We start from the raw sequence: 133,696 nt of genomic DNA on the forward strand, positions 1-133,696 counted from the left end.
TTTGTAAGTACAAATTCTTTAATGAGCCATAACTTCCAAAAGACAGCTAACCTATCAGTCAACTTAAATATCAATATATACACATATATGCATATACAACACGCATACATGCATCTGAAAATTAAAATAAAAACCATTATAACTTTTAACCAAGTGCCCATGATTTTTTTTTGAGTCCTTGGCTTTTAATGAAATATACTACACCTACTGAATTCAACTACTGAAGTTACATGTGCAAAAAGAACTGGTTGGTGCTTTCTGAAAATACTCTGTGAAGAGCTATGGCACCAGATTTGAGCATCTTTATTTGAGGATAAAGGTATCCTCAGGCAGTTATATGGAGTCTATAATTCTATGATCACATAAGATGAAAAAACATTTACATAAAAAGTGATGCCATTCTTTAAAATTGGTCAACGTCTTCCCATTGTTCAATACAACATTTAATTAATCTTAAAGAAGTTTCGCTACTTTCATGTTTCAAAAATTATACATAGTATTTACATTTAGGATCTTAAATTTCCTGTCACTTTACAAATACCTTTTCTCTATACCTGTTAAAGGACAATAATAAAACATTTAAGAATCTTCTGTTATCCTCTTTTTAAGTAAGATGTATCAGCATAAGAAATCAGCATTTAGGTATGAGCAAAAGGAAATAAGCATATACATTATACATATTTTATAGTAATTTTAATAATTCCACATTTTTGTCCCCAAAAGAAAAAACATGAAGCTGGAAGTATCAGATATAGCAAATACTCAAACAAGTTTTTCTAAATTCATCTCAATTGTTATAACTCTGGAAGAAACTACAATTTACTTTCTGTTTAGAGGTGTTGCCCTCACTGCCATGTATGAATAACCAAGAGAATGATTACTGTACTCTTAAAACATTAACGATAACTATGATTGATTCAAACTGCAGAAATGTTAACTAATATTATCAAGAGAAATGCAGGAACTTCTACTCAAACAAACTATGAATGTAAAATAAATAAATTTATCAAAAAAAGACGTGGTATATATATATATGTGTATATATATACATATATACACACACACACCACACACACATATATATATACACACACAATGGAATATTACTCAGCCATTTAAAAAAAGTATGAAATATTGCCATTTGCAGCAACACGGATGGACCTAGAGAATATCATACTAAGTGAAGTAAGTCAGACAGAGAAAGACAAATATTATATGATACCCCTTATATGTGGAATCCTAAAAGTAATACGAATGAATCTATATACAAAACAGAAACAAACTCACAGACATAGAAAACAAACTTATAGTTGCCAAAGGGAAAGGGAGGGGGAGGGATAAATTAGGAGTATGGGATTAACAGATACACACTACTATACATAAAATAGATAAGGAATAAGGATTTACTATATAACACAGGGACCAATATTTAATATCTTATAATAACCTATAGTGGAAAATAATCTGAAAAAAGTATATATATATATATATATATAAAACAATCACTTTGCTGTATACCTGAAACTAACACAATTACTGTAAATCAGCTATACTTCAATTTTTTAAAAATGAATAGGATAGTCCCTGTCTTAAAAGAGCTCACAGTCAAGTACAGAAATCAGCAAAATAATCAACACAAGGTATCTCTCTTTTAAATACGTTAAAATTTCTGTATCTCCTGCTAATTAATATGAAAACACTCAGGGAACTCAATAAAAAACCATACCTCGCTGAAATTTTGTGATACATGCCTAAATATTATATATGTGTATTAAGAACATGTATACATACATGTAAAAATAATAGGTGCCATTTTTGAATGCTGTTTCTTCTAGGCAGAAGATCCTCCTTATAGGCTCATTTAATCCTAACAATCTTATGAATCAGGTACTACTATTACTATTAATCCAAGTTTACAGAGGATAAACTGAGCTCAATGGTTACATGATTTTTCCAGTCACACTCCAGTAGATGATTAAGCAGAAATTCAAACTCAGGTTGTCTGACCCAAGAATTTCTGTTCAGGACTTCCCTGGGGGTCCAGGGGCTAAGACTCCATGTTCCCAGTGTAGGGGGCCCAGGTTCGATCCCTGGTCAGGGAACTAGATCCCACATGCCACAACTAAGAGTTCGCATGCCACAACTAAAGATCTCACATGCTGCAACTAAAAAAAGATCGAGCCTCCCACAATGAAAATCCCACACGTGGCAACGAATATCCCGCACGCCACAACTAAGACTCGGTGCGAATGAATGAATGAATGAAATTTATGCTCAATTGTGACCAACCAATGAGCTATACTGTCTCATGCAGAGCCTCACTGCAAAGGTACAGAGCAGGAAAGGACACTATTTGGACAATCAGAGACCTTTCAGCCAAGGACAGAGCACTGAGGCTGTAAACGACTAGGAAACGCCACTCACCATGGTAGAGAAGAAACATCCCTGTCATGTAAGACATCGTGACTGCATTGTACAGGTAACGCAGATTTCCTCTGCCACTGCCACTGCTTAGATACCTTGAGGCATCCTGGGTATAAATTTGAAGCCAGTGGCAAACTACTGAAAGGTTAAACACAGAGTGACATAAACATTTCTTTGAAAAAAATTACTCTAGTAGCAGTATGGAACTAGCTGGAGAAGAATTTAACTGAAAGGAGGGCCTGAACGATGGCATTAACTGTGGGAACAGACCAAAAAATGAGAAATGTAAGAAAAATTTAAGAAGAAAAATAAAACACTGTGAAGTGAAAGTGAGGCAGAAAGGGAAAAGTGTGACAAGTTTCTGACTTGGGCAAATGACCAAGAGGAAAAGGTCTGGAAGAGGAACATGTTTACTTGAACATGTTGAATTTCCAGTTCCTATGAGACATCTAGGTGGATTATTTTTTTTCCTGTAAGCAGTTCCACCTTCTAGTCCATACCTACATACCCCTACTAGTATCTTCTTGATGCCATATACCTGTCCAAAACTACCTGGTCATTACATTTCATACTGGTGTAGATGTGAGCCTTTTAAAAGAAGAATTTTCCATTTCTCTGCTAATGAGATTGATCAAGCCTAGCAAATTAAATAAATTCCTTGAGAACAAAGCCAATATCCCTCACCCGCTCTCCAGTCACTCAATAGACACTTGGCTGAATGGCTAAAAGGAAGCCATTTGGTACTCCACTTATAAAAGGCTACTAACTTTTCTTTAAAAGAGAAGAGTCAAGTCCATCTTTTCCCTAAATGCTCTAACTTGTAATTTCAAAAACCTTCAGTTATTTACTATCCCAAATGAATCTTTATTGTTGTCCCCTCTTATTTCTTTCCTCCTTAAAAAAAAAAAAAAAAAAAAAAAAAAGAGTTTTATTAATCTAATCTTGTGTGGATTTTGGTTTACTCAGGCTAAAATTATTTGGTAAAATATCTGTCTCAAAAGAAAAACAAGTAACATTCTTTTCAAATTCCATACAACCGCATGGGATAATTATATAAAGCATTTGTAAAATTCACTCCAGTCCCAACTACTACTTTCCACTGCAAGTTTGTTCTGACACTTGATGTCTCTCTCTAAATGTAACTAGACTCAGATTAAGCTGGAAAAAAAAAAGACATATTTTTACCTACAAGCAGATGTCATTAACTATAAACAGATTTTTTTTTTTTACTTAAAAACTTATCCCAAAACTAGTTATTTTCTTTAAATAAGAATCTTCAATTTCAAGTTTTCAAATCTTATATTTAAATAAACTATAACAATTGAATATTTGCTTGATGGAAAAAAATAACTTGAGATGTCAAATTTCCGAACAAGTTAACTTTTCTTCAAATCATGGCACTAATTGATCTTTTAAATTAATAAAGTACACACAAAGAGCTACAACCACTCAAGGGAAAAGAAGTCATCTACAGAATGGTCTCATCCGTGGAAATGGGCCTTTCCAAGGAAGATACAAATTCTTTCTCCTAACTCAATTAGGGAAATCACTGAAAAAGAAAGCCCTACAAATCTGTCCACCCGATAAATAAATAGTAAATAAGTGTTCAGCTCCCATTAGATAAAGTAGTCTACTAAAATAATAAAAGTATGTCTGCTGAAAAGGCTTTTTTCCAGTTTCAAAGACTTTTCTACTCATAGAATACTGGGATTTATTTGCACCAAGCCCTCAAGGAACTCTTTCGGTCTGAATAAATCAGGCAAATACAAAAGAGAAGACCTTGGAATTTCCAAAACTCAGATTCCTGGTTTTAAATATTTTTAGGTTATAACAGAGGCCAAAAACAAGTAATACTTTGTAATGTTTCAGAGAAAGAATTTGAATTAGGTGTAAGGTCTGATCTCCCTGATCCTGTCCCTTAGCATTCTCGCCATCATGAAACTATGCAGTTTCCTCTGTTGTTGCTTAAGCAATAACTTTTGTTAAGTGAATTTTTTTTTTTTTCTAATTAAAATTCCCCTGAAGGAAGGGAATTCTCTGGCAGTCCAGTGGTTAGGACTCCGCACTTTCACTGCTGAGGGCCCAGGTTCAATCCCTGGTCGGGGGAACTAAGATGCCACAAGCCAATAACAAATAAATTAATTAATTAAAAAAAAAAATTCCCCTGAAGGAAATGGTAGTGTAAACTGATGTAATCTTTCTGGAAGACAATTGAGCAATATACCTCAAAACTACTTTTAAAAATGTTCTTTTGGCTTTCAGGAATGGCTGGAACCAGAAGTTTAAATGATGTTGCCAAAGTTTTGTCTCCTCAGTTTTTGGCTATCTTTGCCTCTCTTCAATATTCAGACATACTCTCTATACACTGTAGAGAAAATAGACATTGACAGCCCCAACTTAGTTACATTATCCTACCTTAGTCATCCCAGTAGAAAAAAAGAGACTTTTCTTTTCCTTCCAAAAGAAAAGACCCATGAATGACTCTAAATGGCCCAGCTTAAGGTACAGGGTGGGAGTAACAAGGACACTTTCCCTGGAACCACAGGGAATAGAACATGATTCCCAAAGGAAGGTATGCTAGGCAGAAAATTAACATATGTCCATATAAATGTACATATCCTTTGACCAGTAATTCCACTTCAAGGAATTAAAATGTATACAATTGTTCTATACCAAACATAAATAAATGACAAGAATAAACTCATTTAATCTTCACAACAACTCTGTGAGGTAGATACTACTATTTATTATCATCCCAATTTATAGATACAGAAACTCAGACACAGAAAAATTAAATAATTTGTCTAAAGTCAGAACTAGTAAGAGGCAAAACCAGGAATCAAACCCAGATCATCTGACTCCATCCCATGCTTTTAACTACTTAACTTTACTGCCTCTCTCTTTAACTACTTATCACAATAAATTAAAGGTGAATGCAAAGATTCAGCTAGACGAATTCATCACATTTATAATTACATGTACATTAAATTATATGTTAAAATGATAAAACACTTTAGTTAATAAAAATTAATGCTACTATATATATATATATATATACACACACATACACACATATTTTAGAATATGGAAAGCTGCCACTAATATACAGTTAAATTTTAAAAACACATACTGCATAAATGAACAGATGTTATGAACTTGTTTTATAAGAATTAAAATAAAACTAATGATACATATAGATGCATATGGATGCACACAAAAATCTCTGGAAATATATCTTAAATTAAAATATCAGCAATATACCACTTCACACCCACTAGGATGGCTATAATTGAAAAGACAAAGACAGGTAACAATAAAGGACTAGCAACTGCAAAGTCAAGAACAATCTTGATTCCTTAGGAGAATGGCAAGTAGTTCACTATAGCTGAGGCTTATCTATTTGCCAATTATCAGCTACTCACATTATTTCCTTAAGTCTTTCAACAATTTCTTCAATAGTTTCAAACCTCATGACCCACAAGTACAAATAACTCTTGGCAAACATGGTGATTTCACCATACTATTTCTTTTAAATTATCCATTAAAAATAAACAATCCCTTTTGTAAGTCTCTATTGTAATATGTACACAGAAGAAAAGACGAGTTATACTGTTTTGTTTGGTTTTTCTTAATTAGATGCTTTGGTAACTAATTATTCTGTTTAATCATTAGTAGAAGAAAACAGTTCCATTATACTAGAGAAGAAAAAGAAAACAATGGGGACAGCTTTCAGAAATCATTAAATTAACTGTACAAATTAAATCAGTCCAGAATCTAGATGTTTTTGGACTTAAGGTATTGTCTTTTAAAAACTGCTTCAACTAACATTCATGCTTACTGAGTAATAAAAATGGTATCATTATTTGTTCAGATTAAAATCAAACAGGAAAGATTACAAAGCATCAATTAAAAATAAATATGAACACATAGTTCTACATAGTTCTACAAAACTTATTTTTCTTTTAAAAGTAACAGAAAATATGATGCTTGTTTAGCTGTGCTTTGATTTGAATCATGAATGTTATGACCATATTTCTAGGTAACATCAAAGTTTTTTCAATGCTGGGACCATGGGTGGAAAACAGGTACAAACACAAAGATGTCCTATTCCCACACTTCTGTTTGTGTATATCTCCTTTTCCTGTGCTGAATTCTAATACAGCAGACCAGTTGGTGCTATAGGCCAATGGGTAAGGAATGGAATATCTCTTGAATCCCAGTCCTGAGATAGATCCTTGGGATAGAAAACTAGAATCAGGAAAGTGGACCCTATATAAACCTGGCAGGAATGGACTGTCCGCTTGGCCCCCACCTAGGGCCTAGACTTAAGGAGACATGTTAATAGGAAAGATGACCTCCATCACATGAAAGGAGGCCAGAAAGTAGGCAGGACAGTTTTCCCTTTAGGAGACCACGGACAGAAAAGGAGTAAACTACACTTTGCAAACCAGGTAACTGACTTAAAAGTTACTCTCTGGCTTTGTTACCCTTTTGTTTTGTTTTTAGCCTTTAGAAAAGTCTTTTTTCAATAATCCAGCCTTGTTTAAGCTGTGTCTTAGCAAACAAAGGGGAAATGACTGGGTGGAGAGGGAGTTATTGGAGGCAGAATGTGAAGAAAATAGTGGTGTTCCATGAGAACACTAGAGAAATGGAAGAATTGGGGCTCTATTGGGGCTCTGAGGTCAAACCAACCCTTCCCATGTGATGGCTTTCCTTCCATTGCCAACCTTGGAAGACTGGAGTTTTCACTTTATTAAGAGAACTAGAAAGTTTCTGTAAGAACTAGAAAGTTTCTGTATAAGTACACAGAACCAAATTAACTGCCAAATTAACTGCGACAAGGTCTGAAGAGATAGGTACTATGGTCAAGAGTCAGCAACTTTCTGTACTGTTTGAAATATCTGTAAAAAGTAGGTTATTGCAATAAGTAAAATATAAAACAGATTAGCAATAGACAGGTCAAAGCAGGAATATACTGATGCACCAAACCATGACAGTATGAGTCAAAACTGGGTAGAAAAATAGATGAGCAGAGTTTCTAATCACCTGGACAGAAGAGTAATTCAAGAGCCAAGCAGAAAAGATCAGTCAGAAAGTAGGTCTAACAAGTAGGTAAAGTCAAGGTGTGAGTAAAACAGGATGCACAGACTGTAGAGAAAGGAAACCAAACCACCAGTCTGAAATCAAAGGCAATTAACCTGCTTCCTATAAAAGCAAGCAATTGTGTTACCCCATTTGTGCTTATAGTTGTGAAAGCACAACATTGCTTTAAAAGAATTTAGTGTCATTACCCTGATTCCAAGACCAGAAAAAAATATTTTACTCCTCAGGAACCTAATTCTCTGGGACAACTTGGTAAGTATGACACCCATCTCTCTGTGATATCCTACTTACATGATGTAAAACTAAAATATTTTAAGTTATTTGTTGGATGTTTTAAACATTGTTTTAATTTCGTGCTCTTAATTTCTAAGTCCAAATATACACCTTACAGACCAAAATTACTTTCACTTATGTGACTTTTCCTTAACTTTTATTCTATGGCTGAACAGTCTTTCATAAAAAAACAGGTTTCCCAATCCTCCTCAGTTCCAAGGCTGCAAAAGAATCTTAAAACAAAACACCAATATGCTTGAAGGGGTAAAACAAAAATTGCTTCTTGGGGAACGTATAACACTTTAACAATTCACTATTCCAAAATAATATTTTAACATAAAATAAAATTCTGTAGGCTCTATTTTTACTTATATGTACCTGTGAAGGTCCACTAAGTGGCTTCTTACAGCAAGCGCACACTCTTCTTCTTAGAAGAGCATGTAAAACAATATGATATTTCACTGTTGTCTCTGAACTTATGTGGTATTCATAATACTATAGATTACAACATGTTTAGGTTTCAAAACTTAAAACTCCTCTTCAACTTTTGGTCATAGTTATAATCAAATAAAGCATTAAATTTAAGAAGCTTGAAAAGAAGCAATTTTTTTCTGAGATTATAGCTAATGATCTTTTACAGTGATCACTTTGCATAGTTTAACACTTAACCTTCCACGAAGGACACTGCTGATAAGTTAAGGGGAAAATGTTTCTCATCCTAATTAGGAGTCCAGACTTACCTGTTATACCAAAAAATAGCAACCATACTTTGCAACACAAAAATATTTTCAAAAGCAAGTTTATCTTCCTGACTGCCAAAGTTCTATGGAAACATTTTTAAACTTTCTTGTGCAACAGGTTTTTAAATTTTGTTTTCCAAAGTATCAAGAATTTCAACTCCAGAGATTAAGTGCAGAAGGACAAGAAAACAATGCAATGAAAAGTGACAAGCCTCAAAAATAGCTGGGGAAAAAAACAAAAAAAAACTGTCTTAGCTACTCTAATATAATCTTCATTTATTACCTATCAGCACTCCTTTTCAGGTTCTGATACTATTACTTACCAGTTCTCCTCTTCTGGTCCCCATATTTCAGCCAAATCAAAGACCTATTCATGGTTTATCACTTCAGTGCCTTTGCACTACTGTCTCCTCACCTAAAAATCCCTTCCCTATTCCTCTCCCTCACTCTTCTTCACCCCCAGTCCCTACAATGTATTTATAAATAAAAGTATTGATTTAGACTCTTTATTTAAAAAAAAAAAAATTGATGTAAAGTCAGAAAATCAAGTTCAAGTCCTATTTAATCCTATTTAATTCCATTTATGATCTGTGTGAAAGTGGGCTAATTATTTAACTTTGATGGACTCCACAGGGTAACTCACTGTGTTACCAAGAAGAGTTATTGAGATAATGTATGTGGAAACACTCTAATTTTTTTAAATGGATAAAATGAAGATAAGTCTCTGCATGTGAAGCAAATGCCTAAAGAAATAAATGTAAGCTATGTGACACAGCTAAAGAAAGTATCTGTAGACTTTACTAACATAATAATACGGAGAGAATAGATGGCACTAGTAAAAGTTAGAACAAAGAACATATATAAATCTAAACCATTCTAAAAGCTATGTGCCAAGCTATATAAATATGTATATAATATATATTCCAAGAAATTCTGAATTTTCTGTAGCATATTATTCACCCAAGTATTTAGAGCAAATGCTGTTTTTTGTGGTTTTTTTTTTTTTCAAGTGGGAGACTCAAGTACTTCTGTTTAATTCCATTAGATAGAGCATATTGCCAAGGAGACCACAAGTGTAGTTCAGGTCCCAGATGCATCAAGCCTCTCTTCCCCTGCCCCTGCCATACATTCAGAAGGTCCCAGGCACCCAGCTGGATGTTGGTCATCAAAAGCCCTCAGTCATTAAAATGTTTTAACTTGTAATGTTGTGGGAATGATTTTCTTAAAATACATTTGGCCTTTGAATGTATACTCTATCACAAAATTATTTTCCAAAAATTAAGTCTTAGATTTAGCATTATTCTGTCCAGATAAATTTCCTAATATTTACGAACACCTAGCATTACAAAACTTGCATGAGCCACTGTGTTTGTAGTTGGCTGAATAGTATCCCACAAAATTCACATCCACCAGAACCCCAGAATGTGACTTTATTTGGATATAGGGTCTTTGCAGTATTAATTAGTTAAGGATCTCAAGATGAAATCATCCTGGTTTTAAGGTGGGCCCTAAACCCAATGATTAGTGTCTTTATAAGAGAAAGGAGATTTGGACACAGAGACACAGGAAAGAAGGCCATGTGAAGATGAGGCAGAGATCAGAGTTATGCTGCCCCAAATAAAGCAAGCCTAGGACCACCAGAAGCTGGAAGAAGCAAGGAAGGATTCTTCTCTAGTCTTCATGGGACACTGCCCTTCCAGCACCTAGATTTCAGACTTCTAGCCTCCAGAACTGTGAGAGAATAAATGTCTGCTTTTTTAAGACACCAAGCTTGTGATAATTTGTTATGGCAGCCCTAGGAAACTAACACGGTGTTGGAGTGCTAACCTGTAGTTTTTACACAATAAATCGTACTGTCGTTAAGACATTTTAGAGAGTGAGAACTATTTCTCTGGTACTTCCCTATAATAGTGTTAATGCTCCCTTAAAACACAAGCTTTTTTCCTTTCTTAATCTTTTTGTTCTATACTCCAGAAAAATCAGTATCTGTAGAACTGTACATACAGTTTTAAAAATCTAGCCTGTTTGAAAACCACTTACACTTAAGCAGCAATTGTATGAAATATTTCCACAGGCAAAATATTTTTTCATTCATTTTGTTCAGTAAACAATGGAAAACTTACAGATATAACTAAAAATTTTTTTCTGAAAACTTCTACAATGAAGACATTGATATGTATAAGGGAAAGTAAAATTATGAAATTATAAAAGTTATATTTTCTTTCAATGTAGCTTACAGAAATGAGAACTTTAAATGAATAGCATTTACTTTATAAGCAACTGTATAACCCAAATCATTACTCAAAGTCAGCAATAATTAAAAACAGGACATTAAATCTTGTGATATTTAATGATCTCAGCTTTGACAATAGCAAATCTTTAAAATTAAGAATACTAGTGGAATGGGACTTCCCTGGTGGCACAGTTAAGAATCTGCCTGGATGACATGATACTATACATAGAGAATCCTAAAACTGCCACCAGAAAACTACTAGAGCTAATCAATGAATTTGGTAAAGTAGCAGGATACAAAATTAATGCACAGAAATCTCTTGCATTCCTATATACTAATGATGAAAAATTTGAAAGTGAAATTAAGAAAACACTCCCGTTTACCATTGCAACAAAAAGAATAAAATATCTAGGAATAAACCTACCTAAGGAGACAAAAGACCTGTATGCAGAAAATTATAGGACACTGATGAAAGAAATTAAAGATGATACAAATAGATGGAGAGATATACCATGTTCTTGGATTGGAAGAATCAACATTGTGAAAAGGACTCTACTACCCAAAGCAATCTACAGATTCAACGCAATCCCTATCAAACTACCACTGGCATTTTTCACAGAACTAGAACAAAAAATTTCACCATTTGTATGGAGACACAAAAGACCCCAAATAGCCAAAGCAATCTTGAGAACGAAAAATGGAGCTGGAGGAATCAGGCTCCCTGACTTCAGACTATATTACAAACCTACAGTAATCAAGACAGTTTGGTACTGGCACAAAAACAGAAATATAGATCAATGGAACAGGATAGAAAGCCCAGAGATAAACCCATGCACATATGGTCACCTTATCTTTGATAAAGGAGGCAAGCATATACAGTGGAGAAAAGACAGCCTCTTCAATAAGCGTTGCTGGGAAAATTGGACAGCTACATGTAAAAGTATGAAATTAGAACACTCCCTAACACCATACACAAAAATAAACTCAAAATGGATTAAAGACCTAAGTGTAAGGCCACACACTATCAAACTCTTAGAGGTAAACATAGGCAGAACACTCTATGACATAAATCACAGCAAGATCCTTTTTGACCCAGCTCCTAGAGAAATGGAAATAAAAACACAAATAAACAAATGGGACCTAATGAAACTTAAAAGTTTTTGCACAGCAAAGGAAACCATAAACAAGACCAAAAGACAACCCGCAGAATGGGAGAAAATATTTGCAAATGAAGCAACTGACAAAGGATTAATCTCCAAGATTTACAAGCAGCTCATGCAGCTCAATAACAAAAAAAAAACAACCCAATCCAAAAATGGGCAGAAGACCTAAATAGACATTTCTCCAAAGAAGATATACAGATGGCCAACAGACACATGAAAGAATGCTCAACATCATTAATCATTAGAGAAATGCAAATCAAAACTACAATGAGGTATCATCTCACACCGGTCAGAATGGCCATCATCAAAAAATCTACAAACAATAAATGCTGGAGAGGGTGTGGAGAAAAGGGAACACTCTTGCACTGTTGGTGGGAATGTAAATTGATACAGCCACTATGGAGAACAGTATGGAGGTTCCTTAAAAAACTAAAAATAGAACTACCATACGACCCAGCAATCCCACTACTGGGCATATACCCTGAGAAAACCATAATTCAAAGAGTCATGTACCAAAATGTTCATTGCAGCTCTATTTACAATAGCCAGGACATGGAAGCAACCTAAGTGTCCATCATCGGATGAATGGATAAAGAAGATGTGGCACATATATACAATGGAATATTACTCAGCCATAAAAAGAAATGAAATGGAGGTATTTGTAATGAGGTGGATGGAGTTAGAGTCTGTCATACAGAGTGAAGTAAGTCAGAAAGAGAAAAACAAATACAGTATGCTAACACATATATATGGAATCTAAGGAAAAAAAAAAAAAAAGGTCATGAAGAACCTAGTGGCAAGATGGGAATAAAGACACAGACCTACTAAAGAATGGACTTGAGGATATGGGGAGGGGGAGGGGTGAGATGTGACAGGATGAGAGAGTGTCATGGACATATATACACTACCAAATGTAAAATAGATAGCTAGTGGGAAGCAGCCGCATAGCACAGGGAGATCAGCACGGTGCTTTGTGAACGCCTAGGGGGGTGGGATGGGGAGGGTGGGAGGGAGGGAGATGCGGGAGGGAGGAGATATGGGAATGTGTGTATATGTGTAGCTGATTCACTTTGTTATAAAGCAGAAACTAACACACCATTGTGAAGCAATTATACTTCAATAAAGATGTTTAAAAAAAAAAAAAAAGAAAGAAAGAATCTGCCTGCCAATGCAGGGGACATGGGTTCGAGACCTGGTCCGGGAAGATCACACATGCCACGGAGCATCTAAGCCCATGCACAACAACTACTGAGCCTGCGCTCTAGAGCCCGCGAGCCACAACTACTGAGCCCGTGTGCCACAACTACTGAAGCCCGTGCACCTAGAGCCCATGCTCCACAACAAGAGAAGCCACCGCAATGAGAAGACCGCACACCTCAACGAAGAGTAGACCCTGCTCGCCGCAACTAGAGAAAGCCCACGGGCAGCAATGAAGACCCAACGCAGCCATAAATAAATAAATAAATAAATAAATTTATTTATTTATTTTTCCCAATAATGAAACATGGGTGGCATATTTATTACACTTTAAGCACAGCCATCAACAACACTTTCTGTTCAATGTCAAACAAACCTTGACGTGTAAATAACAGAGTTATTCCATCTATCAAGTACTGATGTTCTTTTAGTCTTGTAATTATTAGCTTGGAAAGCATAAAAACTTTGGTAATTTTATTATGCATTTTTTATAGTTTAAGATTCATTTTCTATCCATCATATCAAAAAGAGCAAATAATAAATCTTGCTCCTCTTCGATAACTGGAATTTTCTTGCTCATTACAGTTTTAAACCTGACAAATCAAAGATACCTTCAACAAGAAAAAGATAAGTTTCAATATTTTAAAATTTTCGGGGTAAAAATTTCATTTAATTTGAGCATCTTAGAAGGAGTCATACATATTATACCTGTAGGTTTTACTATTAAACTTTTAGAATTCAGAGTAAAAATAAACAAAAATGAAATGACCTAGGTATCTGATGTAGTAAATCCATGGTATTCTGAAGTGCAGAAACCAGGACATGTTAAACACAGTTACTTCTGTTGCTGTGTTAAGATGACGTAGAGTAATGGGTGGTGATGGCTTGTTCTAATAACAGAGAAGTTTAGATAGTGACATGATAAAAAAAAAAGAGAAATACTAGTCTACCAATACAATGATCTAGTCAATGGCTTCACTGTTATAATAGTTTTTAATGAAGATTATCACCATATTGGGCACAACCTACAATATATAAATTAACCTACAACTGAGAAATAAAATTGCTCCTCAAAAAGTTATTTTGAGGGACTTCCCTGGTGGTGCAGGGGTTGCGAATCCGCCTGCCAATGCAGGGGACATGGATTTGATCCCTGGTCTGGGAAGATCCCACATGCCACGGAGCAACTAAGCTTGTGTGCCACAACTACTGAGCCTGCGCCCTGAGAAGCCCGCGCACCACAACGAAGAGTAGCTGCCACTCTCCACAATTAGAGAAAGCCCACACGCAGCAATGAAGACCCAATGCAGCCAATAAATAAGTAAATAAATAATTTAAAAAAAAATAAAAACACTTGGAGTTTTTTTGTTTGTTTTGGTTTGTTTGTTTATTTATTTATTTATTTATTTATTTATTTATGGCTGTGTTGGGTCTTCGTTTCTGTGCGAAGGCTTTCTCTAGTTGTGGCAAGCGGGGGCCACTCTTCATCGTGGTGCGCGGCCCTCTCACTATCACGGCCTCTCTTGTTGTGGAGCACAGGCTCCAGATGCACAAGCTCAGTAATTGTGGCTCACGGGCCCAGCTGCTCCGCGGCATGTGGGATCTTCCCAGACCAGGGCTCGAACCCGTGTCCCCTGCATTGGCAGGCAGATTCTCAACCACTGCGCCACCAGGAAAGCCCTGGAGGTTTTTTTTTTTTTTTAAAGTTATTTTGAGAGGTTAGGTTTCTTACGAATTCGTTTTTTAGATACTTGTATCTAAAATTTAAAGCTTACCCTGAAACCTCTCTCTTAGCACACTTTACCATTATCTTTTCCCAACAGTACCCTGTCCATTCATGCTAATTTTACCTGTAGATCTCTAGTTCTATAATATGCCTATGTGACTTGTCACCTCCCACAAAGTCCCCACAGCTGATCAGTGAAATGTTCTGAGGGACACCATTATAGAATATCTCCAAGACTAATGAAATGGCAATATTATTTTCCAAAGAGCATACTCTTTTTAGAGGGGAGTATTCAGAGCTCATTGATATATATATGTATTTGTATCCTGTATCATGTGCTTGAGACTTCAAGTCCTAGGGAACTTTCTTCCCATACCTATCCCCACCTTCTCCAGCATAAATTGCTCTCATTCTGTTGATTTCCACTCTTATTTCTGCCTTCGTGTATGCTCAAATCTGTCCTATACATTTTTTTAAACTCTCAATGGAGCACGCTATTTCTTGCAATTCAATTTAAACACGTCTTATTAAGCACTAATCAGCCAGACAACTCTGGGATACAAAAAAATGAAGTCTTTTTATCCTGAAGAGAAGGCATTCCAAGTTTTCCAACAGATATTCTTACCTCTCAAAATTCAGGTGACTCAAACAAATGGTCTTAATCTGCTGCCTCCACTTCCTATCCTTTCTCCTGTTTAAAGTTTACTATTTGTTTTACAACACAACATTCCAGCTGAAACAATTCTGGGGTAAGACTATCCTTGATATAAATTCTCAAAGGACAGCATGGTGTACTGGAGTACAGGCATCAGGAAACTTATAGTCCAGGATTTACCACTCATCAGCTGTGTAACCATTCATAGGTAAAAACATGCAGGGAAGGGGTGCGGGGGCATGGGCACATTGGTTCCTCATCCATAAATTGGATTGAATCAGATGATCTGTACAGTTAACTTTCAACTCTAAAATTTTATGAAACACAAAGATCTTCACTAATTTCACATCTCACTGACCTCTATCTGCCACCCCTGATGCTGAGAAATATTCCCTCACTTTCTTTGACTCTGGATACCGATCTCCTCCACCTCTGTGTACCTAGATTAAGATTAACTATATGCAACAGAAAACTCTAATTTATAGTGGTTTAAACATACAAGGTTATAGTCTTTCATGTAAAAAAAAAAAAAATCCAGAGGCATCTATGACAATTCCACTATAAGTCATTAGGGACCCAGGTTCTTTCCAGCTTTTTGCTCTGACATCCCTAGGATGTGCGTTCTTACCTACATGGTCCAAGATGGTTGCTAGAGCTCCCCAGTCTTTATATCAGCATGCCAGTCTCAGGAAAGAAAAAAGCTAGAAAAACGTACCCTCATCCTTTAAGAATACTTTTTGGGATGCTGCACGCATCGTTTCCACTTACATCCAACTGGCCAGAACTTATTCACATGTCTCTATCTGTTAGTAACTTGAAAACAATCTCTCCTGCATGGCTACATGACTAGCCAAAAAATCAGGGGTTCTATCAACATCGAGAAGAAGAACAAATATTGGGGAAAATTAAATGTCTCTCTCAAACTCTCTAACTCTTTCTTCTATGCTTCCTTTTATTTTCCATCCTCTTAGCAAGAGCATTCCCCAAAGATCAGTCCTTGGTCCTCTATTCTTCTGTCTCTACACCGACTTTCTGAGGGCACTCACACAGTGTCACAGCTCTATCTACACTAATGACTCTCAAGTCTTTGTGTTCAGCCCTTGCCTGTCCATCTTCTGTAGGCTTCATTTGGATAACTATAAAGTAAAACCCATTATCTTCCAAGCCAACAAAGACAAATAAGTAATTTTAAAAGAAAAACATTTTCAATCTTCTTATTTAAGTCATGGATTCACAAGTATCCCAGACCTTCAAGGTTGGAATTTTGAAGTCACCTCTGACTCCTTCCACAAGCCATGGGTTGCAGGTCATAGTGAACTTCTAAAAATAAATGGAATAAATTGGATTATATAAGGTTTATATAGCACATGACTTGGGATGTGCGTTTATCAAACTAGCTTCGGCCCCTACAACTATAATGTTCTAAAGTCACCATCCTAATTATCAAGTCTATGAGTCTATCTGCCATAGGTATAGAATGTCTGTGCACCCGCCCCTACAAAATACATATGTTGAAACCTAATCCCCAATATGATAGCATTTGGAGGTAGGACCAAAGTGATGGTATTTGGAGGTGACTAGGTCATGAGGACAGAGTTCTCATTAATGGGATTAGTGCCCCTATCAAAGAGACCCCAGAGAGCTTCCTTGCCCCTTCTACCAAGTGAGGACATGGTGAAAAGATGGCCATCTATGAGCCAGGAAGCGAGCTCTCACGAGACCCTGAATCCAAATCTGCCTGTGCCTTGACCTTGGATTTCCCAGCCTCCAGAACTGTAAGAAATAAATGTTTGTTGTTTAAGCCCCTTACTCTATGATAATTTGTTACAGCAGCCCAAACAGACTAAGATATTATTTTTAGTCCTCATTATACATGACATCTTCAGAGTATTTCACGTTTATTCATCATTTCCTCATCCTCAAAATTCTCTACACTCAGCGTTTCCACGATACCACTCTATCTTGGTTCTCTTGCAATACCTCTAACCACTCCTATCCAGTTTCCTGGCTGCTACTTCTCTATCTACCTCTTAAGTATCGAATTTTCCCTGGGTTCAATTCTTAGGCCACTCCTCTTTTCACTCTATACACATTCCCTAAACAATCTCATTTTTTTCTTTATTTCTGACAATCAGCTGGCTACTGGTAATTGCCAAACTATATCTCTAATCTTCACTTCTCTCCTAACCTCCTGATCCATATATCTGAACACTTAAATGACATCTCTACCTTGATTATAGGCAGGCACATTTAATTCAACATGTCAAAACTAACCTCAGCATTACTTTCCCTCATCCAAATTCATTTCTTCCCCTAAATTCTCCATTTGCATTCACAGCATCATCATCCACCCACTTACCCAAACTAGAAACTGTTACCCTCAACTACTCTTTCTCCTTTACCCTTCACATCCACTCACTACTAAATTTTGCTAATATGAGCTTTCAAGTTTCTCTAGAATCCATATGTTCCTTTCTATTCTCACTGTAAAAGCTCCTGAGTTTTTTCACACTGTTCTTTCTCCCTCCAGTCCATTGCTATTTGAGTCACATTTCTAAGATGTTTATTGATTTTCAAGAATCCCCACTTTTCAACAGACCCCACAGTCTACAGAGTGAAAGCTATAAATTCCATAGCCTAATACACAGAGCTTTTCACAATCTGACTCCAACCTACTCCAGCATCAAAGCTTACCTCAATTCCCATTTACACTATACTTCTCTCCATTCCTGGAACAATCCATTTCACACATTTACATGTTTTTCTCTCTGCCTACAGCCTCCTCTACCCTTTTTTTCTACCTGGCAAATGCATATTCATCCTGCATACCGTGGTTTAAACATCACCTTTCATAAGAAGCCTTCTCTCTCCCTCAGTAAAGTGGACCCACCTTCTTCATTTATCACTACTTATTTCAAGACTGTCTCCATTAATGACTAAGTTAGGGATAGAATCTTACTCCTTACTCGTTTATTTTTGTTCTAGCAATTAGCACAATGCCTGGAAAGCAATAAATACTTGTCAAATCAATGAATCCCAAATGGTTCTTGACAACTGGCAACAAACAGCAACCAAGAAATCCCAACTACTTCAATATAGAATGCGGGAAGAGAGGGGATCCAGGCTGACTATGAATTACAATGGTTCCATAATAAACAATTATCAATTTTTTAAATGTCTCAGACTATGACACCTCAGGTATAGTGCATAAATTTACCTTTTAGCTTATCTCACTTATACTGCTTAAGTAAAATATTTCAAATGCTTTCTCTAATATACTTAAGCAGGTTGATATGAAAGAATGCAAGAACCTCAAATGATTACGATACGTCATTCCAGGTTAAATACCATCTAAATAAATGGATTAAATTCTAAATGTATTAACGGACAGCAAAAGAAAACAAAAAGAAAAAAGTAAAGGCATATAAGGGAATTAACCCATGTGGTCATTAACAATTTTTCTTGCACAAATCTCAAAGTACGAGAAAGTAAAAACTATAAGAAAAATAAAGACAGTTGGCTAAGTAACTTCACCTACTAGAAACAAATGAAATTTGCTAATTATTGTGCCACAGTACATATGCAAAGTCAGGAAAATAAACTCTTAATTTCAAATTATCAAAATCAGACTGTCATAAAAATCAGTGATTTTCAAGCTATGTTCTCCTCAGCATGACAGTACAGTAAGTCCCCTACATACGAACCTTCAAATTGCAAACTTTCAAAGATATGAACAGGCGTGCGCATGTCCAATCAGGCAAGTTAGTTCACCTGTCTGGCGTACATTGTCAAGTGCGTGCATCTTCTACGAGTGGTTGTGCGTTTGTGTACTTTACTGTACAGTACTGTATAGAATACAGTAGTACAGTATCTTTATTTCAAGCCCAGGATGCCCGGAAGAAAGGGTAAAAGCAGCAGTGATGTAACTGGTACTGCTAAGAAATGCCAAGCAGTAACGATGTGAAAATAATTGAGACAGTGGAGCGACAAGGGGAAGAAGAAGTAGGTGAAGAACCGAAGAGATTCACAACACAGGAAATGGCAAGGGGATTTTATTTGAGGAGGCACTGTTAGTTTTTGAGGCACAGGACCCAAACGTAAAACGGAACATGAAGGTTGCAGCAGCTGTTCAGAATGCAATCCAGTGCTGCCGTGTCATCTATGATGAGAAAAAAAAAGCTACTACCCAGACACCACTGGATCATTTTTTCAAGAGGGTAGATAGAATTGAATCCAGCAAGGAACCAGAACCTGTGCCATCAACGTCAGGCATGAGTGAAACTGCAGCTTGCCCTCCATCTCCTATTGCTGATGATCCTTCAGGTCTACCATCTCCCACCTCCTCTCACTCCTCCAGTCAGTAACTCCTCTTGCCTGTTCACTCGATGCCAGCCCCTGTATGCCAGTTGTTGTACTGTACTACTCTACTTTTCAAGGTACTGTACTGTAAGATTAAAAATGTTTTTTTTGTGTGTTTGTTTTTTATGTATTATTTGTGTGAAAAGTATTATAAACCTATTACAGTACAGTACTATATAGCCGATTGTGTTAGTTGGGTACCTAGGCTAACTTTGTTTGACTTACGAACAAATTGGACTTAGGAACATGCTCTCAGAACAGAACTTGTTCGTATGTAGGGGACTTACTGTAGTATTCAGAACAGCACAAAATTGGAAACAAGTTAAATATCCAATAATAAAGTAAATGATGAAGTCATTATTATACCCCTTATAATACCCATTATTAATATACCCACAAGATGTAATAATTTAGCCACTGAAGATTATGTTTTTCTGGAATTTAATAGCATAACCTTTCCCTATGTCATCGATGTTAAGGAAAAAAATAAGGCCACTCTGGGTGTCTTTTTATCTTCCTCATAGCTTTTTTTAAATTAAACTTTTATTTTAAGACAACTATAAGAAATAATACAGGACTTCCCTGGTGGCGCAGTGGGTAAGAATCCGCCTGCCAATGCAGGGGACACAGGTTCAAGCCCTGGTCCGGGAAGATCCCACATGCCAAGGAGCAACTAAGCCCGTGCGCCACAACTACTGAGCCTGCGCTCTAGAGCCCACGAGCCACAACTACTGAAGCCCGCGCGCCGCCTAGAGCCGGAGCTCCGCAACAAGAGAAGCCGCCACAATGAGAAGCCCGCACACCATCAATGAAGAGAAGCCCCTGCTCGCCACAACTAGAGAAAGACCGCGTGCAGCAACGAATACCCGCAGCCAAAAATAAAATTAATTAATTAATTAATTATTTAAAGAATACAGAAATCCCATTTCTCTGTACCCAGTTTCCCTCGATAACATATTACAGAATTATAGAACAATATCAACACTAGGATACTGACATTAATACAATATACTTTCTTGTTCAGATTCCCCCAGTTTTACTGTACTCATTTGTGTTTGTGTGTATTTAGTTCTATGCAATTCATATGTAGGCTTATGTATCCACCACCCAGTCAAGATACAAAACAGTTCTACTACCACAAAATCCCTCCTGTTACCCTTTCATAACTACACCCATCCCTCACCTTCCTTATAGTTTTTTGTATTTTCCATATGTTCAGCAGCTGGGTATTCATTCAATACATCTTTATTAAACATCTACTATGTGTCAAGCACTCTTCTTTGCATATAATTCAAATAGCATGTATTAACTATTTTTTCCAGTTTGTAAAAGTAATTTTTCAAAAGACAAGGTTTTTTCTTTCAACTCAACTTTAAAATAGAAATATGAAAAAAATCAACTAAAAAGTATTATTAATTGAAAAGATACTTTAGGAACAAAAATAGTTTAGTATGTTGAACAAATAATTCCAGGAACATTCTGGAATTAAACACAGAACATTTCAGTATCATATTATCATAGTATGATTAGCTTTTAGAGAGATGTAGGTAACAAAATCATACTAACTCCTGAAGAAAGCTTTATAACAAAGGTTTGCAGACTCAATTAGGTTTAGTCTTTACTTACAATTCAAACAAGTACATAGATTTGGTGGATTTTCTTCCAGTAAGTTTTGTGGTTTTTTTTAATTAAAGTGGGTTTTTTTTAATCTTTTTTTTATATATTTATTTTTGGCTGTGTGGGGTCTTCATTGCTGCGCCCGGGCTTTCTCTAGCTGCGGCGAGCAAGGGCTACTCTTTGTTGCAGTGCGTGGGCTTCTCATTGTGGTGGCTTCTCTTGTTGCGGAGCACAGGCTCTAGGCGCGCGGGCTTCAGTAGTTGTGGCTCGCGGGCTCTAGAGCACAGGCTCAGTAGTTGTGGCGCGTGGGCTTAGTTGCTCTGCGGCATGTGGGATATTCCCGGACCAGGGCTCGAACCCCTGCATTGGCAGGCGGACTCTTAACCACAGCGCCACCAGGGAAGCCCTCTTCCAGTAAATTTTTACAGAGAGTTTTACATAAAAAAGACTACTCAAAGGATACAACTCAAGATATACAAAACTATTCTAATGCCTAAAAAGTGATTCAAATTAAAACACCTACTCTTCAAAAGCTATTGTTAAGAAAATGAAAGGGCAAGCCACAGATTGGAAGAAAATATTTGCAAAACACCTGATAAAGACTTGTATCTAGAACTTAAAAATTCAATAATAAGAAGCCAACAAATGCAAACTATTACATATAGAATGGATAAACAACCAGGTCCTACTGTATAGCACAGGGAGATAAACCATAATGAAAAAGAATATAAAAAAAGAAAGTATATATGTATAACTGAATCACTTTGCTGTATAGCAGAAACTAACACAACATTGTAAATCAACTGTACATAAATTTAAGAAAAGAAGCCAAACAAACAATCCAATAAAAAAGGGCAAAAATTTGCTCAACCTCTTTACAAAAATATTCCAATGCAATAGGCACATGAAAAGGTGCTCAACATCATTAGCCACCAGGAAAATTCAAACTGAAACCACAATAAGATACCACTACATGTCCACTAGAATGGTTCATTTTTTTAAAATAATATAAATAAAATTTAAAAGACTAACTGGAACTCTCATACATTGCTGGTAAGTATGCAAAATGGCACGGCCAGTTTGGAAAACAGTTTGGTGGTTTCACATAAAGTTAAACAGACACTGATCATATGACCCAGCAATTCTTCTCCTAAGTATCTACCCAAGAGAAATGAAACCATATGAACAGTCAAAGATCTGTCTGCAAATGTTCAGAATAACTTTGTTCTTAATAGCCCAAAACCAGAAACTCAAAAGTCCACCAACTGGTGAACGGATAAACAAACTGTATTATATTCAGCGATAAAAAGGAACTGACAGTACATACAAGATGGATAAGTCTCAAACATATTTTTCTAAGTGAAAAAAGCCAGACATAAAAAACTATACAATTCCATTTATAAGACATTCTAGAAAAGACAAAAACGCAAGGACAGAAAATAGATCAGTGATTGCCAGAGGCTAGGGAGGGAATTGACTGCAAAGGGGCACAGAAGAGCTTTTTGGAGGGAAGTGTTCTCTATCTATATCTTGATTTCGGTAGCGGCTACACTTATGTATACATCCGTCAAAACTCATTGAACTGTTTAGTTAAAAAGGTGAATTTTATTGCATGTAAATTATACTTCAATAAACATGACTAAAGAAAAATTATCCCAAGTTAAAAAAAAAAAAAGAATACATCTCGCTATCAAGATTCTACAATTTATAAAAGCTTCTGGATTTTGTTACTTAAAAAAATAATCTTCCTTTTCCCTACTGTGGGATAGAGAGTAGTCATTAGAGCCCCGGGGTGGGGTGAGGGTTGTCAGAGCCCAGGTGAACCAAGGAGGTACTCTATGTGGGGAGGAACGGCCAAACCAAGGAGGTACTCTATGTGGGGAGGAACGGCCAAACCAAGGAGGTACTCTATGTGGGGACGAACGGCCAAATGATGTCAGTCAGAGTCCAAGCGCTGCGAGGAGGGTGTCAAAGCAGAGGGGCAACCTGGCATGGGGCACTGGGTGAGCACGGAATGAGGACGACATCGTGCTCCACATGGAAGCAGAACCTAAGTGGAGTGAGAAGTATATCCACAAACACTGGGGAAGTTGACATGGGGAGCCGAAGCCAGGGCAGGTTGAAAAGGGTGTCCCTGTATTGGGGCATCCTGGTATGGGCTGTTAGGTCCTGACAGGGACAGGGGGCTGGGAGAGACAGAATGAAGAATCTGAGCCCAGCAGAGAGAAGAAGGCATCCAGGAGAGGAGAGGGTGGTAACAAAGATGAAAGATTGGTTAAATACAGGGAGACTGAACAAATAAGTAAATATATTAAGGATAACGGAAGCCAGATTTCTCACTGTCAGAGAAGAATATTACAAATATAAAAAAGGAAAAAACTAGACTGGACCCTGGAGTGTTGGAGAGAAATCAGTGGTACTGGTGGGAACTCACAGTTTTCAATACATATGGATAAACAAATAAATATAGACATAAATATGTGTGTGTGTACACATACATATATTCCCCGGCTCGGTCCTTTAAGAAAGCCTGAGAGCAGTAACAATACAACAGCAATAAACACACAAGCACTGAGATCTTAGCTTCTAAATACCATTCTCCATTAAAACGATCCAGGTCTCCCTAGAGAAATGGCTGATTCCAGGACTAAAGGAGGGACAGTACAAGATAAGCCCAGAACATCTTCTTATACCAAAAAGTAAAGACATGCTCAAAGAATGGTGGGGACATGTCATAAAGACACGGAAGCCAGCTTAAATGGGCTCTCGTTGGCCAAAAGAGGAATAATCTGAACTAAATAAACAGTAACAATATAACTCAGCAAAAAAACAGAAAACCATGTATCCATAGATATAAATGCATAAAGGAATACAAGTTTGATGAGGAACAAGACACATAGTTTCAAAGAAGTCCTCACAAAAACCATTTATTAATTAACTATTAAATATTAACTTTAGAGTGAAGAACCCTGGCAGACATTGCTTATAATCAAAGTAATCAAGTAATCAAAGTGAAAATCACCAATAATAGACAAACTGAAATTGTACAACAGATAGGATGCAATGAGCACCACTTCTGTGATATTCCTGCCCAAATACATAACCTGTATGTATCTAATCATAAGAGAACAGATAATCCCCAATGAGAGGTATTCTACAAAATAACGACCCTATAATCTCCGTTAGGGTCAAGGTTATGAAAATCAAAAGATGAAGGAATTGTTTCAGATTGAATAAGTCATGCAGCACATGGCCAAAAATGTATTGAAAGTAAATGAAAACGAAATTCATCGCGATGGAGAGTAAGTACGCAAGCAGCAAACTCCTGAATATCGGTAAGATTCCTCAGCTGAGCTCAAAAGCCATCCAAGAGCTTGCCTCACCTCTGATGAGATGGTCCTGTGGCAAATAAATGCAATACATAATTCTGAACTGGATCCTTTTGCCAGTAAAGAGATTAATGGCATAATCAACAAAACTTGAACCAGTCTGAGAACTAGATGGAATACTATGCCAGTGTTAATTTCCTGATTTTGATGATTGTACTGTGATTATGTAGGGGAATAACCTTGTTTGTAGAAAATACACACTAAAGCATTCTTGGGTGATAAGGGAGGGCATCAGGTCAGCAGCTTCCTCTCAAATGGTTCAGGGAGTAAAGAGTTCTTTGTACCATACTTGCAAGTTTTGTGATTGCTTCAAATTCTTTTAGAAGTGGGGGGGGGGAGGGAAACCCCAATGTCGCTAAAAATGAAATAATGTTAAAAACAAACTGTGATTCTCCATATTGTTAATCTTGGTAATAAGAAAGAGACAGCAGACTATGCAAAATTACTAGGAAATAACAAAATAAAATTTTGGAGCCAGAAAATACTTTAAATATAGCCCAAGCCCTTCTTTTGTTAACCTCAATCAGGTCAAGAGTGATGAAGGACTAAAGAATATAAAAGGTCCCCGCTACAGGAAGTTATTAGGAGAGGAATAGTGAAAGGGGCAGTACACCAATAGTGGGTAGAACAATGGTATTCTGATGCTACAAATGGCTGTAACCATCAGCAAAACACAATCTCAGCATCTCCTCTGAAAAATGAAGGGACTGTCTAGCTGAGATCTAAAATTCCTTGCAAACGTGCGACCAGAATTACCCTGAAATGGACGTGCTTCCCCAGCTCAAGTTATTATTACATTATGTGTAGCTATACAGTAATACAAAAGAATACAAATACAAAAATAAACGTGCATAAACCCTGAATTCTCTTCAGTTGTGGAAATCCCTCAATTAAATTAAAATGCAATGCATTTGCCAGATTGTTCCTTATGAGGAAAATTTTGTGACAAATGAAAAGAATTAAAACACACATTAATGTGAAACAAGATCACCTTCAGCGGTCTGCTAACGGTCCTTACCTAAAAGACAGTGTTCAGGACTTGGGGGGGAGGAGGGGCGTAGCTGGGACGAAGTGAGAGAGTAGCATTAACAAACATACACTACCAAATGTAAAACAGCTAGCTAGTGGGAAGCTGCTGCGTAGCACAGGGAGATCAGCTCGGGGCTTTGTGACCACCTAGAGGGGGTGGGATAGGGAGGGTGGGAGGGAGGCCCAAGAGGGAGGGGATATGGGGATATATGTATACGTATAGCTGATTCACTCTGTTGTATAGCAGAAACTAACACAACACTGTAAAGCAATTATACTCCAATAAAGATGTTAAAAAAAGAAGTGTTCAGACTCATTCTGAAATAACCGTCACATTTGTTCTGAAAGAACGAGGAGCATTTCCTAGAAATGTTTAGAAGTTTAAGGATCCTTTCCCCTTCCTCGGTACCACGCGTCCACTGGCGCGGTGACTAGACAGGCCCCCACCAGCTCAGGGGTGAGGGAGCACAGGACTCTCAGCACTTCCTTTCGGAGAGGACAGCCCCCTGCGTCACTCGCTACTCACTCAGGATGCTGGGCAGAAGTTTATCCCAGAGAAACTTAGCACAGTTGGCTCCCGCCCTACCAGCCCTGCGGTCCTGGCCCAATCCTGCCGGCACCGGGGCGCTGCCCCTGGTACCCAGCCCCCTCCAGAGCGAGGGTCGCGGCACCAAGACTCGCCCCAGCTGACCCAGCTGGGCCGCCCCGGGCCCGGAGGACGCGATCTCCTCCTCCCCCTCCCCTCGTGCCGGCCCCTCACGCCCACCGCGAGGCTCAGCGGGGCCAAGAAGGCCGGACGCCGAGCGCCCGCTCAGCCGGGGCCCAGCCCGGCCCTCCCCGCCTCCAGGCCGCGACGCCCGGCCCCGAGGAGCCCACTGGACGGCAGCCGGGGGGCGGGGGCGGGGAGGCCCGGGGGCGGTGCCCGTCCCACACCCTTACCTGGCTTCTCGTGGTCGTAGCCTACTACGATGAAGTAGTCGGCCAGCCGGGCCATGGCCGCCGCCGCCGCGCCGGGGAAGCGGGTGCCCGTTGCCGCCTTCGCCGCCGCCGCCCACCCGGTCCGGGAGGGCTCAGCATTTTCCCTGCAGCAGCAGTAGCGGCAGCGGCGGCACTTCAGCCATGTTTGACAACCGAGGCGCGCTCTGCGCCTGCGCCGCGCTTAGCGTCCGCTCCTCCCCCACCCCCACCCGCGCTGGCTCGTTGACCTGACCCCCCGGCGGAGAGCCCACCCCCACCCTCTTGGCGCCGCTAGGACAGCTGGTTTGGGGAGTGGGCTGCCGGGCGTATTGCCACCACACGCCGCCACCGCAGCCGCTTGGGGTGGTTCACTTTGAGGCCTGGCTGCCCCTCCGCGGCCCACCTCCCACTCCCCTATTTTTCCTAAAGCAGGGTGTCCTTCCTTCCGCCTTCTCCACTCTTTCTTTCTGGGTCTGGGAAGAAGAGACAGGGATGGTTGAGGGGTCCCCTGGAAAGTTTGCTGCTTCTCCTCCCCCCTCCCCCTCCCCTTCCCAAGACGAGATTCTCCCGCCCTCGACTGGAAGCATGGAATTTGCACCGCCAGGGCTTTTGCTGCACGTTTCCTGTTTATGTTGTGCAGATGGGAATTTTAGGAACATGCCACCGAGTAGGCGGAGGAGGAAGAGGGTTTTGCTCAATCCTCAGAGGCGCCCCGTGCTTTAGTGCTGGGTGGGCTGGGGGCGGTTGGCCTGGGCTTCCCCCAGAGCGCCTGGGGAGGCTGGATTCCTCCGAAGAACGCGGCATCCCCGGGATCCTCCTGAACTGCCCGGAACAACAGAATCCGAGGGAGGAGGCTTGTCTCTCCCAAGGGAGCCCTTCTCGCCTAGGGTTTCGCCCCTTGCAGCGGTCCCAGGGCTCTTGCAGCAGGAGCAGGAACTTCCAACTTCCCTGTTCAAACAATGCAATTAAAATGAATTAGTGGATCTCATCATCCAATCTAGGAATTATCTAGGTCGCTTTCTTTTTACTGCACCTCTTATTGATCGTTCCGAATTTGGCAAGTGAGGCATCCAGATGAGCTTGCTTTGTCCTCTGTTAGTATCTCCTGAAGTTTTAGTAGCAGGATATGTTACAAGTGGTAGACTGAAGTTGTGGGAATCTCCATGATTTGCAAATATGATTATCTTCCTGGTTGCTTGTCACTACTCATTATTAATTGAGGATTTAACCCTTCATTTACATATAAGAGCTCTTAGCAAAGTGTCTTAAGTGCTTAACAAGTATGATTAATGAGTGAATGCATACAATTTCCCCCAACTACCAGCAGGAAGCTGCTCAAACTCTGAACTGTGAGTTCAGAGATTTGGTGTCTCAGCTACTGAAAGTTTACTCTCATTGATCATTTCCTCTTTCTGTGTGGTGCTTTTTTCACCCACAGATTGAGAGGGTTGGGCTGCGCTAGAACTGAAACTCCCAGGAAGGAATACTTTAACTCAAGGAGTTCATTTGCAAATTGCACAAGGTCAAACTGAATCAGCCTAGTTGCAGAGATGGAGGGAAGATAACAGATTGATCTTGAAAACAATTAAACCTAAAATGCCTCAGTCACACCTCAGGTAAGAATCCTCTCTATAAATTCCCTGAGAGCTCATCATCCAACTTGATCACTTTTAGTAAAGCCTAATTTAACTTCCTTGGGAGCTAGCCCATTCCACTGTTTAACAACCCTATTGTTAGAAAGTTCTTCCTTGTTACGTCAGAGTTTTCCTGTAACTTCCCCCAGTTTTGCTCTATGGAAATACCCAGAAAAAATAAAATCTATCTTTGTATGATAGCCTTTCTGACTTTTAAGGCAGCTATCATGTTCCTTCCCCATTTCACTTTTTTTTAAGGTGAAATTTACACATCATAAAATGAACCATTTTAAAGTGTACAATTCAGTGGTATTTAGTACATTCATAATGTAGTGCAACTACCCCGTCTATCTTGTTCCGAAATATTTTCATCACCCAAAAGAAAAGCCCACACCCGTAAAGCAGTCACTCCCATTTTCCCCTCCCCCAGCCTCTGATAACTACAAATTTGCTTTCTCTGTGGATTTACCTAGTATGGATATTTGATATAAATACAATCATACAATATGTGACCTTTTGTGTCTGGGTTCTTTCATTTAGTATAATGTTTTCGAGGTTCATCCATGTTGTAGCATGTATCAGTACTTAATTCTTTTTCATCGCTGAATAATATTCCATTGTATGTATTATACCATATGAAGTCAAATTTATCTATTTTTTCTTTTGTTTCCTGTGCTTTGGTGTCATATTGCCTGGCTTCCATTGCAATCCATTGCCAAATCCAAGATCACTCCTTGGAAGGGAAGATTTACTCCTATGTTTTCCTCTAAGAGTTTCATAGTTTACTCTTGTTTTAGGCCATTGACCCATTTTGAGTTGATTTTTATATATGACATGAGGTAGGATGTCCCATTTTACTTTTAAAATGTGTTTTTATTTCATTCACAAGTGTTGGTTTAAATTTTTTGTATTTTTTTTTAATCAAAGCTTAGCTGTTTTCAAGCCTCGAATCAAGTGCTGTTTGCATTTAGACATGTTTCACCTGTTAGGTCATAGGTAGGCTGCCAGACCATTTGCAAATGGGTGTTTTGTAGCATAGGGATTTTGACATACCCCAGGTATAGGTATATAAAGGCATCATGTATTTGAATACACATGTGAACATATTTAGCATACACTGGAACTGTGCTTTGCTTCTCAGCCAACAGCTGCCAGTCTGCTGAAACTGATAAGCCCTGACAAGGCAGCCTGATTACTGAGGTTGGCTGAAGGCCAGACCATCCCCTGAGATAACCACCATCACCTCTCACCAAAGAGTGAGGGGTAAAGCAAACTCAGATTTGTTTTACTGAAGGGTGGCAGGGAGAGAGGAAGACTATGCAACACAATGATGGTGTGTACATAGCAGATGCCTTTCCTTTATGCCTTAGAAGTCAAAAAGGAGCTGATTACTAGTAAGCAAGAATTATCAACCTGCTGCTCCTACATTTGGCTGTCGTGGAGTAAGTGGTTGATCTGTACAGTCATTTCAAGTGCTTCCTGTGGTTAGCCACTACAGTTCAAAGAGGCAATATGAGAGTTCGACTTGACCAAACATCTGCAGGCAGGGCTGGGGCCTCTTCAAACAGTCTCTACCAACAAGTAACAAAGGAGACTAAGCAGTTGTGGTAGAAAATTCCCTGATCCATTGCCACATCTCCATCCACTCAGTTGCCCAAGTAAGAAACTGAATGATTGCTACCCTTGACACCTGCCTCTCTCTCAGCCCCACATTCCTCACTCAGTCCTATTGATCCTACTTCCCAAATATGTAAGCTTCTCTCCCCGCTTCACTGCCACCCCACTAGTCTGAGCCACTATCACCTTCCACCTTGACTATTGCAAGAGCTTCCTAACTGGTTTCCCTGCTTCATTGGTGATCCCAGACCTTCCCTGTAGGTAAAACTTCAGGACAGTAAGTGGATTATGAACTCTGTCTTCAAATTAAATCTGTATAGGAAACACACTGTTTCTACCTTGGGTGTCTGTTTAGGGTGCGGGAAGGAGGCTTCAGAGATGGCTAATAGAAATTGTCCTACAGATGCTTTCACATGTGTGATTATATGAATAATTGAATCCTGACACTCACGTAAAGTATCCCTGACATTAGCAGTATAAATAGGTGCTGTGAGAGGTTGCAGACTGTTTTTACTTAGATTGCATGTCTACCTGGTGAGTGGGACTGGCTATGTAATGTGCAGAGGCCAAAGCAAAATGAAAATAAAGGATCCTCTCTGTTCAAAAATTACTAAGAATTTCAAAAGAGCAACAAGCAGAGCATTAAACAAAGTATGGGGTCCTGTGTGACTGAACAGGGTGCACGTCCATGAAGCCAGCTCTGTTGGTGAAGTTTAGAGTGGAGTGTGTGTGTGTGTGTGTGGTGGATTAATTGAGATTATGATGGGACTAGGCCCTCTCCAATCTCTCCAGGGCAGCGGTCCCCAACCTTTTTGGCACCAGGGACCGGCTTTGTGGAAGAGAATTTTTCCACGGACGAGGGTGGGGGGATGGTTTTGGGATGATTCAAGCGCATTATATTTATTGTGCACTTTATTTCTAGTATTATTATTACACTGTAATATATAAGGAAATAATTATACAACTCACGATAATGCTGACAGGAGGTGGAGCTCAGGCAGTAAAGCAAGAGATGGAGAGTGGCTGTAAATACAGATGAAGGTTCGCTCGCTTGCCTGCTGCTCACCTCCTACTGTGTGGCCCGGTTCCTAACAGGCCATGGACAGGTACTGGTCCGTGGCCCGGGGGTTGGGGACCCCTGCTCCAGGGCACCACCACTGCACTGCTCCCCTTCTTGCTCCTCCCTAATCCAGTCATCACATTCAATGGCCACAATGATCTTTTAAATAAATGTGTATCAGATCATGTCTCTCCCATCTTCAAACCTGTCAAGCTTCCCAAATCGCTATGAATAAAGTGCAAAATCTTCATCATATCTCAAAGGGTCCTATTTACTCTAACCTTGATGACCTCCTTAATCTCATCTCATGCCTTTCTTCTCCCTCACTCAATACATTTCAACCACACTGGCCTCCTTTTTTCTTCCCTAGTGTACCAAGCTCTTTCTCATCTCTAAGCATTTGCCTATGCTCTTCCTTATATTTGGAACATTAGGTCCCCCTAATCTTGCTTTTCCTTCAGAACACTTACCACAGTTTGTAATCATGTATTTATTCCTATGAGGATTTGTTTATGTTTGGTTACCCTACCATGCTGTAAGCTCATTGAAGGCAAGAATGATGCTTGCATTGTTGATTATTGTATGCCCAGCATTTAGCACAGAGTTAGGCATATAACACATGCTCGGTAAATGTTTGTTGAAGGAATGAATGAACATTCAACTCATGTAGGCCCACACATTAGAATTGCCTCATTCCGACAGTTCTAATCTGATAGTACAGTATCCCCACCTGGAGGCAGGTAGCATGATGGTTGCTCTCGTTAACACCATTCTCATTGGCTAGGGATGACCCCAAATGATCAAATCATCTCTTTTATACTCCATTTATTAATGCCATTCATTGTGCCATCAGTAGTAAATTTCTCTTGAAGTCATTTCACCACATTCTGTTATAGCTGTTAGTATAAGAAGCTTCTATACGTTAACCATCTTCTCTGTGTTCTCTTTCATCTGTCCTATAGCAACTTATATTCTTTAAGCTTCAGGGAGATTTGTCTTCTTTATCACATACAAGGACTGATTATTTCTGTCCATATGTTTTGTGCAAGAGCACAGAAATGAGGAGCAAAAGCATTACTTTTCTTTGTGCTGATGCTCTGGAAAATTCTATGTCCTAGAAAGAGAGAGGTTAACTGCCCTCCCTGCCTCTACCACTCCAAGACAGAAATTAATGCTATAGAAAGTGTTTTTTATTCTGTGTCAGCATTCTTTACTTGGTCAATCTCCTGAAATCATATGCTTATTTTATACTTAAATTGGTTTATGTACATGTGCATTTTTCTGGAAAGGATCTATGTCTTATTAGCTTCTTAGAGAAGTCAGAGATTCCAAAAAAAAAAAAAAAAAGAAGTGCCCTGAGCTTTGTATCCTGCTTTACTTTTTCCTGTGACTAAATCTAAGTAGCTGATTGGCTCCTTTCTCTAAACCACTTGGTGTTATGACTCCCGGATGCTTCTTGAAACTTGTTTTCAAATGGACTTGGTAAACAAGCCCTCAGCTTAGCCGAGGCATTTTGAACCATATGAACAATAAATGCACTGTAAAATTTCCTGTTTGAAAAAAGAGGCATCAGAGATAATTATGCAATGCACTTAGCTACTCAAGTTTAGTTATTCTTATTAATATTATTTATTGTTTCTCACTTCTTTTCTTCATGACCTGAGTGTGGTCACACTGGCTTTAGGGATTGTGTCCACAGTGTTAGCTGAGAAACCACCATCAAAAAATTTTTAAAACTCCGAACATTACTAAGAATAAGGCTTGGATTTAGGGCCTAAAAATAATTCAGTTGGAATGTGAAGAAGTTGAGACACCATTATACAACAAGGCTTCAGCATATTTGTATGTCTGTATATATGATGTCAGAATATGCACAATTATTACAGTGCTTTGGGGGTTTATTTTTTGAAAATTCTTGGGCACAAAAGAAGTGGATCTTCATTAACCAAAATTTCTTTTCTTCTGCTTCTTTCACTTGTCTTGCCAGTGAGATTTTAAAGATGTTTCTTCCTTCACTTCCTTCCTTCCTTCCTTGTACTCTGTGTGAATCTACAATCACTGCAACTTGAATGGATAACACGCCACGTTTACAAATCGCCAGAAGCAGAAGTCCTTAAGTTGTTTCCTTCTATATCCGACGTTTAACCGTGAATGCATTCTAGTGATTTTTTTCCCCCTTTGTTAAAGTAAACGAACCCCAGGTTCCAAGGGAAAAAATAGATGCCAACATTTGGAAAACTTTATATCTTTTTTTCGACTTATACTCCACGACATTTTGGGGAACCTTCCGGCCCTTGTCGCCGACCCAAGCAAACACACACACACACACTTTCGAAGATACGGGTGTTCTAGCAAAACCCCGAGCTGCCAACACAGGACTTAAAGAATTGACGGAGTTCTCAAGCGTCAGACCTCTAAGTGCCAGAGCTATAAGGCACACCTGGGCTGATATCATTGTGCCAAGGATCTCAGGTGGGAATTCCTGGCACCGCCGCTATGCTGCTGGCGTAGGCACTGGAGCCCGGCGGAGTCTCCAATTCTGGGTTGGGTTTGCTTTTTGAAGCCTCCAGCAGCTCAAAGCGAAGTCTGCACCAAGAGCTCCGTCCCCGGTCCCTTCCCCCATCCCCTCCACTCTCGCTCTCTCCTGGAACCAGGGATCTCCTAAAGGACACAGCGAGGAGGCCACGAGGTACAGCTGAAGAGTCCTCTGTAGACCAAACCCCCCAGGGCTGGTGGGAACTGGAAGGAACGAGTCCAGACCACGGGACCTTCCCTGGCTGTGGGCCGGCGCCCAGCTGTCCTTGACCTCCCCGGCAGCCAGAGGCGCGCGCCGGGGAAATGAAAGTAAAAACCTGTCTTGGCGCGGACCCAGCTGGAAGCTGGCGACGAGTAGGTCTCATCCTCAGACAAGACTGACAGACAGCCGGTCCTGGACAGGGTCGCTGCGAAGAGCGTGACTCGTAGGGGACGAACTGAAAGGAAGCATTGAGAAATGGGAGACGAGCGAGCAAAACAGCATAGTTCGGTTGGGGAGGCTCCTGGAAACAGAGCAGGCGCTCAGTAATACCTGCTGTCTGCGGTGCGGGCTGACTAGCCGCCAGACCCGGTCTACTGCGGCAACTGCCCTGAAGCCAGACAGGCGGCCCGAACCCAGCCAGTGCGCTGCGCTGCACTCCTCCGACCCTCGGCGTCCCCAGCCCAACCCCGAGCCCGAGCCAGGAATCTGTCCCCCACCCTCAGCTGGATCTCAGGTCCGCTCAGGCGACTCCCTCGGAGAAGAGTCCTCAGAATAAATAACTTCGGAGCGGCCATTCCTTCCCAGGTGCAATGTCCACCGGTCAGTCCTGGGAGTGAAAAGGCGGCTGAGCCAGCAGTGCGCGGCCCAGGGCAGGCAAGGTCCTGTGCACTGGGTCTCAGAACCAGTGTGGCAGAGCAGGTAGGAAGCTTAGAGATCCGCTGGGGGCAAGTTATAGATGGGGAAACCAGAGAGTGGGGTGCGTAACTTGCCCAGGTTCACAAAGAATTGCCGTAGGGTGAGAGTAGAAGCTGCTCCACAGAGTTCCAGGGGTCCCGCGCCCTCCGCCTCTCAGTCTAGGCCCTCGGCTTCAGGACCTGCATCCAGGGAAGTGGGTGATAGGACACCAGAGGCCCTCCTGCAAGAAGTAGGGAGCCCTGCGGGGCTAAGTTCCCTCCCTAGTTTGGCCTCCAGAAGTTAAGTGAGAAAGTGAAGTCAAGAAGCAGTGATGGAAGAGCATAAACGGGTGACAAACGTGCTTGGGGGTGATTCATCATGAAAAGGCATAAATCCTTGGGCGGGGGCTAGGACTCTCCTCTCTCCCTCGACAAGATGATGGCCCTAGCCTAGAAAAATCCACGCGGCGCCCCAGTCCAGTCGGCCGTGCATGCTTGCGGGGCCGAGCTAGGACACTACTGTTTACCACCTTTGGTGTGACTTTGGGCAAATGCTTATCCCTCTGAACTTTAGTTTTCTCATTTCACCAGGTAGAAAGTTGATGTTACCCTCCTTGTCTAACTCAAGGGGAGGTGTGAGGATCAAAGGAGATCAGGATGTGGCCATGCTTTGTAAACTGTAAGGGATTAACATACGTGAAGCATTAGTGTGCTCCTTGGCAGTATCCTCACGTTTACAAGGGGTGAATGAAGGCTCCGAGGGCAGCCAGGCAAACTCTCAGGTTGTAACCTTACAAGGCATGATTGGATTAAAAGGGGAAAAAATGAAACTGTATTCTTCGTCCTAATTTTGGTTATTCCTTTATTTCCAAATAGGCATGCAAATTCTGAAACGTCAGGTAAGTCCCCGCCTCTAAATCCCAATTCTCAAATCAGCCTTTCCGAGCCTTGCCCCTATTGTGAAATCTTACTAGCCCATCCTCAGAACCCCGGAGTCTCGGCTAGCCCCCCTTCTCTCAGCTGTGCTCTGTGCCCTGCCCCTGAGGCTCCGCTGAAGTCTGGGGTCGCGGCCAGGTCAGGCGCCGAGCCGGCACGGGGCGCGGTCCACTCGAGGCCACAGCTCCCGAGGTCCGGAGTTCGGGTCATCCGCGTGATACCCCGCGCTGGCTCTTGCAGTTCTGTGCCAGAAGACGTTACACTCTGGGCTGCATAAGTCCTAGGTAAGGACCCCCAAGAGGTTGTACCGGCTCTGCTTCGTCCCGGCTTAAGGTCTGAACTCTGTGCCCAGTGAGTCAGGGCTGAGGCAGTTCCTGCACCAATCTCCTGGAGCTCATCTTTGAGCCCTCTAGGCATGAGGGACCCCCCACCTCACCTCCAAACCCCACACCCGCAGGCAAGCAATGCGCGCGCCCGATTGCAGAGCGCGCGCCCAAGGGAGGAAAGGGAGGGCGCGAGGGCAGCCTAGGCCCCGCCCCCTGCGCTCTTATAAAGCGGAGGAACGAGAGCCGGCCACTCAGTGGTTTCTTGGTGACACTAGGCGGAACGGGTCGAACCTTGCCACCTCTGGTTTCTCACCGCAGCTTGGACGTCGGGGATTTGCCACTGCCAGAGCGACGTCTCAGATTTAATCCTCCAAAGATCTCGGCAGATCACCCCCTCAAGCAGGTAAGCACCGCGGGCCGGGCGGGTTAAAGGTGGGGAGGCTTGCCCAGGCCGGAGACTAGGAGCGCTGGGTGAGGGGTACCATCCACTTTGGAGGGTCCTCTGCTGGGTGCGTCGCACATCCCGGGCCCAGCTCGTGGACACAGCTGGAACTACAGAGACCCAGTCCACTCTGCTCCATCAGCCAATCCGAGAAGTTGAGCGGGGAACCTCTGGGAGCCTGGCGCGGGGCAGCGGCCTCCCCTGCGGGGCCTGTCACCCCCCTGGCGGGTGCAAATGCCGCTGGCGCCTCTCTGCGCCCCGGGGAGATAAGCGTCTGAGTCAGGCAGAGCGCGGGTTGAGCCTGCCCACTCCGGGGCCCCCCGCCCGCCTCCGTGCCCCGCCCGGCGGTGCGGCAGACCCGGGAGCTCACGCTCGGCTCCTCTTTCTCCTTCCCCAGGGTCTACGCATCGACGCCGGGATGAAGCTGGTTCCCGTCGCCCTAATGTATCTGGGCTCGCTCGCCTTCCTAGGCGCGGACACCGCACGGCTCGACGTGGCGGCAGAGTTCCGAAAGAAGTGAGTCGCAGGCAGCGCCTGCCCCAGTTCTGGTACCTGCAAGACAAGGGAAACTAACCATTGGTCCCCGAGGGGTTAGAAGTGAACAGGAGCAGGGATGGGCCAAGACCTCGCCTGGACGATTGCGAATCGAGTCTATTTGTGTTGTTTAGATGGAATAAGTGGGCTCTAAGTCGTGGAAAAAGAGAACTTCGCGAGTCCAGCAGCTACCCCACCGGGCTCGCCGACGTGAAGGCAGGGCCTGCCCAGACTCTCGTTCGGCCGCAGGATGTGAAGGGCGCCTCTCGCAGCCCCCAGGCAAGGTAACTATGCGGGGCGCCGTCGCGGGGTGGGCAAGGGGAGCCCTCCTCCATTGCCCTGGCCCTGGGGATCATCGGGGCTGTATGGCAGTTCAGATGGAGGTAGCAGTTAGCAGCTCCCTCTGGTCTTAGAATGGCTCCCTTCCCGGTGGCTGGGGCCAAAGACCTGCTTGATGGGGGTCTCATGTAGCCTTCCTTCCCTTCTCCAGCAGTCCGGACGCCGCCCGCATCCGAGTCAAGCGCTACCGCCAGAGTATGAACAACTTCCAGAGCCTGCGGAGCTTTGGCTGTCGCTTCGGGACGTGCACGGTGCAGAAGCTGGCGCACCAGATCTACCAGTTCACGGACAAGGACAAGGACGGCGTCGCCCCCAGGAGCAAGATCAGCCCCCAGGGCTACGGCCGCCGGCGCCGACGCTCCCTGCCCGAGGCCGGCCTGGGACGGACTCCGTCTTCCCAGGAGCCACAGGCGCGCGGGGCCCCGGCCTCCCGGGCTCATCAAGTGTTCGCCACCCTCCTTAGGATTTAGGCGCCTGTGGCAGCAGCGAACACTCGCACATGCATCCCGCCGGCGCCTCCCGGGGCGGAGGACTTCCCCTAGCCGAGCCTCTCAGCCTATGGGACCGGAGCTGAGACAGCCCTGAGAGACCGAGAGTCCGGGAGGCACCGTCCGGCGGCGAGCCCTGGCTTTGCAGGACCCTGTCCACCTCGGAGGCAGTGTTCTCTTCACCCTAATTCGGCCCGGGTGCCCCGGGTGGGGAGGGGGGTGCAGAGGAATCCAAAGGAGTGTCCTCTGCCAGGCTCACGGAGAGGAGAAACTGCGAAATAAATGCTGAGACCCCCCAGGGGCAAGGGTCTGAGCCACTGCCGTGCCCGCCCACAAACTGATTTCTGACGGGGTGTCACCCCACCGGGGCGCAAGCCTCACTATTACTTGAACTTTCCAAAACCTAGAGAGGAAAAGTGCAATGTGTGTTGTATATACAGAGGTAATTATCAATATTTAAGTTTGTTGTGTCAAGATTGTTTTTGTAACTTCAAATATAGAGATATTTTTGTACGTTATATATTGTATTAAGGGCATTTTAAAGCAATTGTATTGTTCCCCTCCCCTCTATTTTAATACGTGAATGTCTCAGAGAGGTGTAACGTTGTGTGCTGCGTGGAATGTGAGCGTGTGTGCGTGAAAGACTGGTTGCCTCTTGTGGAAGAAGAAAACACCATGTCTGTATAATCTATTTACATAAAATGGGTGATATGCGAAGTAGCAAACCAATAAACTGTCTCAATGCTGATTCATTTTCGGGTCACGAGTCTTGGGAGGGAGGGTGTCCCCAGTCTTGGTCGGCCCGGGAGCCTTGGGGTCCAGCCGCCTGGCGTGGGAAGGTAGCACGGCTGCGCTGGCGCGTGCTGGCTGCTCTCCGCGCTGGCTGAGCTGTCGGAGTAACGCTCTCCGGTGGGACGTGCGGAGAGCGTATCTTGCGTGCGGGTCCGGGCTTCGAGGAGATGCTCCAGGTCGCAGCCTCGTGTGGCGGCCGGGCCGGTTGGGGTAGGGTGAACCCTTAGTGGGGAGGCGAGCCTGGAATCTCCCGATTACGCAACAGAGTCCCAGATTTTATGGAGTTGCTCACGGAACCCTGCGCAAAAGCGCACCTCGGAGAGTTGGGGTGGTCTCCGAGGTCTTCCAGCTGAGGAGTGTCCCCCTGCTGCAGCGGGGCTAAAGTTAGAAGCGACTCCAGCAAAAAGTGCGAGCTCCTCCGGGAAATCCGCAGCCGGGCCAGTGACCCCAGTCCTCTCCCGGCCCGGTGCCCCAGAGAGTGTGCTGGCTCATAAGCGATACTGCGGCGCCCCCAGCCGGCCGCCTCCGACGCGCCAGAGAGCTGTCAGGCAGTACGTGCGGTTTAATAAGTCCTCCTACGTGGGAGTCAGCACACAGCCTTAATGAAAGAGGAAAGAAAAAAACAGTTTGCAGATGCCAACCAGGGCCGGCCCCCCCTAGACCTGCACGGCAGCTCCCTGTTCTGGGACCGTGACTCAGCGCCCACACGGGGCGCAGCGTGCAGCTGCTGACGGGAGGCGGGCTGGACGGACGTGCCGCCGGAACCGTGCGCCTGCGATGGCCTGAGACCTTCATTGTTCCGCCTCCCCTTGCCGCTCTCCTCTTCCTTCCCCCTTCCCAAGCCTTTTTCATTTTTTTCTCCACTTCTCTCCAGTCTTCCTTTCTCTCCCTTCTTTCTTCCTTCCTCCCCTTTGCTTAAATTTATACCTTATCATCTTAGACCGTTGACCCCGGTTCTGGTGATAGAAGCCAGACACTAAGCCTCAGTGAGTGACTAGAAGGGCAGGGGACGTGGAAACAGGACAGAAGAAGAGGATAAGGGAAGGCACCCTGTTATTGATGTCTCTACCCTATTTGTCTCAACCAATATCCTGAAGACCCAGGATGGAGTTCTACTGCTTGTCCTTTCCAGAAAGACTCCCTGGCCTTTACACTTCAAACCATGACTGAACTGTTGGTGCTTCTAGGTGATCTTAGAAACCTTCCTGGTGAAGAAAATCTGAGGGTGAGTTTGGATAATGGAAATGTTTCCAGGGCAGCCTACCTTCTCCTGGGACTTTTGGATCAATTGCATTCCACAAGGTCCCTTCTGAGGGCCTAGAATATTTCCTTTCAGAAAAAGCCTCCATGACACTGAAAGGGGTCATAGGTCTGGGGTCCAGAGACAACCTGCTCCTGAAGCAGTTTCAGTTTCAAAGAAAGTAGATCCTAGTACATGGAATTTCCTTAAGACCGTCTGAGGCCTCAGTTTTGAGCACCTGGCTGTTGACAGTGTCAATCTTCATACAGTTCATTGTCCTATTTGATCTTAACAATTTAGTGAGGTTCATCAGAATTCAAGGGGTTACAAAAGTAGCAAAAGACCATGCTTTCCTTAAGGTCCTTCTAGTAAATATTCACTTAGAGGGAGCTCTGTGCCAGGCACTGCACAAGGTACAGGGGATGTAAGAATGAAAGAGTGACTAAAAAATCCAGTTTTGGAATTCCCATGCCCGTGAGTGGTTCTGGGTGGTCTGAAGGGGCTACAAAAACCGGAGAGCTGCGAACACTTCAGCCTTGCAGACAGTGGCTTGGGATTAAATACTCACCCTTTTCCTTGAGCCAAGGTTTGTCCAATAGCCACAGAGCCCTTCAGCCAAACCTCACCCTGGCAGAGTTTCAGCCAGCAGACAAAGCTGCCAAAGGCAGGTTGGGCACTAGCTTAGGGCTGTTCTGAGCAGGGAACAGGCATGTGCCTTCTGCCCAGGGAGTCTTATGACTCCCTTCAGGGAATCTAAGGCAAGTGAAGGAGATGGTTCAGCTCTGAGATGAAGAGGCAGCTGCTCAGCTGGAGTCCTTCCCAACTAAAGAATCTGTGATTGGAGACATGTCTGAAGACAGAGGAGACCCTCCTAACACCAGTTTGGTACAAGTTCAGAATTGACTGAAGGTCACCATCAAACCCTGAGGACCTTCTCTGTGAGCCGTTCAACCTTCCTTCTGGTTTCTTTTTCATAAGGTGTCAAAGCCTGTCAGGATAAGGTCTCTTGATGCCAAGAACACATCATTTATCAACAGTGGTGAGTCATTTGTGGCTGATCCGACCTGTCGACGGCTGAGGAGTAGTCGCAGCTTTTATCTTTAGCTACTGTTGCTGGCTGTGGGAATGGTACCATCCATTTGTAATCAAACACAATGTACCAAGCAATTTCTTGAAAAGCCCACACCTTGGCTGAACAGCTAAGGGTGGAAGGGAGTGATGGGGAGGAATGGAAACGGCTTCTTTTTTTTAGCACCTTCTTTGTATTAGACATTCTCCTAGCCACTTTATATACCTTATCTCATTTAATTCTTACAGCAGCCTTGTGGAGTAGGTGTTATTATCTCTATTCTGTCTGTGGATAAAGAAATTGAACCTCAGAGACATAAAGTAACTTAGCCAAGGTCACACAGTGAGTAATCAGGGCTGGAGTCTGGATTTGCACTCAAGTGCCACAGGCTATTTTGATGCTATGAAGACACAGAGAGTAAGGTGGAATAATTTTAACATTTGGATTCTCAAGCCAGATGTCCCCAGATGTCCTCTAACATGAGGATGGCTTGGGTAGGTGATTTACACCTGTGGTTCTGAAGGATTTACATGAGATTGGTAGGACTGGAAACCAGAACTGCTTCAGCAGTATGCTTAGTGAGTGCAAAATAAATAAATGAATTGAGTTTTTAAATTCTTGGACCTGGTGTGAAGTGGGGATTATAATCAGAAATAGTCTTTTTTTCGCCCTGAGCTAAGCCACTGACCTCTTTGGTTTTTGTTGCCAAATATAGTTAGAACATACACCTGAAGGCCTCAAAAGCTGGCTTCTGAGGGGAAGGCCTTCTGAGCTATTCCTGGCCAAACCCAGTCCCACACTGCAGGTCTTGAGTCGCCTGGAAGGACACCTGTGTCTACAAAGCTGCAAATAGAGTTTCCACCCTTAGGTGGAACCTTTGTCTTTGGCAATTGCTGCCCAAGCCGTCTTTTCAGAGGCTGAGTGAGCTGACACAGTTATGAATGCTGCCCCGCCTTTCCCCAGTGGGGACGCCGGGGGCCTTGTTATCCAGGGTTCCACAGAGGTTTCTGCCAAAGCCCGATTGGAGGCTTGGTCTTCATTTGCATGGGAAGAAGGGTGAGGCTAGATAGCTATCTGGTGGTCCCACAGGTCTTGTTCCAGAGTTATTTTGGAACATTCTGGAAAAATAATAAAATGACTGTGACCACACAGGCAGCTGAATTTAGTAGGTTATTGTACTTTATCCAAAAGCAGGAAAGTAGTTCTGAGTGTTAAGATGAGTTTTTGAGACTTAAGAAATGCATTTTACTTATTATACAATATTTATCCAGTGTAGAAAAAAAGAAGAGATTTGCCTTTTATACCACTCCCAGAGAGATAACTACCATTATTTTAGAGTTTACCTTTTTAGACATTTTTACATATTATACATGCACACACACTTTAAAAAATTGAACTCAACTGCAGAGAGCTGAATGAAGCATACTTCTCAGTTTAAGTTGTTATTATTGGTCTGTGCAAGCCTTCTCTCTTGTTTTAATTACTTTATTTTTTCTCCTTTAATTCCCATTCCCCTTCCCATCTTCTCCATAGGAACTGTCTTTAACCTGTTTGATATCTGTACTTATTATATGTATATAATCCTGTAAAATCTGTTTTGTTGTTTTGTGACTATGTGTTTTTAACGTACAAATATATTGTGTTAAAAATTTTCCTACTTTTCTCACTGAACACTTAAAAAAATAATTATCCAAGTAGATTGTTTCTTCTCAAAGCTGCACATTATGGAGTAATAATGCATCTACCACGTTTAACTTCTCTTGTCTCTTAATGAGGGACACTTGGTTTGCCTCCAGCACCTGTTTGCCACAAATAATGTATAGATGAACATCCTGTTTCATGTTCTCTTGTGGATCTGAATGAGGATTTCTTGAGGTTATATATCCAGAAATGGCATCCAAAAGCTTCTACAGACAATGCTAAGTTCTGTGAGATTAGTCTCCAGAATGCCTGTACCAGTGTGTGTTCGCACCAGCAGTGCATGAGAGTTCCCCACCTCCCTGTGTCCTTGCCGACCTCTGTATGGATTCATGTTTGCCATCCTAAAGGGTATAAAGTAATATGGCACTATTGTTTTAACTTCCATTACTGATTACTACTGAATTTTAGCACATCTTCATTTATTTACTGGTCATTTGGACTTTGCCTAATGGGCCACACAAATTTTAAAAAGTGGGATCAGGTTGGTCTGTAACCTGATATTTTTTTTTTTTTTTTACTCATCAGTATATTCGTGGCATCTTTCCATGTCAGTAAATAAATCTGTACAGTATCATTTTTATTACCTGCATGATATTTCATCATATGAAAATATCATAATTTGTTTAACCATTCCTCTGTTATTGGACATTAAACTTCTCCCCACCCCCTACATTTCTGCCATGAAAAATTCCTGAATAAACATCCTTGTGTATTCATCTTAGGGTAATTTTATGAATTGTTTTAAAGATAAATTCTTAGACGTAAAATTATTGAGACCATTTTCTCACTCCACATGCAAAAATAAACTCAAAATGTATTAAAGACTTAAATGTAAGCTCTGAAACCATAAAACTTCTAGAAGAAAACATAGGCAGGGTGTTCTTTGATGCTGGTCTTAGCAAAATTTTTTTGGATCTGTCTCCTCAGGCAAGGGCAGCAAAAGCAAAAATAAACAAATGGGGCCACATCAAACTAAAAAGCTTTTGGACAGCAAAGGAAACTATCAACATAACAAAAAGGCAGCCTACTGAATGGGAGAAGATACTTGCAAATTATACATCTGATAAAGGGTTAATATCCAAAATATATGAAGAACTCATACAATTCAATATCAAAAAAAAAACAGTCTAATTAAAAAAATAACAGAGGACCTGAATAGGTATTTTTCCAAAGAAGATATCATTTCCAAAGATGGCCAATAAGCGCATTGAAAAGATACCCAACAACACTCATCATCAGGGAAATGAAAATCAAAACCACAATGAGATATCACCTCACATAGGTCAGAATGGCTATCATCAAAAAGACAAGAAATAAGTGTTGGAGAGGATGTAGAGAAAAGGGAATCCTTTTCACTGTTGGTGGGAATGTAAATTGGTACAGCCACTATGGAAAACAGTATGGAGGTTCCTCAAAAAAATTAAAATGCAGCTACCAGACAATTCAACAATTCCACTCCTGGGTATTTATTCGAAAAAAACAAAAACACTAATTTGAAAAGACATATGCACCCCTATGTTCATTGCAGCATTATTTACAATAGCCAAGATATGGAAGAAATCTAAGTGTCCATACAGTTGAATGGGTAAGGAAGATGTGAGATTATATATATATATATATATATATATATATATATATATATATATATACACCCCCCACCATAATATTCCATTGTATATACAATGGAATATATATACAATGGAATATTATTCAGCCATAAATAAGAATGAAATCTTGGGCTTCCCTGGTGGTGCAGTGGTTGAGAATCTGCCTGCCAATGCAGGGGACACGGGTTCGAGCCCTGGTCTGGGAAGATCCCACATGCCGCGGAGCAACTAAGCCCGTGAGCCACAATTACTGAGCCTGCGCATCTGGAGCCTGTGCTCCGCAACAAGAGAGGCCGCGACAGTGAAAGGCCCGCGCACGGCGATGAAGAGTGGCCCCTGCTTGCCGCAACTGGAGAAAGCCCTCGCACAGAAACGAAGACTCAACACAGCCAAAAATAAATAAATAAATAAATAAAAATTAAAAAAAAAAAAAAAAAAAGAATGAAATCTTGCCTTTTGCAACAACATGGATGGACCTAGAGGGTATTATGCTAAGTAAAATAAATCAGACAGAGAAAGGCAAATACTGTATGTTTTTACTTACAGGTAGAATCTAAAAAACAAAACAAACAAATAAATATAACAAAACCAAAACAGACAGATACAGAGAACAAACTAGTGGTTGCCAGAGGGGAGGGAGATGGGGAGATGGGTAAAATAGGTGAAGGGGATTAAGAGGTACAAACTACCAGTTATAAAATAAATCACAGGGATATAATGCACAACACAGGGAATATAGTCAATAATATTGTGATAACTTTGCATGGTGCATGATCTATAAAAATCACTATGTTGTACACCTGAAACTAATATAGTATTGTAAGTCAACTATATTTCAATGAAAAAAAACAAGTAAATTTATTGAGCCAATAAGTATGTATCTTTTTGTTAAATATTTGATACATATTGCCAAATTGACCTCTGGAATGATCAGTTTTTACTTCTACTAACAGTCTATAAATGTCAATTTCCTATATTCTTAGAAACACTGAGCATTATACTTCTTTTTTAATACTGTATCATCTGATAGGTAAAAATGATATTTCTTATTAGAAAGTTTTATTCTTTTCCTATGTTTCTAGACTGCATTTTATATATTAATAATTCTAAACATATTTAGTTTATAGTTTCATTCTAATAACTCTATAATCTTTATTAGCTGACTCTTAGTCATCATGATTTGTTTCCTCCTATTTCTGTAGTTTTGGGTTCTGAGCTCATCTTATTAAAGCTTAATCTATGGTGATTCTGGGTTGAGGTGAATTGCTCCAGAGAGGTTTGTGTTTGCTTTTTCTTATTGCCCCAGAGTTATTACCAACCTGGGACCATTTTTAATACTAATTTCTTGATATTGTGTTTCTAAACCATGCACGTGTGCATTTGTGCTGGAGAAGTGGGGTGTAGCCTTTGGAGGATCCTGGATTTACCTGAGTGTCTCAATTCCTTTTCTTCTGTCCCTAAGCAAGTCTCTTTATTACCAGGGAGAGGAAAACCCTCCCCAAAGTCCAGGCAACTACTTTTCAGTTAAAGCTCTCCATTCTGGTTTTTAGTTACTTTGGTTTGGTCTCCTGTGGATTTTCTGTATTTTCATGGGGGTTCAGTTATCCATTTAAAAGGATGTTAAGTATACTTTGCTTAGCATTCTAGATATTTTATAGTAGCTGAATTTTCAGCTTGTCTAGTCTGCCATTATCACCAGAAATAGGAGTCAGTATCAACTATTCTCATTGTTACTTCAACTTACAATATTTCTTTGATCAATAGTAGATGAAATATTTCTCATATCTTTATGATAATTTATATGTCCTCATATATATTGTTTTATTGTTGTTGATCCTTTTATTCTATTGGAGTGTTTGTCTTTTTTTATTGATTTGAAATTCTACTTAATGATTAAGAATATTAACGTTTTGTCACATACACACATTCCTTTTTTTCCTTTTTGTGAAGTGTGATTTATTTTTTGCCCTATAAAACTTTAGATATTTATATAATCAAAGATACTAATTTTTCTGCCTTTGTTGGCTTGCTTAGGAAGTCCTTCTCTGTCTTAATATTTTAGAATATTCATAAATTTTTCTATTACTCTTCTGATTTCATTTTGTACTTTAAACATTTTATTGCAACTGGAATTTATTTTGGTATATGATGTGAAGTAGAGATTTAACTTTATTTTTTTCTCCCAAATAGTTAGCAGTTGTCTAACACATATACTATGTAACACACATTTTCTGCAGGACTTGGGAGGTTTCCTTCATCATATACTACAGAGGTTTTCAAACTGTGTCCTATAGAGCCACAGGGTTTCCCTGAATTACTTCTGCAGATTCCTGGGGAGACAAGGAGGAAGCAAAAGTAGACTCTCTAGCGTCAAGTGGAGCAGTTCTACTATTTTTTGTTTTATATGTTGGGGTCCCATGTCAGAGTTTATTTGAAGAAAGAATTCATTCCCTGGTGGTCCAGTGGTTAAGACTCTGTGCTCCCAATGCAGGGGGCCCGGGTTCCATCCCTGGTCAGGGAACTAGATTCTGCATGCCACAACTTAAGATCCTGTGTGTTGCAACTAAGACCTGGTGCAGCCAAATAAACAAAACAAAACAAAACAACAACAATAAAAACTTTAGAAAAAAAAAAAAGAATTCATCTGCCTGCAAATCAGTAATACAATAAATCTTTTTAAAAATTTCTTTTATTTTTTTATTTTTTAAATTAATTTTTATTGGAGTATAGTGGATTTACAATGTTGTGTTAGTTTCTGCTGTACAGAAAAGTGAGTCAATTATACATATACATATATCCACTCTTTTTTAGATTCTATTCCCATAGAGGTCATTACAGAGTATTGAGTAGAGTTCCCTGTGCTGTACAGTAGGTTCTTATTAGTTATCTATTTTATATATAGTAGTGTGTATATGTCAATTCCAATCTCCCAGTTTATCCCTCCCCCCTGCAATAAATCTTAAACACTAAATATTTGAATTTCTTTCTGGCCCTTTTATTCTCTTCCATTCTCAGTGTGTCTTTTCCTGTACTAGGTTAACAATTCTACAAATTATTATAAAACTTTTCAAATTTACACAAAAATTAGAGATAATAACATAATGAACTCCCATATACCTATTGTTAAAATCAAGTTATCAAGATTTTCTCACACTTAATTCATCTATCCGTTTTTCTTTTCTGTTTGTTTTCTTTCCAGAGTGTTTGGTTTTCCCTGCCTTTATTCCTCTCCCTCCTTCCTTCCCTCCCTCCCTTCCTTCCTCCTTCCTTCCTTTTTCTCTTCTCTTTTCCCCAGACATCATATCATTTCACTCACACACAATTCAGTATGCATCTGTTAAGAAAAAAGGAATGAAAAAAGAATGTTTTCTTACATAACCAAATACTATTGTTACACTTAACATTAACAATAATTCTGTGGTATCCTCTCATACCCAGTCCATAACCAAATTTGCCTTATTGTCTTGGAAATGTCTTTCAACAGTGGTTAGTTCAAAACAGACTCCAAACAAGATTGTTGTATATCTAAGTTTTCTTTTAATCTAGAACAATCCGCCCCCCTTTTATTTTCATGCCATTGACTTGTTGAAGAAAACAAGGTTTTAATAATTGTCACTTAGAACTTTTATTATCAAGATAAATCTTGATTCTCCACTTCACTCTCCCTGTGTAGACTCAGCCAGAACATCCTGACCTGCTCACTTGTCAGGGTGGGGTCAGGGTGGGGGACTGGAGTGACCAATGTCGCAGTATTTCTTACACAGAGAGAGTATCTTGAAAGGTTAATCTTTGTGCTTTTCTTTGCTACACTTTTTCCACTTGACCTTTCCCCTAGTAAATCAGAGGCATTGCTCAAGGAGAATTAGGATTGGTAAAACCGGAATGTGAAGAGAAAGAAAGAGTCAGAATAAAACAGTCAATGTTCAGTTTCTGACTTTTAAAATAGCCTCTTGAAGCCCACGTCAAAAACAATAGTTTTGAAAGCCAAAGCCTTTTATTTGCAGAGTACCAGGTTTTGTACAGAGAAGAAAAGGCCCTTGAGAGTCAAAAGGGAAGGCCCGGAAGCATGAGGGATTGACTTTGCCCTAAACATACTGGAAAGAGTCTAGAGGGAGAACCTGACTAAGCCCCTTCACCCCAGCATCCTCTGGGCTGGGGGAGAGCAAGGACTTAGGGGGTTGGTGGGAGGGCTGGGGAAAGAGTCCCACCAAGAGGAGGACAGCATCATGGAGAGACTGCAGATTGGCCTCAGGAAGCCTTTGGAGGCTGATCAATGCCTGGAGTCCATCTGCTATTTGAGTGAGTCCCACCGTTGCTGAGCCAAAGGGCCATGTTAGCTGTTCTTCTCACCACTGCCAAGGGTCTTTCATCACCAACAGCCAGAGGGCCCAGCAGAAGTGACACTTGTCTGTGTCCAGAGTAAATTTTGAGCCCCATCCAGATTGCTCTGAGTGGCAGAGGACACTAATAAGCCACATCCAACTTCTTAGATCAAAGGGCAGGGCACTTGACACCAAAGGAGTGGTGAGCTGGAGGGAGGGCCACCCATCTCTGTATTTGCGTGGGACTGGACCCTGCAGGACATTCACAAGTCACAAATGGGTCAGGATTTCCCAGCCTAGTTGTACTCTTGTGTTCTAGCCTAGTTTTTGGTCTCAATTTGATGGGTTTGTTCTGCTAGTTAGAGCAGTCATCCTTAACCTTTTCCTTTTTCTGTTAAAGCCACTTGGGGGAGCTTTTAAAAAAGTACTGACACCGGGCCACATCCCAAACCAATTGAACTAGATTCTCTTGTGGGTGGGCCATAATGTCATTGTGTGTTTGTGAGTAAAATTTTATCTTTGTGAGGCCACTTAACTTTGTTCAGCCCAGACGTTATCACTCTTCAGCTATTTCAAAAATGCACCCCAGTGATCATAACAGACTGAGACCAAGAGTTAGTTTATGTTTGTATGTAGTGCTAAAGAAAAAGCTACAGGCCACAAATGGCGTCACCTGTGCTAAAGCCCATGATAACCAAACCTAGACTTATTACCTGACCTAATTGCAGTTTCGACCTTCCCCAGAAATGTAATCTTAATCAACCAGGCTGGAATTTTTGGGTCAGCACCTATGAGGTAATCTGTCACTAGACCCTCTCCATCCCCCAGAGGGGATGTGTGTGATAAAACCCTTGCCATTCCCTCCCCCCGACCCAAAAGATGTCCTGGCCTAAAAGTAATCCTTTCTTTTCTTTTGCTAATAGCTCCCTCAGCCTATCCTTCTTCCTATAGAAACCTTCCACTTTACACAACCCCTCGGAGCGCCCTGCTAGTTGATAGGTGGGATGCTGCCCCGTTCGTGAGTCGATGAATGGAACCAACTGGTTCTTCAAATTTACTCAGTTGAATTTTGTTTTTTAACAGTACTTTCATTTATTTATTAATTAACATCTTTACTGGAGTATAACTACTTTACAATGGTGCTAGTTTCTGCTGTATAACAAAGTGAATCAGCTATACGTATACATATATCCCCATATCTTCTCCCTCTTGTGTCTCCCTCCCACCCTCCCTATCCCACCCCTCTAACAGTAGTTTTAGATTTAGGGTTGTACCCATGAACACAGCCAGAAATAGAAGGGTTAATTGCAGCCAGGCGGGGCAAGTGTTTGGAGAGAAGACCAGCTGCAGGTGATGGGAGGAAGGCCAGCCCAGGGTGCGGTAACAGACAACAGGTGGTTGTGCTGTAAGGCATTGGCGGCAAAGAGGAACAGCAGGAAGCACCAGGGCATCAAGAATGGCAGAGAGGGGACTTCCCTGGTGGTCCAGTGGTAAAGAATCCGCCTTCCAATGCAGGGGACGCAGGTTGGACCCCTGGTTGGGGAACTAAGATCCCACGTGCTGTGAGGCAACTAAGCCTGTGCCACAACTACTGAGCCCACACGCCACAACTAGAGAGCCCACGTGCCGCAACTAAGACCAAATGCAGCAAAAAAAATAATAAATTAAAAAAAAAAAAAGGTCAGAGAGCACAGCAATGGGCATCCTAGGAGCAAACTACAGGCAGGCCCCAGGGAAGTCCAGCTGTGGGAGGCAGAGAGAGGACTCTGCTTGTGACAGCTTGTTATAGGCTGGATAGTGTCTCTCCTCCCCAAATCCATAGTTGGTGTCCTAACCCTCAGAACCTCAGAATGTGACTGTGTTTGGAGATAAGTCCTTTAAAGAGGACTTATTAAGGTAAAATGAGGTCTAATGTGTGGGTTCTAATCCAATCTGACTTGTGTCCTCATAAGAAGAGGAGATTAGGACAGAGATAACACGCAGACTGAGGGATGACCGTGTGGGGACAGAAAGAGAAAGTGGCCATCTCCAAGGCAAGAGAAAGGCCTCAGAAGAAACCAAACCTGTGGCACTTTGATCTTGGACTTCTAGCTTCCAGAACTGTAGAAAAAAAAAATTCTGCTGTTTAAGCCACTCAATATATGGCATTTCGTTATGGCAGCCTGAGTAAACTAACACACTGCTGTCAAAGGGACTGGAGAGAACAGGGCAGGGATATAGTCCTAGAGGTAGGGTATCATGGCTGGGTCTCAGTACCAGGCACACATCAAGGGTCAGGGAACCAGGACTGGGACACTAATTCAGGGCAAGCAGGATCTCATTCATTCAATCAATCAACAATATTTTATTAAGCTCCTAACTCTATGCTGGTCCCTGTTCTAGGCACTGGATACACCGTGACTGCGCTGGTCTGGATGAGAGGTGATGTTGGCTTGGATTAGGAGGGTAGCAGTGGATCAGGTGATTTGACACTGAAATAACCCAACATGGAAATGCTGCTCCTTAAATCTCCCTGACCAGGCACATACCTACCTACCTACTTACAGCGGGGTTTGAGTTACCTCCTCTTCAGAGAGAAGGAGCAAGGACCGGGCAGGTTATTTATAACTTATCCAGGTATGTGACTTTTCTCTTTGGGAGACAGTAAAGTTTCAGTTTACGAAGAGTTTTCACCGGCACCTCAGTTAACAAACTTGGATGTTTCCCCTGAATGTCTCCATCTCATGGTTTTTAACATGTAACATTCCAATTCCATCTTAACTTTATTAGTTTTTCTAAAACGTCAAAGTTTCTTTCCCAAACTATGTTTCAATGGAAAATGCAAGCATTTCCAGGCAGTAACTCCATCATCTGTGCCACTGTGGACAACCATCAGATAAACTTCCCTAATTTATACCACATCTGCTCTCCTAGCCCTTCTTGACCTTGAGCATTAAAAAAAAAATCCAAATTATTTTTTCCCAAAATAAGCATCCCTCCCAAATTTCCCTCACCAATTTTCTATTAAATGAAAGACAAATTGTCAACATCGAATCAGCCAACTTTTATGAAAAGCTGGGAAGTCTTTCAAAAGCTTTCAGAGTAAACTGCCTTGTTAAACATGATGAGTAGATAATGGGAAATAGTTTCATCTATATGGTCCCTGTTGATCTCTTTGCAAATTCTGGTAACCGGGGACTGCTTGACACAGGCATCCTTCTCTACTTTATCACTGTGGAGGACTCTTTCCTCACCCATTATTTGAAAAATTAAAGTGGTGTGAGCCCAAGATCTCCCAACTTGATTTGCACTCTGGCCTTGTTTCATTTGGCAGGCAGCATGCGGGAAGAGTAAAGGACACAGGCTTTGAAGTCAGGCAGTCTTGATTTTGCCCATGGATTCTTCCTTCTTCTAGCCCTGTAATTGTGGGCAATTCCCTTAACCTGATTCTCAGTTTCATTAGCTATAAGATGGGGATAATAATATTTACCTTATAGGCTTGTTGTGAGGATTAATGATGCAACGTATATGAAAGCATCAGCCGCTGCCTGGCAGTGTAGTAAATGCTCATTAAATGGCAACTCTTTTTAATAGTAACAACTAAGGATGCCCTGATTTAAAAAAAAAAAAAAAAGCGCCTGCTCTTTCCCCATGCCAGAACCCAAAGCTGAAACAGTAGGTGTACCATGTCACCTTAGATTAGTCATCTTAATAACTGGGAGATGGAATCAATGATCTCTGATTCTTCCCCTCTAGCTCCAACATTCTAAGATCTTATATTCAGGGAGAAATGAACACTGAAGAGCAGAAAAAAATTAGATCATCTTTTCTGACTAGTTCCTCTCGAGGCTCAAGCTGTGCTTCACTAGTACTTCCAGTTCCAAAGCTTATAGGATGATGTTTTTTCAAGAAAGCAGGGGGAGGAGGCCTGGGGGGAGAGTACCTGTTAACTTCATGGCTGCAGAACAATTCTTCAGGGTAACAGAAGAAGAGAAAAGGAACATTTGACCTTTTCAAGATTTTTTTTAAATGCAAAATACAAGGTATGCTCATAATCTTGTTTTTTGACTGATCCTTTAAAAAATCTGGCATATTAATGATTCCACTTAAAAGCACTGAAGATGGGGGCCAGAAGGAAACTTTTTCTTTCTGAACAATGACTGAGAAGGGAATTCTAATGAATATTTTGGCACACAAATCTCATTTTCTGGCTGCTTCAGGACCCAAGAGCCAGTAGGTCATAATTAAAGCCAATAATGGCAACTCCAGACAGTTATCCAAATATTTTCCTGGTGCTGTCAATTCTCCGTGTTAAATGATTTAACATCATATTTGGGGAGTGTAGAACATACAGAGAGGGAATTAAATGTTGATATAAATTTTGGAACATTCACTGCAAGTTGCCTCAAAAGATATTGTTTATTACATTCAAAGGAATCATAAAATGTTTTCTTTAGTAGATAATTTTGAAGTACCCTTTCTGTGCAGAGAGCTGTGAAGTTTGTCCTTAAGCCCTCAGAACAAGATCACATTTTCTGCAGGAAAGAAAAATATTGTGTGTTTGGGACTGAAACCTCATGTTATGTAAATAAATGGATTTCTCCTACCTCCTCTGCACCTTCAGGAATGTACTCTTTGATCACCAGAAGCTGCTAATGCCGCAGATATAGTTATATAACTTACAAAAGACCAAAGTTACTCACTTCTCTGTCAATTCCACTTCCAAAAAGAAAACCCGCAAATACATCTGTTTGTAAAATCTGTTTAGGATCTTGAAAACAGGGTCTTCAATTTTGTCTTTTTTTTTTTTTTATAACAAGTTTTGTATCTTTAAAAATAATAACTATGCAAAATCCTCCAGCCCCATCCCCTCTTCATCCCTACTTTAAACAGGAAGAGAATTTCCTCCTGGATGGAAATTAAGCAGCTCAATCTAAACTGGGTCTGAGAGAGTCCTGATGTACCATTTTGGGATGAAATAAACTGGCCAGTCAATTCATAAAGGCAAAACTGGATTTTTCTGCAAAACAATTCAGCCAAAACTTGGGTTCCAAACTCCAGTGCTGTGCTGGGGCAATGGAAACTTTCCAGCCACAACTTGAAGTTGGGAGCCAAGCACAATACTAAGGCAAGGAAGACATTTGAGACCAAACCAGACAGTGATCTTGGCATTGCCTGCTCCTGAGCCCAGAGCTTCAGCAGCCGTGGGGTGGTGATATAGCCTTCAGAGGTCTCTAAATCTCTAGTTGCACCAGAGACCAGATTCTAAAATCCCCCTTGTCTCCCCTATCTTTCTCTCTCCACACATTTCACCTTGTGGGTTGCATCATAATAGATGGTGAAAATGCTATGCAGTGTACACAAAATTTTTAGGCATACTTCCACTTAATCATACTCGGGTTTCTATGACGGCCTTCCCATTGTGAATGAGCAACTCCTTGACATTGGGCAAGAGAACACGAGACTCACAGCCACAGCCTCTTGCTCTGTGATCCGGCCATTCTGTGCTGGTCACTTTCCTGCCTCGCTTGCAAAGAACCAGGCAGGTCTCTGGTTTGGGGTGACATTTTTTCGTTTCTCTTGTCACAATGCACGGAGCCCACTCAAGAAGACTCTATATTCTCCACATTACAAGATGGCAGTGTGCCAGTTTCAGAGCCAGCTGGCTGACTCAGAGATGAAGAGATAATTCCATGATGCTTTGTTTTCATTCTCACCCAAAGGGTAAAAAAATGTAAAACTTTGCTGCCACCTGCTGTTTTCTTAGTAATAAATTCTTGAAATGATTCTAGAATGGTTATGTGTTGATTTATTTTAGCAAAGTGCCTTGGAAGAATTTGGGGGATTTCAGAATACATGTTTGTAGAGTTGGGTACCTGCTGGCCTGTCATTTCCTAGGACGGATTGCTGGGCCACACGGGTGGCTTCCTTCTTACAGGCCATTAAGTCCTGTCTGTCCCATCCCTTGGTACAAACTTGCTAGGGCGCAGGAGGGAAGGGCAGACTCCCTGACCCCTGGCAACCTTCCAAGGAAGTCCACGCAGGGGTCTGGCCCATGAGGTTTAGGTTTGGATGTCCTTTCATCATGGGCCAATGATGTCATGAAAGCCATAACTGAAGGCAAATTCCCCAGGCACAGACTGTTCTCCCCCGGGTGTGTCAGTGGATACTGTTCCTCAGAAGTGCCCTTCTGAAGTGTTCTTCTCAGCAGGGGTGGCTGTAAACCTTGGGATGAGGTTCATTTGTGATGTCTCCAAATGCTTTATCTTTGTCATCCTTGAGGAAACTGAGGCAGATTAAGGAAGAGGGGTCCCCAGGAAAATGAAGGTTAACCCAATCTGAATCACTCCCAGGTGAGAATTCTTGAGCCCAGGTTAGATGATGAGACGGAGGAGAGAAATGGTATCTCCTCGAAGCATAGGTAAAGAGCAGGGGAAGAGTTAGTAGTTACAAGCTTAGATGGGCCTAATAAGGGCCCTTAGTCACCTTACTGGAGGCACCCAGAGGACAGAGACCTCTTAGTCTTGACTGTATTAGTAGCTTTTTGTTGCTCCAAATCAGAAAGTGGGATTTTTTTCTTTGCAGTCTCCCGGAAGATCCATTTATATGTAAATGAGTTCCTTTCCATTGTCTTTTGAGAATTCTTTCAACCAAATCCTTTTATTGGCAGAAATTAATGAATCTATTAATTATGCTTTCATATAATTCTAAGTGCCTATTCTTCCTCTTTTTTAAAAAATGTAAGATCTGGGACTTCATAGATGGGCAGGGAATGAAGTTTTAAGGAAATGACACTTGATCTTTCTCCTGTCAAAGAGAAAAGGCATCTGAGTGGTACTGATAAGCTTTGAAGGAGAGCCATGGCCCATTATTTAGTGTCTGGCATGATAGTTGGCACGTAGTGACATGTTTGTGGAATGATCAGACTCATCACCCATTGTTTCCCCAGTATGTCTGTGAGATCTGTTAGAGAGGGTTGGGATTAGAAAGGAACAGAAGGAAGAGTCTCAGATTTAATAAGGGGTAAAGTCTGTGGGTAGAGTGAATCATAGGATCTAGAATGCTATGGTAGGGGATTAGGAGGTACAAATGACTATGTATAGATAAATAAGCTATAAGGAAATATTGTACAGCACAGGTAACACAGTGAATATATTATAATAACTATAAATAGAGTATAACCTTTAAAAATCATGAATCACTATACTGTACACCTGAAACTTATATTGTACATCAACTACACCTCAGTAAAAAAAATTTACAAAAACAAACAAAAAACCCAACTAATACTGTATGTATCAAAATGTATGTGTACTACTTATAAATCAAATATAATTCTTGGAAAAAATCAAACAAGAAGAGTATAATGTATAAAATTCCTTCTTGCATGTCTCATTCCCTAAACATTACCATTGTTAATGTCTTGTGCAAGCTTGGCTGTGCTTCTGCTTCATGTATTTTCTTGTTTATACCCTCGTTCTTTCTCAGAATTTTGTAAAGGCTTTGGAAAAGTTCCAGCCTGTCTCAGCTATGTAAAGAAGAGTTCAGGGAAGGGGTTTGTATCCTACTAAAGAAATATCAGCATCTCTCTGAGGGGCCTAATGTGATGATGGCAATGGGAGGTAAAAGTGGGAGACCCTAAGCGAGAAGGAAAACTCAGGTGGACTGAATTGGGTTGTGGAGATTCCCATCGGAGGTTCTCCCCTCCTGGAGATTCTCTATTATTTAGGTTTTCTTTTTTTTTTCCTCCCCCCAGCTTTACTGAGGTATAATTGACAAATAAAATTGTATATATTTAGAGTGTTCACTGTGATGATTTGATATATGTATACATTGTGAAATGATCGCCACAATTAAGTTAATTAACACATCCATCACCTCACATAGTTACTCTGTGTGTGTGTGTGTGTGTGTGTACCTGTGTGTGTGTGTGTGTGTGTGGTGAGAATGCTTAAGATCTAACCTCTCAGTAGTATACAATGTAGTATTGTTATCTGTAGTCATCATGCTGTGCATTAAGTCCCCAGAACTTATTCATCTTATAACTGAGGGTTTGTACCCTTTGGCCAACAACTACTACTTTCCCCTCCTCCTAGTCCCTGGCCACCACCACTCTACACTCTGTTTCTATGAGTTCAATTTTTTTAAAATTAAATTTTATTGGAGTATAGTTGCTTTACAATGTTGTGTTATTAGTTTCTGCTGTACAGCAAAGTGAAGCAGCTATATGTATACATATATCCCCTCTTTTTTTGATTTCCTTCCCATTTAGGTCACCAGAGAGCATTGAGTAGAGTTCCCCGTGCTATACAGTAGGTTCTATTTCATACATAGTAGTGTATATATGTCAATCCCGATCTCCCAATTCATCCCACCCACCCTTCCCCACCTTGGTATCCATACATTTGTTCTGTGAGTTCAATTTTTTTTAAGTGTCCACATATGAGTGAGATCATACAGTAGTACATTGTATTTATCTTGACATCCTCAGGCTTTGAAGGTTCTGGACTTTTTATTTTTGGGAAGGGAAGCAACTTCTGAGGAAAACAATTAGGTTGGTGTTTACCTGCGTGTTTGATTTGAGTAGCATGGGACCCCACCGTCCCATGCATCTGTTGATCCCTTGCTCCTTGTAGAAACCTTGTCTTGGCCCAAATGTCAGAGCCAGAGTCCTCAATCTGGTTCTGCACTCTGGGGTGGGGAAGAGAGTGTAGTGATTGCCAAGTGAACCAAAGATGACCATAAGGTAAGCAGGTGACTGGTAAACTCTGCCCATCATAAGGCTATCCTGACAAATGTTATTTTGCAAGGGTACATATGAGGCTCCCCAGTGACTAGATGAACAAGATCACTATTTCTGCAAACCTGTCCTCTGATAAGCACACACTCCCGCCGGATGGTGCCAGAACACGGTAGTTTGAGTGTTTTAGTTACTGGTTCTTGCCCCTCCTGTTGTGCCTGGTAACTAAGATGCTGTCAAGAAAATACAGCAGGGCTTGTATGAGCTTAAAAAGAGCATTTCAAAATATTGCATTAGCATTAGCCTTTTGTCCCTTCAGTCTGTTTTTCCTAGAACAAATGTAATCTTAGTTGCTACAAATTCTGTTTAAAATAGCTCTTCTGATGAGTCACCTAAAGTTAAGCTGCAGATATGGTATTGTTTTAGCCATGTCAAGCTTGAAATATTAGCCAAGTCCTGGTAACGACTCACTGGGGGGAGCTGGTGACATGCTCTCACATGTGTTTTGGGGAAGATCCTAAAATGTCCAGAGAGACAGACATGCCTCGGATGAGTCGGTCAGTGTTATGCATCTCAGAACAGGCTGTAACAGCGTCAAAATGTAAGGAATGGTCTCTGCAGGCTCAGAAGCTCCTCACGGCCTAAGACACGTGAAAATTCTGCCTATCATACACCAGCCCTGCCCCAGCAAGTGGACAGAAACTTGGGGAAGTCTCCAAGGGGCCATGCAGAGGGGTCAGAGGACCTTGCAGATGCTCTGAGGAAGAAATAAAAGCTTTAAACAGAACATCATGCCACGACTTTAAAGGTCATTATCTAGTTTGCACTTACATCAGACTCTAAATATTGTCAGAAAGTGGATAATTTGCCAGGACCATGAACAGTAAAATCGCTCAAAATAGACCACAGAAATCTTCAAGGCCAGTATGGCTGTGGCAGGCTGTGATGCTCAAACCTGATGCTGCCTCGTGAGAGACCTCAACTGGGAGGAGAGACAGCAGCTGCTTAAAGGAACATTTACACTCACTGACACTCAAAAATTGCAAAAACTTTTCGGGCCATGTGAGTGCATGAGACATTGTCTCTCCCTTTCCAAATGGAAGTGGTGTGGGACTGGAGACTCGTACTCCTTAAGTGAAGTCCTTTGTCAGAAACCAGCTGTACTATGGCCTCTAAGTGTTCTGCCCTTCTCCCTTCCTATGGTATAGCTTGGTGCCTAGTTAGCACTGAGCAGTAGCTAGCAGCTTTACCGTCCTGCTGTCCCCACCCTCTGTTGGCCAAAGCCAGGTCACCTCCTGCCAGGCAGCTGCTGGGTGAAAGTCCAGAACAGTTCTCCTGAATAAACAAGTCAAAGAAAGGCAATTCCCAGCAGTGGATGGGGCTGTGCTCCAGAAGCCTATTTGTAAATCTGTCCTTTGGAACTTGGAAGACATCCCCCAGGAGGAGCAATGTTATGCATTGTGGCTAGGTTTGCAGGCTAGCCCGCAGCGTGGATTTCACTCAGATCAGACTTGGGAAGCAGTGCTCTAGAACTCACCTTCATGGGTAATAGATCTGTGGTCTCTTCGCTTTAGTTTACAGACATTTGCTGGGCTACGTATGGTATCAGCTCATGTGGGATTCCAAGCTGCCTCAGATTTGGGGGGGTGGGTTGATTCAGTGGTTCGCAGGTGCCAAAACGGTGGCTGAGATTCTCCCAGCTTCATGAACCCCCAGCTGCCCTTTCCCACCCACACACTTCAGGCTGAAGGTGAAGAGAAGACTATTCTGGCTTTTCTTTTTTTATTTATTTTTGGCTGTGTTGGGTCTTCGTTGCTGTGCGCAGGCTTTCTCTAGTTGTGGCAAGCAGGGGCTACTCTTCATTGCGGTGCACGGGCTTCTCACTGCGGTGGCTTCTCTTGTTGCGGTGCATGGGCTCTAGGCATGTGGGCTTCAGTAGTTGTGGCACACGGGCTCAGTAGTTGTGGCTCGTGGGCTCTAGAGTGCAGGCTCAGTAGTTGTGGCTCACGGGCTTAGTTGCTCTGCGGCCTGTGGAATTTTCCCGGACCGGGGCTCGACCCTGTGTCCCCTGCATTGGCAGGCGGATTCTTAACCACTGCACCACCAGGGAAGCCCTTATTCCGGCTTTTCTTAATTTGGTTCTCAGGGTATCCTGGTGTTGGTCCAGACAGCCTGTGTGAGAATCCTGCCTTCTCCACTTACACAAGTTGCATAGCCTCTCTGAGCTACAGTTTCTCATCAGCAAAATTGCAGTAATGTATTCCTAAGAGAGCCATGGGGTTGCCTCCCTGACATCTGTTCTCCTTCTCTTGGCAACTACCATGACTTTTGTTAGGATATTCACATCTCTCCCCAGGAGCAGACCCCTCTGCTCCCGAAGCCTCAGCCTAGTGCAATTCCATTTCCAGGTCATTATTATAGACCCAGTGCTGGCCTCATTCAGGCCAATGAGCTTGCTGAAGTTTACCGGTTACTCCCAGAAAAAAAAATGTTCCCTCTCTCCTGCTAGATAAGGATGGGGGTTATATGTGGTCCCACTCTGAGACTGCAACATGGGTCAGCTCTAGTTGGTAGCTCTCACTGTGCGTGGCAGAGTGGAGAGATGGAAAGCAGAGGACGCCTTGATGAAGTTGCTGGACTCCTAAATCGACCCATCCTGAAGCCTGTTCTACTTCTGTTGTTTCAAGTGTGTGAACCAATACTCCCCTTTACTTTGTGCCATTTTGAGTTGAGCTTTCTGTTCTTGTAATGGAAGACATTTTTTTAAAAAAATTAATTAATTTATTTATTTATTTTTGGCTGTGTTGGGTCTTCGTTTCTGTGCAAGGGCTTTCTCCAGTTGCGGCGAGCGGGGGCCACTCTTCATCGCGGTGCGCGGGCCTGTCACTGTCGCGGCCTCTCCTGTTGCGGAGCACAGGCTCCAGACGCACAGGCTCAGTAGTTGTGGCTCACGGGCCTAGTTGCTCCGCGGCATGTGGGATCTTCCCGGACCGGGGAACGAACCCGTGTCCCCTGCATTGGCAGGCGGATTCCTAACCACTGTGCCACCAGGGAAGCCCTGGAAGACATCTTTAACTGATACATCACAGCACAGGATTTATCATGAGTATTAAATTGGATAACGCATTCACAGTATTTAGCACAGAGCCTAACTTATAAAAATGACTTCCACCCTTCCAGACCAAGGGCATTAATGGGACAGACCACCATTTCTCAAGTCTTTGTTGGGGCTAGGGAAGAAGAGGGTCTGACTCAGCAGATCCCAACTAGACCTTAGCCTGTTTAGAGGTTTGGGCATCTTGCCTGGGCTGAGAGGTGGCCTTGCTGGACTGGTTCTAGTTTTAGGATCAACCTCTTTGGAGGGAGTGGGCTTTATAAGCCTGGGGTTCCCCTAGACCCTGGGCAGGTATATGTGTTGAAGAGGGTTGGGGGAAAAAGAAGGAAGAAAGGAGAGAACCATGATTTGCTAGAGAAATAACAGAAGGACCTATCTTTGGGATCAGGGTTAATCTCTTCCCTTCTTTCTTTCCTCATTTCCCTCCTCACTTTTCCTTACTCTCAGTTCTCACCAGGCCTGAGGAATAAGGGGACCTCAGAGTTGGGAGGGATTCCTGATGAGGGAGGGGACGTCTTTACTGGAGGGGGACAGGAGAACTTCTCCTATCTCACTCTAGTGACTTATTTAAGTGTAGCAGGGATCTCAGTTTGCAGACTAAAAGGTGGATTTAGACTCCTATAGGAGGTTGGCAAGGCTGGTGTCTTGGAGTCCTGGCACGAAAGATAAGGATGTAGGCAAGACAGCCCGGTTCACGGACAAAGGGTTGTGTTGTGACTGTGGTAGGAGGGCTGTAAGTCAGATTTCTGGTCATTTCATCACCCCTAGATTTAGGCCTGCGTCCCTAGTGAGAGGAGACTGCAATAAAAGAATAAGTTGACACAAAGCTGGCAGGACTGAAAGCTCTGTAAGGGACCTTGTTCACGTGACATCACTGCTTTGCAATCTTTCTGCATACGAAGGGTAGAGCTCGTTTGTCCCAATTTAGCACACTGCTTTTGGAATATGCTAGAACACAGGATGGAGAAGGAGTGTAAGAAAACATTTCTTCATAAAAATGGGTTAAGGGTGCCATATTCCAACAGTGAAATGGATGCCTAGAAGTGAAAATAGAACTCCTACGAAATCCGACTAGAACAGGACTGACCTGCCAGCCTCTTATCTGGACATGAGATTTATGATTGTGGTCAAGAATTGCCCTCGCCTTTGTTTTTATCAGCCACATTCCATTAATGCCTCATAATGAAGCTGTGGTCAATAAAAAACCCAGTTGCTTTTTACATGAACTGCTGCCAAGCCAGGAATCCCCATGAATTTGTACGGTCAATTTTTTTTTTTAAACAAAATACACAGCTGAATAATGATCCTTGCTGAATTTCGTGCTGTGCAGATTATTTTGCATCTTGCTTCTTTCATCTCTTAGCTATGACTCTAAACTTTGTGCTTATCTTCTTCATTCAATTCATATATAAAAATGCTGACTAAGGCAGGGTAAAAGAAGGATGACTCTGATGGAAAAGTTCCTGCTGATGAACACCAGTTATTTATCAATCCTCTGTGGATATGGCTATTTAGTAAGCTGCAAAACCATGTCACAATGCTTTTATACCACTCACCTTCCCAACCTTATCTATCAGTGAATCGTGAGATGTTTTGTCTAAGGCTTCACTGAAATCAAGTTACATTGCCTCTGGCATTTTGACCCCTAGCAGTCTGGCACTTACCCAATATCTTGCATGTCGTGGTAGGCTCTCATAAATGTTTGTTGAATTAAATTGGATTCCCTGAATCATCTGCTTAATAACCATATATTTAAAAAAAAAAAGGAAATGAGACATGATTAATTGATGAGATACTTGGTTTCCTAGTGCTCTTTACATTCCTTTTCATTGTTTTAAATCAAAATGTAAGTGTCACACATTACAGAAAAATAAAATGTAGACTATGACTGACAATAACCATTGTGCCATTTATTACCATTATCCATATCCATTATTATAATTTTTTACTTTTAAAAAACAATCATAAAAACATCATTTTTCATTTAATCTATTATAGCTACTTTTCTGTTACTGAGTAGAACTCGTTTGTATGGATCGCATTCTTTTCGAAGTGTTTAATAAATTGTCTGTTTAAATGCTTCAGGTTCTGACATCACAATCATTTGTCTTTAAACTATGGGGCTAATTAATTCTTCCTAAAGTATATTCAGCATCTACCATATGCCAGATCTTGGCTCAGAATGACAAGGAACTAAAGAGAAAAAAATGGGCAAGGTCCTGGCTGGTCAGATGCTTGGAATCTGATAGGGGTCATAAAATAAGCGCATAATGATGGAACAAGGGCCCATGTGTTAAGGGCTGCAGAGGAGTGTGCCACATGCTCAGCTTGAGTTTTTCTGCTGCTCTTAGGACAGCTAAAGCTGATGGGCTCTCTGCCTTCAGAGAGCTCCTGCACAGGCAGCTGTGCTAAAAGAGGTACTTGATCTGGGTGAGGGTCCCATGCTGCTTCCCTCTATCTGTTGGTTATCAGATTGACACAGGGTCCTGATCACAGAGACTACAGCAGAGAGAGGAAGAGGAAGAAGCCAGGAAAGCAGAAGCCGGTTGTGGTAAGTAGACGCTCAAGGTGACCTCCCTGAACTTCAACTCTGGCATTCACACCTTTGTATATTCCCCTCTTCTTTTTTTTAAAAATTTATTTTATTTTTGGCTGCGTTGGGTCTTTGGCTTTCTCTAGTTGCGGTGAGCGGGGGCTACTCTTTGTTGCGGTGCGCAGGCTTCTCATCGCGTGGCTTCTCCTGTTGCGGAGCACGGGCTCTAGGCACGCGGGCTCAGTAGTTGTGGCTCACGGGTTTAGTTGCTCCGCGGCATGTGGGATCTTCCCAGACCAGGGCTCGAACCCGTGTCCCCTGCATTGGCAGGCGGATTCTTAACCACTGCGCCGCCAGGGATGTCCCTATTCCCCTCTTCTTGAGTGCGGATGTGGCCTGTGACTTCTTTCTAACCAATAGAGTACATTAAAGGTGATGGAATGTGCATGATTATTGATTTGGTTACATATATAATCTTAGTGCCATTTTGCTGAATGGCTCTTTTAGCTTTGTGGAAGTAAATAGCCATGTGGGGAAACCCCAAGTGCCAACGACCTGTGAGCAGACTCTAAGAGCTGAGGGTGGCCACTGGCTGACAGTCACCATGAAAATGAAGACCTGAATGCTACACCCCCAGGGAACTGAATTCTGCCACCTGAGTTCTGAGTGAACTTGGAGCAGACTTTTCTCTAGGCTGGCCTTAGAAGAGAACATAGCCCTGGCTGATACCTGATGGCAGCCTTCTGAGACCCTAAGCAGAGGGTTCAGTTAAGTAATGGCTGGACTCTTGAACCATAGAAACTACGAGATAATAAATGTGTCATAGTAAGCAGTTGAATTTGTGGAAGTGTCATTAAGCAGCAATAGGTGACTAATATACCACTGGTTGGTTCTCTTTTGCCTTCCATAAGAACTGCAGGTTGAAGAAGAGCCAGAGGGAAGAGGTTGGAAGGGAAACTCAGCAACTTTATGAAGAGAAGGTAGTGACTAGAGAATGGGCTTTTGCTGTGAAGCTCTGCCATGTTTATTCACTCATTCATTCACTTATCCATTCATGTGTTAAAGGATGTTAAATTGGAAGTATGGACAGACACATCAAGATATATGTATCAGTCAGGTTTCAGGGAAGAATATTGCTATAGACTGAATTGTGTCCCCCTAAAATTCATAACTGAAGCTCTAAACTCCAGTACCTCAGGGTGTGATTGTATTTGGAGAGAGGGACTTTAAAGAGATAATTGAGTTAAATAATGAGGCCATTAGGATGAGCCCCAATCAAATCTAACTGGTGTCCTAATAAGAAGAGGAGATTAGGATACACAGAGAGACATCAGAGACGTGTATCCACAGAGTGGTAACGATGTGAAGAGACAGCAAGAGAGCGGCCTTATGTAAGCCAAGGAGAGAGGCCGCAGGAAAATCAGCCCTGCCGACACTTTGATCTTGGACTTCTAGCCTCCAGAACTGTGAGAAAACAAATTTCTGTTGTTTTATCCACTCAGTCTGTGGTATTTTGTTATGGCCGCCCAAGCAGACTAATACTGATATAGAAACCACTCTAGATATTTTAAGCACAGAAGGATTTAATACAGATTTCAAAATCACTGGAAGAGCTGGAGTAGCTGGGGTTGGGGCTGCCACCAGAACTAATGTGTTCAAGAATGTACTGTTGGGGGCTTCCCTGGTGGCACAGTGGTTAAGAACCCACCTTCCAAGGCAGGGGACACGGGTTCGAGCCCTGGTCCAGGAAGATCCCACACGCAGCGGAGCAACTAAGCCCGTGTGCCACAACTACTGAGCCTGCACTCTAGAGCCTGCAAGCCACAGCTACTGAAGCCCACGCGCCTAGAGCCCATGCTCCATAACAAGAGAAGCCACCACAATGAGAAGCCCGCGCACAGCAGCGAAGAGTAGCCCCCGCTCACCGCAACTAGAGAAAGCCTGCGTGCAGCAACGAAGACCCAACACAGACAAAAAAAAAAAAAAAAAGACCAGTAGGATACTAGAAATGAAAAAAAGAATTATATTAAAAAAACCAAAACCCAAAGGGGTATAGCTCCAATATGAATTATTTGAGTGAAATTGTTTTACACATATAAATGGCATGCAATATTACCTTTTATGTAAATACTGAGGTAGGTACTGTTCCATCTATATTACCATATCTTATTGTTACCCTTGAACATTTTTATTCATCTTTAATGTAAATTTATGTTCAGCCTGATGAGTCCCTGATTATGACATCCAGTGAGCACAGGGTAATCTTTAATCTCAATAATTCCATTAATTCTAAGTCTTACCTTAGTTTCTTGGCCTGATTGACTTTCAGTGAATATATCACCATATTCATTCCACAGTGACTCCCAGTGATCCCCACTGTTGGTATACACGTCCTATCGTAATTACTAAATGGTTAGTAACTGGCTTCTTTTTTTTTAAATTAATTAATTAATTAATTTTTATTTATGGCTGTGTTGGGTCTTCGTTTCTGTGCAAGGGCTTTCTCTAGTTGCGGCGAGCGGGGGCCACTCTTCATCGCGGTGCACGGGCCTCTCACTGTCGCGGCCTCTCCTGTTGCGGAGCACAGGCTCCAGATGCGCAGGCTCAGCAGTTGTGGCTCACAGGCCTAGTTGCTCCGCAGCATGTGGGATCTTCCCAGACCAGGGCTCGAACCCTTGTCCCCTGCATTGGCAGGCAGATTCTCAACCACTGTGCCGCCAGGGAAGCCCCCAGTAACTGGCTTCTGACCAACAGATTACAATCAAAGTAAAATGGGATGTCACTTCTCAGTTTTATTTATTTTTATTTTATTTTTAAAAATTTGTTTTATTAAGGTATAGTTGATTTACAATGTTGTGTTAATTTCTGCTGTACAGCAAAGTGATTCAGTTATATATGTATATACGTATATATATATGTATATATATATATATATATATGTATATTCTTTTCCATATTCCTTTCCATTATGGTTTATTACAGGGTATTGAATATAGGTCCCTGTGCTATACAGTAAGACATTGCTGTTCACCTCAGTTTTAAATACAAAAGACCATTGTTTCCCCGTGACATTCTCTCTTGTGTTCCTGCCCTTTCTCTTTCCCCTTGTTTCTGTTCTCTTCCTCTGTGCTCTCTCTCTTTTATCCCTGAAACTGGGAAACAAGCACCAATGTTAAGAGCTACTCTATAGACAGGCTCACGTGAGGCTTCTTAACTGCATCTAGTATCCTGGCTGCAAGGGAGCTGTAGTTTTTAACTTTCCAGCCTCTGTAGCACAGGAAGGCACAAAGAAGGGTATGGGAAGGGATGCTGAAGCTTATAGACATATCCAGCGCCATATGCTAAACAGCAGAGCAAAGCAAGTGCCAAGACATTTGAAGTATAGGGTTGGCCAAAAAGTTTGTTTGGGTTTTTCCATACCATCTTACGGAAAAACCCGAATGAACTTTTTGGCCAACCCAATAGATCCCTGAAACTGATAACAGAATTAATTAAACTGCTCACTTACCTCAAAGATAGAAAAAGCATGGAAAAGAGAGGACTTGCAAAGAGGATTTCTTAGGAAAAGTTGTGCGGTTTTATCTCCGCCTATCCTAAGCAATAGGGCTGAGTGCTTCTCCTATTACTTCAGGTGAGTAAGAAGGTATTCATTAGGACCACTTCGGGAGTTTGATGTGGATCCCCTGAAATTTGGTCATGGGAGGGTTCCTACTGGACTTTTGTCGGACTTTTGCCTTGGAAAATGTAAAAGATAGGGATGGTTAGGTGAGCTGCTCAGACCTTGGGAGTGAAGGAGAGGTAGTTGATCTGGGCAGCTTGCTCTTCTAGAGTTTGCTGTGGCAGAAAATGTGTGAGTGTTTCAAGAGCTATGGAATGTCACAGGAGAAGTGAATTGGGAGAGTTGAGGGAAGCATTAGAGTTGAATCAGTGTAGAATTAGCTAAACTGAGGAGGGCAGAGTATAGCATTCCAGGGAGAGGGAACAGCATGTGCAAAGCCTTAGAGGCATTTTCAAAGGACCTGGAATGTCCGAGGAAAAGTTAAATGCTCAGTGCAGCTGTGGTATAATTTGGGGGTGCAGGGAGTACAAAAAATTAGCTTGGGAAAATGCCCTAAGTACATGTTGTACTTCCAAGCTTAGCCTTTGTCCTTAAGGAACTAGGCAATTACTGCAGAGGTTTTTTTCCTTTTAAATTGACACACTAATTTTTAGAACATTGCAGATGTGCAGAAAAACAGAGCAGATAGTACAGAGAGTTCCCACATAGCCCCACAGTTTCTTCTATTACTAACATCTTATAATATCATAGTGACATTTGTTACAATTGATGAATCTTATATTGACACATTATTATTAATAAAGTTCATAGTTTATTCAGGTTTCCTTACTTTTTACTTAATGTCCTTTTTCTGTTCCAGGATCCCATCCAGAACACCACATTACATTTAATTGTCATGCTTCCTTAGGCTCCTCTTGTCTGTGACAGTTTCTCAGGCTTTCTTCTTTTCGGTAACATTGACAATTTGAGGAGTATTGGTCAGGAATATTGTAGGATGCTTTTCAATTGGAATCTGACTGTTGTTTCTCTCATGATTACACTGGAATTCTGGGTACTATGGATTTTTCAGTATAATTTGACCTATGTTTTACAAGAGTGATTTGGGGCCAGTGTGAAGGGTGAGTTAGATGGAGTATATTAAGTTGGCGCCATTCCATTGGCAAGCCTTGCAATGGCTTACCATCACAATTATTATTATTTCAATTTTAATTTTTTAAATTAATGTACAGTTGATTTACAGTGTTGTGTTATTTTCAGGTGTACAGCAAAGTGATTCAGTTATATATTCTTTTACAGATTCTTTTCCATTATAGGTTATTATAAGATATTGAATATAGTTCCCTATGTTATACAGTAGGTCCTTGTTGCTTATTTTATATATAGTAGTATGTATCTGTTAGTCTCAAACTCCTAATTTATCCTCCCCCCCTTTCCCCTTAGGTAACCGTAAGTTTGTTTTCAATGTCTGTGAGTCTATTTCTGTTTTGTAAACGAGTTCATTTGTAACATTTTTTAAAGATTACACATGTAAGTGATATCATGCGATATTTGTCTTTGTCTGACTTACTTCACTTAGTATGATATTCTCTAGGTCCATCCATGTTGCTACAAATGGCATTATTTCATTCTTTTTTATGGCTGAGTAATATACCATCACAATTATTGAATTAGAAAATCTAGAGAAAGACAAATACTGTATGATTTCAATTATATGTGGAATCTGAAAAACGAAACAAATGAACAAACATAACAAAACAGAAGCAGAGTCACAGATTCAGAGAACAAACAGGTGGTTGCCAGATGGGAGGGGAGTGGAGGAAGGAAAGAAATAGACGGGGAAATTAAGAGATACAAACTTCTAGTTATAAAATAAATGAGTCATGGGGATAAAATGTGCAGTGTGGGGAATATAGTCAATAATAATACGATATCTTTGTATGGTGACAGACGGTAACTAGACTTATCACGGTGAACAGTTTGTAATGTACAGAAATATGGAGTCACTATGTCATGCACCAGTAACTAACATAGTGTTATAGGTCAATTATACTACAAAAACAAACAAACAAAACTCATAGAAAAAGAGATCAGATTCATGGTTACCAGAGGTGGGGGGGATGGGGGAGGGGGAATTGAATGAAGGTGGTCAAAAGTTACAAACCTCCAGTTATAAGATAAATAAATACTAAGGATGTATTGTACAACATGATAAATATGATTAACACAGCTGTATGTTACATCTGAAAGTTAAGAAAGTAAATCCTAAAAGTTCTCACCCCAAGGGAAAAATATTTTTTCTTTTTCTTTTCTTTTCATATGAAATGATAGATGTTTACTGAACTTGTTGTGGTAATCATTTCATGGTGTATGTACTTCAAATCTTTATGCTGTGCACCCTAAAACTTATACAATGCTGTATGTCAATTATATCTCAAAAAAACTGGAAGAAAAAAATCATACTCTTTAATATGACTTAACAGCCCTATGGGATCTGGACCCAGCCTGCCTTTCTGACCTCATCTCCGGACACTCTCCTCTTTGCTCTTAATGCTTCAACCCCACTGGCTTTTGTTTCCATTTCTTGAAGGTGCAAGGTTTGCTACCCTCAGGACATTTGAGTGATTTTTGCTATATAATCCAGGTAGAAGAGGAATTGGGCCTGAATTAGAGGAGAAGGGACAGGTCAGAGAGCATATATGTGGTGCAACTGAAAGGATTTAACTGATTGGATGTACGAAATAAAGAAAAGAGAGGATTTGGGCACAGTTCTGAGACTTTGTAGTCTGAACGATTTTATCACTAGACTTGCCCATTCACTGAGAAGGGGAATGCAGGAGCTTGGGCAGGGGGGGCATCATGAGATCACGATGACATACCAAGTTTGATTTGCTTGTGGGACATCAAGATGTTCTTGTCCAGCAGGCGATGGACATCATGAGTCTTGAGTTCAGGAGGGAGGTTGTGTGGAATAAGAGCAACTGCCAAACAAGAGATTATGGCGGGGGCGCTGATTATTAATTCAACTGGGATAAACCCAAGGGACATATCTGCAGTAATTCAAACCCTTGGCAGCAAATAGTTTAATGTGAACTTCAGGTCAGTAGAGAAATGAAATTTATTTTGGAGACTATCAGGCAAAAGGAGGCCAGGACTTTGGGGAGGATTTTGTGGTCATTCCACTCACCAGGCTTAGGCTAATGACTGCTTCTTTTCTACCGGAATGAGACTTTGGGACTTGAAAAGGCTGCTATATTAACTAATTAATATAGCCTCAGAAAAAGTAGCAGAGAGGTTTGGGGTTTAGACAGAGTTATATAAGCGGAAAATAGAGCGGTGGACAGGTCAGGTTATGATGAAAGTGCTCCCAGGTATGTCATTATGCCACTATATTTACTGTCTTTGTACTACTATATTTACATTTTATAAAAGTTACAAAAGTGGTACAGCCATGCTTTGCAGATGCTGTAGATTGGTTCACTTAATAACCATTGAAACCACTTTCTCCTTTCTTCTACTGTAGAGGCTGGAAAGCAAAATACATAAATTCCAAGATCTCATTAAAACTGGAGGTGGCCACGAAATACAATCTGGGTTCATGAGGAGTTCCCAGAAGTCCTTGCAGTGGGGTTCCATTTCTGAATAGAAAGGCAAAGATATGTGAGGAGAAGCTTTTTGCCCTTCTGACTTCTCGTAGCCTGGAGCTTAGATACAATGCCTGGAGACAGCAGCCCTTTTGTTACGAAGAGAATGAGAAGTGTAAACTGAGAATGGTGAAGCCTGATTTCATCATGACATCCTTTAGCAGCTGGGCTGGTTCTGGTCCACCCACTTCTGGATTTTGTGTTATGTGAAAAAAGTGCTGTTACTTCTTTACACCAGTAAACTGACTCTCAAACTTAGCTGCCCATTAGAATCACCTGTGGAGGCTTAACTCACCCAATGTTTACATGACCCTTTATAACACCAGTTGAATGGGAATTTCCGGTGATGGGACCTAAGATTCTGTAATATTTAAAATTCCCCAGGGGATTCCAATGTGTAGCCAAGTTTGAGAACCAGTGTTTTTTTAAGCCATTGTTTTTTGTTTTTGTTTTGTTGTTGTTATTCACAGGTGGATGCTATTGTTACAATACATGTGTCAAAACTATATTTAAATAATAGAAGCATATAAATTCCCCCATCTCCAATCAGCTCCATCGCTACTACTGTCCCTAGGGGAAACACAATCCTCATGGTGCTGTGCCACTTTCAAAATTTCCTGTCTGCATGTACCAATGTATATTAGTTTTTTATTATAAAAATCCTCTAGAGGCTGTTCAAGTGGGGCCTGAGAAGTGACATTGCCAGAGAGCCTGGGAAAATCAGGACAGTACTAATGTCAATTAACTTTCTATCTGCATAAACCATTAGAACATCTGCGGGATGTCAATATTTTAGCATCCAAACTACTTCCCCCTTCTAGAAAAACATATTTCATTGATACAGTCTAATCTTCTACTTCAGGTGTTTAAAAATTGCGTATAACTTTTCGACCATGATTAATCATTTAACTATGAGACATAGAAAATGTTGACCATGATGTCGCTGGGCATCAATGTAAGGCAATCCTTATGTTTTGTGTACTAAAACCGTCTTTGAGTTCTTGCCTCAAGTTTCAGTTGTGAGGGTCAGGTCTTTTGAAGAACCATCATCTTTTTTGGTTTATGTTTTTAAGGTGCAAATCACTTTGAGAACCAGGAGAGGTTGAAATTGGCACATGATAACATTTTCAGCAGTTCTGCTACAATTGATAGCATATCTAAAGAATGTATATAAAAATATTCCTCTGTTGAAAAGACCTAGCTTCAGAGTGAGGACTCCTGTGCCACAGAGTATTAAATGTTGAGACTTTACAATGTGACTTGTAAAATAAACAGTAATTTTTTTCTCACGGGAGGAGGCATTGCATTACAAGTTCTAGAATGAGAAAGCATGGGTTCAAATGCCAACTCTGCAGACTAGAAACAACAAGTTTCAGTGAGAATGTGGAGAAAAGGGAACCCTTGTGCACTGTTGGTGGGAATGTAAATTGGTGCAGCCTCTGTGGAACCAATTAAAAATAGAATACCATATGAGTTCCACTTCTGGGTACTTATCCAAAGGAATGAAAACAGTCCTTTGGATGGATGAATGGATAAAGAAAATGTAGGATATATGTACAATGGAATATTATTCACCAATAAGAAGGAATGAAATCTTGCCATTTGTGACAACATGGATGGATTTTGAAGGCATTATGCTTAGTGAAATAAGTCAGAGAAAAACAAATGCCACATATGCTTTTACTTATACATGGCATCCAAAAAAACCCACACCCTCATGAGTACAGAGGACAGATTAGTGGTTGCCAGAGGCAGGGTTGGTGTGAGCGAAATGGGCGAAGTGGGCTAAGGGGGTTAAAAAGTACAAACTTCCAGCTATAAAATAAATGTCATGGGGATGTAATGTACAGCATGATGACTATGGTTAATAATACTGTACAGTATATTTGAAAGTTGCTAAGAGAGTAGATCTTAAAAATTCTGATCACAAGAAAAAAAATTTTTGTAACTATGTATGGTGATGGATGTTAACTAGACTTATTGAGGAGATCATTTCACAATATATACAAATATCAAATCATTATGTTGTACACCTGAAATAAATATAATGTTATATGTCAATAATATCTTATGTGCCTTGGGGCATATTACTAAATCTCTATGCCTCAGTTTTCTCATCTATAAAATAGTGATATTATTGTGAGGATTAAAAGAGATAATAAATGTAAAACAATTAGAAATATGCCTAGTACATAGTAAATGTCCAATAAATATTAACTATTATGGTTAGCTGTGATACTCTGAACACTTAATCCTGAATACCTATGCTCGAAGGTGAATTCCCTTTCTGTGGAATTTTTTTCCCAGACCTTCAGTTGGCATGGATTCCTCCCCCCGACAATTTCTACTGAATTTCCCGTTGGGATTTCACCATTAATATTTCATTTTCCTCTTATGGTCTCACTCTACACATTCTTCCTGAGCTCTAGTTATCACCACATGCTGAATGGTTCCCATATTTGAGGCTCAGTCTAAATTTGTTTTGCATATGCTCCAGACTCCTATGGCCTTTCAGACATTACCACTTGGATGTTCCATAACATTTTATCCCCTAAACTGTATTCCCTATTGCAGAGAATGGCACCATAATTCTCACAAACCCTCCTAATTGGTGAATGTAATCCCCAACTCCTCCCTTTCACATCCGTCAAACAGTCTATCAACTGTGTCTCTAGTCAACCCACTTCTCTCCATCCTCCTTGCTACCTCCTAGTTTAGGCCATTGTCTTCTCTGGCAACTACTGCAGTAGCTTCCCATTCTCCTGTCTTCACTCTGTAGCTTTAATAATACCTCTAAAACATAAAACAGTCATGCTATCTCTCTGCTTAAAACTCTTCAATGACTCCCTATCATCCTCAGGATAAAATATAAACTCTTTAACAAAGCTTATAAGTTCTGTCATGATCTGGCCGTTGCTTGGCCTTCCAGCCTCGTCTCTCTTTTTTTTTTTGGCCACCGCTGGATCTTAGTTCCCCAGCCCGGGATTGAACCCACCCACTCAGCGGTGAAAGCACAGAGTCCTAACCACTGGACGGCCAGGGAATTCCCCCAGACTCATCTCTTGTCCTTCCCTCCTTTACGTTCTAAGGTCCAGACTTACTGAATGAGTCCACTGTGTTCGCTGTCATCTCAGGGCCTTGGCGTTTGCTGCCCCATCTACTAGTTTCTTCTCCTTGTCCCAGCCTTTGCCCTGACTCACTTTGTCTGCCTAACTCCTTCTGATCCGTCTCAGTTCAAGTATCGTGTCCTCTCAGAAAACGTCTCTTGACTCCCACACTCCACAAGGGCACCTCCTACTTGTTCTACAGAACTTGTTCTTATCATCGCACTTAACCACACTGCACTGTAATTATCTGTTTACTTATCTATAACACCTACTACAGGGAGACACAGATAAACCTTGATAAAGACAAGGTTTGTGTAATCAGTAACTACTGTGTAATCAGTACCTCTATCAGGCACTTCCTCTAAGTCTTCTGGGAACAGCATTTCTTTTCTGATAACTAATTCTCTCATAGTCTCTGCAGGGTTTGGTAGGTCTTTACAGGACTTAGATCAAAGGTGATTGCATGCCCCAAATGGGAGCAATCATGGTATAAAGACTGTGATAGGATAATGATAAAGCTTAATAGATGCTGCATTCAAATCTAGGCTGTTCACCTTAATAGCGTATGAACATCTTTGTGGTTTTATCTTTTCATCTGTAAATGTGTATAATAATACCAGCTTTATGACAGATGCATCTTGAAGAATGACAGTGAATTATTGTAAATCTAATCAGGTGTTGGTTACAGATGTAGTTTCATTGCTGGAAAAATTTAACACACTTAGTATGCAGCTGTTAATCTGAATGCTTTTTTCTTTATACTTGTTAAGAAAGCCCATCAGAAGCAGTTTGCCTTTAGTTGGCAGGACCAACAATATCTCTTCACTATCCTACTTCAGGGATGTATCAACTCTCCAGCCCTATGTCATAATTTTGTTCCAAGGAAACTTGATTGCCTTTCCATTCTGAATCATCCCGGTTCATCAGATGGATGACATCATGCTGATGCTATCCTGCTTCCTGGTAAGCAGGAAGTAGCAACTACTCTAGATACACTGGAAACACAGATTCAACCACAGGGTGGGAAATAAACACCACAAAAACCCAGGGGCTTGCCATCTTGGTAAAATTTCTAGAGGTCCAGTGATCTGGAGCACAGTGAGTTATCTTTACCAAAGTAAAGAAAAAGTTGCTGTATCTGGTCCCTTCCACCACTAAGGAAGAGGTACAATACCTCTTGGGTCTCTTTAGGTTTTGGAGGCAACATGTAACTCATTTGGACATGCAACTCTCACTAATTTACTGAGAAACTCAAAAAGCTGCCAATTTGGAGTGGGACCCCAAACAAGAGAAGACTCTGCCTCAGATCTAGACTGCCATGCAAACCACTCTACCACCTGGGCTGTATAACACAGCATCCAGTTGTGCTTGAAGTGCCTGTGGCAGGTAGGGACACTTTAGCAGTCTCTTGTAGGTGAATCATAGCCCAGACTATTAAGATTCTGGAGCAAAGCTTACCATTTTCTGAAGACAACTATTCTCTGGAGAAACAGTTTCTAGGTTGTAAGTGGGCCTTGGTAGAGACTGAATGCTTGACCACAAGTCAAGTTACCATGCAACCTAAGTTGCCCATCATGAACTGAATGTTGTCTGACCCTCCAGGCCGTAAAATTGGGCATTCACAGCAGCATTCCATCATTAAACAGAAATGGTATGTATGAGATCAGGCTCAAGCAAGTTCTGAAGGCACAAATAAGTTGTATAAGAAAATGGCACAGATGCCTATGGCCCGTGTTCTTATCACATTGCCTTTTCCCTCTCATCCCAAATCTGTGGCTTCTTGGGGAGTTTCCTATGACAAGTTGCCTGACAAGGAAAAATTCCAAGCCTGCTTTAAAGATGGGTCTGTACAATATGCTGGTGCTATCCAAAAGTGGATGGTTGCCACACTGTAGGCCTGCCATGATGGATGGCTTCCAAAGGTAGGAGTGAAGGAAAATTCTCCCAGTGGGCAAAAGTATGGATTTATATTGACTCCGGGGCTAATGGTTTGCTTAGATGGTCAAAACTTAGAAGGATCATGATTGGAGAATTGATGACAAGGTCTGAGAAAGAGGTCTGTGGCTAGAACTCTCTGAATATGAACATAGTGCTAAGATATTTTGTCCCATATGAATGCTTACCAAACAGAAACCTCATCAGAAGAGGATCTTAATAAGAAGGTGGATGAGATGACATGCCTGTGGACATCTGTTAGCTTCTTTCCTCAGCCACTCCTGTCTTAGTCCAGTGGAAACCAAACAAAGTGGTCCATGAAGGTTATTCATGGACTGAGCAACATGGATTTCCAATCACCACTGACGAACGTTCAACCTGCTAACAGCAGAGACCAACACTGAGCATTCATTATGGCACCATTCCCTGGGAGCACCAGCCACACGTGGTAGAAGGTTGATTACAAAATATCACTTCCATCATGGAAGGGACCGAACTTTGCTCTCAGTGAAACAGACACTTACTCTGGCTACAGATTTGCCTTCCCTATTCACAGTGTTTCTACCAAAACCACTATCCAGGGATTTATAGATTGTGTTATTCACATGGTATTTCACAAAGCATTGCTTCTGACCAGGGAACTCACTGCAAATGAAGTGTGGCAATGGGCTCACATTCATGGAATTCACTGGTCTTGCAACATTGCCCATCACCTTGAAGGAGCTGCCCTGATAAAGTGGTGGTATGATCTTTTGAAGGCTTAATTACAGTGCCAGCTGGGTGGAAACATCTTGCAGAGCTGGGGCAATGTCTTCCAGGATGTATATATGCTCTAAATTAGTGACCAATTTATGTTGCTATTTCTCCTATAGCCAGTTTTTATGGGTCCAGGAATCAAGCTGTGAAAGTGGGAGAGGTTCCTCTTACTATCATATTTAGTGGTCCACTAGTGAAATTTTTGCTTTCTATTTTTATCATTTTAGGCTCTGCTGGTCTAGAAGTCTTATTTCCCAAGGGAGGAAGGTTTCCTTCAGGGAACACCTCAATGGTACCATTAAACTGGAAGTGAAGACTACCACGTGGCCACTTCAAACTCCTCATGCCAATGAATCAACAGGAAAAGAAGGGGGTTACTAAACTGGCTGGGGATATTTGACCTGACTATTAAGGGGAAATTGGATTTTCCTAGATAGAAGACTTTAAGAGGCTTGTGTTACCCATTATCAAGGCCAAGTCTGCTGGATTAGACCTGTATTTAATTAGGGTTCTTATTAATGGCAAAGAATAGAATCCCACATCCAAGCAGCTTGAGAAAAACAAGGAATTTACTTAGAAAATTGTCTCCTGGAACTCAAAGACAAGATCTCAGTTGGTCCTCAAGAAAAAAGTGGAACCAGGCTCTCAAATGCTGGAACAGCTCCCCATATCTCATTTCTGCTTCTGTCTGCACATCAGTTTCATTCCATGTTCTCATTACAGACTGATCCTTTCTGCTCCTCAGTCCATGTGGCTGAAAACATGGCTGCTAGGAGTGATAGGTTCACCTCCCTGGAGGGAGACTGATACCTCTTTCCTGTTCCGGTTGCAAACTTCCTGGGGAAGAATTCTGATTAGTCCGGCTTTGTTCAATGTCTGAGGGAGGGATCATATTGTACTAACACGATGGCTTCCATGAAAACCTCAGGGGGAGAGTTGGTTGGTCAGAAGGTTAGGAACGTGTGGGGAGGTGATTGTGAGAAAGTCTGTTCCCAGAAGAAAAAGAAGGATGCTGGGCTGACAAGGTGTGAGGGTCTACTACGATGTAGCCCATTGTTCGCCCTAATAATAATAACAAAAGTAAGTGAATAAATAAATAAACAATAACTAATATTTATAGAGCTTACTATGTGCTAGATACCGTGTGTGTGTGTGTGTGTGTGTGTGTGTGTGTGTGTATCACAGTCTATGAGGTAAGTTTAATTTGTATCCCCATTTTACAGATGGGAATAAGGAGACTTAAAGAAGATTAACTAACTAGTCCAAGTAGGTAGTGGAGCTGGAACTTGAACCCAAACTTACTTGTTTCCAAGTGCTGTTCTTGTAACATGACACCCATACCTAGTTCTCCAGGCTCTAGGCACCCAGTCTCACCACAAGCCCCAGGGTGCTGCCTGGGCACCTGAGACCCTGCATAGGTCCTGAGAGCTACTTTTTCTGGGCTGGATTTTGTCCCTGGGCTCCAGGTGTCTGACTCTGTGGGATCAACTGACCTTGAACCTCAGTTTTCTTATACATAAAAATGTGTTGCTATAAGATTATGGAAACTATATGAGGGCAGATATTTTTGTCTATCATGTTCACTGCTAATCCCCTGGACCCAAAGCAGTGCTGGGCGCTTGATAACTATTTGTTAAATGAATGAGACAAAGTGACACTCACAAGGGTCCTGCTTGGGGAATATGATATTCTTGCTTTTTGGCTAACTATTAGGCTTCTGTGTATGGGGTTAGGCAAGTCACAGGGAGAGAGATGGAGGGGACTTTTAAGAAGCTGTGTATATAAGGAGAGAGAGAGAGGGAGAGAGGAAGAATCCTGTTACAGGAAAATTACAGAGACTGGGGAGGAGAGGAGGGAGAGGACAAATGCAGGTGTTGCGTTAAGATTTACTAGTGGTCTGCAATGCAAATGTGCTGTCTCTGTCCCCATGGAATCTGTGGTGAACACTGTATCACTAACCACTGCTTTAGAGGTGGATTTGTTAAGTATTGGCCTTGAGCTGGGTCCAGGGTGATGTTTGGAGCTGAGCACACACGTGTTATGATTGAATGAGATAAGGTACGTGAACACTCTGGCCCAGCAGCTGGCCCATGGAAGTCTCTCAGTAAAAGTCTATTTCCCTATTGACCTCAGCTGACCTCCTGCATCTCCCTGAACACAGCACAGGGCTTGGCATGCAGAGACTTCTCAGAATGTCTGCCTCCCTGCCAAGAGGGTTTTCCAAGGGCTCTGCTTGAGGGCATGACAAATCTCTGAGATATGGAGACTTTTGTGCCACTTCACTCTATGCAGAGTTCCCGCATGCCCACTCCCAAAAGAAAACACTCTTTAGCCTGGTTGGGACACTCCTGGGTAAGCAAGTGATGTAATTTGTTTTCACAAAAACTATAAGAGGCTTTTGAATTAAGCATTTGCTCAACTGGCTGTTGCCAAAAACTACAGTTGCTTTGTGTCATTGCCTGTTGACAGTGGTCATAGTCACGCATTGTACCTCAAAGTCCAGACCATTCCAGGGTAAAACGCTTACAAGGAGGCTGAGCCGCCCAGAGGTCTAGAGGGATCCCGTTGGGTGCCCAGCCAGAGCTGGCCCCAGGGATTCTACTCCAGGTACAACGGAGTTGGGAGACAAAGGAAATGACAACCCATTCAGGCTCCTGCTGTCCTTGGGCACAAATAGTCTCAGAGTTGCCATAGATATTTTAATCAGGATGTCCCTTTCATTTGAATCAGCGGGATGCAGGTTCTATATTTACTTGTTTGCCCCTTCTACCAGACTGTGTAGGAGGGCAGGAACTCTGACTTGTTCATTGTTATGTGCCTGTGGCTTAGCACAAAATCAGGCACAAAGGACTCATTTGGTGAAAATCTGTGGGGTGGAAGAATGAATGTAGCGTCCTCTTTTCAGCCTCTGTTTTCAGGCTCTTTACGCCCTTTCTCTGGCTTGAGTCCCTGCTCTCTGCAGGTGTCTCCTAAGAGCTCATGTCCCTCTGTTTCCTTCTCATCCTGGAAACGGAAGTTCGTTTTGAAACCTGCTCTATTGTTTGTTCTGCCCGTAATCCCAAGCTGAATGGGACCCATTTGTTGCATGCTTGGCTGGTCTTCACACAGCATGTTTTTGTGATACGTACCATTTCCTTTCAGACCAAGTGTGGCCTGGTATAGTGGCAAGCCCCAGTGCACCTAGGGCTGTTAGTGTTCTAAATTTCAGCTCTCCCACTTTCTAATGGTGTCATTCAGGCAAGTTATTGGATTTCATGAAACCTCAGTTTCCTCCGTCCATAAAGTTGGTGCAACAAGGTGAAATTCACTGAGAGTGGACCCAAAGATTTTTGGATTTTTGTTTTTTTTAACATCTTTATTGGAGTATAATTGCTTTACAATGGTGTGTTAGTTTCTGCTTTATAACAAAGTGAATCAGCTATACATATACACATATCCCCATATCTCCATCCTCTTGTGTCTCCCTCCCACCCTCCCTATCCCACCCTTCTAGGTGGTCACAAAGCACCGAGCTGATCTCCCTGTGCTATACGGCTGCTTCCCACTAGCTATCTATTTTACATTTGGTAGTGTATATAAGTCCATGCCACTCTCTCACTTCGTCTCAGCTTACCTTTCCCCCTCCCCGTGTCCTCAAATCCATTCTCTATGTCTGCATCTTTATTCCTGTCCTGCCCCTATAAGTTGAGATTGAAAAAGAACTGTGATTTAAAATTCGCAAGCAGTTTTGTCTCCTAAAGAGGAAAAGTCTAGGAAGTGCATCCTATGGGCCAAGCAAATGTAGAGCAAAGATCTTACTCTGGAATGGGGAGGGTCTGATATTCTGTGGCTCCAATAACCTAAAATGGTTAGTAAAATTGTGTCAAACATTTTCATTATATTAGACAGAGTTAATCTCTCCAAAGGGTTTCTTTTGGAGCAGTGTTTATTTCCTCAGTATCTATTTAGACTGCCATCTGCCTGTTTATTATTGCTTTTAGAAAATGGATGAGCCATTTTCAGCTAGTAAATAGTAGAAACTCAGTTGCTCAGATATTGAAGATGCCTGGAAGGCTGTATCACCCTGGTCATAAACTCTTGTCAGAGGAGAGAATGTGAAAAAAAACGTAACTGGGTTTTATGGGGCTCAAGATTGTCTAGCCTGTAGTATCATATACATGGTATTCTATGGTCAGAATGCTTTTTCTAACATCATTTAGAAGTTGGAGTTTTACCTGAAATGGACACTTAAATTCTCTGGCCTCCTGGAATAAGATCAATCCTAAAGCAGGAAATAAAGACAAAGGAGCTGGGCCTTGGATTGGAGTGTGGGGAAATAACCACTTCTTTTATCTGGATCGTAAGGAGTTGGGGAATGAAGAGTATCACCGTTGTGGGAAGCAGGCTGGCCCTTGCCCCATGGCAGCAGTAGAGCAGTAGGGTATAGAAGTCCAGTGTGGAGCCTGGGAAATTGGAGCAAATATATTGGGTTTTAAGTTTCTCTCTGTTGTAATTCTCTTCTCTCTGAGTCTGTGTTATCACAATGAGAAAATAGGGGAAGGGTCTGTGTAGCTTATGCTGGGGCAGAGCAGTGACTGGGCTTAGGAAAGTTGTATCTTGAGGGAGGCAGGTGTTCAGACCCAGGATCCTCCCTGTGGGGCTAGGCAAAGTACAGGAGAGGTGGAAAGTACAGGAGAAATGGGTGAGCCACATAGGCATTCCCAGGGGAACTTGGTAAAAGCTTGGATTTCTTGAAGACAAGTGGGATGGGGCTTAAGCTACAGTGACCGGGGTATTAAGCAGAAGCATGAGTTTACAAACTGAAAATTTGACATGTTTGAGTTACATCAGGATACTAAAATCTACGTCATCCTGTGGTAAAGGACTTGCTGTTACAGTCAGGTTTTATTAACTGCACTACTATCATTACTAGTGTAAGTTGAGCTGATCGACTTCTAAGCTGCCTTCTTGCTCAGCAGTTCTTTGAGTCTGTGGGGTGTGGAAGCACCAGTGGAGTCAGCCTGGCTTGAGTGTCCATTGGTTCTCCCCACTGCATTCTCCTCCTTCACTGTCCTGATTCTGTTCAGCTGGCATGGAGTATGGGGCAATGCTGGAATGTTTCAGAACATGTAGCCAGGGCAATGTTGTAATTCATTAGGAGTCATTCTTAAGGGGAGAGAAGCTTGTACTTCAGATAGTTGGTCACATTCTTGGAAATTATGATTCTGAGGTCTCTCTGGTTGCAGGAGGGCCAATTCCCATTCATCTTGTGACATGCTGAGATATTGTTTAGGCATTTCTTAAAAGCAGAGGAGATATTTCAGGAGGAGCACAAACAAAACCTCCATTTCAAGATAGCACCAAAAAATAAATCTTTCTTAAAATTTACACATGAGCACTTCAAGCCCTGCTATGGGACAAGGCCAAAGAGTCATGTGGCAGGCTGTGTTCTCCAGAGGTGGCCACAGTACCATCTCTCCTCCCCCATGCTGTTCCCATGATGATACTTTGACATTCCTCCTTTTGAGAGACGGGATCTATGTTCCATCTTCTTGAATCTGGACAGGCTTGTGACTTTGTGGGGAAGTAATGTTATGTGACTGAGCCCAGGTCATAAAAAGTGATACAATTTCTGCCTCGTTCTTGTGGGCTGCTCAGTCCTGGAACATATATTAGATACCTGTTGCTGTGTAAAAAATCACCCCCAAACTTAGCAGTTTAAAACAACACACATTTAATATCTCTGTTTCTCTGAGTAAGGAATTTGACCACAACTTGGCTTGCTCCTCTGCTGTAGCTCCCAAGGCTACAGTCAAGGTTTCAACCAGGGCTGGGGTCTCATCTGAAGGTGCAAGTGGGGAAGGATCCACCTCCAAGGTCATTTATATGGTTGTTGGCAGGATTCAGTTCTTTGAGGATTATCAGATTGAAGTCTTTAATTCCTCACTGGCTGTTGGCCAGGATAACCCTCAATTCCTTGCCATGTGGGCCTCTTCAACATGGCAGCTTGCTTCATCAAAGCCAGCAAGAGAGAGAGAATCTGATTCTCAATCTTTTGTAACTTAATCACGGATGGAATATTCCATCAATGTACCATATTTTGTTGGTTAGAAGCAAGTTACTCAAGGGGATGAGATTACACAAGGTTGTGAATACCAGGAGGTAGGGATCATTGGGGGTCACCTTAGGACCTCTTACCATAAAACCTAACCACCATGCTATGAGAAATCCCAGATGGAGAGGCCACATGTAGATGTTCTAGTGTTACAGACATGAGTGAAAGAGCCTTCAGATAATTCTAATACCTAGTCATTGAGTAACCTTCCAGCCTTTCAGACTTCCCAACTGAAGTTCCAGACATTGTGGAACAAATACAAACTGTCCTTGCTCTGCCCTTTCTGAATTCCTGACCCATATAATCCTTGAGAATAATAAATTGGTTGTTGTTTTACACCACTAGGTAGTAACTAGAACAAACCACATATCTTGAAGCTTTATTGCTTACCTGGTCACCTGGTTTGATCATATGAGATATTGTTGCACATTTTTTTGCAACTAGATTGATATCACATTTCAACACAAAGTTTGCAACCTGAGAATATACTAAGAGTCCAGGCAGGATTGAAAAACCTTGAACAATTCTATGAAAGTGTCATAGGCACTACTTACTTTTTGGCTCATTTAAAAAAAGTAGCACCTCACTCTTGGTGTCTTTTCTGTATCAGCAGTTTGTAAACTGTCTTCACAAGGGGCACAAGACAAATCCAATTTTCCCAGGCTCAGTTCTGGGATTCAGCTGAGCTTTCATGACCACGGGCACACTCCTGAATCAGACAGGACGTTCTAAACTTTCTTATCAGTCCATTTTGAACAGGACAATCATAGTGCTTGGTCAGGCATGAACTATGCGTCAGAAGAGTTCTGCATACTTCTTGTTTACACATGTATATTGAGGTGGAAAAAAATTTGAATTACTTTAACATCTGGCACTTGAATTCCTCTATGGGAGGGAAGTAACTTTGTTTGAGAAAAGAATTTGGTGAAGAAACAGTGGGTGTGCAAGAATATGCCCCAACCCACCTCCTACGCCAGCCTCTCTGGGTGAGACAGGGAAGGGAATTTGTTTCTGACTTTGGAGAGATGGCAGGAAGAGGAAAGAGCAGAGGACAGAGAAGGGAGAAGGAAGACAGAGAAACCAGAGGAGTATGTGAGGGTGGGTGCAGTGTGGGAAGCTGTGATATTGGAGCTAATAGAGAAAACCATCATCAGGGGGTGGCTGCAGGGCCTGAGGACAGCAGGAATGTGCAACGAGGACTCCTAGGCGGTCTGTTGTACAGTAAGTGATGGGACTCCCTCCCTGTGACTCCCCCTCAACATCTGAAGCAAATATTAATTTTTGGGCCACGCCACATGGCTTGCAGGATCTTACTTCCCCAACCAGGGATTGAACCTGGGCCATGGCAGTGAAAACGCCGAGTCCTAACCACTGAACCACCGGGGAATTCCCAAACAAATATTAATCTTATGTATGGTACATATGAATTTTTTTCCATGAAAGGGCTAAATTTTGTGCCTAGATTGATATGGTGCTAAACAAAGACTGTACTCAAAGAACGTTACCCTGAGAAAGCAGGACATGAGACTCTATGTGTCCTGAGCATTTACAGAAATCCTAGAGAAAGCTTTCGACTTCCAAAGACCCTGGTGGTGTGTATTTTGAGCAAAGATTGCCTAATCGTCATGATGCAGGGAGGTCCCAGCTGATGTGAGGGACTACCTGAGCATCTATATGTGTCAGGCCCTGTCTGGTTCCTGGCCCCTATGTCCTTCCTCAGTTTTCTACCCTTTCTTTTCCCTTGGCCTATGTATGTGAGCCCCTGACCTGCACTTATGGGCCCAACCCTGCTTCAGATCCCTGGGACATTCTGGAGATGCAAGAGGTATTTAACTAGATCTGATCTGATGGTCTAGGGCTGCACATAAAGTCAATTTAGCTACTTTCCTGACTTCACACCCCTATTTTGCTGCCTCTCTTTCCCCATCCTGGGGCCCTCAGGACTTGTAATTAGACTTTTGCTGTGTAATCTATTCCTAAATTTCTTCTCTGGCCTTCCACTTACTCGTTTCCTCTTAGGAGTGAGGAACCTTGGGCTCTGGGCCTAGATCTGATACAGAATTGCTATTGACTTTTGCAAAGTCACTTTCACTCTCTGGCCCTTGGGTTCCTCTCTTGTAAAACACTGTGGCTGGGAAGATGATTATTAACTCAACAGGGTTGGACATGAGTTATATAGGCTCCTCAGCACAGGGACTAGATGGGATGGGTTCTGGGAGTCCACTGGTCCTGGCGGGGACTGTGAAGGTGTGGTGAAGTCAGGCTAGATGTGGGTCAGGGCTTGCGACTGCAGGGCTCCATCAAGCGTCCGGGGGCAGCCATGGAGTGTAAAGTAGAGATACACGCAGAATCTTGGTTTTCAATACTCAGGTCATTGAACACAAACTCAACCAGTGTCTGGGAGTGGTGGAGTAGGGTCCAGCCCCACTGTGAGGGAAACCTGGCCAGGGTAGACAGGGACTCAGTAGAACAACCAGAACCCACGCCATGGAAACTTGAGTTCGGGGCAAAATTCAGTTTTCAGGGGGCAATGGAAAGACAGGGAAACTGAGGCTGAAAGTCAGGGGTATGAACTGAATCAGTATAGCTGTCAGGTTGTGACTAGGAGACCTTGGGGGTTAGTCCTAGCTTACAAGCTTTTGGGGGATAAAATAACAAGATTATTTTATATCAGCAACTATATCAGCTAATGCAATTACAATTGCTTGGGTCCAACCTTTTCTCAAAGCTACTCTAGAATGGGGCTAAACCTGCCTATGGGGGAGGATGGATTGTTGGTACCAGAGCTCTCTAGGCAAAAGATTCTAGGGTTTCTTGAGCAATCTCAGACATTCAGGAAGGGTCAGCTGAGGATGAGCCACAGTACCCTTCATGGCTGTAGAGAGTATAGACCAGGGCATACCCGGATTGGGCCCCTTTCTTCCAGTCATTGAGCAGAGCACCACACATACTTGTGAATTCTCTCTAGTGTGGGTGAGAGACAACAGTGTCTGACACATAGTAAGCCCTCTATAAATGTTGGTTAAATCAATGAAAAATGAAAGTTGAATAAAATAAACAGGAAAGACTGACAGCTGGGAGAAAGAATAGAATAGCACTGATCCTGGAAAATTGTCCTATTTCCTTTATGTGATCCTTACCATCAACAACTGAGTCTTAACCTTTCCCCTATAATGAGAAAAATAATTCTCAAAACATATTTTCAAATTATAGATTGCCAGAGTCAGGGAGATGTTCCTACCCTTGACCCAGTAATCCCACTCTTGGGATTCTATCATAGGAAATAATTCAACAAAAACAAAAAAGCTAAGTGCACAAATGTATTTATGATAACATCATCTGAGGCAGCAGAAAAATGGGAACAGTCCATGTGTCCAATGATAAGGGCCAGGCTGAGTAAATTTTGGTACCTCTACTCAGTGGAATATTCTGAAGGCATTAAAAAGATCACTATGAAGATTATGTACCAAACATGAAAAGCACATACTAAATTATTTCATAAAAAAGGAGTATACAAGATGCTACATACATTATCAGTGCAAATGTGTTGGGTGTTCTTCCTTGTCTCAGCCAATTTATTCTAAGTTTCTATTGCCGTGGTTAAATTCCAAAAGGAATGTAAAATGTACTTCAGAATATCTAATGTTCCCCACCCTTGCTCTGATTTTAAAAATGATACATATTTGAGCTGTGAGAAGATGGCAGGAGCAGGATAGCATAGATTTTGAATCTTCTTGAATCAACACATAAAAAACAGACAGAGCAACTAGTTAAAAAAATTAAAGACCTAGGGTCAACATTTGTAACAAAACTAGGTAACAAAATACAAGCACCAGCAATCACAATGTGTTTGGGCATTTATGTGGGAGGAAGTAGAGGGAGGCCACAGGGAATTGATGGACCTGAGAAATTATGAGAAAATATCAGACATGATGGAAGCATGGAGGGTCAATCTGAGAGCAGGAGCTAAACCTGGAAGGAGTTTGCCCACTCCAGTGATGGAGGAGAACAGAGAGCTTGTGCTAAGACCTAAAGGAACAGGGACACTCTAGCATCTTTGAACCTGAACTCTTGAAACTGACTAGTCCTGGTGTCATTTAAAGATAGGGCCCCACACTAAGGGAAACTTCTAGGAGTGGAATAAAAATTGATAAGATAGAGTTAAAAAAAAAACGGAAGTAAGAGAAGGTTGAGATAACAGTGGGGAAGGAGGAAAGAACCAGGAACTCTCAGAAGGAAAACTGTTTAAAAAAATAAACTTTTAATTTTAGAATGCAGACTGCCACTTTTTGACACTACATGGACACAGCCGAAGAGGGAGCTCTGTGAAGTTAGAGAAGCTGTTTGAACAAAATTCAGGGAAACTATACTCCCATAAATTAATCAACAGAAAAGTATCAAGGTCAAATTTCTATGAGGAAAAGCAATAAGCAGCATTGTACTATACCCACAGACAGTGAAAGCATGCCAGAGAGCCATGCTCAAAAAGGAGATCAAAATACAACATTCTGTTTCAAAAGAAGAGATTAAAGAACAACATAAGTCAGAATTTTAAAAACTTAGAAATCATATAACAGAACTAAAGAATTAGAAATAACAGACAAAATCATTTTAGAAATGAAGACTCAATTAGAAGAAGCAATAGAAACTATCCAAACTGTAATACAGAGGAGAGGGGGAAAAGGCCTAAAAAGATGATCAGAGGCTCTATAACCTATGGAACAATAACAGGTGGTATAATATGTGTATTATAATTGGAGTCCTAAATTTGGGGTGGGGTGGGGCAAAGAAATAATGGCAGAAAAAGTTTTCATATTTAATAAAAACTATAAATCCACAGACCCAAGAGGTACAACAAATCCCAGGAAGGAAAAATAAAAAGCCAACCACACCAAAGCATAACATAATCAAATTGCTGAAAGCTAATGACAAGCAAGACAAAACTAAACAAAACAAAAAAACCCTCCAAAACTTAAACTCAGCCGGAGGAACTCAGAGGTACGTTACATACAGGGGAACAAAGACAAGAATGATTACAAAAACAAGCCGTCGTTTCTAACAACATCTTTAAAATACTAAAAGAAAACTCTGTCAACCTAGAATTCTCTATTCAGGAAGAATATCCGTTAAAAATGAAGGTAAAAGAAATACTTTTTCATATAAATAAAAGCTGAGAGAATCTGTGACTATCACCTGTACTGCAAAAATGTTAAAGGAAGTTCTTAAGGCTAAAGAAATATGACCCATGTGGAAACTTGGAGCTACATGAATGAAAGCAGAGTGGAAGAAATGGTAAACATGTGAGTATTTACAAAAGAATTTCCTCTCATTTAAACATTTTATTACAAGATAATTCACAGTTTAAAAATAATAACAATGTTTCATAGTGCTTGTAACATAGATAGAAGTAGAATGTATGACCACAATAGCACAAGGGATGGGATGGGGAAATAGAAGCATATTGTTATAAGGTCTATGTTATACATAAAGTGGCATATTATTTGAAGGTAGACTGTGATAGGATAAATATGTGTATATAAAATGTGAAGCAATCACTAAAAACAGAACAAGAGGCAAAAAGAAAGTACTTCCAAATAAGTGTAGCCAAAAACTACAAATAAGTAGCGATAAAATGGCATACTGAAAAAACAATCAAGTAATCCAAAAGAAGTCAGTAAAAGAAAAAAAAAATAAAGAAATAACAAAAAATAAATGGGATAAGTAGAAAACAAATAAGATGATACATTTAAATCCAACCGTACAGATAATTACATTAAACACAAATGTTCCAGACATTCCAGTTAAAAACAGAGACCCAACTTTTTGCTGTCTACAGAAACTCACCTTAAATATAAAGGCACAGATGGGTTAAAATTAAAACGATAGAAAAAGATATACCTTGTAAACACTTGTAAGAACACTGGAGAAGCTATGTTAATATAAAACAGAGTAGACTTCAGGACAAGAAATATTACCAAGGATAATGTGAGACATTTCCTAATGATAAAAGGGTCAATTCATCAAGAAGGCATAATTCTAAATGTGAATACGCTCAATTGGAGCTTCAAAATATATGGGGGAAAAAAAAGACAAAAGTGAACAGAGAAATGGACAAATCCACAATTATAGATGGAGACATCAACATTCCATTCTCAGTAGTTGGTAGAACACAGATAATCAGTACGAATAAAGGCTTGAGTACCATCTACCAACTTGACCTAATTGACATTTACAGAACATTTAATGCCCAAGAACAACAGAACACACATTTCTTTCAAGTGCATGTGGAACATTCACAAAGGTGGAACACATAATGGGTCATAAAATGTCTCAATAAATTTAAAAGAGTTAAAATCACATAGAGTACATTCTCTGACTAAAAATGAATTAATTTAGAAATCAATAACAAAAAGATAACTGGAAAATTCACAAATATTTGGAAATTAAATGATACTCTTCTAAATAACCCTCATGTCAAAGAAGGGAAATTATAAGCTATTTTGAACTGAATGATAATAAAAACACAAGTCAAAATTGGTGGTAGGTAGCTAAAGCAGTGTTTTCAGATAAACTTTAGCTTTAAATGTTATTAGAAAAAAATGTTATTAGAAAAGTCTAAAGGTCTGAAAATCAATGATCTAAGGTTTCACCAGCAGAAAAAGAAGAGCAAATTGAACACGAAATAAGTAGATGAAAGTAAATCATTGAGTGGTACCCAATGACATAGAACACAGAAAAATAAAAGAAAGTCAATAAAACTGAAAGTTTGTTCTTTGAAAAGATCAATAAAATTGATAAACCTCTAACCAGACTGAGATACAAATTGCCAGCATCAGAAATGAAAGAGGAGACATCATTATAGATCATGTAGATATTAAAAAACAGTAAGAAAATATTATGAACAACTTTATGCTTAATGAGTAAATTCTACCATAAATTTAGAATGAAATGATACTAATTCTATGAAACTCATTTAAAAAATAGAAGAGGAGCACTAGCTGACTCATTTTAGGAGGTTGGCACTATCCTGATACCAAAACCAGACAAAGATACTACAAGAAAACTAAAGATCAATATCGCTTCTGAACAGATTAAAAAGTTCTTAATATTCCAGCAAATTGAAACCAACAGTATATGAAAAAGATAATATAGCATGACCTAGTGGGGCTTATCCCAGGAATGAGGGGTTGACTTAACGTTTGAAACTGAAAATCCGTCAATATCTGGAGATCAGTTAACTACTCAAATATTTCAACCTAGTTTCTATACAGTTTTATTTTGCACATTTAAAATTTTAAACAATCTGGAATTTATTTGGTGTCAGGTGAGAATATGATTTTTTTTTTTGCCAAAGAGTTATTTTTTCCAATGCCATTTGTCGAATAATTTGGCATTTCCTTATTAATTTCCAATGTTTCTTTATCATAGCTTAAGTTACTAATTTAAATGTTTGTCATTACTCTTGTCAGTTTTATAGTTTTGTGATGTTTAAAATAATAGTAGTTTAGGGCTTCCCTGGTGGCGCAGTGGTTGAGAATCTGCCTGCCAGTGCAGGGGACACGGGTTCGAGCCCTGGTCTGGGAAGATCCCACATGCCGCGGAGCAGCTAGGCCCGTGAGCCACAGCTACTGAGCCTGCGCGTCTGGAGCCTGTGCTCCGCAACAAGAGAGGCCACGATAGTGAGAGGCCCGTGCACCGCGATGAAGAGTGGCCCCCGCTTGCTGCAACTGGAGAAAGTCCTCACACAGAAACGAAGACCCAACACAGCCAAAAATAAATAAATAAATAAATAAAAATTAAAAATGAATATCTGCTAAAAAAAAAAGTGTTTAAAATAATAGTAGTTTAAAAATATATTTCATATCTGACAAAACAAAGAATTTCCAATACCCTTCTTATAAACATTTTCCCCAGCTCTTCTAAAATTAAATGTATTTATTACAAGTAATATATTTACTTGGGTTAAAAATCGAATCATAGCAAAGGGTATACAGATGCAACAAACGTTACTAGTTTCTTGTGTATTTATACATATTTTTATATGCATCCATATTTTATGCATAAACTAGTAAATATGTAAGTATAATTTTTCCTATTTAAAAAATACATGTACGAACGATAGCAAACTAGCACAGTCTTATGTACTTTGCTTTTTCACTTAACATTTTATCTCAGAGTTCATTCCATTTCAGTATATTAAAAGCTTCTTTGTTCTTTTTTAAGCTGCACAGTATGCCATTGAATGGACACTATAATTGTTTATTGAGCATTGATACATATTTGTTTCCATTTTCGTATAATAACAACAAATAAAAAAGAATAACATTGTACATATATACAAGGATACCCATAGGATAAATTCCTAGAAGAGTAATTTTTGGATTAAAAGGCATGTACATTTATAATTTTTAACTATTGACAAATTGCTCTCCATAGAGGCTATACCAAGATACAGTGCCATCAGCAATGTATGAGAGCGTCTGTTTACTCACACCCTTATCAATGATATGTTTTCTTTCTCTCTTTCTGGCCACGTTGGGTCTTCGCTGCTGCGTGCGGGCTCTCTCCAGCTGCGATGAGCAGGGGCTACACTTCGTTGCGGTGCGTGGGCCTCTCACTGCGGTGGCCTCTCTCGTTGAGGAACATGGGCTCTAGGCGCGTGGGCTTTAGCAGTTGTGGCTCGTGGGCTCTAGATCCCAGGCTCACTAGCTGTGGCGCACGGGCTTAGTTGCTCTGTGGCATGTGGGATCTTCCCGGACCAGGGCTCGAACCCGTGTCCCCTGCATTGGCAGGCGGATTCTCAACCACTGCGCCACCAGGGAAGCCCAATGACATGTTTTCAAATGTTTTGATAGCTATCATTCTAGGGGGTTAAGAAAACTTACATTGTCCATTGTTTTAATTCACTTTTCTTTTATTCTGAGTGATTTTTTAAGCTCTTCTTGACTGCTATTTTTTTTTCTGGACATTATCTTGGAATTTTAACATATAGCATTGATAACTAAAGTATAGATTTGATAAATAATGATAATTTTGTCTTAGCACCTCTTGTTTCTCTTTTATGTTTTCCTTTATTTCATTGACCTTAACTTCTAGAACAATACTAAATAATGGTGAGACTGAACATCCTTTTCTGGTTACTGATTTTAATGGAATAGTCTATAGTATTTCAATTTTAAGTAAGATATTGCTGGTCTTCATTATGGTAACAGATTATCAGGGGACATCCCTGGCGGTGTGGTGGCTAAGACTCCGTGCTCCGAAAGAAAAAAATAAATAAAAAAAAAAGAGGTGATCTTACTCTTCCTAAAATTTTAACTGTTAAAAAAGAAAAAAAGAACCAACAGAAATGGATGTGGAATTTTAACAAATGCTTTTCAGAATCTAGATTTGGATGATTTATTTTTCTTATTGATGAACTGTATAATTTAAATACATTTCCTGATGTCAAACCATCCTTACATCGCTAGAATAAACCCTGCTTGAGTATCACGGATCTTTGTTTTAATGTGCTTTGATCCAATTCGTTAAAGTTTTTCTCAAAATTTTTCTGTCCATATTCGAAAGTGAGACTGTCTGTTGTTTCTTCTTGTGTTTATACTGTTCTTGACAGGTTTTGTTGTCAGGGTTATGATGACCTCATAAAACGAACTGGGCAGCTTTTCTTTGCTTTTATGCCTCTCTGCTCTCCTGGCTTGGGGAGAACAAGGCTGGCCCATGCTCAGAGCTTTTCCAGGACCCCTGGTGACCTCCAGCATGTTCCCCGCCCTCTTCTGGACTCTCGGTGCTATTGTCTCTGGCATCTCTCTGCTTCTCCTTAGGTCGGACTTCCCAGTGCGCTCCCTTAGCATCTATGCTCCAACTTGAGCTGGCCTCCGGGTGAACCCAGGGGAGGGGACTTCCTTGGCAGTTGGAGGTTCTCGGTGTGCCCCTCCCACTTCCTGCAGGAGCGCCCCCAGCTGCAGTCACTAGCTCTCTCCTGGGCTTCTGTTTCCAGCTCTCTGCTGCCCTCACCTGCCCTCTGGCCACCATATGTGTCCTTATGGTTTCCTGCAGCCAGAGGCATGGAGAACAGGGCTTACTTCCACAGGTTCAGTGTTCGTGGGTGTCTTGAAGCCCCCGGAAGTTCTCCAGAGCAACTGGTTAGAAGTGGATGCTTCAGTGAACAGAACAGGTTGTCTCTGAAGAAAGACAGTGCCAGAATAGATCCAGAATGTGGACTCTGCCCTCACAGGGGAAACACAAATCGCATTTCTGCCAAAGGACACCTCTGAGAAGGCCTGCTGTGGTCTGGCAGGGCAGCTCTGGGAGTCCCAGAGTGCAGAAGGGTCACATTTCATCTGGACCTTTGTCCAACATGAACTGGTGTCCCCAGAGACATCTGGGGCCCAAGAGGTATCTATGACTTACACCTCTACACCCTCCGCCCCCTATGCTGCTTTCGCGTCCTTTCCTGCCACCTGAGACAACTTGTCTGTTCAGGCTTTCTGTTCAGCTGTCAGCTGTGAATGACAGCAGATGGTGAGGTCTGAGCTATTCCGTGAACCATCTGGCTCAGGCTGACGCTTTCCTTGCCAATCTCCCCTGAGGCCATTTAAGGCCAAGGCCATGGGAGGCACTTCTGTTAAGTATGTTTTTGCTCACTATTTAATCTCACCTAGTGGTGAAAGAGTCAGGCAGATTTGGGTTTGAACCCTGGGAGTGTCACTTACATACCGTGGACCAGTAACTTAACCTCTCTGTGGCAACATTCCTCATCTTTAAAATAGGAAAACAACAACTTGTTAGGTTGTTGTGAGATAATAATGCATATAAAGTATTTGGCCTGATGCCTGACCTAGTATACATTCTATAGATGTTAGTTAAGTTCTTCATTATTCTGATTATTATCTCTCCTGTGAAATCCAGGTAACTCCTTAGCTGACATTTCAAGGCTCTCTACAGCCAGTTTTCAAGCTGTCTTTCCAGCCTTATCTCCACTGCCCCATTGTACATACTCTATTAATCAGCCAAATTTCCACCTCCTTGCTTTTGTTCATGCTGTTCCCTTAAACTGACCTCGTCCCATCTCATCATCATTTGCTGAGAAACTTCCCAATTGTCAAGGCCCAAGTTAAATACCACCTGATCCACGAGGAGTTCCTGGCTGCCCCATTCAGAGGCTGTCTGCCTCCCCCTGGAGTGTTACCACTGTAACTGTTTTCAATAAAGAACCGAGCGATGAGATTGGCCCCTAAGAGTGAAATTTAATGCCAAAGTTCATGTGACAAATGTCCTGAATTTCCATGGATATGCCCCTCCTGGAGAGTTGATCTCTGAATGCCTCAGGCTTTAGGGTCACCGTTGGCTCCAGAATTTCTCCACTGAGAGGGCTGGGAGGCAATCTGGTGGAAGGGGAAGCTAGAGGTGCATGGCAAACACACTGATTTCACTGTGATGTATGTTTGTTAGGGATGCTTAGGGGTGGGTGGTAAGAGATTGGAGTCAGGTAGCATTAGTCCTACTGATGAACCACGGATATTTCCTAATCTGTGAGTGAGTGAATGGAGTACTTAGACCTTGACAATAACTAAGCCAGCTCTAACATAGGCTGTTCTTGAAGGAGAGAATGTCAACAAAGCTGCAAGGAGGTAGTGTGGAGAGAAGCCAGAGTGTTACCATGTGTTGTGCCCATCCACATCCAGGTGTCTTTGTGAAAGGCCTGCTGGGGAGGTGGGACCTTTGCCTAGGTTAGGTGGGCTGGGTTGGCTAGTGTGGGTGAGAACTTGACATTCCCAGTAGTTGAACTAGTCAAAAGGGAGAGAACTGGGGCCTCAGCAGGCAAGGACCTTACTTCTCCAGGGACCTCTCAGGTCTGATGGGCGCTTGGCCTGTATCTGTCTACCAAGAACCATGGGCAGGAGGTCAGGCTAGGGGCAGAGGTATACTCATCTCTGGGAAGTGGGTTGGGGGCTGTCCCCAGGGATTTCAACAGTCTGGCCATGCTTTGGAGCATGAAATTGGGGGTGTGCGTGACCTGGTGTCCAGGCATCCTCCCCCTGAATCAAACGGTTGGGCGAGGAGGCGTACAGTATACGGGGAGGGTCAGAGAATGACCTAGGCCTGACACAGAGGACTTGAGAGATGTTTGCTCCTTTGAGGCAGCAAAGGATAAACTGGACCCAGGGTGATGGAGTAACCAGCAGAGAGCCTTTTAGAGCACAGTCATGGAATAGCCTCATTTTGCTATACTCCAGCTTAGGCCCCAAGATCCAGCCCTAACCCCTTCCTTGCCTTTTGCTGAAAAGTTTGGTCCTCTCTTAGACTTTAAGGAATATTAGTGCTGTTTTCTAAATACTTCCAGTTGTCCTCTCTTCCAGACACATGATAAGATTGTACTTCCAGGCACCCTTGTGGCTGGAGCCAAAGTGACCACTTGAAGCCTATGGGTTGGGAATGGAAGGGGTGTGCATCACTTCTAGGCCAGAGCATCTCCTTGCCAATACCAGACCCTCTGGAGCTCTCTTTCTGTCAACAGTTTGGGCAATGTTCAAGATGATGGCTGATCTATCAGCCTGGGTTCCCAAGGAGGAGATGTAGAGCAGAGCCCCCAGCCTTGGACAGGTAGCATGAGAGGGAAATAAACCTGTGTTATTATGAATCACTTATTTCTGCTTCATGGAGGATCCAGGTTCCCTGCACATTCCCAAGTTTTACTCTCTCACAGTATTGGAAGACCTGTTTTTTTCCCCCCAAGACCCTGTTCCCTCTGATTTACTTTTGTCCTTCTCGGTCCTGCTCTTTCTTTTCCTAGTTCTTGTCCTTTGCACACATATCCTTGGGTCCCAGTGTTACCTTGTCATTGCTTAGCTCCATCCTCGGGGCCCCCAAAGTCCCCTCTTGGACCATGAAGAAAGGTGGGCACTCCTCAGGCAAAATTGCAGAGGCTGGAGTGGGAGAGGGCAGAGGGTGCGTGGTAGCTTCCAAGATGGCCCTGGTGATCCTTACCTTCTGGTATCACACCCTTGTATAGTCCCCTCCCACCTGGTACCAGTGTAGGTCTGTGAGGTCAACAGAATATGGCAGAAGTAGTGGTATGTCACTTCTCAGATTAGGTTATAAAAGATTGCAGTTTATGTCTTGGTCACTCTCTTGATAATTCACTCCGGGTGAAGCCCTGTCATGATATGCTATGGAGAGACCTGTGACAAGGAACTAAAGCCTCCTTCCTGCCAGTAGCCCTGTGAGTGAGCTTGAAAGTGGATGCTCCAATCAAGTCTCAGGTGACTGTGGCCCTGGCTGATACCTTGACTACAACCTCACAAGGCACTCTTTGCTAGAACCACCTTGCTAAGCCGCTCCCGAATTCCTGACTCCATAATACATGCTTGTTGTCTTAAGCTACTAAATTTGGAAGAACTCATTATGCAGCAATAAATAACTACTACAGGGCAGGTGCTGGGGAGATTGTTTTGGGGATGTCAAAGCTGAGTACAATAAAGATGACAGATCTCAGCTTAGCCTAGGCCATGTCTCTTGCTCTGGGACGGATTTGGCCACCAGTTGCCTTTACACATCATTGCTGAGCGACCTCTTTGGACAGCACTCAGTGCAGGGGAGGAGGGGGCAGGAAATGTGAACACAGCTTGGTGTCTTATCCCTTAGAAATAGCTCTTGACTCAGTCCCAAGAGACTGAAGCCTGTCTTGTGATAAACACTGAAACCATTTTACCAAGAATGTAAAACATTGGTGCACCACCCACATTACTTTAGGACAACTTTGCTGAGTGTGACACGCAGAGAGAGAGCTAGTGTGACCCTGCAAAAATTCCAGCACACCCGTAGAACCCTGTAGAGTAGTGGATACCCTAGAGATGGGTGACACCTTCCATAGGAGTGAGGACCTAAGTTGTTGATGGGGAGCAATAAGCTGGTGAAATTGGACCTATTGCTGTTAAAGCATCTTCACTTGTGCTTATAGCCTTGCAGGGCTTGGGAAAATTTGGGGTCCAATGATAATAATAACAACAACAAATACTGTTCTTCCACTTATTAAGCACTTGCTATGTCTGACTTCAAAGTAAAATAGTTCATGTACATCATCATATTTTTCAAGCTTTGAAATAATCTATAACGTGGATATTATTCCCATTTTACAGATGAAGAAACTGACATTGCATAACTTGCTTCCTCCAAAAGTCAAAGCAGGGGCCACACGGGCAGGCACCTTCCACTTTTAAAGGCACAGTCCTCTGGTCCCCGCATCTGATATGGAGGACCCAGCTCAGGTTGTGTTCTAAGCACATGTAGATCTGGCTCCTTTGTGAGACCAGGTCCCCTGGAAGAGAGACCATGCCACAGCCCGACTAAGGCTCTTGGCTGCAGAGAACTGACCTGCTTTTATCCACCAAGTCAACAAAATGTGCAGATAACACGTAATGGCAATTGGCAGAGGGCATTTGAGGTGAAGATCTGTGCAGGAGCAAATAGGAGTCAAATCCCTGGAACAATCTAGTCACAGCAAATGAGGACTCTGTCACTTTAAGACTGAATTTTAGGCAATTGCGAAAGGAGAGATGGGAACAACATTGCGAATGTGCTGCACGTTACTGAACTATACACTGAGAAAATGGTTAAGACAGTACTTTTTTTTTTTTAACATCTTTATTGGAGTATAGTTGCTTTACAATGGTGTGTTAGTTTCTGCTTTAAGACAGTACATTTTTTGTTATGTGTTTTTTTACCACAATTAAAAATAAAGATTTGAACATTTGGGAACTACTGGGTTTAGTCTAGTCACTGGAGGGACAATACAAGACAAAAATAAGACCGAGCTCTTATGCTACAGTTATGCTTGTTCTCCAGGGGGTTACAACCTAGAAACATGTGAACAGGGCTCCTTGTCCCTCTTGTTCACTCCATGCTCTGACCCAGCACCCAGTAGGTTCCTTAAATGTTCATTCCCTTCCCACAATATGCAGGGCTCGTGCATGATGGCAGGCTTCCCACAGAGCAAGCATTCCAAGAGTCCCAGGTGGAAGCTGCAGGCTTTTTACAAGCTAATCTCAGAATATCACTCACACTGCATTGTCTTGGTCAGGAAAATCACTAAGGCCAGCTAAGATTAAGGAGAGGGAAATCAGATTCCCCTACCCCCTGTTGTGGTGGCCAGCATCCACATCCAAGAGGCAAGGAAGGAATGGATGGGGCCATCTTTGGAGACAGGCTACCCTACCAGCAACACTGGCATCTGGGGATCAGTCCTCAAAGTCTGTGGTTCTCCCTTCCTCAGCAGCTCCCTGCTGGCCTAGGTAACCCTGCCCTCCTGGACACCTCTGTCTGTAAAGAAACAGATGCTCCTCTCCACTGTTCAACCCTCCAGAGTCTCCAGGGACCCAGGGACTGTGCAGAGTGGGGCAGGGGTGTTTCCATTGTTGGGGAAAGGACGGTTGAGTGCCTCCAGGGCTCAGGGGCAAGGTGGGGTCCATGAGCTGAGTCTTTACATCTTCAGTGCCCACAGCCTCTTCTAAGCCCAACACACAGTCCCATGTACCTGCACCAGCGAGGGCACATCTGCACAAGAGGATTTGCTAAATAACTGATGTCCACTCTGTACATCCAAGAAGAGTGTCTTTTTAATGCTTACATTTTGAGAGGGAAATCTATCCTAAATGGTATATATCCTCTGGGTCTTTTTAAGCCATCTACAAGAATCATATTTCACAACATGGTGAAGGGGAAGAGACTTGGGTTTTGGAGTCATAAGGATATGGTTTCTTTTACTCAATCAATCAATAAAACATAAAAAAATTAAAAATTAAAATTAAAAAAGGAGATTTGGGGAATTATCATCAGTTAGTAAATGGGATCTGATAGAAGGAAATGACTGTTCTAGGGACTTCCCTGGTGGTCCAGTGGTTAAGATTCCATGCTCCCAATGCCGGAGGGGCTGGGTTCGATCCCTGGTCAGGGAACTAGATCCCATAGGCATGCCGCAGCTAAGAGTTCGCATGCCACAACTAAAGATCCCACATGCTGCAACTAAGACCCGGCGCAGCCAAATAAATAAATAAATATTTTAAAAAATGACCGTTCTAATGAGGTTTCATGTGGGTCTGTGTGGGATGTGAATTGACAAGTTGAGGAAGTGAGTGAGCAGGCGAGACACGGTCGGGTCATGGCAAGGAGGATGAAATCAGACCATCACAGAAACTCTACCTGGAGCCAGGACTGGAGAGGAGGGTTTGGCAGTTCATCCTAGGCCCCCACTGTGGCCATGACACTATAGTCACACTTAGTCACAGTCACTGTGTGTGTGTGTATATATATATATATATATATATATATATACACACACACTATATATATTATTATATATAATGTAATTTTATATAACTATTATATAATTGCAATTGTTATTGTATAATAATGTAATATATATTACATTATGTAATGCAAGTTATGTTTTATATATATGTGTGTGTGTGTATATATATATATATAAAATTAGTAAACAGCAATATATGTTTGATCACATAGGATGGATTTGGGTCTTTCAAATGATCCTTTTGCCACCTTTACAAAGTCCTGGGTCACAGAGGCCTTTCAGGTTTGTGCAGGAGGGAGGCCTGCACAGGTGGTCCCACAGCATTGTAGCCATCGTTCCAGGGCTGAGCTCCAGATGAGCAGCTCCTTTTTCTGTCTGTCTGGGCTACAGGTTAGACCTGACCTGCAGCAGAGCACAGGAAGCCAGCAAGGCAGAAACAGCTTGTGCTCCTGATGATCTGGTGGGAGAATCCAGGCTCTCTTCTGCTCCTGCAGGCTCCTTGGGAGGTGGGATCCTGACCCAGCTCTCAGAGAGAAGCCCTGTGGCTGATGAGGTAAGTGACGGATCTGGAAACGGGTTTGGGAATCTTGGCTTCTTCTGAAAGGTATGAGGCCCTGGGTGCTGCGGGTGGGCAGTTGCGAAGGAAGCTGTGGCTCCTGCTTTTTGCACACTGAGAAACAGAAGTCCTTTAGAGATACGAGGCCTGGCTGAGAGGTGTGAAACTGAAGTGCCATCTGCTTCCCAGGCCCTTTGAGCGCTATATTTTTTTCCAAGGCTCTGGGATGGTATTTAAGAGTAACCCTCTGCCTAGCCAGCTTTCCCACCCCAGCACCAGGGAGGACCCTTACCTTCGATGATGCCGCACCCAGCACAGGATCTAAGAGGGGCTCCACACCCCCTCATTCCTCTCTTGGCTCAGTCCACAGCTGTCTCTTACCTTCATTATAAGCCCTATGAGGGCTTATGTCTCATTCATCTTGGAAGATTCTGTAGCTTCTCTTTCCCTCCTTCTCTCCTTGTGCTTTGCATATAATATATAATCCAGGGTACCAGTGACCCTTTGTTAAAGACCCTTGTCCCCAGATGCTCCTCAGCAGTACTATCTTCTCCTCTGCCCTACAGACCAACTGCTGTGGCTTTATGACTTTACAGTGTCAGCCAGAGTTCTTAAACTGCAGTTTATCATAGTCTGTGGTCTCCAGATTCTTGCTTATCAAAATTATCTTCTTAATATGATAAATTGTGCTTTATCGTTCTGAAAACTCAGGATACAGCTTACTTATATCATGTGGGTCTTTCCAGTATGAAAGATAGATGCTAAAAGTTTTGTGTACAGTAATGCAAATTGGCTACAACAAATAGTATGTTTCAGAGATAAAACTAGTTTTAGATTAAGGATGCAAAACTTGAGTGTTTTTTTGGTCTCCAGATTCTTGCTTAATTCCTCTCTCTGGAAATCTCCCAGATAAATCACAGCCAGTCATATCCATGCTGCACCTCTCCCCAAAATAGCCAGCACGAGAGGGCAGAGTTAGAAGGGTCCCGGGAGTGCATCCTTGTATTATGGATAGAAAAACAAAACCCCTGAGGGGAGAAGGGTCTTGCCCAAGGTCATGGTTTTGAGTCAGGGCCAGGAGTCAGCTCTCCTGCCTCCCAGGGCCTCTGCGGCTCAGAAGGCCGGCCTGGTGGCCTCTTTCTTCATGAGGACTGAGGTTTTGAAATGGCCTACCTCTGGCCCTCACCTTTTAGGCATCACATCTGGAGAGGCAGGTTGATGGCTCGGCCAGGACAAGCGTGTCTGCTCCAGGGCAGGATGAATGCTCAGGACCTGAGGAAAAAGATCTGGCCTAAGGGAGTGGAGACAATAGCCAGGCGCCCTCTTGACATTCTTTCCATGCAATGCCTTCTCCTGTCAAATAGTAGTTTGACAATGAACCCAATGAACAAATAGTGTCCTGCTGGAATTCACCCTGAACATGAACTTTGTGAAGTGTTCCCGGCCATCGGAACTCCTTGCCTACCCCGTGTAACTGTCTCCTGGCAGGAGGACTGTTTTGTTTTTGTGGCCTCGGGGTAATGTTTTTCTCATCAGCAGAGGCTGATCCCTGCCTGAGTCCTGACCAAGGCCGCCGGCCGCGTGCCACGCTGAGTTCTGGCAGGGAGGAAGGTGGTAATGCTGCTTTAGGAAGCTGTTTTCCAGGCACTGTTCACTTGATCCCCGGTGAAGCCCTGGGTGACAGTCAGGGAAGTCCTTATTAGTCCCTGGTTTATAGGAGACACTATAGCCCAGAGAGGATGAGTGATCAGCCCAAGGCCACACAGCTAGTGAGTTACTGAGATTGGGGGAGTTTTCATATTCCAGCTCTGCTATTTACCCTGAAGAGCATTTGAATCTAGGGTCACTTACTTACTAGTTGTGGGATCTTGAGCATTACTTAACCACTCTGCCTCAGTTCCCTCACTTTTAAAATTAAGAATATGGCACGACCCTCATTGGAATGTTGGGAGATTAAATGAGCCAATCTATGTGAAGTTCATAACCCTGTGCTTGGCAGTCAGTAAGTGCTGAGTAATGTTAGAGATTGTTATTATTTTCAAGTCTGGCTCTGCTCTGAGACAGGGCAAGTCTCTTCTGAACTCAGATGAGGATCCCTCCGGGCAAAGTCCTAGCGCTGCAAAAGGCTTAGAGGTAATCCAGTTTGACCACTCATTTAATTTTATTACTGTTTAAAAAATCTGACATTTGAAGACAATCATATATAATTACTCTTCTGATACATAGTCATTAGGCACACACAAGGTCAGTGGTTCACATCAATAGTTGAAATTATTATTGCACTGATGTAGGCAAATAAAAAATTAATTTTTCTCTTTTTTGGTTATTTTTTGTTGTCTGTAATAGAAATCCATGTCATCACATTTCTCCATTACATGCACCATTTAATCCTGATCATATGCACTGACAATGACTCATATTAAGAGACAAAAATAGAAAAAGAAAACAGTATTGCTCATAATATTCGGGAAGTGGGGGGTGGTGGAAATGAAATGAAACAAAAGGGTGTTAGTTTCCTTACCTTTGATAGCAGCCAATCAATTGATACTGTCTAAAACTGAAGCTTGTTAAAAAAAAAAACGCATAGCGATTCAAGTCTCTTAATTTTTTTCATAATGTGTTTTCTTAACCTTAGAGGTATCTTTGAGAAATAATATCTCCTGTGGAGGATAAATGAAGGTAGGTAATTCCATTAGCTTTACTTCAGCATTTTATACCTTTTAGTAAATAGTGTGTGAAGTGTGATCCCTTTTTAACTGACTATTTCATTAATATTCATCCATCCATCCACCCATCCATCCAACCACTCTCCCTTCTTAGTTACCTGCCTATCTATCCTTCTCTCTGTACATCTATAGAAAGAAGTATCTGCAATGATGTTTACTTATGTTAGCTATGATTATTTTGATTATTTTGAGGTGAAGGGATTTTGAAGATTTTTGAATAATTTCTTTGTGCTTTTCACTATTATTTGAATTTGTTATAATAAATATGTATCTGCCATTTGCAGCAGCATGGATGGACCTAGAGATTATCATACTAAGTGAAGCAACATGGATGGTCCTAGAAATTATCATACTAAGTGAAGTAAGTCAGACAGAGAAAGACAAATATCATGTGATATCATGTATATGTGAAATCTAAAAAAATGATACAAATGAACTTACTTACAAAACAGAAATAGACTCGCAGACATGGAAAACAAACTTATGGGATATATGAGATAGATAACCAACAAGCACCTACTGTATAGCACATGGAACTCTACTTAATATTCTGGGATAACCTGTATGAGAAAATAATGTAAAAAAGAATGAATATATGTATATGTATAACTGAATCACTTTGCTGTACACCTGAAACTAACACAACATTGTAAATCGACTATACTCCAATAAAATTAAAATTAAAAAAAAAAAAGAAAACAAACTTATGGTTACCAAAAAGAAAGAGGGGGAGGGATAAATTCGGAATTTGGGATTAACAGATGCATACTACTATATATAAAATAGATAACCAAAAAGGACCTACTGTATTGCACAGGTGACTATATTCAATATCTTATAATAACCTATAATGGAAAAGAATCTGAAAAAGAATATGTAATACATATGTAGTATATATTATATATATATATATAAAATGAATCACTTTGCTGTACATATGAAACATTGTAAATCAACTATAATTCAATAAAAATATATTAAAATTAAAAAAAAAGTATCATTAAAAAAAGTATTTATTTATTTATTTGGTTGCTCTGGGTCTTAGTTGCGGCTCACAGGCTCCTTAGCTGGGGCTTGCCGGCTCCTTAGTTGCAGCAGGCAGGATCCTTAGTTGCAACTTGCTGGCTCCTTAGTTGTGCCAAGCAGGCTCCTTAGTTGTGACATGCGAACTCTTAGTTGCAGCATGTGGGCTTCTTAGTTGCGGCATGCGGACTCTTCGTTGTGGCATGTGGGCTTCTTAGTTGCAGCGTGTGGACTTCTTAGTTGCAGCGTGCATGTGGGATCTAGTTGCCTGACCAGGGATCAAACCCAGTCCCCTGGCATTGGGAGCACAGAGTCTTAACCACTGTGCCACCAGGGAAGTCCCTTAAATGTATCATTTTTAAAAAAATAAAGGATTATCTTAAAGAAGAGGAGACAATGCTTCTGGAGTTCCCTAACATTTGGGGTTTCCTTGCCCTTACCACCCTCCCCCACCCCATATACTCCAGAACCAAGTCTTTCATGCTCATCCAATACCCACAGTGGTCCTATACTAGGCCCCTGCTCCCAGAGCTCATGTCAGGAGTCTTCAGTGATGGAGAACTTGAGTGGCAGAAACTCTTTGCAAAAAGGCTGTGAATAGCCTGCCAGGGAGGCATGTAACTGAGGGAAGATGGCCAAGGACAGGGAGACAAGAAAAGAGTTTTGAGTCGCTGGCATTTCCCCATTTTACATATGATGAGACCAAGCCTAGAGGGGAAGAGGGACTTGTTCAGTGCCAGCCAGCCTGTCACACACATCCAACGCACCACTTCAAAGGCAGGCAATATTTTCCTCCAAGCCCTATTAAATAAGGAGAAGTGGTAGGGCCTCAGGCCCTCATTCTTGATTTGGAAAATGGAGAAGGAAGGGTAACGTCAGGGTGTGTGATAGGGATTGGGGCCACAACCTCTCCCTCTCCAGCAGCCAGTCCTATTTTCCTATTAGGTCTGCCAGAATTAGCAACTGTAGGGACAACAAGACCCCCTGGAGGCATCTACAGCAGCCACTGCCCTGAATGTTTACAATCAGAGAAAAGGAATCCTGGACAGATATTATATCTGGATTTGAGTGGAGAAGATTCAGAAGACTCTGCCAACCAATTATTGTCTTCTCTACTCCAATCGGGGCGCATGGCCTATGTTTCCCTACATTCTAATAGTTTTTCACATTTCTTTGGGGGTGGTGTGATGGCTGGGGTGAGGATGGGGCTCTTTCACAACTCTTGAGGAGGGCAGCCCCTGTTCAACTCTTGTCAGCACCTGCCTGGTGGACAGCTCCACAGCAACCACCAGATCTCCCCATCTCAACGGGGCCACGGGGCCACTGGTGTTCTGTGAATGATGGCTTGTCTTTCTCTTGTTATTTCTTCTTTCTTTCTTAAGACATTCACTTTGTTGTAAGGGAGATTCGATTCAAGAGGTTTTATTCTTTAGGATACACAAAACAATATATAAAAAGGAATATCAAATTAGTCTGAATAAAGGATTACTTTGGCTAATTATAAGAGCCTGAGTGATTGAGTTAGAAACAGCTCAGGGATTTGCGTGTGTGTAATAGCTCAGGAATCTTCTATAACAGGATTTGCAGATCGAAATCAACATCAAGGATACATCATCTTACAAAAATTGTTTTGGGCTACTTCCCAGTGCTAATGCAATATGGGAGAGGTTAGTTGGACACTGAAATCTTATCATTTCAAGGATATGTTAATGTTTTAAAGCAAATGTTCAGAATATTTGAAATCTGGGATGTTCCAGAACATTCAGAATTAAGATTATCATGCCCATAACCAGCAGTCTAGAATGACTCAGGTAGAAGAGAGAAGTCTAACTGGAAATGGATGTCCTGGAATTGTGAACACCCTGGAAACTAAAATACTTGAGGGTGCACAGAGATTTTCCTGCCAGGAGTGAGCAGAAAGCTTTGAAAAAATGTGATTCCATCTATTGCTTCACTTAATAGGAGTGGAATATTGCCACTAAAGCCTGTAAAAAGGTGTATGGCCAGGTCAGGTACTGGCAGGAGAGGCTGATTGGCTTCCATTAGGCTCCTTATAAAGCAGCCTTTACTTGGGGAAGTCACCTTGGCCCAGAGTCTGGTTTTCAGCCTGGCAGGCTTGGAAGTGCAATTTTGTCAATACTGAGGGTGGCTCCATCTCACTCAGAGCAGGGTTTCACTGTAGGTGAAAGTAGGTTTCACCTACTTTCCAGGTGTTCATTGGCAATGAGAAAATAAAGCTCTTTGGGGGCTGGGCATTTGCTGCTTTCAGTCAGCATCCCCTCTTTTTCTATAGAAAAACCATCTGGAAGCCAGGTCATAATCAGAAGGTCGCTTGGTGAGTTTGGACTCAGAATAAGGGGAGATAGTTTTATGATGGCGAGTTTTCATGGCAACAGGTTCTGACCAGTCATTCCCCTCATGTCTAGGATGGGGGGAAAACTGCCACTGAAGCTGGATAGGTTAAGGCCTTGGGTTCAGAAGCTGACCCTCTCTGTTTGGGTCCCTCCTAAAGTAAACCCTGAAACAAGGATTTGAGTGCAAGTAGTTTATTTGGGAGGTGGTCCCAGAATCAATGGTAGCAGAGTGGGGAAGTGAAATGGGGAAGGGAAGGAAGCCAGTACAAGTGTGTGACCAAACAAGTTACCGTGGTGGGCAACTGGAACTTAATCTTCCTGGGGACTCTGAGAAGCAGTGTACAATGTGCATCTCATTGTTAACCCACCCCAGGGGCAAGAGATCCAGGTTCTCTATCCATCAACTATCATAAGTCATTGGTTGAGTGATGTTTCTGACCACAGGGTGGAGTTGAGTAGTTAACTGGCTGACATATCCAGCCTACTGTGTGTATGGACACTTTCCAGCCTGGTGGCCAGAGAAAGTCCACAGGTCAAAGGGCACAGGTGAGACAGTTAGAAGATGGTCTTATGGGCACCAAAATGGATGGTGTTAAGGGGATAGAAGTGGAGCACAGGTAGCACATGCTACACCCTCTCCATCACTGTATTGTAGCGAGTCATAAATTGGGTACTGTTTCTGTTTCCATTTATGCTCATACTTTTTTTTTTTACTGTACTTGCATCATTGACCAACACCCTTTATGACTGATTCCTTCTTTTCATTTAAAAAATAATTTGTTAAACCTACTTAATTAGATTTTGCTCTTTCTACTCCTGATCCCAGGAATAGTCTATGATTATAGCTTTTTACATGTTTCTAGTTTTATTGAGAATGTGAGGATTTTAATAGTTTAATTCTTAGAATTTTGGGAGTGTCTTGCTGATGACCATGTGTACTGCTTCCAGGAGGTGGGGATGGGGTGGAGGAAAAACACATTAGTAACTGGAAAGGGAGGAACATTTAGAAACAGAGTATTTGATGTTTTCTGAACTTTTTATGAAACTTGACCACAGACTCTTGAGTTCCTCTGGAAGAGAAAAGACACAAGCCTAGCCAAGAACATTTTGAAAAAGAACAATGGTGGAGAATATGCCCTATCAAATATCAAAATATACTATAAAGCTACAGTGATTAAAACATTGTGGTTTTGGCATAGGAATAGACAAGCAATTCAATGGAACAGAATTGAGAGTCCAGAAACAGAGTCATCTATATGTGTGAGTTTAGCATATGATGAATATTTCAGATGAGAGGATAAAGGGAGGGGAATAGGGTCAATTATATAATAAGTGGTATTATTAGATATCCATTTAGGAAAGAATTAAGTTAGATCCCTATCCCACACATATACAGAAATAAAATTCAGTTGTGGAAGTAATACTAAAGAACAAAATTAAAACATTTTAGAACAAAATATATGAGAGTACTTTTTAAATCTTGGGGTAGGGAAGACCATTCTAAGTAAGACAAAAATTTAGAATCCTGGAAGAGGCTGGCAGATTTGACTACATAATACTGAAAACTTTTGTGCAAGCTGAGACACCATAAACAGATTACAAACACAAAAGCAACTCTGGAGCTGTCCCCCACGCTCTAGTTCCTATCTTTCTCTGACTCTCCTCTTCTCAGCTCCTGGCCACCTTTCCGAGCCTCTGCTCTCCCTTTTGAACCTCTGCTCCTCCCTCTCAGTCTCTGATCCTTCCTCTTTGAGTTTTCCCTCTTTGAGTTTTCATCTCTGGGTTTGTCTCACAGTTTCTTTCCTTGAGAAAAGTCAACAGGTCCAAACAGTGAACTCACACATGGATCAAGAAGGCAGTAAAAAAAAACAATGGTAGAGTTGGGGGAGAATTTGCAGTATATATCAATATATAACAAAATATTGAGATTCATAAGATATATATAGCAAACATAAGCCTATATAAAAGGCAAAAGTGCTATTAGAAAATTGGATAAAGGATATACACAGGCCATCGGAAGATGCTGAAATGGAAGTGGCTTAGTGGTTCTCTGGTGTACCTCTGATTCCCCCTATCAGAACAGGACACCCATTTCCCAGATTCTGGGAGTCTCAGTGCCTCCTGGTTCTCAACTGAGTCCTCCTGTAGAAGAGGTCATTTATTTAGAACGAAAGCAAATGCTGTAATTCCTAGAAGAGCGGTCACACAGAAGTCTGAAACACACTAAAAACGGTGTCATTGTCATTTATAAATAGAAATGGTCTTTACAGCTGCCACCATAATTGTGCTGATTTCAGTCTTATTTATTTATTTAGGCAAAGGAGAATTTCCCTTTGCCTTTTACATCGTTTTAAAAAAATATATATTTATTTATTTTGGCTTCACTGAGTCTTAGTTGCGGCACACAGGATCCCCATTGCAATTTGTGGGATCTTTAGTTGCGGTACGCGGGCTTCTTGGTTGCGACATGCACGTGGGATCTAGTTCCCCCGGCCTCCTGCATTGGGAGTGCGGAGTCTTACCCACTAGATCACTAGATTAAGTCTTCTTAATTTAAACACTTAATTCTCTTTCCACATAAAAAAGGGAATGACCTAATTTGCATTTATGTTGACTATATTTTATTGTATATATCAAGCTTTTTTTGGTATTTGCTTGCTTTTATATCAAATGGTGAGGTTACTGAGAAATCTGCTCTGCTCTCCCTACTCTCCTGGAAGGAGATCTGACCTCTGTCCTGGCTAATGACAGGGGCCAAGGGCCAGGATAGGGGGCAGTGGTTGAATGCCTCTTTGGGATCTGACTGTCCTCAGAACACAGAAACACCGTGTGGACTGGAGCAGAACTGCAGTTATGTGCGTGGGTCAAAAGGAAATGTCCCTGACAACAACAACAGCTGGGCTTGTGACTGTGCTTCCCCTGGCAGTCCTGCAAATCCATGTGCTCATCCTCACACGTTGCTCCCCAGTGCACAGTGTGATAGGATGTTTACCGCTCACCTGAGCAGTTGAGGTCCAGAGGGGCCAAAGTCCAGAGGGGACAAGGAGGACAACGGCAGGACTTGAACCCAAATGTCAGACCACACATATTCCTGAATGAGGGCATGACTCCCCTAAAAAGCAACACCCCCCTTCTTTATGCTCCTACAGGCCCTTGTTCGTTCCCAATTATGCCAGATTTGAAGTATCTCTGTAACTCTTGGACTATTCTTGTAACACCTGGCTGGAGTGTAGAGTGGGTACAGTCTACCGCCAGAAATACCTCTTACTCTCAGGGGTTCATGTACACTTGTAGAGTCCAGGAGATTCAGCAAAAGATTTAATTTTCTCATCAAATCATTCATCGGTCCTTACAGAAGTAGCCTTAGATGGGCAAATGGGAGTTCCCTTTGTTCCCTTCACCTCCCTATGATCCTGTTTCCTTTCTCTACTCTTTGGCCTCCCCCAGGGTCCTAACTCCATTCCAGAGCTGTGGCGTTATATCCTGAAGTCTTCAGGTCTTAATGTCTTTAAAAATCAGCAAGAGAAGCATCCATAAAACAAGTCATCCTCTTTCTAGTATTGATTGCCTTCTGTAGCCTGGGTTTTTTGTGCTAACATAGTTTCTACCACTCTACTGTGACTATCTAGAGACAAGCCTTCCCCATAGGAGGAGGCAGGGTTATCTGTAGGAAAGAAGTGGACGAGGGGGAAAGAAAACCTCATGCAGCTACCACATGCCTTGGGTCCATCTCCTCTAGCAGATGGTGGACTCTTTGAGGGCAGGGATGTGCCATTATCCCTGCTACGCCCACACCAAGCATGGGGTCTGCTGCAAAGTGAAAGCTCAGTGAGCACTGGGTGAGTGAAAACACTCAGGCAGAGAAAAGCAGACCTCAAGAGCATTCTGGAACCCAAGCCTCCTTCACGCGTGGCTGGTGTGACTTCTTTTGATTCATTCATTCAGCAACATTAACAACTATCTTCACCAACCCTGGGCCAGAGAGAACAAGGCTCCCTCCCTCATGTCAAGGAGCTTCTGAGCGGTTCTGGAGGAATCAGATGAGCTACACAATCACAGGACTGTCTCATTGCTAGAGGACGGGGGTCCACAGAGTGCGTTGGGAGCTCAGAAGAAGGGCCTTCATCCAGACAGGGGAACTGGGGAAGGCTTGACGTTCTTTTTAGAAGCTGGTACGTTCCCGGCCAGGGATGGGGAGAGGGTGAGGAGAGCCAGCAGAGAGGGAGCTGGCCGGCAATGGGGCCAACAAAAAACTTGGCTATTTTCACCAGCCTCTGGCCAGGAAGGGGGAGTGAGAAGCCTCAAATGGAGCTTTGACACTGTTTTTCTTTCTTCTGGAGAGCTGCCACGTGCCGCCACAGAGAGCATTTCATGGGTAGATGCATATTATTCCAGTGTGTTTATCTAGGAAACCGGAGCCCAGCTCCAGCATCTGGTTTTCAGCACAATCCTGAACGCAGTCCAATTTTCCAGTTGGGTTAATGAAAATAAAACCTGGGAAGCTGTGGGCTAGCTGCACTGGGGGTGAGTCCTGGGCTCACACAGGGTCATGGGCTGCAGGGCCGGAAGGGCTCGGGCAGGTCATGGATTCCATGGGACTGGCCGTGAGGCTGGCACCAAAGACAACCTTGCACAGGGAGGGACAGCTGCCAGCCTGGCTCCAGGGAGCATCCCTCACGGAGGAATGGATGTCTTTGGATTCCATCCGTCTTAACCTGACAAAAATTGACAGAGCATCTTCTGCGGCCAAAGCACAGGGCGGGGGTGAAATGCAGATGTGAACCAGCGCCTGCCCTGGCCTCCCGGAGGGCAATGATGAGCGGGACCCATGACAGCCCCTGTCAACACTCACGACTCAGAAGCTGTCTGGAAACTTGGGATCTGGGAGGGACCTTTTTTTTTTTTTCAGTGGTTTTTAAAAAAAAATTAATTAATAAATTTTTATTTATTTAATTTTTTTGGCCGTGCCATGTGGCATGCGGGATCTTCGTTCCCCGACAAGGGATTGAACCCTCACCCCCTGCAGTAGAAGCGTGGAGTCTTAACCACTGGACCACCAGGGAAGTCCCAGGACCCATTTTTAAAAGCCACCTTAAAAAAAAAGATACATCTGGGCTTCAGGGAGCCCTGAAACCCAGAACTAAAAGTGCACACAGCTCTCCTTGCCCTCATGGCTGCCAGTTCCTGCATATCTTTCTCATTTCCCGGTCTCACTGCAGGTTGGATATCTCTGCTCTCCAGACTGCGCGGCGAGAAAACATGATTTCCCCACTGCTCCTGAGTTCACATGAGCCTCCTTTTCTCTCTCTTGCTTCCCCAATTCCAGATTCCTTGAGGAAAGGTGTTCACTGGGTCTGGTAGGTGACAGGCTCACTCTTGATAAAATCATCTATGGCCAGGGATCAGGGTCACACGTGTAAATGGGGGGAAGGGGAGCGACCCTGGCTTGGGCCTCTTCTTCACGGAAAGTGCTTACAGTAAGACGCACGTCACAGACAGCTTCTCCTCCACCCACTGTACCATTGTGAGTGAGGCAGGACAGGGAGGCTCGCCCGTGAGTGTCGGAAGCAGGGCTGAATCCAGACTCCTAACTCCCAACCCAGTGCTCTTTCCACTACACCCTGTTCCTTTGGTCCTGATGCGAAGCCAACAATTGTGAAATAGACTCTGCCCATGCCGTTTCCCTGTGGGAGCAGCTCCAGAATGAACAGTGTTGATTAGACAGACTTTTGTTGGCGGACCTTGGAGTGAGCTGGGCGCAAACACCAGTGGTGTGGCTAGTTGAAACCCTTGGGGAAGCTACCAGAAGGTGTGTGTCATAGATCCCGGATAAGGTGATCTTTCACAGAGCTGTGAGGCTCCTGGGGGAAGGATGGCCCCTTATTCTTGTCTACTTTAACAGGAGGCTGATTCTTAAGACAGAATGAAGGGAAGGCCAGGGCAGGGCAGGGAGGAGGTGCCTCTTTCTCCTGAGTCCTGGCTCAAACTAGCGAGCCATAAAATGGCCTTTGGTGGACAGACCTTTCCCTGAGGCTAGAGAGGAGAGTCCCCAAGCCAGGCCAGACAGCTAGCTCCTGAAGGACCCCCGCAGGGGAAGGAAATTGGGTATCTCCTGGTCGTCCAAAGCTCCTGACAATGACATTTTTCTTTCATCCCACCCTCTTGGTGTGAGAAGGGATGCCGATGCGTTCTGGGATGCTGTCAGTGTGGCGTCCACCTTGCCGCTCCGGCTTCTGTCCCTCCAGCCCCTCCCGACGGCGATCGTCGATGTGGCCGCTTCCAAGGCTGAACCCAGGCCAGGGCTTGAGGCAATCCTGATGGCAGCCTCAGTCTGCTCCAGGGGGCTTGGAATCATCTTCCCACTGGTAGACCTGGCGTGGGGAGCACCAGGCTGGGCCTCTGGTTGGGCTCTTCCTGCTTCGCTGTGTTGGGATATCCATAGACTGAGCTCCTACCTTGGTCCCTTCTTCCTAGTTCACTTGGTCATACTTCCCTGAACCCAGACTGCCTGGGGCCCCACATCCACTTACAACCTTTGAGCTGCTGTCCGCTTCTCCAGCCACTGATGCAGGAAACCCTGGGCACCATGATCTAGCTTCATTTGATTCTACTTCACCTCTCATCTCTGTCATCTCTGGCTATTGGACTGGCTGTCTTAAATACTAATGTCAATCAGAAATGCCTTTTTTAGCTGGGCTGGAACCCATGGCTTGGGGTTAATGAGGGAGCTCTCTCCATCTTCTCTTGTTCCTCACCTTGGCCCTGCATGCTTCTTCCGTGTGCCCATTCTAGTAACACTTAGCGTGGGCTATGCTTCCCGTCCCATTAGACCCTCTATTGGAGTCTTCTCTCCTTTCCATCGGTTTCTCTTCTGTTGGTTGTGACGGTTGCTGGGGGTCAGTGTGCAACAGCCCTTTCCCCAGGGAGCTGATCTCCTAGTGTACCAGTGAGGGATGATGACATTTTAGAGTCAAGTCTATCATGTAAATACGCCCCAGAATATTACTGATCATCCTGTGTCAGGACAATCATCAACCAACAGGATTAACCGGAATCTAAACAGCTCTGTCAAAGGTGAAGAAGGAGAAAAGCAGACTCTATTCCTCATTCTTTTGATTTTAATTCTCCCTCCCATGATGCAGGCAGGTTTTACCTGAGTACACTCTAGGCTGACCTTTCACAGTCCCTTTCTCAATTCAGCTACCGAAATGACATTGTTTACATCCCTGAACTTGGGTCTGTAAGGTTCCTGCAGATGCAGGGTCCGTGCTGTCTAATCACTGCCTCTTCCTTGGACATGGTTCCTATAGATTTTGCCCAAGGCTGAAATTCCCTCATCCACCTACCCACCCACCCACTCATCCGTCCAGTCACTCAATTAATGCTTCTGCCAGTTTTTGTGCTGTGCAATGAGAACACCGTGATAAACAAGTCAAACAAGTTCTTCCCTCAAGGACCCTTGTGCCCTGCCTCTGTCCCCTCAGCACCACTTAGCCGGAGTCACTGATCTGTCCATCTCTGGGCCTGGCCTCACTCCTGTGGGGATGACAGAAAAAAGCGGGGGAGATAGGTGATAAACATGTAAACAATAATTAACGCTAGCTGGCTAAGTGTTATATAGGAAATAAATGGGACAGCAAAAGAGAACAGCAAGGAATTAGAGGGGAGACCTATTTAGAAAGGGTGTTGGGAGTAGGCTTTCTGAGGAAGTGACATTTAAACTGAGATCTGAAGGATATGGTGGAGGGACAAAAATGCGCAGGCAGCAGGAAATAAAGTATGCTAAGGCCCTGAGATGGGAAAGAAAATGTGTTCCAGGAATGGGAAGCAGCATAGCTGAAGTACAGCAAATGAGAACGTGGCATGAAATGAGACTAGGGAGGTAGGCAGGAGACATATTAATGCACAGCTTTTTGGTCATGGTAAAAAAGTTAGAAAGGGAAAAGGCTTAGATAAGGGCTGATGTGACCTGATTTATATTTTTAAAAGATTACTCTAGCTGCTATGAGGACAGTAGATTGGAGAGGGCCCCGTGGAAGCGGGGAGACCAGGTAAGAACTATTGCAGTCTTTCAGCTGAGAGTTCTGATGTCATGACGCTGGAGACGCATTTTGGATATCGAACAGGAAGATCAGATGTGGTAGGCAAGGAAGCCTCCATGTATGACTCCCATGTTTCTGGCTTGAGAAACTGTGTGAATAGCGGTGCCATTAACAGAGATATGGAGACTGCAAGCAGAGAAGTTTTGGAGTTTGAGGGAGGAAATCCAGAGTTCAGACTTGGGCATGTCTAGTAGACATCCAAGTGGGTCAAGTAGGCAGTTGGAGAAATGAGACTGGAGCTCGGAGTAGAGGTTGGGTTGAAGTCAATTTAATCAGTGCTATCGACACATGGAGAATAATGAGACGGGAGGACACTTTCTATCTGCTTCCCTGGCAGCTTTGCACGGGAGCTAAGGTCTTTCATGCTGTCTTGAGGAAAGAGGTTGGGGTGTGGGTCCCAGGACGTGCTTCTCATAGGAGCGAGGGCTCTTGGGTTCCTGCAGAATCAGGACTGTGCAGGAGTAGTGATTCAACTGGGGCAGGGAACTTTCTCTTCTCCACTGGACAAGGCTTTCCTAGGATTGCTCTAAATTCCATTGATTATTTTTTTGCTTTGCCCTGGAAACACTTTTTATGTAAGCCCTCTCAGAAAGTGACAAATCGTGGAAAAATCCTCTTGGATATGTATTCAGCAAAGGCAGAGATGGCACGTCTTGCTCTGTGGTGTGGAGGCCATCCCCAAGGATGCGCCAGAGGCCAAAGAGCTGGAAAATGGATGCAGGTGGCCAGGCTGAGTCATTGCAACTCTTCACTCCTAAGAAACCATACATAGCTTCACGTGATATGGAGGGAGGGCAGGGGTGGGGGGGGCACTCGGATGTGTCTGACAGCCAAGGCAGGAAGGGAAGAATTGGGCAAGGAGGAGAAATGTTATTTCTCTGGGGCAGGAGAACACAGTGTGCTTCTCCCACCAGGAGGAATTTTCCTGCCTGGGGCTCCATTCTCTCCCATGGCTGAGCTCTCTGGGATAGAAGACTGACTTGACCCCAGGGACCCTCCAGTGGAGGTTCCTGCTGCTATCATTCTTGACTTTATAGGACACATTTGGGGAAGCAGAGTCCTGCCCCTGCTCCCATATGCAGAGCTTCCGGAGCTACTTCTCCAGGGATGAAGTGCCTGCTTCTGCTCCTCATTTCTTTGATTTATTTCTCCCCACTTCCCCCCCCCCCCCACCCCGGTCTCCTTTCTTACATCTTTATTTCCCAACTCTCCACCTCACAATGGAATGAAGTGGTGTTTAGGGCCTGACGTGGTTGGCCATAGCTGTAGAATGTTGATGGTGGGAACAGAAAGTGAGGAAAGAGCAGAGAAGCTTCTATGCACCTTGACCCAAGAAGGGACCTCTTCAAGCTCCAAGGCTGCAATACTCAGTAATCAAGGAGAAGGCACAGGGTGCAGATGAACTTCTGGTGGGCCAAGAGCAGGGGGGTGGCTGTCTCCATGGGCACATTTGCTACAAGACCACTTTTAAGGTGGCATGTTGACAGGACAGTTGTCAAGATTATAAAGAAGAGAGATTAGTGGAAGCAATGTGGAAAGCACAAGCATCAACGAGGAGAGATGGTAGTCAACATGTGGCCCTGGTGGTCCTTCTTCCTCACTACCCCCTCCCATCCCCAGGTGCTTCTCCCTAAGGTTAAAACCTATCCCCCTCTGGGGATGAGACAATGTAATTGGGAGCCAAGGCAATGGCTGTTGAAAATGCAGTCACAGAGGTCTCTCTGGGGCGCATGGTGGCCCAGGAGTGGCGGGCACAGGAGCTCTGGATGGTAAAACCACGCCTCCCCCTTTCTTTTTTCTCCACTCCTTATGAGTTTTATGGAGTTAGCACAACAACCCTGGACAAACACTCCAATGGCTTCTCATCTTTCTCAGAGTAAAATCCAAAGTTCTTATCACAAACCTAAGACCCTTCGTGACTTGGTCTCCCACTGCTTCTCTACTATGTTCTCCCTGTTCACTCTATTCCAGCCACACTGGCCTCCTTGCTGTTCCTTGACGATGCCGGCACGTCACGCCTCAGGGTCTTTGCATTTGCTGTTCCCTCAGCTTGGAAAGCTTTTCTGAGACCTGTGTGGCTCACTCCCTCATTCAGGCTGCTGTTCAAATGCTACCTTAACAGAAAAGCTTTCTTCAGGCATCCTCCCTAAATCAGACACCTCCCTCAGTCACCTCTCCACACTATCCATCCCTTACCATGCTTAATTTTTCTTCATAGCTCTTTGTCACCCTGTAACATATTACATATCTATGTTTGTTTCTTGTCTGTCTTTCCCTGCTTGAATGTAACTATTCACTACTGCATTCTCAAAGCCTAAAACAGTATCTGGCACATGTAGGAATTCAATAAATATTTGCTGGGTGAGTGAATGAATGACTAAATCTGATGGAAGTAGAGGTTTGCGTGACTCGCTAGCATTGACATGTAATCTGCACAGTGAATGTTTGTCACAGTTATCAACATTTTCTTCAAATTAAATCCATTTTCTAGTAATCTTGTCTCATCAGTGCAAGAGACCTCCTCAGTGCTGGGTCGAGAGCCAGGCTATTCCTGGAAAGATTAGCAGGACAGGCCAGCAGGGTGATGCTCGAGCTGGGCCCCTGATGCCTGAGAAGAGGGCCATAGCACTACTGGGACTTTCATGATGATGTCACACTTATTTGAATTTCCACGGAAGGAAGCCTGGGCTAGGTCCCTCTCTGTGGCGGAAGTGGAGGGAAAGGATGTATTAGTCTGGGTTCTCCAGAGAAACAGAACCAACAGGACACACACACACACGAGTTTATATATTGTATATTATTTATCTATCTATCATCTATTTATCTATCTATCTATCTATCTATCTATCTATCTATCTATCTATCTATCATCTACCTATCGAGAGGTATCAGAAAGCTGTGTGGAGCACAGACAGGAGATGGGTAAGACTGGAAAGGGGGAGTCAGTTAAGAGGAAAGAATGGGAGATGAGAGAGGTATAGATTTGAAGAAAGAGAAATTGAGGGAGTATCAGCTGAAGACCCCTGCCTCAGTAGAGTAGATGCAGAGGCTATCCTGAAAACACTGAGATTGGCAAAGGAAGTTTGGGGGGTTCGAAGGGAGAAGACAAGGGCAGCCTGTTGGCCAGAGAAGTGGGGAGAATCCTGGGCTGAATGAGGACGACAGGAAGGCTCCCTGGCAGATGGAGAGTGTGACTCATAGTGTGGTCAAACTTCCCCCGTAAGTGAGCCTCCTGCAGGCGTCATTGGCTAAGGGTTTGGGGATCAGGGAACAGGGGACCAGGAGTCAAGAGAGCCAGAGGGTGCTGGCTGACGTGCACTGGGGGACCTGGGAGAGGTCCAGAGCCTGGAGGTTATCTGGGAGCTCCAGGGCAGGCTGGGCAGAAACAGGGAAATACGAGGTTGGGCTGGAGGCTGCGCTCTCCAAGGGGGAGTCCACAGCCAGAGGAAGCGGCAGGGGTTCCTCGTGGTGACCACGTCTTCATGTCCTTGTAGATGCTCGTCCCCGGTCTGGAACAGCCCTGCCCCTGATGTATCCTTGCAGTGGCAGCCCCAGGCTCTCCTCTTTCCCTGACCGCTCAGCTGGAGACAGTCACCTCCTTCTCAGCACTCCCAGCGCCTGGATTTGCTTCCTCACAGCACTTTTCAGGCTGGATTGCAGGTGACCCTATCCATCTACTCCTCCCATTCCCCCACATCCCCCAACCACGGGGCTGTGACTTCTTGAGGGGACAGGCTTAAGTCTTGCTCATTTGTGGAGCCCCTGAGCCTGGCACAGCTGGTCACAGCCCTCTGGGGGTGTTCAAATAACTATGTCCTGAAATGGGGCTCTCCTGACCATCAGTTTATGCCCAGGACCCCAAGTGAGAGTAAGCGGAGGGGCCGTGGTGGGAGGCTGGATGTCTCCTCTCCTTCACCGTTTGCTTTCCCTCTCCTTTCCTTCCTTCCTCCCTCCCTCCCCTCCTTCCTTCCTTCCTTCCTTCCTCCCTCCCCTCCTTCCTTCTTTTCTTCCTCCCTTCCTTTTTTAAATTGAAGTATAGTTGCTTTACAATATTGTATTCGTTTCAGGTGTACAGCGTAGTGATTCAGTATTTTTACAGATAATACTCCGTTAAAAGTTATTACAAGACAACGGCTATAATTCCTGCGCTGTACAATCTAACCTTGTTGCTTATCTATTTTATACATATTCCCTCTTCTTTCTTTCCTCCTTCCTAACCCCGGCTCTTCCATTTTCTGTTCCGGGGAAAGGTGATAGAACGATCCAGACCGGAGAGTAGCGTCAAAAGTACAAGGTCCGAGCAGCCCCCAGCCGCCAGCACCCCAGCGCGTTCAAGCTCAGACCCGCCTGCAGCGGGAACCGAGGCTCGTCCAGGCGGCCGAGGGAGGGCAGCGCCGCGCAGAGAAGCGGCAGCCCCAGCGACGGACGGCAGGGGGCGCCGCCAGGCCTGTCGCCCGCGCACGTAGACCGTCGCCTCCCTGGCACCACCCCCAGGTGATTCCAGACTGGGTTTGGAGCAGTATCGCAGACGGGGTGCTTACGGTCGCAGCCACCTGAGGGCTTGCGCTGCCACTCCCCGGCTGTGTAATCTAGGGCTACCTACAATCTTAGTTTTCACAGCTATAAAATGGGGATAGTATAAGGCCATAAAATGTGAAAATGTTCTCAAAGCACTTTCACATCTGTCACTGTTAGAGGCTGGCTGTCCCTAAGACTTAAATTTCCCGATTTACAGTCTAATACCTTTTGCATCCATCAAACATGTTTGGCAGAGCTAAGGGTGAAAAGTTCTCCTTGGGGTGGGCTGCTGCTCTGAAGACAGTAAGTTCTCCACCAACTACTGTAAACACTGTTGGCCTGACTCCTGCCTGGGCTTTTTATTACGTGGTGCCGGTGCAGTAGAGAGGGGATTGCGGGCAGCAAAAAGGAGTGAAAAGTTGCTCCCCTGACCCTTCTCAAGAGTCCTTTGTTTAGTCAACAGGGTTTTTTTTCTTTTTTTTTTAACAGATACACAGTACTTCATATTTATTTATTTTTTTATTTTTGGCTGTGTTGGGTCTTAGTTTCTGTGTGAGGGCTTTCTCTAGTTGTGGCAAGCGGGGGCCACTCTTCATCGCGATGCGCGGGCCTCTCACTATTGCGGCCTCTCTTGTTGCGGAGCACAGGCTCCAGACGCGCAAGCTCAGTAGTTGTGACTCACGGGCCTAGCTGCTCCGCGGCATGTGGGATCTTCCCAGACCAGGGCTCAAACCCGTGTCCCCTGCACTGGCAGGCAGATTCTCAACCACTGTGCCACCAGGGAAGCCCCAGTCAACAGGTATTTATTGAGCACCTATTATTTGTCAGGCTGTTCCGGGGACTGGGGATACAGTGGTTAGCCAGATAGCATGGAAGTTCTGGACCTTTATTCACCTTTGAAGTCTTGACTAATCCTGCCCTAGATTAGTTTCAGGTTTCCCTAAACCAGAGACCAGAAGGCTCTGCCCCTCCACCCTTAATCCCAGCCCCTGCCCTCTGTTAATGACAGCCTTAGAGGAGCTCTGTTCCCCAGGGCAAAATGTCAGACTCAGCGATGCCAAGGCTTCTGAAGGCCAGAGGTGACACCTCCTCCCACCCATCTCCCCCCAACAGCTTCCTCGGGGATTTTTACCCTCATAAAGAATGGTGAGCTCTGGGCTTTGTCAGGCATGCGTTGTCCCCAGAGTCTGGCTGGCCTCAGCCAGAGCAAAATGTGGCTGAGTTTGGGCTGCTTCCCTCTGCCCCTCCTCTACCACGCTCCCAGAGAACTCAGTCTGTCTCTAATTCCCCAGCCTCAACCCTGGGCGCCAGCTTGAGCCTTCCTGAAATTTCCCAGTTGCTGGTTGTCTCTGACTGTGGCCAAGTTTCTAATCCCCAGGCTCCCGCCTTTGCTCAGCGCTCAGGAGCCCAGGTCTAGAGCACCTGAGAAGTGAAACCATGGCTGATGATCTTTGGGGGTTCCCAAAGCACCCTGCTGAGGCGGAGGCAGCCCAGACCCCAGGATGGCACAGAAAGGCCTGGAGTCTGGTCTTCCTGCTCCTACTTGTTTGCTGTGTAATGTAAGTCACTTTTCTTCTCTGGGCTCAGGTTACTTGTTTGTTCATCTATCCATCCAATAAGCCTTTTGACTACTCGCCATCTCCTGGCACTGTTGGCTAAAGTCTCAGCCCCTTGGCATGGCATTTAAGGCCCCTCACAGTCTGAGCCATCTAGGAGGGAGCTGCATGAGAGGTTTTGCTTCCTGAACTGCTCTTAGGCTGCCCTGACTGCCCAGTCCTTCACACACCACACCTGGAGCCACAGCTGGTCTCCTATGCCAGACAGGCTGGCAGGGACACACTCAGGGCACCTGAGTACAGAGAAACTCTGTCTTTCCTAGCATTTCTTGGGAATTCTGGCTGCCTGGTGCTAAAAGACCTGAGGGTTTTGGGACGGTCTCTCAGTCCCTGAATTCCGGTCTAACCTTGGGGGTGGGGAGGGGCACAGAGAAGCAGGTTATAATGAGAACCAGCTGACCTGGAGAGGCTCAGTGGGGTAGGTCTCTGGATGGACAGCCCAGGGAAGAAAAGGAAAGGTGGGAGGAGAAAGAGTTCTGTAGGAGCCGAAACCAGGAGAGACCCGGAAGTGGTCATGGGTAAGTTGATTTGACTCAGGACTGAGGACTTGAGTTTACTGCTGCCTTGGTGGCCAGACTTTAGGGGAGAGACAGCCTGGACAAGTTGGGTGTGTGTCCTCTTCCGTTCACTTGACTGCAGTGCTTAGTTCAGGTTATGGCATGTGGCTCAAGAGACATCTATCAGAGTAAATTCCAGGACTTGAACAAGAGCTTTGGGGAAGAGACTTGATCTTTTCCCATTGGACTTGTATCTGGGAAGATGAAGGCTTGAAGTTGCTGGGAGTCATTTTGCCTTAGCTGTGAAATCTGAGATTGAAGTCAACAGGGAGAAGCAGAGCAGAGGCAGAGCTCAAATGCCAACATTTGAGCCCCTTACGACGCTTTGCCTAAAGCTGCCCATCCCTGGGGCTTTTTAGTTTCATGGGCCCTTTTTTTTTGCTTGAACTAATTAGATTTGTGTGCGTACATGTGTGTCTTTTAATCACTTGCAACCAAAAAAGTCCTACCCAATATAGAGCCCGTGATAAAATTCATCTTTATAAAGACCAATGTGATAGGGGATGATTCTTCAAGAGATCATTAGAACTCAGTCCCACAGTGACTCAGTGGCGCTCATCTGCTAATGACTGCTGTCTTGTGCAGGGTCAGGGGAGGCCCCACTGATCCGAGACTGGCAGCCTTGGGGCCTCAGGAGAGCTGCTTTATAGGTCCAAGTGAGGCAGGCCCAGAGCCTGTCCACCTGGACACCATTGCACCTGCCTTGTGCCACTTGTATTACTGTCTGGCTACTGTCTGCAGCCCAAGGTAAGTCCTCTCACATAGTCCCAGGGAAAAGGGATTAATCAGACACCAAGTCTGGGACTTAATCTCCTGGCAGGCACACCTGGGGAGGGGTTGTGTGCTTCTGAAGGTCCCACTTAGAAGCAAAGGCTGGGAGAGAAATTCTGTGTTCCTCTGATGTCCTTCATCACAGCAGTCATGAAGTTGTCACTTCCTCATTATGACTTAACCTTCTGACAGCTCTTCCCCAAATGGATTTCTGGGTCTTGACCTGGAAAAGTGGGGCATAGACAGGGAACCAGGGCCTCTGGACTGCAGAGGTCTCCAAATGTAGCAGATACACATGAAGATGGGCTAGAACTGAATACTAGAACAGACTATGTAGAATTTGCAGTTTTCTGGATTTGCACTCAGCAGAATTTAAGTTACCTCAAGAGTAAATAGCCTATAGTTCCCATTCAGAGGAGAACTTTGCTGTCCTCAACAATTTTTTTTGCTGCCTGCGTAAATGAGCCTCACTTTTATATGTTCCAATTTTCATATAACTTTCACTTGCGTAACTACACATTGATACCTTGAAACTGGTACTTCATCTATCAGCTGATCGGATTTGTGTTCCCTCTTGGCGGCCACTTGCTACCTGCTGCTGCTAGGGGATGAAAGCCTGGGTCTCTACCTTGGGGTGGAGGTACAGGAAATGTGTATGGCAGAGTTGGTCTCATTTCCCACAATGTGCCAAGGGGACCCCAAATGCCCTGGATACCTGGGGCCTGGAGCTTGCCTGTTGACATCAGATTGCTGAACAGGGTGGGTGCTTCCATCTCCCCTCTCCCCTCCTGTGGTCCTTGCATCTGGTGGGGGTGGGGAAGGAGTCCGGTGGCTGGTGGTTCTAGGTGATGGCAAAGGTGGTCTTCTGGCTGGAGATGGTGGAGATTTTGCCCATCTGTAGTAGTGGAGAAGATGAGGGTGGAGAGGGATGGTGGAATCACAGAATAGGAGCTACAGCCTGGGCCTCTCCAGGCCCCATGGAGCAACAGAGGGGATGCCCGTGAAGGCTTCTTGCACCTGCCAGGACACAAAGCAGGCATAATGCCTGTGATCTTTTTGCACATGTAAAACTGATATGTTTAATTACCCCTTACATTATTGTTTTCCTGTGGAGACCCAGTCACAAAGATTATCACTAGAGGGCAGGAGAGACTTCAGCGAGAGAGCAGGCTTCCAGCCAGGGCCACCACTTCTCCCATAGACTGGGGCTGAGCTGCCTAAAGCTTTCCCATTCATATAGAAAGTGAGAATGTGTATGACGCACTGGGGTAAACAGAAGGGGACTTGGGGATACATATTTGGGATTAGTGGGAAAATGCATATCATTTTTTTCATGTTTTGAAATTATAGTAAGATACAAAGTAAAGGAAAATAGTAATACTGAATTTGTATAAAATTCTAAATAAAATTATTTCAAATATTTTACTGTTAAACATGAGCTGGCTTCCACTAACATCTCTTTATTTATTTATTTATTTATTTATTTATTTATTTATTTATTTATGGCTGTGTTGGGTCTTCGTTTCTGTGCGAGGGCTTTCTCTAGTTGTGGCAAGTGGGGGCCTCTCACTATCGCAGCCTCTCTTGCTGCGGAGCACAGGCTCCAGACGCGCAGGCTCAGCAACTGTGGCTCACGGGCCCAGTTGCTCCGCGGCACGCGGGATCTTCCCAGACCAGGGCTCGAACCCGTGTCCCCTGAATTGGCAGGCAGATTCTCAACCACTGCGCCACCAGGGAAGCCCTAACATCTCTTTTTATATCTAATTTTAAACTGAAATGGAAACATGAAACTTCTGATCAAGATTTTTAATTATTTCTTCAAATTCTTGATAATCATCATTGACAAGAAAATTCATTTGTACAAACTGGTGATAAAACATTAAAAATAACTTTATAGCCACTAAAAAATTTATAGCAGTTGAAATTACATTTAAAGACTATAAGCTTTTTCTCACCTTCCATTGACTAATGCAGTGTTGAAATTTCTTGTGATAAGGCATTGGATTTAACATCCATCAGATCTCTTGGATTTGAGTGTACTGAAATAATGATGAAGCGTTAATTAGCAGAATACACATGCATTTTTAGAGAAGTCACCCTGCAGCCAGCCCGGATGTAACTAAAAAAAGTTCAGCTGCTGCAAAAGATAAGAAGCAGCCCATATACATAGAGTAACCATTGTCCTGATTAGTCCTGAAGGGTTCTGATTTATGTCTTCTGACCTGACAGGACTATTCATAGCACCTCCTTTCACTCAAAAGAAACCCAAAACCAAAAAACAAAACTGCATCAGTTTGGTGTTGATACATATAACATGGACGAATCTCAAAAACATTATCCTGAGTGAAAGAAGCCAGACACAAAAAAGTGCATGTTGTATGATTGATTTCATTTATTTGAAATTCTAGAAGAGGCCCAACAAATTTGTAGTGATGGAAAGCAGATGAATACTTGTCTGGGGCAGCGCTGGGGGTGACGTGGGAGATGACTGCAAAGGGGTACGTAGGAAATTTAGGCGAGGTTTTCGATCTAGGTGGTGGCAGTGGTCACCCTGGTAGATCGCCCACTTATACATTTGTCAAAACTCATAGTACCGTATATTAAAAATAGGTGCCTTTTATTGCATATAAATGATACCTTATTAAAGTTGATTTAAAAAGGAAAGTGTACCAGTTTGGACAATAAATTATATGGCCTCTGTACATATGCATGAAGAGAGAGATTCAGGGCTGCCGTCTGATGCTGTGCCCGTCAGGAGCTCCCTCCTGCTCTCCTTCCCCCGCCCCTGCCCCCTTGGTGGGCACTCTGTGGTCCCTGGGCACGTGGGACACACTCCTGGTGCACAACAGGCAGTGGCACACTCTGCAGCTGGTGGCTGGGGGACGTGTGCAGATGGTGGGGGCCCCCTTCTCTGGCTGGGGCAAGATCATTGTCCTTGTGCCTAAGGGGGCCTGCTTGAAGGGGGCGGCCCTCCAAGGAGCTGTAGGCCAGGTTCTCCCCAGGAGTGACCAGCCCACGTGCTCCAGGTCCCCGAGCACCCTGGGGCTGCAGGCATCACACCACTTTCCTGCACACCTGTGGCCCACTGGAGGCACGCCTACTAGAAAGCTTTGGCCTCGCGAGGGTGCCTATGCCAGTCCCTAAGGCTTACTCCTGAGGCTGGAGTCAGAAATGGGGAGGATCTATGTAAAGGAAATAAACCAACGTCACTTCTTGGCCCCAGGAAGAAGAAGAAGAATGAGACGGGGAGGGAGGAGAGACAAGAAAGCACTCAGACACTTGGGTCTTAAATCCCCTTTCTGGACTTTGGTGTAGAGCGGTGTTGGCACACTTTTCTGTAAAGGGCTAGATACGTGTTTTAGGCTTTTGGGTTGTCCCATCTCTGTTGTAACCACTAAACCCTGCCCTGTCGTTTGAAAGCAGCCGTGAACAACATGGAAGTGAATGACTGTGGTCGCGTTCCAATGCAACTTTATTTATGGACGCTGAAATTTGAATTCATGTAATTTTTATGTGTCACAAAATGTGATTCTTCTTTTGATTTTTTCCAGCCATTTAAAAATGGAAAAAACATTCTTAGCTTACAGGCCTTACAAAACAGATGGTGGGCTGGATTTGGCTGGCTGGGCACAGCTTGCCAATTGCTGGTCTGCAGAGGTGTGTTTAGTATGGGGATCCTGAGGGTGCAGGGCTTCTGGAAAGGGATGGCTCTTGGATTTCTGGCTTTCAACATAGTTAAAGAGGCCATGACCTTTAGCTTTACTGAGATGTTCTCTCAGTTCCTGTTTGTTTTGCACCTAAACCAGAAGTTCTCTCTCAGCCCCTGAAGAACTTTCTGAGTACAACCCCCAGCCATAATACACAGATGTATTATTTGACTTTTAGTCATTTGATTTGGACTTTCAAATAAGTTTTCAGAAATCATTTGGCATGACAAATTAAAATAAAAGAGGGCCATAAATTGACATAGAAATGTGTTAGGAACCAAAGGTTATGAGTAACCAAATTCTGTGTTTTGAGGTCTATACCAAGGTGTGTGTGGGGTGACTCCCTGAATAAAGTCCAGGGTGGGGGCCCCTTCAGTTACCATTATAGGGAACTAATTCGACACTGGACCAAGAGTCCACTGTGGTCACTGACCCTGGTGCCTAGAGTAGGCAGGCCAGGTAAGCAGTGTCCCTGTGGGAAGGGCCAGGCTAGGGCCTGTTTCTGGGCATGCATGATACTTAACACCCGCATGCCTTCAGCTCAGCTTGCATTCACAGGCGTCCTCAGCCAGCTCCGCTTTTTGCTTCCTGCCTCCTCCTTCCTGGGCCCCACGTCTCACTCTCATTCTGCGCCCCTGGATCACTTCTTCCCTTATTCCCTTTTCCTCCTCCTTGTCACTTGCACAGTCGTTTGGGTTTTGTTCTCGGGTTTTTCCTGACATCAGGAGTTGGTGTCCCAGGGCGGTGCTGTGGCATAGCTCTTGGCCCTCCCCCACCCTGTCCCTTGGGAGGTCTCCTGCGCCCACTGTTTGTGAATTATGTGAGAGAAAATGGCAGTTTGGCTCAGGAATAGTGAAGCTGGATAGCATCCCTGGCTCCCTTCGCTTGCTCCTCCGTTGGAAGTCAGCCTACAGCGTCCTGCTCCCGGGACGGTGTGGCCATCGGCGGGCTAGCTGCCCTGACCTCTTCTCTGTTCCCTTCCCTCCCTCCTTCTGTCCTTTCCGTCACGAACTATCTTCTCTGTATAGTTAATAGATTATAATTGTGGGTTCTCAGGCCTGCCTCCCCTCAGGGGCTGGTCCAGGCTGTGTGTGTCCCTCCAGGACCTAAAACAGGGCCAGGCCCAGAGTGGGCCTTGGTAATACTTGTTGGCTGGAATTGAATTGGCAGTTCTCTAACGGGACCTGTCCAGTCTGGCTGGAACCTGGGAGCTTCAGCCAGCCCCTAATGCCTGTCCTCGAGGGACAGCCGTCACGGAGGATGCCTGTGGGTCACTTACTCCAGAACACTCTCCTGTGTGGACTAACAGGGCATCCAGGGGTGAGGAGGGTTGGGGACCTAGGAGGGAGCCCTGTAACACCACAGGGCAGGGAGGGATGCAGACGGGGACAAGGTCAAGGCTACAGAAAGGGACTTTGGCAGGAGCATTGCCATGGGGTGGGGGCAGAGAGAGAGGAAGCAGAGATCAGGGGGAGTGAGATCTGTGCCCCAGACTTGGTCCTGCTTTTCCTGCTGGGGCCCTGCCCTGCTGGAGAGAGAAGCTGTTTGCCTCTCCCAGGGAGAATCAGGCCTCGCAGGCAGGAGTTTAAGAGCTCCGTCAGCATCCCCAGGGTCTAATTATGGAAGCTGGGGACCCAGGCCCTTACTTCTGCTGTGGTCTGTTGAGAGGGAGTCTCAACTCTCAGGTTGCCTTTGCTGAGGGCTCTAGGGGATAACTGCTGTGGGAAAGGGCAATTTTGGGCGGCAGGAAGGGGATTTCTCTGAAGTCCGGTATTTTGTGGATCAAGTGGAGGCACCTGGGAGGCTTTGGAAAACTGGTGGGCGGAACCGCGCAGCTTGGCCCTCTGTGGCGCTGGCCTGAGCTGTGGCTGCTGCCTTCATCTTTAACGTGTTTGTTCTTTCCTTCACAAAGGACAATAGAAGGAGAGTTTCTAGCATCAGGCTCTGCATAGACACTGACAGGAAGCTCACAGCCTAGAGCGTGGAGGGGGATGGATGTGTCAGGTGATGTACGCTTTAATAAGGAACTGCACAAAACGATGAGGTGGGGCTCAGGAGGGAGCGTCCAGCTCTGCCCAGAGGTGGGGCTCGTGGGGACGCCTTCCGGGAGCAAAGGGCACTTTTGCAGAAGTGGGTGGGGAGGCGGGAGGATGGTAATTTTCAACAGCATTTGCAAAGGAGTGGCTGTGAGAGAGAGCTCTCGTCCTTCCCTTCAGGCAGTCAGGAAGCTTTGCCACAGTGCTTGGGAGGGGAATTCAGGATGTTCTTTTAGGAACTCCTAAGGGGTCCACCATGAGGGGTATGGTCAGCATTGGAGTGGGCTCTGAAAGAGTTAAATACTATTGGCTTCCACTAAAGCTTCCAGGAAGGGAGACTGCTGGCTGCCAGCCCTGGGTGTGCATTCTATTCTTCCAGTCTAGGGGGGGCTCTGAAGTCCCCCCACCCCTTCCTTTACCTCCCCTCAGCCCCAGCTGCAGCCCCTAGAGAAGGCGTTGGAGTATGAGACAGAGGCTCAAAACAAGGCCCCTGGGTGTGACAGCCGTGGTAGTGGCCGTCACCAGGGTTAGATTGTGGGTGTCACCCACAATCTATTGTTTTTTTATTTATTATTAAATCAATAAATAATTTATTTAATTAATATAAAAATTAAATTTATATTACTTTTTATTTTATGTTGGAGTATGGTTGATTTACAATGTTCTGTTAGTTTCAGGTGTACAGCAAAGTGATTCAGTTATACATATACATATATCCATTCTTTTTCAGATTCTTTTCCCACATAAGTTTTTACAGAATATTGAATAGAGTTCCCTGTGCTGTACAGGAGGTCCTTGTTTATTATCTATTTTATATATAGTAGTGTGTATATGTTAAATCCCAAACTCCTGATTTACCCCTCCCCACCACCTCTCCGCTTTGGTAACTGTAAGTTTGCTCTTTATGTTTGTGAGTCTGTCTCTGTCTTGTGAATAGGTTCATTTGTATCATTTTTTTTAGATTCTACATATAAGTGATATCATATGGTATTTGTCTTTCTCTGTCTGACTTACTTCACTTAGTATGATAATCTCTAGGTCCATCCATGTTGCAAATGGCAATATTTCATCCTTTCCAGCTTCCACTTAACACCCGTGTCTGCTCTGGTCTCATGGCTTCCAAGACAGCAGTGTATTCAGCAGGATATCCCCTGGGAATCCTGGTCCCCGTTCAGGTGTTGGAGGAGCTTAATAGCATCAAGACTTGGTTTCTCTTCCAGGAATGGATGATTTGGGTATGTTGGCTCCCATGTTGGCAGAATGGAGACTGGACTTATTGAAGTTTGAGAAGTTTTAAAGAATGTTAGTAGCTGAAAATACTTCAGAGTTCTTGTCCTGGACGTCTCAAACTGGGATATGCAATGCTGTGCCAAGTTAGGATAAATGTGGACCATCTTCCTGGAGCATCAATTGGATGTGAATTATCTGTGGGCAATAGCACTCCCACCTTTGTTTATTAAAACAAATATACATATAGGAATAGAATGCAAAATTCGCATAAATGTTTAAGAGAATGGGGCGCCCTGACAGAAATCTTGAGTTTCAGAAGCATATTCAGGCTCTCCACCCAGACCCTTGGGATCTGCATTCTTTCCTCTGCTCTGAGTATTGTCACTCTCTCCACCTTTTACAAATGACAAAACTAGGTCCAGAGAGGGGGGTCAGTGACTTGCCTAAGTGATACCGCAGAATGAGAGGTGGTTGTGTGACTGGAATCCACATGGCTGGACTCCACATTTAGCACGTTGTCTGCCACCCAAAAGCGAATCCAAAGTGCCACATTTTAGTATTTTGGTTTCAGTCGTGCCATAGAAATAACTAAATCCCACCTGTTAAAGTAGACTTTGAGCATGTTGGAGGGAAGGTAGGGCAGTGGAAGGGTCAGGGACTGAAAGTCAAGAGACTGAATTTTATCCTTGAGCAGTTCTTTCAGTAATTAAGTTCTGTGACTTTAGGCAAATTGCTCATCTTCCCTGTGCTTGGCCTTCCTTATCTGTAAAATGTGGTGGCTACACAAGATACTGTCTAACAACCTGGACTTCTACGAAGTGGGACAATGCTTGCCTTCCCAGACCCTCCAGACCTGCAGCTGGGCTCCTCCTGGCCATTCTAGATCCCCTGAGCCCCTGAGCTTGCAGCTTCTAGAACCCCTGAGCCCCTGAGCTTGCAGCTTGCAGCTCAGTCGGCACCCCCTGCATAACAGTGACCAAGGAAGGCTGCAAATGGGGCTTGGACAGGGTCTGGAAAATCAGCCTTCTACAGAATGCCTCCTGCCTTTGTTGGGGATCATCAGGCTACGAGGTCAAGGTCAGAGCCACTCAAGCTGTCCTTGTAAGGGTGCTTGTATGAGGATACACTGGGCAATCTCATAGCCTCAGGGAGGAAGAACTGCCCGATCCTGGCAGTGCCTGCCTGAGCCTGGCACCCAAAGCTGCCCCCACTTCTCGGGGCAGCAACATCTTTCATTTTCGCAGCTTTCTCTCTCCTCTCATCTTGACTGGCTTCCTCTGCTTGCACACAGCCAACCTGGCTGCCAGCCCAGGAAGGGTGTTGCTCACAGCTTCTCTGTCTGCTACAGAGAGAGAGCTGTAAGCTTGGCTGGCTGCTGAGCTAGGGAGGGTGAGAGAAGCCTCACCAATCAGTATGTAAATTTTATTCAACTCTCCTGCTTTTAGTCTAGTGCCTCACCTTTACCTTCCCTGTGCCAGGGATCTCTTATCCTTGAGTTTCTGCAGAGACTAAACCATTTATTTCCCAGCATGATAGTTTCCTGGCAGGGCAGGATTGGGGAAGGACTCTGGGAGAGCCAACTCTTCCTTGTAAAGACTTTCTCCCTATCCTCCTGTTTTCAGCCCCATTTCTCACCTTGGCTCAAGTTCATGAACCTTGCTGGGGTTCACTGAATGGAACCAGCTTGCTTCTTGGCATCCCCGCCTCCCCCTTTGCAGGCACTTTGGTTTCAGCTTTCTCTGCTTTGCTTAGTTGACATTATCCAGGCTCTTGCCTCTTCTAAGGGTTTATTAACCTCTGTTGTCCTCTGTCACCGTCATGCCATTTTCTTTGCTCTTGTGGACTCATTCTTTTTTATGTCATCACTTTTACTTTAGTGGGTGTCAGGAGGGAATGGAGATACACATGTGTTTAAACCCCCTTATGTTTAAGTGGAAGTCCCAGTCACCATTCAAGACATTCTTATGTCTCCATCCGTCCTTTGAAACTCTTCTTGTCAAGGACACACATTATTTTCATGTTGCCAAATCTAAAGGTCTCTTCACTGACCTCGCAATACTATCTCTCAGCAGCATTCCACATACTTGACCCCTCCCTTCTTCATGAACAACTGGCTTCTTTTGACCTTCAAGATGACCCATTCTTCTGATTTGTCTGTTTCATCCACTGGCTACCTTCACTCTCTTTTGCTAATTTTTCCTCTTCTGAGAATCCCCATGGACTCTTTCCTTGACCCTCTTCTCTTTTCTACCTATACACTTTCCCCAGTAGATCTGATCTAGTCCTGGGGCTTTAAATACCTCCTAAAAGCCAGTGACCCCCACATATCCATCTCCAGCCCCGATAACCCCTGAACTCCAACATACTGGACATCTCTATTTGGATACCTAACAGGCATCTCAAACTAGAACTCTTGATTTTCCCTTGAACCTGTTCCTTCCTGGTGTTCTCCATCTAAGTAAATGACATGCCCACATATGCAGTTGTTCAAGACCAAAACAGGAGATCATGCTTCACTCTGTTCTCTCCTTCTCTGCTCCCATTTACTACATCAGCAAGCCCTGTCAGTGCCTCCACAATGTACTATTATGTCCACTTCTTTCCAGCTCCACCGCAACTACCCAGTCAAGGCTGCCATCATGTCTTGCTTGGACTACGCCAATTACCTCCTGATTGATTTCCCTGCTTCCACCGTTGCTCCCCATGTCCCATGAGCCACCTTCCACACTGCAGCCAAAATGATTCCATTAAAAATATCTATCAGACAGCAATGAAGAGTAGCCCCCGCTCTCTGCAACTAGAGAAAGCCCGCCTGCAGCAATAAAGACCCAACGCAGCCAAAAATAAAATAAATAAATTAAAAAAAAAAAAAAAAAAAAAATCTATCAGGCCCCAGTTCACCTAAAGCAGGAGTCAGGAAACGACAGACAGCCTGCCGGCTAAATCTGGCCTGCCACCTGTTTTTATATGAACCCTAAGCCAAGAATGGTGCTAACATCTTGTAAAAAAATCAAAAGAATAATATTTCATGTCACATGAAAATTGTATGAAATTCAAATTTTAGTGTTTATAAATAAAGTCGTATTGGAGCACAGCCATAGGCAGTCACTTATGTATTGTCTACGGCTGCTTTTGCACTACAAGGACAGAGTTGAGAGGCTGTGATAGAGCCCTTATGGCCTCAAAACCCAAAATATTTACTATCTGGATCTTTACAGAAAAAGTTTACTAACTCCTGACCTTATCACAAATAGAGTTCTACACTTTGATCATTTAAAATTTGGTGATGGGAGTATATGGACAGCATGTGTTTTCCTTGTGAGAATTAAGGAATTATTCAAACCATTTGTTTCATTGGGAGAAACTCTTTGGATTGGGCTAAATATACAATAATTCTAAATAAAAAAGAAAATAGATTCTTTCATCTCATTTGAAATCTAAGAGCCAAGATGCACTAATTATCAGAAGTTATTTAAAAATTCAGTCAAAACAAGACTTGCTAATGGATTGGGATGAGTAACTTCCTCGCCTGTCTTGTAAACATGCTCTTAATTTAGAAATCAGCTGTCCATTAGCAAATAAAATATGGAAGAGAGTTTGTACTAAAAAATGTCTGTCAGGTTATGCCACTCTCTTAATTCTCCAGTGATTTCCTATTCCCTTTAAAATAAAACGCAAGCTTTTTACCATGGCCTCTGCTCTTCTACAAACTCCTTCTACCACCCTCCCTTGTTTTACAGGCTTCAGCCACACTGGCCTTTCTGTTGCTCTCTCATTTCTGTCCCAGGACCTTTATAGTTGCTCTTCCTTTTGTCCAGAATGTTCATTGCAGCCACAGCTCCTTCTCTTTCACGTGAAAGCTCATATTTACCTCTTCAGAGAGGTTTTCCTAGTCTATTTTATCTAGAGTAGGCAACCTTTCTCCCAAATGACTCTCTAGAACATCACTTTGTTTTGTTTGCATTTTAAAAAATTCATGGCGGGACTTCCCTGGTGGCTCAGTGGTTAAGAATCCGCCTGCCAATGCAGGGGACACAGGTTCGATCCCTGGTCCAGGAAGATCCCACATGCCGCAGAGCATCTAAGCCTGAGTGCCACAACTACTGAGCCTGCGCTCTAGAGCCCATGAGCCACAACTACTGAAGGCCACGTGCCTAGAGTCCATGCTCCACAGCAAGAGAAGCCACCGCAATGAGAAGCCCGAGCACCGCAACGAAGAGTAGCCCCTGCTCGCCACAACTAGAGAAAGCCTGCGAGCAGCAACAAAGACCCAACGCAGCCAAAAATAAATAAATTTATTAAAAAATAAAATAAAAAAAATTCATGGCAAGTATCATTATCCAAACTTACCTTCTTTGTTTATTTGCATATAATTTAACTCTCCCACTAAAAAATTAGCTCCCTAAGGAAGGGCCCTTGTCTGTCTTGTTCATTTTTTGTGTGTGTGTGTCTCCACTTACACAGTGCTTGAAATACAGGAGGTGCTGGATAAATATCTGTGCATTAAATGAATGAATGACCAGTTAAGTTAAAGGGAATAGAAACAGGGACAGATCCCAGAGAAGGGGATGTAGGTAGCGCAGTCACCTCCAAATTTGTCTTTTGAACTTTTGCTTCCTTTCCTCACTCTAGGCTAGGGTATTACATGAAATCTGGCACTTTTATAAAGAGTCAGCGAGCAGAATTGAAGGGTAAAGGGGAGGACAAGAAGATTGGGGGTGGGAGGCTGGCTCAGTGGCACAGCTCTGCAAAGGTTTTGCTCTGTTCCTCCGCCCCAAGCAGCACAGTTTTCCCTTGTGACATTCTGTAACTTTCCATGCAACTTTCTCTCACGGCTTTTTGTGGGTAGTTTTCCACGTGGTCAGTCAGCTCCATCAAGTGTGGGCCGTGGAACGGCTGGGATGGTCCTGAGACTGTCCGAAGGATGGCGTGGTGTGTTGTTTATACCTGGAACCAATTCCCTGCTCTCCTTTGTGTAGGAAAGTCCAGGAGTGACACACAGGATGTTCCTTTGTGGCTCTTTTTAAAGGGAATGGTTCAAAGAAGCTCATTTTGCCTCTACATTAAAACTGGAATCTGTGGTCTGCAGCTCAGAGAAGATGTGGTGACACAGATTCTCCCTGGGAGTTTGGGCTGTAGTCTGGGAAATGACTATTTAGCAGTTTCCTTTCCTTTGTGTTGCTGTGTGGTTATTAAAGGTTTTGATTTGGGGAAAAAAACAAACATAAAAATAGCAACAAATATATTTATAAAAAAAGAGGGAGAGAGAAAATGTTCACCTTTTGAAGAAGGCAAAGTGGGAAGCCAGGCGCCTGAACACATTTCCTCTGTGAGTGACTTGAGGCTCTAGGGTGGTCACAGCGCTCCGGCAGAATTTTTACAGAACTAGGGAAGTGGTGGACCAAGCTTTTGGAAACTCTGCCCCCTCTTCTGATGCCCATAGCCCAGGACAGGCTCTACCCTAAGGTGAGCTGGGGAGCAGCAGCTGCCCAAGAGGGCTTTGCAGAGCTCCCCCACCCCTCCCGCCTTGCCCTGCAGTCCTGGGGCCGTGACCGCACTCCTGTCAGTGACTCAGGGAAGAAGGATGCTCAGTCAACTTGCAAGGCTGGGCATCTCCCAGCAACACATTCTTATTGTCTTAGAAGCACAGCTGCTGGCAAGTTCCTTGGTCATGTCTCAGTGATCTGGGTACTTGTTGTTTCTTGGGCCCCTTTATGTCTGACCCAGTTCTTAGTCCAGATCTTGCTTCTTAATTAACTCAGGTGCTTGTGTAATAAGTGGCACACCCACATTGTGATGAGGCCTGTTCAGGCCTTGTTCTCTTACGTTCTGGCTTGTTCTGTGAGTTTCTAAGGATGTGGGTTGGGGAAGCAGGGAGAGCTGTGACCGGGTCTGCCCAGTCTGGGCACCAGGATCTACGCAGTGATTGCCTGTTGGAAGCCACCAGGCCAAGGTGTCACCAAAGCCAGTGAATGGCTTTCCTTGGAACTCTAGAAAGGCAATGGCTGAGCTGACACTGGGGGATGAGAACTACGGAAGTGGACTGAAGCATAACGGATATACACAGGAAACCACACAGAAGATGAAGAGTTCTTCAGTCATTGACGCTCATTCCTCTTCACTAGGGGACTATGACAACAGCAGCCAGCTGTGGCTGAGGAGTCATCTCTGTCCTGATTCTGTTGGCATCCCCTCCTTTTGTTGTCTTATCCCAGTTTTAGTTCCTTTTTTTAAAAAAATTAATTAATTAATTAATTAATTATTTTTGGTTGCCTTGGGTCTTCGTTGCTGTGCGCGGGCTTTCTCTAGTTGCGGAGAGCGGGGGCCACTCTTAGTTGCAGTGCGCAGGCTT

General features: G+C 43.1%; 2 protein-coding genes and 2 long non-coding RNA genes across 6 annotated transcripts in view; 2 read left to right on the top strand and 2 right to left on the bottom strand.

Annotated features, from left to right (window-relative positions):
• SBF2 (SET binding factor 2) overlaps positions 1-27,075 on the bottom strand; it is a 456,507-nt gene extending 429,432 nt beyond the window's left edge. Inside the window, exon 1 of the mRNA XM_082476788.1 lies at positions 26,848-27,075. Within this exon, the coding sequence (XP_082332914.1) occupies positions 26,848-26,902 (55 nt within the window). The 5' untranslated portion in view covers positions 26,903-27,075. The remainder of the gene's footprint in view (positions 1-26,847) is intronic.
• An 8,884-nt stretch (positions 27,076-35,959) lies between these two features.
• ADM (adrenomedullin) lies at positions 35,960-38,404 on the top strand. 2 transcript variants are annotated; one of them, XM_082478153.1, is made up of 4 exons: positions 35,960-36,252; positions 36,689-36,807; positions 36,960-37,109; positions 37,319-38,404. In XM_082478153.1, the coding sequence occupies exons 2-4, from the start codon at positions 36,710-36,712 to the stop codon at positions 37,632-37,634; spliced, it is 564 nt and encodes a 187-aa protein (XP_082334279.1). In that variant the 5' UTR covers positions 35,960-36,252; positions 36,689-36,709; the 3' UTR covers positions 37,635-38,404. The 2 variants fall into 2 exon arrangements, with proteins under 2 accessions (XP_082334279.1, XP_082334278.1); XM_082478152.1 differs by having other exon boundaries at positions 36,021-36,252; positions 37,316-38,404.
• Positions 38,405-44,500: 6,096 nt separating this feature from the next.
• LOC309668397 lies at positions 44,501-73,141 on the bottom strand. 2 transcript variants are annotated; one of them, XR_014268206.1, is made up of 3 exons: positions 73,052-73,141; positions 56,929-61,950; positions 44,501-55,169 (listed from the first exon to the last, which is right to left on the bottom strand). It is a non-coding gene; the product is annotated as an uncharacterized lncRNA (long non-coding RNA). The 2 variants fall into 2 exon arrangements; XR_014268207.1 differs by having other exon boundaries at positions 56,929-61,953.
• Positions 61,960-118,087, top strand: LOC309668402. The gene is made up of 3 exons (XR_014268211.1): positions 61,960-62,768; positions 75,976-89,786; positions 89,823-118,087. It is a non-coding gene; the product is annotated as an uncharacterized lncRNA (long non-coding RNA).
• The last annotated feature ends 15,609 nt before the right edge of the window (positions 118,088-133,696 follow it).

Source organism: Balaenoptera physalus (genome assembly GCF_965194825.1).
Source record: "Balaenoptera physalus genome assembly, chromosome: 10".
NCBI classification, from domain to species: Eukaryota; Metazoa; Chordata; class Mammalia; order Artiodactyla; family Balaenopteridae; genus Balaenoptera; species Balaenoptera physalus.

What these genes read in the sequence shown, in the direction of transcription:
- ADM (XM_082478152.1), top strand. Translation starts at nt 36,710, where the DNA reads ATGAAGCTGGTTCCCGTCGCCCTAATGTATCTGGGCTCGCTCGCCTTC. An exon ending in GCGGCAGAGTTCCGAAAGAA is followed by an intron (nt 36,808 to 36,959) that starts GTGAGTCGCAGG and finishes TGTGTTGTTTAG; the next exon opens with ATGGAATAAGTGGGCTCTAA. An exon ending in TCTCGCAGCCCCCAGGCAAG is followed by an intron (nt 37,110 to 37,315) that starts GTAACTATGCGG and finishes TCCCTTCTCCAG; the next exon opens with CAGTCCGGACGCCGCCCGCA.